At 40.0% G+C, this 116,332-nt stretch overlaps 2 protein-coding genes across 5 annotated transcripts; both read right to left on the bottom strand.

Annotated features, from left to right (window-relative positions):
• Nucleotides 1-5,427: 5,427 nt before the first annotated feature.
• Nucleotides 5,428-67,529, bottom strand: DHX9 (DExH-box helicase 9). 2 transcript variants are annotated; one of them, XM_059937594.1, is made up of 28 exons: nucleotides 67,378-67,529; nucleotides 64,331-64,463; nucleotides 62,882-63,022; nucleotides 43,152-43,263; nucleotides 40,433-40,545; nucleotides 39,670-39,818; nucleotides 37,201-37,247; nucleotides 35,228-35,364; nucleotides 34,853-34,942; nucleotides 34,586-34,747; nucleotides 34,369-34,446; nucleotides 33,637-33,828; nucleotides 25,640-25,781; nucleotides 25,114-25,196; nucleotides 20,966-21,122; nucleotides 18,770-18,870; nucleotides 16,905-17,118; nucleotides 16,624-16,718; nucleotides 16,251-16,324; nucleotides 14,890-15,042; nucleotides 12,645-12,805; nucleotides 11,710-11,821; nucleotides 10,958-11,119; nucleotides 10,717-10,844; nucleotides 8,664-8,893; nucleotides 8,372-8,487; nucleotides 7,437-7,637; nucleotides 5,428-6,296 (listed from the first exon to the last, which is right to left on the bottom strand). In XM_059937594.1, the coding sequence occupies exons 2-28, from the start codon at nucleotides 64,439-64,441 to the stop codon at nucleotides 5,987-5,989; spliced, it is 3,771 nt and encodes a 1,256-aa protein (XP_059793577.1). In that variant the 5' UTR covers nucleotides 64,442-64,463; nucleotides 67,378-67,529; the 3' UTR covers nucleotides 5,428-5,986. The 2 variants fall into 2 exon arrangements, with proteins under 2 accessions (XP_059793577.1, XP_059793584.1); XM_059937601.1 differs by lacking the exons at nucleotides 39,670-39,818; nucleotides 40,433-40,545; nucleotides 43,152-43,263; ... (1 more) ...; nucleotides 64,331-64,463; nucleotides 67,378-67,529 and adding an exon at nucleotides 38,091-38,182.
• An 8,424-nt stretch (nucleotides 67,530-75,953) lies between these two features.
• On the bottom strand, nucleotides 75,954-112,312 carry NPL (N-acetylneuraminate pyruvate lyase). 3 transcript variants are annotated; one of them, XM_059903996.1, is made up of 12 exons: nucleotides 112,225-112,312; nucleotides 108,143-108,227; nucleotides 98,568-98,641; nucleotides 97,344-97,431; nucleotides 94,151-94,208; nucleotides 88,105-88,180; nucleotides 86,341-86,433; nucleotides 85,415-85,563; nucleotides 85,242-85,288; nucleotides 82,900-82,984; nucleotides 78,480-78,519; nucleotides 75,954-76,561 (listed from the first exon to the last, which is right to left on the bottom strand). In XM_059903996.1, the coding sequence occupies exons 2-12, from the start codon at nucleotides 108,208-108,210 to the stop codon at nucleotides 76,377-76,379; spliced, it is 963 nt and encodes a 320-aa protein (XP_059759979.1). In that variant the 5' UTR covers nucleotides 108,211-108,227; nucleotides 112,225-112,312; the 3' UTR covers nucleotides 75,954-76,376. The 3 variants fall into 3 exon arrangements, with proteins under 3 accessions (XP_059759979.1, XP_059759986.1, XP_059759997.1); XM_059904003.1 differs by lacking the exon at nucleotides 78,480-78,519 and having other exon boundaries at nucleotides 76,435-76,561; XM_059904014.1 differs by lacking the exons at nucleotides 75,954-76,561; nucleotides 78,480-78,519 and adding an exon at nucleotides 79,057-79,095.
• Nucleotides 112,313-116,332: the final 4,020 nt, after the last annotated feature.

Raw genomic sequence — 116,332 nt, 5'->3', positions numbered from 1 at the left:
GCAGCACAAGGTACAGAGAAGTTGCTAATATAATAGGAGCACTTCCCTGGTGGTTCAGAGGTTAAGAATCTGTGCTTCCACTGCAGGGGGCATGGGTTCAATCCCTCGTCAGGGAACTAAGATCCCACATGCTGCCCGGCATGGCCAAAAAAAAAAAAAAATAGGAGCAAGTTACTATTCTTTGTGAGACACCCAAGATGCATGTTATCTTATAGATTTAACGTTATAATCAGAAAGCAATAAACTTGATGACAGGGGTCTAATTCTTCCAAAGTATTAAAGTAGAAAATGAGAAAATCATACAAATATACTACATTTTCAGTGATTGAATCAAATCAGCCATTCTTAAACTGAAGTACAGGCTCCAAGAGTCTGTGAACTACCTGAAATTTTAAGTAAAAAACTATGTGTACATGCCCTTTGCTGGAGAGAGTCCGTAACGTTCACACTCTCAAAGGAGGCTCTCAGTCCCCAAAAGCTTAAGCCAACTGAACTAGATAGTATTTAAGTTTCCTTTTACATATTCTTTATTACTACTCAATTGAGGCCTAAAACAGCTTTTAACAAAATGTGTTGCTTTGTCTACAGAATACTCTGATTTGTTCTGTAGAAAATTCAGGCAACTTTATATCATTATTTTAATACTAAACATTATGCCATGTGTTTTTTTGTAATTTGATATTTTTCAGATTTTGCAGTTGCACAGATAAATTTACTTTATTTCCTAATAAAATTCTGAAGCCATTGGCAGGTATCATTAGAATACTAGGTTAATTTGGAAATGCTTAGAACAACTACTAATGCCCTAAAACTTAGATTTTGTTTAGGTCAGCAGGTTAACCTAAGCCTCTTATGCTTCCTGTTATTTTAAAAAGAGCTAAAATTTTCAATTATTTAAGTTAAAATTACTATAGTATTAAAAATAACCACCAAGTATATATTTCACATTTTTACAGGTTAACATGAAAAGTATTATACAGGTTTACCAGTTGAGAAACATTAAAATACTGGATTTGTAGCCAAATCCTTTGTTGCCTTTACCCTAAATTTATTTCTATGTTTGAAAGAAATATGCAATTTCAAAGTCTTGAAATTTCTGAAGGATTCCCCCATTAAGGTTAATGTGACCAACTCATCCTAGTTTGCCTACAACTTTCTTTGTTTTAGCATTTCCCATGTCTCAGAAAACCAGTCTGGGTAAACTGGGAACATCTGGTCACCCTAATTAGTTCCTAGGAAATAGATTCTTAAAAGTTAAATTATCACTAAAGTAGTCTGATAAATTCAGGTGACCTCAATCAGTTAATTTTGAGAGATTCAATAGTGCGGGCATACCTCCTTTCATTGCGCTTAGCTTTAACACACTTCACAGATGGGTTTTATACACATTGAAGGTTTGTAGCAAATCTGCATCAAACAAGTCTACTGCCACCATTTTCCAAAAGCATTTGCTCACTTCATGTCTCTGTGTCACATTTTGGTAAGCCAAGAAATACTTCAAACTTTTTCATTATTATTATATTTGTTATGGAGATCTGTGATCAGTGATCTTTATGTTTCTGTTCTAATTGTTTTAGAGCACCACAAACCATGCCCATAAAAGATGGTGAACTGATAAATGAGTTCAATAACTGAACTGATAAATGCTCCACTGATGGGCCATTCCCCTCTCTTTCCCTTCTCCTTGGGCCTAACCTATTCTCTGAAACACAATATTGAAATGAGGGCAATTAATAAGCCTAAAATGGCCTGCCTCTAAGTGTTCAAGTGAAAGGAAGAGTCGCATGTCTCACTTTAAATCAAAAGCTAGAAATGATTAAGCTTAGTGAATAAGGCATGTCAAAAACCAAGAGGCTGAAAGCTAGGCCTCCAGCGCCAGTTAGCCAAGTTGTGAATGTAAAGTTCTTTTTTAAAATAAATTACTTAACACATGAGTGTATTCAATGGGAGGGCTTTTTTTTTTTAATTTTTAAAATTAAGTTTTGGCTGCGTTGGGTCTTCGTTGCTGCGCACGGGCTTTCTTTAGTTGCGGCGAGCGGGGGCTACTGTTCGTTGCAGTGCGCGGGCTTCTCATTGCAGTGGCTTCTCTTGTTGTAGAGCACGGGCTCTAGGCTCATGGGCTTCAGTAGTTGTGGCTCGAGGGCTCTAGAGCGCAGGCTCAGTAGTTGTGGCGCACGGGCTTAGCTGCTCTGCAGCATGTGGGATCTTCCTGGACCAGGGCTCGAATCCATGTCCCCTGCATTGGCAGGTGGATTCTTAACCACTGCGCCACCAGGGAAGCCCCAAGATAAAGTTCTTGAAGGAAATTAAAAGTGCTACTCCAATGAATGCATGAAACAGTCTCACTGCTAAGGAGAGTTTACTGGTCTTGATAGAAGATCAAAGCAGCCACATTCCCTCAAACCAAAGCCTAATCAACAGCAAGGCTCTAACTCTCTTCAATTCTACGAAGATTGAGAGAGGTGAGAAAGCTAAAGAAAAGTTTGAATCTAGCAGAGGTTGGTTCATGAGGTTTAAGAAAAGTAGCCGTCTCTGTAAGAGTGCAAGGTGAAGCAGCAACTGCTGACATAGAAGCTGCAGCAAGTTATCCAGAAGTCTAGCTAAGATAATGAGGGTGGCTACGCTGAACAAGACTTTCAATGTAGAAAGAACAGCCTTATGTTGGAGGAAGATGCTAGAGGAGGAGCCAATGCCTGGCTTCAAAGCTTCAAAGGACTAACTCTCTTGTTAGGGGATAATGCAGTTGAAGACATGCTCATCTACCATTCTGCAAATCCTAGGGCCCTTAACAATTATGCTAAATCTACTTTGCCTGTGCTCTAAAAACAGAACAAAGCCTGGATGATAGCACATCTGTTTACAATGGTCTACTGAATGTTTTGAGACCTACTGCTCAGAAAAAGATTCCTTTCAAAATACTACTGCTCACTGACAATGCACCTGGGCACCCAAGATCTCTGATGGAGATGTGCGAAAAGTTAATATTGTTTTCATGTCTGCTAACACAACATCCATTCTCCAGACCACAGATCAAGGAGTAATTTCAACAAGTCTTACAGATAGTGATTCCTCTGACGGATCTGGGCAAAATAAGTTGGTATCCTTCTGGAAAGGATTCACCAATCTAGACGCCATTAAGAACATTTGTGGGACTTACCTGGTGGCGCCGTGGTTAAGAGTCCGCCTGCCAATGCAGGGGACGCGGGTTCAAGCCCTGGTCCGGTAAGATCCCACATGCCACGGAGCAACTAAGCTCGTGCGCCACAACTACTGAGCCTGCGCTCTAGAGCCCACAAGCCACAACTACCGAAGCCCATGAGCCTAGAGCCTGTGCTCCGCAACAGAGAAGCCAACTGCAATGCGAAGCCTGCACACCGCAACAAAGAGTGGCCCCCACTCACCGCAACTGGAGAAAGCCCGCGCGCAGCAACGAAGACCCAATGCAGCCAAAAAAATAAATAAATAAATTTATATATATAAAAAAACATTTGTGATTCATGGGAAGAGGCCAAAATATCAACACTAACAAGAGTTTGGAAGAAGTTCATTCCAACCCTCATGGATGACTTTGAAGGGTTCACGACTTCAGTGGAGGAAGTAACTGCAGCTGTGGTGAAAACAGCAAGAGAACTAGAAGTGGAGCCTGAAGATGTGACTGGATTGCTGCGATCTCATGATAAAACTTGAACAGAGGAGGAGCTGCTTCTTATGGATGAGCAAAGAAAGTGGCTTCTTAAGATGGAATTTACTCCTGGTTGATGAAGATGGTGTGAAGATTGTTGAAATGACAACAAAATATTATATATATGAGTCAACTGCTTTCAGACATTGGATGATAGGCAACATAGAACTGTGATCCCCAAAATAAGGGAAGAAATTAGATGAGCCTAAGACCAGCCTGACTTTGTGTGGAGGCACTCTGGATCATGACAGAGGGAGAAAGGAACAAGCAGAGAAGAGCAGTCTCAATGAGTTAAAAGACAGACACTGGAGTTTGAGGAGGGTAGTTAAAATTTGTGGGGCAGAATATAGGACACAGCTGCAGAGAGAAGAGTTCTAGAAATCTGCATAGCAACTGCCTTAGGTTTCTACCTAAATCCTGAGGTAGAATTTAGAATTTTCTGAGTTTAAACTATGCCTCCCTGAGTGGTTCTTTCAAGCTTCAGAGAATGTAATTTGATACCTCTTCTGGTCATTTTTGATTTCCCATTTCTAGTTGAAGAAGTTGGAGGAATACGTATCAGTCAGGTGAGGCATTACCAAATTTATACGTTTTATGGAGTTTTCACAACATGTGCAAAGGACACAAGAAAGCCATTGATTGAGGCTGGAAATTCGGTGTGGCTACTGAAAGGAACTGAGTGTAGGGTAGGAGTGAGGGGATAAGAAGGGAGCTTAGCCTTTACCCCCAAGGCAATAGGAACCACTGGCTTAAGCAAAGAGGGGCGTGGTGGTGACCTTAGATTTGTATGGGAATGTTAATCTAACTGCAGTGTGGAGAATGGACTGTAGACAGGCAGGACTAAACAAGCAGGAAGATCAGTTAAGAGGCTGCATCAGTGTACATACAAGTTAATGATAGCCTGAATAGAACACAGGCAGCTCGTTTAGAACAGCACAACTGGAAGGTGTTCTGGAAGAAGAATTGACTAGATGTGGTGATATTTATGGCTTTGGCTGAAACTCCTATCTGTGTTAAAACAAACAAACAATAACCAGTTGAACAGTGAACAGAGTATATACAGCATAGGATGAGTTAGGGGGTTTTCTTCAGTTTGTATAGTACTTAAGTTTTTTTATTTCTGGACAGAAATGTATGTCCAGTAAGTAGTTGTTTACATAGGTCTGATGCTCAGAAAGAAAATCTCAGTTGGAGATATAGATTTGAGAGTCTGTAAACTGGACTAATCAGCTTATCAACAGTAACTGCTAAAGGTGATCTAAAGAACGTATGTATAATGAGAAGAGGATTTTGAAAAGGACATTAACACAAAATATAAGTTGCCCAAGATCATTCACGTGTCAGCAGTATTAAGATATGAGCTCAGTCCCGTCTCATCCAAAAACTTTGTAATCTCTACTATACTGTGCTATTTCTGAAATTAGAAATGTGAAAATTCATTGGAAACTATTTATAAAGTGTTATAAGCGTATAAACATCTCCACTAAAATAAACCAGCTTAACAAATATCCTTTGAAATACATGTTAATGTAGAGTTACTTGTCAAATATCTAAACTTTATGCATTGGTGAAGCTTCTTTGCCTAAATATAATCTTTATTCAAGGGTTACGTAGATTAATTTTTAATTTTGATTAAAATTTTAAAATAATTTTTACACTGGAAACTAACTTAAGAAAAGAGAACGCTGACCTTGGTCTTAGATTTTTCACAGACAAAGCTTGGGAAAAAGTAAAAACGTTCAGCCTTAGGTCAAAAGTTTTATTCAGATACAGAGGCCCATGTCAATTGTGTACTGGCCAGTATTTACTGCAAGAATAACAACTGCAGTTCAAGGCTATTTATTCTAACTACTGTAAGTAATAACATCAATTGGTATACTTGTGAAACAAAGTACAGTTTTTCCTCTAATGTTTAAAACTAACAGATGTAATTAAGTGCCATTGTAAAATTTTTCTAATGTGTAAGATCAACAATTAACTACATAGCCGGTATTCAATGTAATACTTTATTTCTATTGTATTAAACTAAAATCAAGAAAATATCAAGTTAATTTTAAAGGCAAATCTTTACTCCTTAAAGAAAAAATACAAACTGTAGTACTTTTATAATAGAGCATGATATTTTACATAATATAAACAAAATCACTAATATACCTAATATGTTTAGTTTCCTTAAACTACAACAAACCACAGAATGGGTGGAATGGGTTTACTTACTGGCAGCACATAAACAGCTAGGGAAAAGGGGTAGCATGCATTTCTTTTTTTTACCTGTCTATGCACAGGCACTGACATAAGCAAGCTTTAATAGCCACCACCTCCTCTTCCTTGTCCAAAGTAGCCACTCCCATAGCCCCCTCTGCCACCTCCTCGCTGGAATCCCCCAGATCCTCTGTAGCCTCCTCCACTAGACCCTCTGTAGTCACCTCCATAGCCACCTCGGGAACCCCCTCTGTAGCCTCCCCAGTAGGAGCTGGAGCCACCACCATAGCCACTGCCACCGTAGCTTCCACTACCCCCATAGCCTCCACCACCATAACTTGAACCTCCCCTTCTATATCCACTTCCATTGTCATATCGAGCCATCTTGGGAGGACGTGGACCATCTCCATACCTAGCAAAAGCACAAAACCACCACTTTAGCAAAGCATCCTTAGTACTTCTCAACTAGTCACAAAATATAAACATTTAGTCACATTCGAAAATTTACTGCATAAAGGGAATGAAGCCAAATGCACAAATACTGAATACATCATAGATAGATTAAATATTAAAATGAGTTAATATCAGAAAAGCACTTAACACAGTGTGGCACACCCTAAGTACTATGTTTCATTAGTTTAAAGAAGTAGTTAACTCAGTTATAGGCAAAATGGGAAGCCAGAATCCATAAAGCACACAGCACTTCTGTACATTAAGATAACAGTTTATAACCAAATGCAGTAAGCGAATCTTGATGGGGAGATTAAAGAATATTTTTGAGTGACTAAAAAAAATTTTAATAATTGTATATTAGTGTTATTGTAACACATTTTTGGGGTGTGAACTAGTATTGTTTATGCTATGTTCTCAAAAGATACATGAAGCATACTGATGTAAAGTGCAACTTAATCACCACAAACGATTAAGCAAAAGAAGTGTGTAATATTTATATGAAAGCAAGTATCACAAAATGCTGACAGTCAGTGAAACCTAAGAGACTATATGGGAGTTCACTGTTCTGCATTTTCTGCAGGCATCAAGTATTTCCAAAGAAAAAGCTGTGGGCAAAGAAACTTTTTGAAGGTGAAAAAAACTGAAGCAGATAAAACATTTTAAGAGTTAAGAGGAACTACATACTTCTTTACTTTTAGATACCCATGTTCCTGTACTTCCCTAAGATAAACCCAGATGCTTTTCACCTAAGAACGAACTTAGCACCTCATCATTTTTTCTTTGGAGACGGCAAGGCAGTACTGTGGGAAGAGGACTGTCTGGGGTCTCTCACTTTCCTGTCATGTGACCTATCCTGGACTCTATATGTACTTTTAAGATCCCTTTCTATCTCTAGCACGCACTGGTGTAACAGATCATTAACACAAAAGTAACACCCTTTTTTCTGAGTGTGCTAACCAGAACTAGACTTCATATTCAGCATTTGTCTAGAACTGTAACTTAAATAACAAGGCCTCTATTAACTAACTGTGGAAATTTTAGGCCAGTATAAGATTACTGTACTCTGCTTAGTTCAAAGAGAAGTTACTGTGGTACTCACCGTGTACTGCCAATCATAAGGTTGATGCCAGCAGCTGAGGGCCTAGAGATTTGGCGGATTGTGTTTAGCATATGTTCATTAACGGGGTCCAACTGGCTGATGATATCAGGCTGCTGGGTTACTTCAACAACCAGAGCCTCCATGGCTGCCCGGAGAGCAGTGATACAGGCAGCAGCTTCATGCGATATTTGCAGTCTGATCCTAAAATAGAGAAAAATGACTAAAAATGAGAGGTGGTACACACAGAAAAAGACCATTATCTTTCAATTTCACACATGGCAAGTGACGGGACAAATTTAACTTCTTTCCAAGTACCAACACTTTCAACTAATGTAATGGCCCCAGAATTAGGCAAACACAGGTAGGAAGAATAATCATCTAAGGCAACTTCTTGAAATTCACTGCTAGCTATTGGCAGGAGTTGTGAACCACAAAGTCTATCGAGCAAAATACTCTTAACAATACAGATCACTCAGCCTCCAACAAAAGAATGAAATAAGACACTAAGATTGTTAGTTTTGCAAGTTTTCAAGAATATGACTGAGCCTACTAACCATTCGTTAAATTCTATCAATTTCTGCCAAGTGCTTACTATCCACTCACCACTAGTCTCTAAGTACTATAAAGTATACAGAAAAAAGAGGTGCCCAAGCTCCAATTAGACTCTAATTCCTTAGTGTAGTATTCATGGTAGTGGATGCGGCTCCAATGCCTAATGCATCTGCTTCTGCTGGTATAGTCAATTTAAGACTTTACTACCAACTATGAACCATACTCCTAAGATATACTACTCGCCAAGAAAAGACAGTGTTATAAAGCATCTCATTTGTGCCATCAAATTTTGCCATGTTTCACAAATTAAGTTAGATTAGCAGCTGAATCCCATTACATTTCAATTTAAGAATTCAGTTGAGTTCACATATGAAAATCCATACCAGTCATCTACAAGCACAATCTGTCCATCAGATTGGACTTTCTTGGAGGCAAAGAGAAGCAGCTGCAAGGGGGTGACTAAGGTCATGCCTTTAGCAGAGATGGCCCGGGTTCGAATCTGAAGACAGAGAAAGAGGCAAGAAGAAATAGTTGACATTCCAACTGTCAATCAACTACCACATAATGATAATGAACTATGCTTTGAAAATTAAAACTCATGTTCCCACTGCACATTAATAAGTAAAGATAATTTGGATTTTAAATGTAAACTTTTCTAAACTAATCTTTTCTTACCTTTTCACCAAAAACAAAGAAGGGAGATGGGTACTTCATGTCTTGGCTGCTAAAAGGACAATTAACAGATGACTTGTGGATAAGCGCATTACGCCCTTCAGTGGTGAGAATCTTTCTCTTTTCCTTATGATAGCACACATTGGGGTACACGCCAAAGGCCAGGAGAGAGATAACAACATCCAGATTATTGTCTGGTCCAGTGTTAGTAAACACTTGTGTCAATAAACACTCTGTTAAGAGGAAGATTTAAAAAAAAAAAAAAATCAGGTATCTGGTTAATCCTCACATTGCATGAAAAGTATTTACCAGAATTAGATGACAATTAGAAGAATTAACTCCTCCTCCACCCTCCTTTTTCAAATAACCTGTCTAACTTCCTCTCTTCTCAGAACTCTTGCACTCAGATTAAGTGCAAGGAGAAATTCTGCTGAGTAGCCACAATAAGAAAATCAAAATGTCTATATTCCCATACAGACTCAACAAAATATAAGCTTGGAGTAAGTATTTTAAAAAATCGCCCAATAACCATCTACTCTCAGTATAAGAGCTAGACTGATATGACCACAGTGTTCCATATGCTGTTTTTAAAAAGCTGTTCCTTCTACAGAAGATGGAATGACAACTTAAGAGGAACCCACTAGAAGGTGGCGGATGTCTTCACCCAAACTATGCCTTAGGCACATGGAAAGTAATGATGGTAAGAGAGCGGATATACTTTGTTCTAAAAAACCTGAATCCTAGTCTTATAAACTTCCTAATTGAGTCTGGACACGTAACTTAAGCTTCTGTGTCAGTTTCCTCATCTATAAAATGGGGTAGTAATATGTGTATCTCAGGACTGTTGTGAAGAATCTATCACACAAAAATGTTTTTCTCTTTTCCTTTGATTTTGATTAAAAAGCTACGAATTGGGAAATCCCTGGTGACGCAGCAGTTAAGAATCCGCCTGCCAATGCAGGGGACATGGGTTCGAGCCCTGATCCGGGAAGATCGCACATGCCACGGAGCAACTAAACCCATGCGCCACAACTACTGAGCCTGAGCTCTAGAGCCTGCGAGCCACAACTACTGAAGCCTGTGCGCCTAGAGCCTGTGCTCCGCAACAAGAGAAGCCACCGCAATGAGAAGCCCACACGCTGCAAAGAAGAGTAGCCCCCACTCGCCACAGCTAGAGAAAGCCTGCGTGCAGCAATGAAGACCCAAAACAGCCAAAATAAATAAATTAAAAAAAAATAAAAATAAAAATTTAGTCAGTTTACAACAGAAGAGAATTACTTTAGTTATCTAGATACTGCCCAACTACCTTCTGTCTCTCAACTAAACAGCTCTTTCTGGTTATGTGTTCCAATTTTCAATGTTTCAGGAAATAACTCTGTCTCTTAATCTAATTGGAGAAAAGTACAATAGTTCAAATTCACACAAGAAATGAACAGCTGGATTACTATTCCTATATCAGATATCAAAGTCCTCTGTAATTGTCCACTAAAACCTTATTTAAAGCCAATTAAAATTTAACATGGTAGAGTTTACTTTATATCTAAAACTGAACAGATGGGCAAATTAATAAATCACTTCACAAACCACTACTTGAGGTATTTCAACAAACTGTTCATTCAAAAGATGCTAAAAGCTAGACCTGTGTTCTTCACAAGTGGATGGATTTAAAAAATCCTCCCATCTAAAAGAGTGGGTATGTGTATAACTGATTCACTCTGCTGTACAGCAGAAACTAACACAACATTGTAAATCACCTATACTCCAATAAAAATTAGTAAAAACAAAAAGTCCTCCCAAAGTAGCACAATTCTCAAAAGGTCTATTAATCATCTCTGTACTAAATTACAATTTGAACATTATAACATTTTGCATCCTGTAAAAGACTGAATTAATGTGAAAAACTGATTATCACCGGAGTTCAAAGAACTAAGAAATAGCCAGGAACACAGAAAAAGCAAAGGGTCTAATGTTTGAAGCTAAAATATACTGCACTGTCAATGTGCATGTATTACATTAAGGTTACTTCAGATATGTCTTAAGAATGTGAGAATCTTACCTTCTGGAAATCCAGAATTAATCAGAATCTCTTTGAGCTGAACTTTGGCTTCCCAGGTCATTCTAAGTGTAGCCATATTGAGTCTTTTGTGCTCACAAAAACGTATCTCTGCTTCTTCTCCACCCATTCTAAAACAAATAGGTTGTTAAGAGTCATTCCCAAAGCCTAAAGAACTAGATACAGATTACAAACTAGAGACAGTTCACCAGAATCTTATAACTCTCCTCTTTCAAGCCCATACCTAGCATCATCCCAAGCTTGGAATACTGATAAAAGGGCCACATGATCAGAAAATCTGTTTCCAGCAAAATTTCGATGGATATAACCCAGTCGCTTTCCTTCACTGATGAAAGGCTCCGGAAAGCAGGTGGCAGCAGAGATGGTACAAACAGCATCTCCCACACTGAAACAGAAAGGAAAATTCAGTCTAGATCACATTCTTGTTCCAGCAACTTGGGCAGTACTGTCAACTGTGGGTCAGTCTTTATTGGCTATGATATTGTTTTAATAGCACTGAAACTGGTTGAACATAAAAAATTTTACAGCTGCTCTCCAGAGGCAAAAAGGGGAAAAAAAAAAGAGTTCTGATATTAATGGAAGCATATTTACCATAAACTGACCAAGTATTATATTTTTCCTTTCCCATTCTCCCTCATCTTACAAAATCTCTTAATCTTCAAAACCTTCTAATAACATATACCTGTTTTCCTAATCTTTCTCTTTCAAGGAAAACTACTTAACCTACTTAACTGCACTTCTCTTTTGAGAAGTCTGTGCTCTTTCCCCCAGAAAGTTGGGCCCAGGTGTCCATCCACTGGAACTGTTTGTTCTTCTCATTTCACACTTTTCTCAGTATCTAAAGTATGCCACTTCTCTACTGAAGAATATTTAGTTTTTTCTTCTATTCGAGCCCATCCTGTTTTTATTGGGAGGGGGATAAAATTCTAAAACTGTTTTACCATTTAACTATCAGCAATAAAACAAAGCACTTACTAGAAAATACACCCCATTATCATCATTTTGCCAAGACGAGGCTCAATGGGGAGTTTAGCCAGGATTCGTCCCAGAGGAGTCAACTCATCATTGGTATCTAATGCATCAAGCTCTGTGGGGAGATATTTCTTTGTTAGCAGAAACAGTAATGAACACCCCTTTAACCTAGGCAAAGATGAAACATTTGTTTATAGATTAAGGTTCAGATACTGCACTTTAGTTTTCCTCATCTGTCAAGCCAACTGCCAGCACCATGCCCATAGCCAACAATTCTCTTCACTCAAAAACAGAACAAAACCAAATTCTAGAGCACCTAACATGAAGAAGGTACTAGAATTAGGCCCTGTAGGCTGTAAAGCTGAGTACAGTCCATGAGAAGTCTATAAATACAGTAATAACTGTAACAGCAGCATAAACAGCTACATGCTCTAACAAGTCTGACAGCATCCGTTGATAATTTCTAGAAAGAAATGAAATCTGGAGAATAAAAGTCTGAAGTTCACACAGCAGGTGAGCGCGAGATTCAAAATTCAAATTCAGATCCCCCTGGACTCCAACGCCCTTATTTTTTTCCACTATACTACACTGCCTCTGTAAATGTGATAAGAAAATGCAAATAGATGTTCTATGAAATGTACATGAAACACTGTGGGTATCATGAATAATTCACGTTCCGATCGTTAACCACTGGTTAAGAGAGAACGTGTGCCTTTTCTCCATTTTTTCCCCAATAAGACTCACATCATCCCTTTCTTACCTTACGTTGCTCATTTTATACACTGACCACACTAAGTATATTAAGCAACACTGGAAGTTTTGTTGTCACAGCCCTGTGGACTAGATCCTCTTCTTGACTCATTTGTTAAGTGTTACTTGCTAGGACAAGACAGATGGTACAACTAGCATGTGTTAGGCAGGTCTGTATTTGTAGGTACCTCTAAGTGTGTGCTCTGCTTCAATCACAGCATCCAAAGGCGGAGGTTCAATTGCCTTGGCCAGGAATTGGCCAATTCCTCCCAGACGCAGAAGTTTTATGCTCAAAGCAATTTCATGCAATGGTGTTCGGAACATCTCTGGGGTCATGTGGGTTTCGAGTCTAAGAGAAAATAAGCATAAAATAACCATCTTCTCTTGTGTACACACACGTTTATTTAACAAAAAACGTCGCAGAGAGACAATCAGGAATATATAGAGCTGCCCTTCCCTCATCCTTTTACAATTACAAAAGAACGTTTTATATTTACTACAAAGACTCTCTGGACAAGACCTTCTTAAGTGGTTGAGTAGTGGCTTACGACTTTACCCTTATAGCTTGAAGCCATTTTCAGCTGAGTGAAGGAGGATGAAAAATTATCCCAAATCTCTAATGTTATTACCCCCACCCATGGCTTCTTCAGGTCTGGCTGCTGACAAACATGGGTTAAAAATGGTAGCAAGACCTTCTGTGGGAGATGCAGGCTAACACTAATATTTCCCTGCCACCTCTTCCCCCACTTCCTGGTCTGTATAAATTTAGTGCCACTGGACAGGATCTTACAGATTATCTAACCCTTTAAAATTTTAGTAATAAAAACTATTAATATAAATCAATATTAACAATAATAATAATAGCTAACATTTACTGAGAGTTTACTACGTGCCAAGTATTGTTCTCAGTATTTTCCATTACTGACTCATTTAATTCGCAAACAAATCCTATGGGATTAGTATTGCATTGCCTTCTTTTTTCAACTGAGGAAAGAGACACAGAAAGGTTAAGTAACTTAATCTCATTTTGTAGAATGGGGAAATAAAGGCCTAAAGAGTGTAAATATTTAAGATTATGTGATACATTAGGCACAAATAGTATTCAAATCCAGGTCTCTACATTTCCAATTCAGGCTTATTCTATATAAACTACTTATAATGAAGATTCATAGGAACCATTTAGAGGTGAATTACAACACTGCTGGTAAGACCTAGATCAGCTTTAATCAGGTTTACATAGATGCATATAGCATATCTATTCCTCATCCTACAGAGAAAAGAACAAAAATCCCTTACAGATCTATTCATGCTGTTAATTAATTAAGAGCTGGTTTTACTCTAAAATGTTAGAGTATAGTACTTGTTTATTCAGGTCAAGGGACAAGCCAACCTTTAAAAAGAACTAAGTGTCTTCCAAATGTTGCAGCCAGTCTCCTGCATTAACTTCTGATGCTCAAATAAACCAACATTTGTAATTACTAGGGAGCCATATGTTATCAGTATAAAAGCAAATCAAAGCTTTGACCTTTCTTCAGTGTGCTATATACATCTGGTCACCTAAATTAGTCTGTCCCACAATCCTTCATTGTGGTACACACACACACAAACACACCTCCTAACTCTACCTTTATTATCAACTGGTTAAAGCTAATGTACACCACACTGATTTCCAGAAACATACAACTAAATACATATAACTTAAGTCTGTAATTCAGAGAGAGAAGTATTTTTTATTTTTTAAATTGGGGGGGTGAGTGGGAGGCAAGGAATAACGACTTTATTTGGAAAGCTAGCAATCTGAGAAGATGGTGAGCTAGCACCCCAGAGAAGTATTTTTTAAACCAATTGGTCTCATCCACAAACATTCTCCAAAAGGATCTGTGGTATAAACGGAAACGGACAAGGTATGAACAGACTTGGATTTCAGTCCTGGAGAAGTCAGCTAAGCTTCTTAAGCTTTGGCTTCCTTACCTAAATAATGCCCTCTGTTTCTCAGGCACATAAGGAGGATCATATGACAGAGGTGATGTGCTAATGGGGGTGGGGGGTGGGGAGGGTATCTATAAATATAAAAGTATTGTTATTTTAACGTTATTTTTCAGAAAAGTTAACCATTCCATAAATATCCGTAATCCCAAAGTGATAAAGATGTGTGGTATGGAAAACATATGTTATGCTTTTAAAAGATTATTAGTAAATAGTTAATCGGTATCAAACATGCCATCATTGATAATTTCTGATTTCATCCTTACCACAATCTCACTATCTAAGCTAAGTTTCCTCCAATTAACTGGAAGCACTTATGTTCTGAGTTCATTAAGTTTATGTCAGGGCAGAGAGGTGTGGGGAGGGGTGTGTGTGTGTGTGTGTGTGTGTGTGTGTAAAAGGCTAAAAAAAACCCAGCTTCATTCTTTACTCAAGAATTGGTCTTACCTCTCAAAACGAGCTCGGCTACAGAGGTGAAAGCAGAATCCAGGCCGTACGCGGCCAGCTCGTCCTTTCCGCTGCTCGAGGTTTGTTTTGGATGCCCAGACTGTAGCGTAATTGGTCATATTGTTGTGAGCAGTGAACAGCTTCACTTTTTGCCTGAATAGGAAAGAGTGGTTAATTCTAAAACTCACGTGTACTATCAATACATAACTGTTACATTTCCACTAAGTGGCAGACGCTTTCCAGTCATGCCTACTTGCGATGTCTGTTTGTAAACAGCACCGATAAGAATTTGACTGTGCACTCTTTAGGCTGCCAACCTGCTAGGAGGCAATATAATATACATGTGCCACTTGCCAGATGGATGATCTTGGCCAAGTTACTAATCTTTCTGTGCCTCATTTTCCTCATCTGAAAATGAGTATAATACTATCACCTACCTTGTAGTGTTTTTATTTATAAACATTATGTGAATTAATGAACGTATAGCACTTAAACAGGATCTGGCACGTGCAGGTAAGTGAGTGATAATTATTCAAAGCCAACTCTATTCCGAAGTTTAGTTTAACTTTCAGGCAATCTATGATCTAAAGGCTATGTGCTAAGCTGGAACATGTGGCACTTCTGAAGACCTCACCAAGTGGTGTTGGCATGGTCCTCTTGAACCCCTAAGCAACCTCAGAATTTGTCAATGTTACACATAGGCAGCTGGCACTAAATGACTGGGACTGGCACAAAAGAGGGGCATGCTATTCACCATTCCCTAAAGTGGGCATTGGCAAATCTTCTTCAATTGCCAGAAAAGGCTTAGGGACTACACAGAGAAGACATGGGGCCCAAACTGGCTAGACAGAACAAAGTTTCGACGTTTCTGTCCTCTCTGTGTATCAATTAGCGTGTAATTACTTTACCTATACACAATGCCTCCCTGTGTATTTCTCAGGGTATCTCATACCAAATATGAAGTCTTAATTCTTAAGTAGTGTCCTACAAATAGGACACTTGTCATGAGCTAAATATTGGACATCTTTATACACCAAAGAGCATGCCATTGTATGGCAGTGGTCAATGGAAACACCCAACGGGAAATGAGCAGAACACCAGCAGACAAGAATAAGTGGGAAGCAGTCAGTAGTGTTAAGCTTCGTCACTTTCTACCATAACTGATATGATGATCAACACCAAGAATCAATAATTACACTATAACTCAGTACATACAGATGCAGCACAGTAATTCTGATGGTAAGAGACCACAAGAGTTTTAAAAATAAGGTGTTTTTGATTCTGTTAATTGATTCTAGACACTACATGGAGTATTCTAAAGATTTACTGTATTCAAGGCAATGGGTTCCTTGGGAACTTACTTGCAGGAGTCAATGACATAAACAACATCATTTATGGTAATGCTTGTCTCAGCAATATTTGTGGACAAAATAACCTGTGAAGAAATGGTATTAAGAAAAATTACACTTCAGAAAATATTCTCCTATTACGTACTTAAAAGGAATGATCTGCTTATGTAACAAATGACAACAGAATTACAGAAATCTTCAAATAAATCACTCATTCACTGACTGGATAATTGAAAAACCTACTAAGCTCATGAAGAAAGGACCCCTTTTTTCTTCTTCAATTCAGATGGATTACAATTTTTTTGGATAGCTCTTTGAAGGTCTGTAATAGTTGTCTAATATCTTCGTTAATTCCAACCCCGTAACTGTAATGTTTACTACTTACCTTGGTTACTCCACCTGGTACTGGATCAAATACTTTGCGTTGTTCCTCTCGAGGAATCTGAGAATGCAGAGGTAGAATCTGATACCTATGGCTTCCTATAAAAATATGGAAAAGTTAAGGTCTAAAAATAGGAGTCGAGTTTAAAACTTTTCTACATTATGCATACTTTTAATCAAAAATTGATACAACACTAAATTTTATTTTCATATATTGGCTAGGGTGCAAGCAAAATCATTCATTTTTCACTCTCAAATAGTTGAGAATTCAAAAAAGACTCATACCAAAATGTGGATTCATTTCCAAATGCTTCTGCATAGTATAAATCAAATTCCAGCCAGGCAGAAAAACCAACACAGCTCCAGGAACATTAAGGGTCTCGATGTACTTAAGTAGAGCCTCGATGAGTTCAAAAGGAGTTTCTTTCTCATTCAGTTGAGCCATGCTCATCTTTGTTTCTGGACCATATTCATCACCACAGATCAGGTTGCAATTTGCCTGCAAAAAACAGGGAGACATATTTTGGACTGTCTCAATTAGTACAGCTCATGAGTTAAGTCTCCTACATTTGTTCTTAACGTTCACATGACACCTAATATCCTTATTGATTCTAGCTGATTAGTCGTATCTGGCATATAGAAGAAATTTAATTTTCAAAAACGTAAAACCACTGCACGTTGACATACTGAATTTTTCTACTGAACAATACTTCCCATAGGATGTGACTAAAATTCAAGCACAAACGTTTAAATTTGACTCTAAAACTTCTAACGGCTCCTTCTACAAAGCTTATTTCTCTCTTATGACTATAAACTCTTGATTTTTCAAAAATATTTTCCTTACTGATTAATAAACTGCTCCTATGATCCTCTCTTTGTATCAATTATCATATAATTATATATACACAATGTCTTCCTGTGTAATTCCCAGGCTCACTCATACCGGAAGACAGGGTATTTGACCACCTTCATCTACATCTGAAATAATCCAAAAAGTCTGCCTGAGAACCAATGATAAACCAAACCTTCAGTAATGAGAAATGAAGTTGTTACAATTGATTTTTTCCCCCCAATAAACTTTGTAATTCATCGGATTTGAGGATATAATTCATAATATAATTCATTTATATCCTCAAATCTGATTAAAAATACCCAATCCTAGGTTATGTTTATCATATTCTGCATTGCTGGCTGCCTTGTAACATTCATTCTGTTCATGTTTCCAGATTCAAGATGCATTTTTAAATATCACTGGTCCAACTCTGAAGCACTACGAAATAAGTGTCACTTTTCTTTCCTGTTTCTTAGGAAATCCCTCATCATCCCCCACTTCAATACTCTCTCCATTTGCTAATGTCATTACCATACAGTCTCTGTAACCTAGGACTGTAGCTGCTGTTGCTTAAACTTTATTGTACGTATGGGTCACCTGGAGATCTTGTTAAAGTGTGGATTCTGATTTAGGAGATGTGGGGTGGGGCACAAGATTCCACCTCTCTACCAGTTTCCCAGGTGTTGTGGCTCATGGAAAACACTCTGAGCAGCAAGGCCTTACAAAATGGGAGTTATTAAATATCTTACTCCTTCCTCTTTTTTTTTATAAATTAGATTTTTTTTTTTTGAAGAGCTCCTGACTTATTTATTTATTTAATTTTTTGGGGCTGTGTTGGGTCTTCGTTTCTGTGCGAGGGCTTTCTCTAGTTGCGGCGAGCGGGGGCCACTCTTCATCACGGTGCGCAGGCCTCTCACTATCGCGGCCTCTCTTGTTGCGGAGCACAGGCTCCAGACGCGCAGGCTCAGTAGTTGTGGCTCACGGGCCTAGTTGCTCCGTGGAATGTTCCCAGACCAGGGCTCGAACCCATGTCTCCTGCATTGGCAGGCAGATTCCCAACCACTGCGCCACCAGGGAAGCCCCTTCCTCTTTTTTTTTAACCTTTATGCCAGAGATGATTTAACTCATGGTATGAAAAGCGCTTTTCACTGAACATCGAATTCTTTGGAGTGAAATATATCAATTAATTCAAAGATAGACATTACAGTCAATTTTTAGAAGTTTTTTGTAATGCTAACTTATTGCATGTTTTTACTGAAATCATTCCCTGCGATAACAATTTTGCCCACAATGAAAATTCTTCACGAAACTCACTTACATCATCGTCTTCACCACTATCATCATCCTTATCCTTCTTCTTCTTGTCCTTCGGTGGAGGAACAAAGTGGGTCATCTGAATACAGTCTTCCAAAAAATATTCTGCCAGGACAACCCAGTCAGGTAAGTACTATCAACTTGCAGAATGGAGCAGTCTTTAAAACTCATTTTCTAACTCATAATTCAAAACTACCTTCATACCCTTCAATCTGATTCTTCACAACTGCCAAGAAACTTCAGTGTCAATAACCTCTTTTTCCAATCAAACTCAGTGTTTCCATCTCTTGGACCTTGGAGGAGGGTGAGGTATCTCTTATACATGTTCCCACAGAGCCAGTCAGGGTCCGCTATATACAATATTCAATCAAACATTTATGGAATGCATATTGTGCTCTATGCTGTATACTCCCACAGTGTGGGTGTTATATATGGAGAGAAATTACTATCAATACAATAATATACCATAGTCCATCCTTCCTCTATTAGGATGTACAGATAAAAATGGGTTCCTTTTAGTTATTACCCTTAAAAAAGGACTTCAATGCGAAGGTTGGAACATCTACTGATCAATTATGCTCCTGAGGTTCTTTGAAGTGTTCCAGAAGTTTCAGAAGTATCTCATAATCTAAACACTTCCCCTCTATACCCTTAGAGCCCCAAAGTACCATTCTCATCTCATTATATCAAAGGTACACACTATCAACATGACTCATCACTGATGATATTAAACTTGATCAACCTGAGGTAGTGTTTGCCAAGTTAACTCCATTGTAAAGTGACTCTTTTCCCCCTTTCCATACTCTACTCTTTGGAAGCAAGTCATTAAGCACAGCACACTAAAGGGGTTAAGCATCACTTTTCTGAGGTAAGAGAGAGTATCTACATAATTTTTTTCTAGTTCTTCCATATGACAGCTTTGTCTTTATTACCCACTTATTTATTCAACCACCATATAAATTCATGGGTATCTGTTTTATACTTCAGGTTATAATCCAATACTATGTTTTCTATTTTTTTGTTCCAACTATTCCATTTTTGGCCACTGAGAGCTTTCATGTTGACTCCTATGTCCCTTTGTCCCCTTCACTGTTTTTTTTTTTTTTTTTTAAAGCACTTCCTTACTTTCTGTCACTACAAGATGTTTCAGGCTCATCTTGTATATTCCCTGCCTCAGCTTCAGAATCAGTCATTTCTTCAAGGGCGTCTGGTTCCTTTAACTGGAGAATGGTATTGGAAACATGATCTGGGTGTTGGGCATGATCCTTGCTACTGGGATGTCATTACTTCTAGGCCCGCTCAGCAGACAGAGCTAGGAAATATATCTATGTATGCAAATCCATGGATCCATACACATGTATATTTAGTTTTGTATCTATCCATTTCTATCTAAACACGAGCTCAACTGTAATCCAGTACCACAGGGTTCATTCAAGCCTTCCCTCATACTTACCTGTAACCTCCCACTCCAGCAGTAAACCTGGTTCCCACTGTCTGTCATCCATTTATTTTTTTCAATGCCAGTATGCATGCAAAGCAGTTGCAGGATTATTAACCTGTACCCTCGTGAGATATGAGTGCACTGACTTTTATTTCAGAGCTACCCTCAACTTCTGAATTTCAAGTTAGCATCCTGATGTAGCCATTCATTTCATATGTACACTGAAAAACTTTTAGCTTATTTTCATGCCCTCAATTAGACTGTGCTGTAATTAATTTTTAAAACCAAGCTATTAGATGACTATTCTAGAAAATGGTGATGACAAAATCTTCTAAATAAACTCTTAACAATCAGAAATATTTGACCTTGAAACACTCACCTTAATCTCATTTCAAAATCTGCCTGCTTTGGCTCTAGGAAAGATTGATTCTCTAGTTAATTTGACCCTGGCTGCTTAAACTTTTAACAGTATTTCCCATGAACATCTATAGGCATATTAATTAACACTTGACTGTAAAATCTTAAAAGTTAACTTTAGCTGTAAGGACAGGAAATTTACTGGATATGCAAACTCCTCAAGTTGTAAATGAAACTCACTACTGCTTGACTAAAACCCCAAGAATGCTATGATGCATTTGATACCCTGATTTGGATTTTATTTTACATATCCTTTAAACTATTACTCCAATCTCTAGGATTAAGAAAATCCACACACTACAAAAAATGTTCACCCTCCCATCCCACCCCCACGATATTCACCTTGAACTGGGTAAGTCCTCCCATAAACTTCAATGATTGGGCAACTGAAGAAATATTCACAGAACATGCTCGTATCAATAGTAGCAGACATGAGGACGATGCGAACTTCAGGATATGCCTGAACGACATCACGCAACACTACCAAAAGGAAGTCAGTCTATTAAAACACAAACACAAATGGAAAAATAAATGCATTGAAAAGTCCTTGCTCACAAGGTACAGCTAAAAGATTTCTTGTGTTAATAAGCCACAAGATATCAGTGAAATTCAGTTTCTTGGGCAGCTTGTAGAAGTAAGATGAAGGATTACAGTGGGATACGGTAACAGTATTTTTAAGAACAGTTGTAGCCTACTCGTTGTGGGAATTAGAAATGAGCGCTACTAGGGTAGGGGAAGGGAAGAGAAAAAAAAAACATTAACGAGAGGAAATTTTCAGTGAAATTTATATTTTCAGTTGCACAAACTACTAGAGAAAAGGGGAAAGCCATGATGAGCCAATAATCAGTTTTCCAATCACCTGTAAAGTGAATCTTACAAATGCTGAAAAGGCTATATTTAGTCCATTCAAACAAAATAACGGTAGAGACATTTATTATTTAATAATGTAAAGTTTCCATCAACCCACCAAACAACAACATGAAAGCTAGAACTCTGATAAATCTTTTCTCTGGCTATGGGGTCTTCAAGTCCATCACTCTGCCTCCCCAAATAGAGAAATCCACCATCCTGAATCTTTTATTAGTCCTTTTCATATACCTTTCCTCTGATCTATATGCGTATCTAACTAGACACACATACATATGTATGCATGCATACATATATTTTAAAATTTACCTATTCTTAACTTTATGAGAAGGTATGATATTTTATGTAATCTTTGGGGATTTCCTTTTTCACATCCTATAGCACTGCTAAGACTCACCCACGTGTGAATCACCAGAGTTATTCTTTCTGATGACTATTTAAATATCCCAATGTGTGTATGTACCCATTAATTCACCAGTAGACTTCTGGTGGTAACTACTGCAGGTATCTGGGTTGTTTCCGGTATTTTACTCTTCCAAACATTTGCTACTCTGAACATCCTAGTTCATGTCTCCTACGGTACATATGCAAGTTTCTGTGGGTAAGTGTAGGTATGGAACTGCACTCATAGGATGTGTAAATGTTGAACTTTTGCAGATAATGCTCAACTATTTTCCTAAGGCATTCCACCAGCTCATAAACCACTATGAGCAATGGATAAGAGATCCTGCTGATATTTATATTCTCCAATACTTGGCATCATCACTTAAAATTCTATTAATCAAATGGATATAAAGTAGACGTACCTTATTATGGTCTTGGTGTGTACTTTCCTATTCACCAATGAGACTGAACACCCCATCATGTGTACTAGCCAAATATAATTGCTCTTTTGTAAAATGCCTATTTGTATTTTTCCTTGTTTTTCTACTGAGTCATCTGTACTTTGCTTACTGATTTGTAGGAGGTGTTTGTATTTTCTATACTAATCCTTTGTTGGCTATATTGGCATCTTCTAGCTTGTGGTTTTCCTGAAAGTATCTTTTGAATGAATACATGCTCTTAATCTTAATAGAGATGAATACCTCAAGTCTTTTGTTTCATGGTTAATGCATTTCATGTTCTAAGAAATTCTTCCAGAAGGCCTAGAACTATGTTGCCCAATATAGTTGTGGCTACTGAGCACATAAAATGTGCCTGGTCTAAACTCAGATGTGCTCTAAGTGTAAAATACACAGACAGATTTTGAAGACTTAATATGAAAAAAAAAAAAAACGTAAAAAACGTTGATATATTTTTTATATTGACTACATGATGAAAATATTTTAGATATACCGAGTTAATTTTACCTGTTTCTTTTCACCTTTTAAAATATGATGCTAGAAATTTAAAAACTGCATGTGTAGGCCACATTATATTTCTACTGGATAGTGCTGTCTAGATGTCTACTTATATATTCTACTCAAGAGTTTTAAAACTGCTTTGGCATTTAAGTCCTTATCTATCTGGAGTTGATTTCTGTATCTGGTTATAAGGTAAGGATCCAAGTTCAAGTATTTCCTTATGGATGACCAATTGTTTCCAGCTCCATTTACTGAATAGTACATTCTCTTTCCACTGATCTGACACGCCATCTATCACTCACTCTATTATACCGAAGCTGCACGCAACACACAATCTGTTCCTACACTCTGTATTACTGTTGGTCAAACTGTCATCTCATGTACTATACTGTCTAATTATTATAGGTTCAAATTAAGTCCTGAGATCTGTAAAGCAAGACCCTTCATTCTGCTCTTCTACAGGAGTCCTTGTTATTTTTGGCCATAAATCTTCCCTATAGGTTTTTATAATCAGCCTATTAACAAAACCTACTAGGAATGGATTAGAATTGCATTCAGATGTGGATCAACTTCAGGCAATCTGACATCTATATTATATCAGCCGTGAACACAATCTGGTCTTTTTTAGTGTTTTGTAATGAAGTTTTATTTTTCCTGTATAGGTTCTGCATGTCTTTTTGTTGGACTTAGTCTTAGGTGTTTGACATTCTGACTAGTGCAATGGTGGTGTTTGACATTCTGACTAGTGCAGTGGTATCTTTAGTTGTTTTCTAGCTGTTTGTAATGTACACAATGCAACAGACTTTTGTATATTAACTTTTTTTCCAGCCATACTGCTAAATGTTTCTTTCTTTTGGCTGTGCGGCATGTGGGATCCTTATTCCCCGACCAGGGATTGAACCCGCGCCCCCTGCAGTGGAAGTGCACAGTCCCAATCACTGGACTGCCATGGAAGTCCCCTATTCTATTTTTCTAATAATTGGTCTTTTAAGTTCTCTTGGGTTTTCCCCGTAATGTGACGTTTAGATAAGGTTCATCTGAAAGAGAACATATGTTTCTGCAAAGGTGTTTTTCCATTTTTACTGTGAATAATACATTAATATAGACCTGACAATCTTTCAAGAAAAGTTGACCAAAGCCACTTATTTTGGGGGAAAATAGTAATGATGACCTATGATGTTTCTAGTGTGACCTGGAATAATTTAAACTCTAAGAACATTGGTATGTTACCATGCTAGTAAAGAAAATACTGAAACATTTATTTTGATTAAGTTAATTGGGGGGGGGGGGAACATTAGTTTTCAAAAGATTCTGAATGACAAAAGCAGCAAAAATTTTATCCTATGGAATAGATTTGATTTAAAAAGGTCATCTGAAAGACCATACAAACTTTCTTACTTGCTTTAGCTCAACCATAAAGATCAAAATTTTGCTAAAACTAAGTATGATGAACAACAACGGCTATGGAATTATTTTCTAAAGAGGAGGAGCTCCAACGAATGTTTTAAGTAACATGAGCTTGGAAACAGTTTGAATGACATCCTGTCCACCCACTAATACCTTTGTTTGGATATGTAAAACAGTGCCATAAAAACAAGTCACTGATTTATGGTTTCAATCTTTGAATTATACAATTGTATAATAAGTTAATTCTATACAAGTTTTGCCAAGGACCAAAAGAGGATAGGGTGTGAAAAGAATTCTAGTTTTTTCTTAATTCTGGCATGATTATCATTAACGTTGGAAAAGACTAAAGCTGCAAACATCCGAAAACACACCATTAACTATATTAAATTTAAAATTGTGGAAATTCCCTGGCTGTCCAGTGGTTAGGACTCGGCGCTTTCACTGCCATGGGCCCGGGTGTGATCCCTGGTCAGGGAACTAAAATCCTGCAAACCAGGCGGCGGGAGGAAAACAATGTAAAATTTATCACAGATAAATTTTCAATTCAAAGAAAAACTGATTATTAAAATTCCATCAGCTATTCAGTGATAAATCATTAGTTCAGTTGCTGAATTATGCTAACTTAATGATCACTGCAATTATACTTACTTTACAATAAGAGGTCTTTTAGAACTCTGTGCTTTAACAAAGGAAAAAAAAGGGTTTAATGGCTTTGCTAAAAAAGGTGTCCAATATCTTAGTGACTGAAGTTCATAATTTTGATAGAAGTTGTATGCTATGGGAAAATGGAAATAAAATAAAGACATTCTACTTCATTTCTCTTTATTCAGAATTTTAGCACTGGTACCTTACCATCACTCTCAAGTTACTTACATTTATGTCTCTTTCATGTATTTCATCTACAATTACATGACTGATTCCTCGAATGCCTGCTTCTAATTTTCTTAGGAGTACACCTTGAAAAGAAAATCAGAGTAAACACTGGCGATGAGTTTCTATGTTAAAGTAGGGAGGTAAAGAAAAGTGCAAAGAAACCAATTTCTAGACAATCAACTATGCTTCAACTACTATAACCCCAGCGTTTTAGGAAAGAAATCATCACTGGTATATTTAAATTATTAAAGAAGTGATCATGTAGTCTATAACACATTTGTCTAATGAAAACATTTTTAACAGTTCCAGCAACCTAAGCTGATTTCATTTGCTCTGCACTACAACAGCCAGCAGGTACATAACACTCTCCATGAAGAAAAAAACTGCCAAAAGTTCTATTTAAACAAGAATTCTGAAACTGGGTTCTTGATTTATCATTTCCAGTCACTCTGTGCTATTATCAAGTTTTCTTCACAAACAAAACGTAAACCCCAAGTGAAAGGCCAAAATAAAACAGATTACTGACCCACAGTACAAAACATTATACTGGCATGAGGGCGGGGAAGTACAGACTCAAATCGAACACTATAGCCACAACTTTTTCCAGGCTCTTCTCCTCTCTCATATGCAACTCGCTCTGCCACAGAAACTGCACTGATTCTCCTGGGCTGAGACAAAAAAAAAAAAAAAAAAAGTGATTTAAAAGCTACAAAATTAGTTACACTTGTTTATTAGGGTTATTAAATGACTGTAGTAAATCTGACCCATTGCCAGCTCAGTAATCAACAGAAACAATAATAGTAGTGATAACATTTAGGAAGCTCCAAAGTTTATTAAAAAAACAAAAAAATTACCACTTAATTCTATGGTAGACAGTTAAAAATGCTGTTTTTCACTTTGTATATAAAGTGATTCCAAGGTTTTTATAGAAAATAAAATTTCTTCAACATTGGCCCTAACTCTTAATGGCATCAAGTGATTTTCCAGTAGGGAAGCAGACAGATCACACGTGGACAGCTTGTTCTTGTAACTTCCTACACAGCACAGGCACACGTTTAAAGAACTATTTAACTGAGATGTACGGGTTATTAGGAAGGTGAACAACCTCTTTTGCCGTATCTACGATTCATTCACTTATTAACTCATAAAGTAAGCAGTCATAGCATATCTGTATTGATATCAGGTGCCACAAGAGGTGCTAGAGATAAAAAAACAAAACACAACACCTCAATGGAATCACTCCTGGTTTTGATGAGCTTATGTAGCTGGGAAAACTGAGTGTATATTACCTTTTCCAGCAATACACATGCTGTTAGCAATAAATATGCTGAACCCTAAGGACAATTATGGGTTAAAATTTTAAGTGTTGGACCTTAACTTTTATGAAAACTTCCAAAGTGTCCCCTGTCTTCTAAGTACACAAAACAGCATTTACTTGGTGGATACCATGGCTATTATGATATCCTGAATGTACAGCTATGGGGGTACATGCAGATTTAGACTAAATGCTTCCAGGTTGCCTTGTATTTGACTTTGTCAAAAAGTTCCTGATGATAGATTGTACTTTAGTTCCTAGACTGAGAAAGTTTTTTCCGAGTTCCATATTTAGTTAAGTACCTATATGATTATACCCCAGGTTATATGACATGACCATTTAGGAAATCAGAGGCTAATACAATCTTAAAAAACAAAAACCAACCAAACAAAAAAAACCCCAAACCAAAAAACCAGTAGCTTCACTAGAGCTATCAACATCCTTTGAATTAATATAAAACACGATTTATTAATTTCTATATCCCCTAACACAAGAGTCCTTTATGCTATGTGGCTAGTAACACATATAGGTGAAGTGTACAATCACCTAGTTCATATTTATCCTGTCCAGCAAGGTAAGGGATTAAAAGATGCCATCTTGAACATACTGTACCTTTTCCTGAGCTTATATTCTTTCTGGTTTATATGCCTTGTTTCGCTGAACAATGCTAGCTTTTAATGACCACTGCTGACCAGTTCTCTGTACCTCACTAACTCTGAATAAAAGTGTTACATGAAGGACTGAGTTATGCATTTGTCCATAAAGAGAAGAGTTCTGCTATATACTTATGTCAGGGAATGTGAAGATGATATTCCACTAAAGGTATAAAATATAAAGTTTTTTGGGCATTTTCAAGAAGTTCTTTGCATTCTACAAAGAACAGGTAAATGCTCAACACTATTATCGCTTTTCTCTCCTTTTGTCTTTCCTACAGTTTTCAACATTTCTACTAAATAGCTGGCTTCTAGAAAAACTTCAACTCAATTAGGATATTTGACTCTTCTGAGGTGTATTTCTATGCTACTGGATACTCAAGGATTGCTTTTACCAGCTTGAGGCTACTTTCAGGTCAATCACCTTTGTAGTCTCCAGCCTTTTAAAGTGAATATGGACAGGAGATGGCATATTCCGTAAGCAGCACTTACTGTAGTTCTTAACAGTACAGCCCTCACCTCCCAAGCCATCCATGACAGAGGCTGTTACAAATTAACACAAGAAGTGCTAAAACAACCATCTTCAGAAGCCCTACTGGCCAAATTTCCTTGAGTAAAAGCAGAAAACATCAATATCAAGATGACTATTCAAACAGCAAAGAAACAAATGACCCTACAATCTCCTTTCCATGTTTTGTATGCTTCTCTAACTTATCGCCTTCCTATTTCAACAGCCCTGACTTCAAAACAAACATTTAAAATACATATTAAAAAGAGAAGTGCTTCTTTTATTCGTAACTGATCCAACTGGAAATCAGTATGATTTTTCCTGAGGGGAGTATGGCAAAATGCATAAAACTTAAAATATGCATACCCTTCGACCCAACAATTCCATGTCTAGGAATTTATTCCAATGAAATAATCCAATGAGAGTATAAAATGTATGTACAAGTATATTCATCCCAGCATACATAAATACCAAAATATTAGAAACAATCTTAAAGTATCTCCACCATTTAAGAATAAAATAAACGTATATGCATAAAATGGAAAATTATGAAGTCATTAGAAAATGATTCCGTTGCTTTAATAGCAGGTGTGCTGTTACATAAAGGGGACAGGTTAGGATGGTGTACATACGGTATATGTACATGAAGTCTGAAAGGATAAAGGCCAAAAGTAAAAATGATTACTTCCGGATGGTGGGATTCTGTGTGGGCTTTGGTTTCTTTTAAAATTTACTTTATTTTCTAATTTTTTTCCCAATGGGTATATAATACTTTTAGAGTCAGAAAAAAGCAACTAAAAATAAAATCTTATTCTCAGTATAATTCTTAGCTCATTATAAATATCCACAGGATAGGCATTTTGTGTGGGAGAACAATGCTTAATGTAAAAGACTATTAATGTTTAAACATTTCTCAGACTGCATGCTACCTGATAACCTATAAATAGGTTGCTCTATTTATGCCCTGAATAATTTCTCTCTTTTCCCTTGGATATTCAATAACTGTTTTACATACTGCCCTACAATGAATACATACAAAGCAAGGTCCACCTTCTTTCTACACCCGCAGAACTACCTCTCCACATATGGTTTAACTTATCCTCTCTTACATATTCTATAGTATACAGAAATATTCTATGTTCTATAAATAAAGATTCAAGACTACAGAGACCCCACAGAACAATCATAATTAACATCTGTGTAACAATAGTAAAAACCATGACTGCATGTACTATTTTATTTGTGCTTCAGAATAACAGTGAGATTTTTTTTTTTCCATTCTAACAGATGAAAACACAAGTTCACAAGTAAAGGTATTTTGCCTAAATTCATATACATGACTTTAGATGTAATACAAATTTTCTTTACTCCCAACTAAGCCTTTTCCCAATTATTCTGCCTCTTGTTGTAATTTTATGTTGTATTTGGATTAAATAACAGAATAACCCATTTATGTTAAACTAGTTAAAAAGTAGTGGTGATGAAAGCAAGGGATAATGTTAAGTCATTCCAACAGAATACTTCAAATTATCCTCCAGCATAGGAGCTTTTCTTTACATTTTCATTGCATATTTATCTGCTCTCATTTCCTCTGTAGAATCCTATTACTCTTTCCTGGAGACCAGCCATAGTAGTAGTTAGTTCTAAGTGATTACCTCTTCTTCACAATTCTATGTTCACTTTAATTAATTAAAACAGCTAATATTACCGGTAAAACTTTCCATACCACAAGCAGCTAAAGACCTGTCTCAAAGTGTTCTTTTGCAGTATTCTAAAATCTGGGGGCTTCCCTGGTGGCACAGTGGTTGACAATCTGCCTGCCAATGCAGGGGACACGGGTTCAAGCACTGGTCTGGGAAGATCCCACATGCCGCGGAGCAACTAGGCCCGTGAGCCACATCTACTGAGCCTGCGCGTCTGGAGCCTGTGCTCCGCAACAAGAGAGGCCGCGATATTGAGAGGCCCGCGCACCGCGATGAAGAGTGGCCCCCACTTGCCGCAACTAGAGAAAGCCCTCGCACAGAAACGAAGACCCAACACAGCCAAAAATAAATAAATAAATAAAATTTAAAAAAAATAAAATCTGCATCCTTTACACCCCTCTCGACATTTATCCAGAACTGTAATTTCTCTTCTTAGCGATCTCTAACTGAAAGAGTACTGCTTTCAGAACTTTGCGCCCCTATTTCTCATCTGGGTATTTAAACACATGGTAATAGAACTAGGCTGCAATAAAATACAAGATTTCTAAGGCATCAGATATCACAAAACATACCAGACTCCACTTTCTCTATTTTCTAAGTTCTGAGTTTATTTTACATGACGGACAGCTGTATCCTGAAATGATGGTACCTTGGGGTATGTGCAGGACTGCCAAGATATTCACAGATGTTAATTTAACATACTTGAGTTGCATCCTAGCAATTTTAATTCACCTCTCTCAACATCGTTAAGGTCAGAAAATAACTATTTCCTATTTTCAATTGTTGCACACTCACACCCTAAGTTTTAAGTGGCTTGAGTATGAATAGCCTGAAGGCACAAAAAGGATACAGTGAGTTTGGTATAGAATTTACACTAAAGCCGGTGGTAAGGTTACGAGTTAAGGTTTGAGCTACTCATTCTGTTTTATTCTAGTTCATAATAACTCTCAACTTGTGCTCTATGACTTGAAATAACACATTTAACCAAGCACATAAAAAACTTAGGTAATGACTTCATGTGATTTCCTATATATGACTGCAAGTGGAGGAAAAAGGAAAAATGAGGGCTTCCCTGGTGGTGAGGTGGTTAAGAATCCGTCTGCCAATGCAGGGGACACGGGTTCGAGCTCTGGTCCAGGAAGATCCCACATGCCGCGGAGCAACTAAGTCTGTGTGCCACAACTACTGAGCCTGTACTCTAGAGCCCGCGAGCCACAACGACTGACTCCGTGTGCCACAACTACTGAAGCCCGTGCACCTAGAGCCCATGCTCCACAACAAGAAAAGACACCACAATAAGAAGCCCGCACACTGCAATGAAGAGTAGCCCCCGGGCTTCTCTGGTGGCGCAGTGGTTGAGAATCTGCCTGCCAATGCAGGAGACACGGGTTAGAGCCCTGGTCTGGGAAGATCCCACATGCCGCGGAGCAACTAGGCCCGTGAGCCACAACTATTGAGCCTGGGCGTCTGGAGCCTGTGCTCCGTAACAAGAGAGGCCGCGATAGTGAGAGGCCCGTACACCGCGATGAAGAGTGGCCCCCACTTGCCACAACTAGAGAAAGCCCGCGCACAGAAACGAAGACCCAACACAGCCAAAATAAATAAATAAATAATATTAAAAAAAAAAAAAAAAAAAAAAAGAGTAGCCCCCACTCGCCGCAACTAGAGAAAGCCCACACGCATTAACGAAGATCCAACTCAGCCATAAATAAATAAATAAATAAATAAATAAAATCGAAAGATGATACGACAGTGATATTACTACAAAAATTATTAATGCTGTCTCAGACTGTCTTAACAGAAGTACTATATAATATCACAATTATTAAGAACTGTATTCTACAATGACCAATCAGTATGTTCAGGCCTACCTTCTCAGGTAGGATGCTGATGCTTCAAATGTGCTTAACAGCCTTAGACTCTATCTTCATGGCTGAACCATAGTTGTTATAAAACAAAGGAGATATACAGAGACTGATTTGGGGACAAGCACTAGGACAAAAACATGGAAGCCACAGAATGTTGATTTCATGTGACAGGTCAGTCATTTGTCCAAAATCAGAAGACACAGGCTGCATCTCCACACAACTGGAAATTTTCAAGCAGAAGTTAGGTGACCATCTATTATAAACATTCCACCCTGAGTAGAAAGATGGAATAATTCTGAAGTATCTTTCAATTTCATGAATCTATCACTTCATGAAGGAATATAAATAAAGAACTACTGGATAAGTGAAAGCTGTTTTATACGCAAAAGAAGTAGAATAACATTTGATCCACCCTTCCACACTGTAGCTTCACCGCTCTTACGTTTGTTACAGCCTACATACAGAAATCTGTTCATTTTACAGAAACCACCAGAAATGTCCAAATTATTTGGGAAGGGACACAAGTTAGTAAGCAAATTATACAAAGTTGAAGACCACAGTACAAAAACTATTTTTGTCTGGAACAAACAGAAGCCATTTTTGTCTGGAACAATTTGGATTTGATAAGTCAGACAGCAGGCGAAAAAAATCACTTCTCAGTTGGGCGGGAGTTAGTTTTTTTCATACTCATGACATGCAAACAACTTTTTTTAAAAAATTTATTTAATTTACTTATTTTTGTCTGTGTTGGGTCTTCCTTGCTGAGCGCGGGCTCCCTCCAGCTGTGGCGAGTGGGGGCCACTCTCGGCTATGGCGCGCAGGCTTCTCATTGCGGTGGCCCCCCTCGTTGCGGAGCACGGGCTCCAGGCGCGTGGGCCCCAGCAGCCGCGGCATGCGGGCTCCAGAGCGCAGACTCAGCAGCTGTGGCGCAAGGGCTCAGCCGCTCCGCGACATGCGGGATCCTCCCGGACCAGGACTCAAACCCGCGTCCCCCACGTTGGCAGGCGGACTCCCAACCACTGCGCCACCAGGGAAGCCCCGCAAAGAACTTCTGAGCGAGACCATAGGTGTTCAGCTCATTTGTTGAATTCAGCATTTCTGCCTATATGGCTAAACTGTTTTGAATTTAAAAATGGAGAGTGGTAGTAAGGAAGGAGGGCAGGGCTCAAAGTTCTTCTGTAAAATGGCGCCCTCCTGAACAATACACCTCCTGAAAAATCAGATAAGCATTAAGAGCAAGTATATTTTATTGATGTACTTGAGGTTGGAACTTCTGCTGCAAGGCAAAGAAATCATAGCCAGTTTTGGGAGTGAGAAGGGCAATCGAAGAACATTTTGAGAAGAAGAAAGCTAAGGGTCCTATCCCAGAAAAATGGAGACCTATCATATTTTTTTCAAGCTTAAAATATCACCCATTTTAAATGCATTCCTTCAGTCATTTTTTGAAGGCCCCCCCCAAACCCAACTCTCCTATAAAATACAGAGGCCAATTTTTAAGACATACTTCATTTCAGACATGTTAAAAAAATATGGTTTGCACATGTCCACATAAATGCATGTGTACAAACATCTTTTGCTATTTCAAGATTCATGACTCTCCCCTGAGTATCAATTAAGCTTACCCGGTTTAAGAATCCCTAAGTCAAGGTCTGGGCCAGCCTGAGAGGTAGTATCTGGCTACTTGCAATGCTCTCCTTTCAAGTGCCAGAAGTACAGGATTAGAGCTGACAGGAACTGCTTTAACCTAAGAAGACTGCTCTTCCCTAAGCACTGTGACAAACTTGCAGGCACTGCTTATTGCTAGCAAGGTAACGACAGAATGTAGCAGTCAAAAGGGGGAATACTGAAGGCCGACTGTTTGGTTATGAATCCTAGTTTCAACAACTTCCTGTGTTAACCTTGGACAATTTTTAAGTCTCTTTGTGCCCTAAGTTACTAAAAGAGAAATATTAAATAATATAGTACTTACATCTTAGCGTCATAAACTTTAAATGAGTTAAAAAAAAATATCAACTGTTTAAAACAGAAGCTGGTGTATAGTAAGCATTCAGCTGAAGTCAACCATTTATCTGTTTTTCTATCTTGTCTACTCTTGCGCTGACTGGTTTTTATTGAACATTAAGGTGATAAGATAGAGAGAACCAAGGTTTGGATGTAAACTTAAGGAGAAAGTACTCTGTTTTGTTCAATTCTAGGCCCAAAGACTCCCTCTAGCCCAGACAAAAAGAATCCTCCACATGGTTGTTTAGCTTATTGGTGAGTTATACTGGAGATTAACATAGACTTAAATTCCTTTCATGCCTTTCTTTTCCTTTTTTTTATTTAAAAGGGCCTAATGCTCTACCACTTTCAGAATTTTATGTCACTACAAAGGGGAGTTGATCAAAGAATTAGGAATGGTCAGGCTTCTAGGTGTTTCCACTCTCAAACCCTATCCACACCAGGCACGTACCTCGTAAGCTGGCTTGCTACTTACCTGAGTTACTACAATATTACATCCTGCTGCTCGGTCATTCTGGATAAAGTCATCTAGAATAAACTGGGGAACTTGTGTGGTTTTACCACATCCAGTAGCGCCTCGGATAATAACAACTGGATTTTGACTAATTGCTTCCAGGATTTCACTTTCAAATTTCTTCACAGGCAGTAACTCTCTCTCTTGTAAGATCTGTATTAGAAAAGTTACACCTCAAATTTCTACCAATATACATATTAGAAACAACTATCTTAATTCTAAAAAAAATTTGCCATCTCTATAAAAAGTTATTCCTTTCCACTGGCTGAGTACTCAAAATATACTTTTTCATAAAAGAATGTATATATTTATACCTCTAGTTGAACGGTCTCTTTCCATTAAATTTCTGAAGAATCTATCTTTTGGCCTTATCCACACCCTTATTTTCCTCATTTTCTCCCTAGACATTACATATACATTCCCTTTCTTCTAACATTTTAAGTTGTTTCATTCAGAAAATACCAAAAAACTACCAAAAAAAAAAAAGTTATTATCCCACATCTTCCACTTTAAGAATTACAGGCCCTTAACTCACAACAACAACCCTCAGAGGTAACTAGGATTAGCAGTTAGGTTAGTATCTTTGCTCTGCCTTCCTAGAAAGGGCAAAAACATTATTCGCTGTCTTTCTGCCCATACCTAGAAAGTTCTCAGACTGTGAGCACCTTACGTCTAAATACTTCACAGACTTACTGCTTGCAAATCATGATCCTGTTCCAGCTGATACATTAATTCACTCTTGAGGTCCATGCTTATTTGTTCTGGAGTAGCCTGTAAAATGAGAAGGCAACAGTCACACAAAAGCATAATTCAGCTTCAAAATGAATCCATTTTTAATCTAGATATCCTAATGAAATATATTCAAAAGTAAAACACGAGAGTCTGATCTCAAAAACAATGTTGCACTCACGTAAGCCAGGGGCCCCTCATCAATGTTGCTACTGGTCCAAGGATTCCAGTTGGATTGTGGAGGTGACCAAGGAACCACGCCCACTTGGTTCTGCCGCTGAGACGGCTCAAAATGAGCCAATTTGCCAAGGTTGAGTACAACAGGCACAGAAGGATCATCAGGCTATTAAAAATAACAGAAAACAAAACAAAACCAAAAACCAATACCAGTTGCTTGTCTGGCTAGAGAAGTTCAATACAAAGGTAAACGAAATAGCTGTATGCTTACTAGGGGCACGATCTCAAGATTTAGCTCTTGAATGATGTTCTGCAGCTGATGCTCCAAATCTTGAGAAAGGTTAACTTTGTAAGGCTCCACCTACAGAAAAGGGATGGCCATGAAAATCATGTAACATACACACGAACACTACTCAAATCTACTACAGTAGGGTTAAGAGTATGCAGTCGACGCTAGGTCTACAATAGCCCTAAAGCCAACAAGTCAGTTCCCTTGTGAAAGAATTACTTAAGGATGATTAGTAGGGCCATTTCCATTTCTTGAGGCGAGAGTCCTAGAACTACCAAACTTCTTTAGCCAAATATTAAACAGAAGCTAAATTGAATCTTACAATATCTCTTTGGGCTACTAAGTCTAAAGACTCACTGTCTCTCCTTCTTTCTTCTTTGTAAGTCCAGAGTAAGCTTCAATCACTCCAAGGTGGTAGAGCTGTCTGACAAGTGACAGCGCACAGGACTGTGCTGCCAATTTTTTATTCGATCCATGTTCGCGTGCAAAAATCCCTACAATTTAAGGTCAGGATTACCAAAGACAGAAGAATAAATCGTCTAAGTAAAGAAAACATCTCAACATAAGCAACTAGGAGGCTAGGTACAAAAGCTGCCCTAAAATACAGAGTACGTTATGAGTTCTAAGTTCCTTTTCATTCTAACTGCTAACCAAAAGCCATACGTTAACAGCTTATCAACTAAATAGCCAACCATCTTGATTACAGGCACACACTAAGACACATACAAATCATTATAAAAGCAAATAACCTATTTCAGCAAAGTTGTCATTATTAACATCATTTGGCATTTAAAACAGGGGAAGAAAAGAGAGTTTAACTTCTGAAAAGTAAAGGATCAAAAAGCAAATCAAAGGAAAGAAAATGGGCCCAAAGTGCCTAGACCAGGAGACACCAATCTGCTTCTATAAAGGGTCAGATAATAAATATTTTAGGCTTTGCAGGCCACGTGGTCTCTGTCACAATTACTCAGCTCTGTCTCTCAAGTGTGAAAGCATTCACTGACAATACTCAAACTAGGGTTTGACAAACCTATGGGCCCAGGAACTAAAAATGTTGTAAAATTTTTAAAGAGTCATAAATATAAGACAGAAATAATGTGTGATATATGTGACCCACCAAGCTTAAAATATTTATCTGGACTTTTACAGAAGTTTGCTGTTCCCTGACATAAACAAATGACTGTAGCTGTGTTCCAATAAGTTTAAAATAAACTCCCATTTACTCAGAGTAACTTATCTTTAAGGTCTAGGATAAAAAAATTCAACATCATCTCCTCATGATTCATTCAAAGGCTTGATTCTATTAGAAGTCTTTGATATACTAAATTTAAGTCATCAGAGTTAGTTGCAGAATTCTCAAGCTGGAAAGAATCTTTAGCCATTTCTCCCAATTTTTAGTGAAGTAAATTGAGTCCCAGCAATGTAGGTGTGATTTATTCAAAGTCACAATACTCGCAAGTAACAAAACCAGGTACACAGGGCTATTCCTTACTTTCAAGCATGACACACCACCTGCTTTAAACTTACTAAGAATAAAGGTAATATATCTTTGCCTTTCTACTTCCTTTATGAACAACCCCAACCTATTCCTTAAGTGCTTCCTCAGGGTAACCTTCTCACCTTTTCTTCTTGACTCTGTGACTCCTAAATGCTTACATTCACTTTTAGGCCTCCAATCCTATCATCTGATTAACTCCTTTCTAAATGTCACCTAGCTAGCCTTACCCAAAGGATTATATCTTTTATGTAGAAAGATTAAAAAAAACATTTTGGGGCTTCCCTGGTGGCGCAGTGGTTGAGAGTCTGCCTGCCAATGCAGGGGACATGGGTTCGAGCCCTGGTCCGGGAAGATCCCACATGCTGCGGAGCAACTGGACCCGTGAGCCACAATTACTGAGCCTGCGCGTCTGGAGCCTGTGCTCCGCAACAAGAGAGGCCGCGATAGTGAGAGACCCGCGCACCGTGATTAAGAGTGGCCCCCGCTTGCCATAACTAGAGAAAGCCCTCGCACAGAAACGAAGACCCAACACAGCCAAAGATAAATAAAATAAATTTAAAAAAAAAAATTTAAATTCTTTGACAGTGGCAGATTCTTCAGTAGTGTACCACCTCTTATTACCCTTTGAAATATACACTAGCACAATCTTTCTTTTCACATGCAAAAATGGGAAACTGGGCCTTCTAATATTCTAAAATACCCTAAATGCTACCTTATATCATGGACTCCGTCAAATTAATAAAGCTTACATATATGTGGCTCAAGACTTTAAAGCGAATACTACTCCACTATACAAGGCAAGGCTCAGAGTATCAGGGAAGCAAGCACTTACTTCTGCCCAGCTGCTTGATATAAATGGTCATTTCTGCAATAAAGCTCCTGTAACAACATATATAAACAAGGTTAGAAATTTCGCTCTTAGAAATTATTAAATCCAGGACTCCCAAATCAGGCAGGCTTTCCAACTGCTTAGGCAAATCAAAGCAAAAAACCACTGTAAACATTTATGTCTGTTCAATCCTAGAACAAATGAAGTACATAAACTTCAAATAATGCACAACATGGCACGAGACAGCTGTAATCAATGTTGATGAGCCAACTGTTCACGAAAAGAAACTGTTAGGGTTTTTGGTCCTATATTTACTTACTTTTAACTCTTATTTCACAGGTTGCAGTCTGAATAGCTAGAATACATTCAGTGAAAAGGAATTTTCCACTCAGCTTGAGGCCGAGAAATAAAATAGGCCTAAAACTCCTTAAATTATAATTGTGATTGTTCTAAGATTCCTTTGCATGGGCCACCCACTAATGATTTCAATCTGCTAAGATAAGCTAGATATACACAGGTATGCACACATACACATGGGTGTACAAACACTGTGCACGTGTCAGTGGTTCCTGAGGCGGGGGTCTGATATCTGCCTGCAGTTGGAAGCAGCCCTTGATAACAAAACATTTAGCTTATTTATATCACATTTTATTTAAATCAGGTCCTGGAGAACAAAATATTTTTGAAAATTATAGCTAAAATTGCTAGCAGATTCTAGGGAATAAATCTAGGTTTTAACAAGGGCAAAACTGCCCTTTGAAAACTATGCTCTCTGATCTTTCCACTACTCATGTACATTCTAACCTCGACTTCGTGCTGTGAATAAAAGGTTAGGTGAGACTTTAGAAAAAAAATAAATGTTAGATTCCTTCCTATACCTCTTGTGAACTGACCTTCAGGCACAGCGGCTTCAGGGGTCAAAGGCCACTGGCTTTCAAGGGAACAACATCCACCCTTTCATTAATGACACCGATGCCAGTATGTTTCTCAGCCAGGCTTAAAGTCAGCACTCAATCTCATTCTCCTCCACCTAGGGGGAACAGCAACACCAGAAATCAGTTTACAATAGTTTCCCATGTGATTGCTTAGTTCAGCCTAAGCAGCAGCACATGTGTGTATGAACACAGACCTCTGGTGTTGCTGTCTGTTATGCCTTTAAATAAAGGACATATAAGGAGCAATGCTGTCCTAGCTCCCCCAACTGTCTCTGCCTTCCTGGTCATAGCCTGAATTCTTCAACTTTGTATCACAAGTCAATTAAGACACTTAAAAAAAAAAAAAAAAGTTTACAATAAGCTTCAGGCATACTTAAATTATCTAACTGTTCTTAAAGTCACCAAGTGCTACTAAGCCCAATCAGTGCAGAAAAACAAAATATTAAAAAAAAAACATCAACAAATGAATCTTTTCCTTTATGATCTTTGAGGGTTTAAAAAAGTCTGACGTCAAAATTAAGTATTTGAGAATTCAGGATAGAACAAAACAGTGGGAAGCAGGGGGAACCATGCTCTGAACATCATTTTGACCAGTGTCAAAGTTTTTCGTTAGTTATAATTACTTTAGGGCTGCTAGATGCAACCAAAGAACCCTTTGACTTTCAAGGGAAAAACTTTTGATGTATTTTGAATAATTTATTTCATATAAGGACAGCAAATTAAATCATCCAGATTTCCATTATAACATTCCCTCCCTTCCAATAAAATACAGTGCCCCCAGAAGAGTCTAATCCATATGAGCCTTCCTGGGAGTAATAACTACTACACCCTGGAATGCTCTCAGGAAGAACAGCAAGCAGGCTGAGAAACATACTGTCACTGTTAGAACAACGTCCTCCCTTTATGTGCAGTTTTATACATTTAACAGAATAAAAGTGTGCTAATTTGACTCACATACAAAGACTGAGGCTCTCCTTCAGCTTTACAATAAGCCCTTAAAACTTCAATAATAGGACTCAAGAGCTGGCAACTTTCCAAGCTGATGGGAAATTTGGATCTAGATGCAATGCCATCTACCTCTGAAGACTCTAAACTTAAGTGTCTAACTTGACGCATTGAAGAAATAAACATTATAACTGCCTCTAATACCACAGTGAATAAACATTATAACTGCCTCTAATACCACAGTGAACAATAAACTCACTACCTCTGGCTGATTTTTAAGTCAATTATGGACAAACCACTACTTGTGGCTATGAGTTTTGCCTCTCAGATTCATACGAGAACCTGAAAGTCTAGCAACACAAACAGCAGATTTTTGCAGAACTTCTTACACAGCTAAAATCACACTCCTAAGTGAAAACCATGGTAAACTGCACATTACAAATCAATGACAATTTTTCTTGGGCAAAGTAACATATCTTTTCACAATTTGCTGCTAATCCACAAACTGAACCAGATAGCACGTAGAAAAACAGAACAATGACTGTACAAAACCCTAACTTACTACAGAAGGCAAAGAGTGAAACAAGCAAACCTGTTGTGATCAGGACCCACTTGGGTGTACTTATATTCTCCTTGGATCTTTTCTTTTTGGAAATATTGGTTCAGACGAGCCTTAGCATTTTCCAAGGTCCAGTTTCCATGTAGCCCAGCATTTAAATCCACTTCTTCGGATTCAAGGGTCTGTTGAATCAATGATAATTAAATTTGGCTGCACTAAGCTTAGTTTAGTTTTGTACCCTTAAGGCACAAAAATTTATAACAATAACTTTTTTGTACCATGCTTTATAATGCAAAAGTTGTTTTTTTAAAGTTTCTAATCCTAGTCAAAATTGAGCCAGAATTTAGTTTTTACTCCATGTGGTGGCCCTATTGTATAAACAATCTATTAGTTAACGTACTGTATTTAAACTGTTCCAAAGAAACCTTTGACAAAATTTTTTACGCTGGTTTTAACACTTTGCATATATCAAGTGGAAAAGTAAGTGTTCTGTCTTATCAAAACGCTTTTACTATGAGTGCTCATGAAATGAGGTTTACTGAGGCAACTACATTTCCTACAAAGCAGATGAAGAGATCTTTTATTAACACCATGAAAAACTGTTTTATTTCACAGGCAACTCTAATGACCAGATTTAACAGGCAGCTTAGGTTTATGGTGTTTTGGGTGAACAATCAGTCTCAAATAACTACTTAAAACAATCACCAAATTATTAAGTTGCAAATATCTTAAACCTTGCCATGAACCAAGTCCTAAATCACATTCCAGGAGGTGTAACACAGGGTTACAGCCTTACCGCTTGTACTTCTTGTTCTTCTTTTCTTGAGTAATAATCCTTCAAGTTGGCTCCTCGATCCCAGGTGGGCCCAGGAGCACCATAGCCAGAGGCCCCAATTCCAGAATTATTTTCTATTACGGGAAGAAAATGATTGTTCCCTTGATAAATCAAACTGTACGAAGATCCTAAATATTTTAAAAAAATACTCCTCATTTAGATTTTAGCACTCCATTATTAGAAATCCAACGTTTCAGTTATTTGGAAATGGGCCTGAAACCTCTATGACTTACCTGAAAAGTGTTACGTGACTGAATACAGGTCTAAATTGCTAATTCCAAAGATGGTATACAGGGGGGTGCTACAAGTAATGATCATAAGTGACTGATAACCCAGCATATGTTATCAATGTAGCTTTAAGTTGTTGCATATGTATTGGGTTGGCCAAAAGATTCGTTCAGGTTTTTCCTGTAAGATGGCTCTAGTAGCACTTAAGTTGTCTTTAACTTCATTTAAAACAATTTTGTTAGACTGTATGTGACAGCTGTCATATCAGCGAGCATTTAATAAAAGACTTATCAAAATTGGTGAATTTTTGTGTAGCCATTTTAATATTGAAGATGGAAGGAAAAAAGCAACATTTTCGGCATATTATGCTTTATTATTTCAAGAAAGGTGAAAACGCTACTGAAATGCAAAAAAAGATTTGTGCAGTGTATGGAGAAGGTGCTGTGAGTGATCGAACGTGTCAGAAGTGGTTTGTGAAGTCTCGTGCTGGAGATTTCTCCATGGTCAGGTAGGTTGAAGTTGATAGCGATCAAATCGAGACATTAATTGAGAACATTCAATGTTATACCACACGGGAAATAGCTGACATGCTCAAAATATCCAAATCAACTGCTGAAAATCATTTGCACCAGCTTGGTTATGTTAATCACTCTGATGTTTGGGTTCCACGTAAGTTAAGCAGAAACAGCCTTCTTGACCGTACTTCCACATGTGATTCTCTACTTAAATGTAATGAAAATGTTCTGTTTTAATTTATTTTTAAATTATTACTTTAAAATTTATTTTATTTATTTATTTTTGGCTGCACTGGGTCTTCGTTGCTGCACGCAGGCTTTCTCTAGTTGTGGTGAGTGGGGGCTACTCTTAGTTGCAGTGTGCGGGCTCTAGGCGCACGGGCTCAGTAGTTGTGGCTTGCTGGGTACAGAGCACAGGCTCAGTAGTTGTGGCGCACGGGCTTAGCTGCTCCATGGCATGTTGGATCTTCCCGGACCAGGGCTCAAACCCATGTCCCCTGCACTGGCAGGTTGATTCTTAACCACTGTACCGTGAGGGAAGTCCCAAATGTTCTGTTTTTAAAACAAATTGTGACAGGTGATGAAAGGTGGGTACTGTACAATAATGTGGAACGGAAGAGATCACAGGGCAAGTGAAATGAACCACTACCAACCACAACAAAGGCCTGTCTTCATCCAAAGGAGGTGTTGTTGTGTATATGGTGGGATTGGAAGGGAGTCCTCTATTATGAGCTCCTTCCAGAAAACCAAACCATTAATTCCAACAAGTACTGCTCCCAATTAGACCAACTGAAAGCAGCACTCGACGAAAAGCGTCTGGAATTAGCCAACAGAAAATGCATAACCTTCCACCAGGATAATGCAAGACCACATGTTTCTTTGATGACCAGGCAAAAACTGCTACAGCTTGGCTGGGAAGTTCTGATTCATCCGCCGTATTCACTAGACATTGCACCTTCAGATTTCCAATTATTTAGGTCTTTACAAAATTCTCTTAATGGAAAAAATTTCAATTCCCTGGAAGACTGTAAAAGGCACCTGAAACAGTTTTTTGCTCCAAAAGCTAAAAAGTTTTGGGAAGATGGAATTATGAAGTTGCCTAAAAAATGGCAGAAGGTAGTGGAACAAAAAGGTGGATACGTTGGTCAATAAAGTTCTTGGTGAAAATGAAAAATGTGTCTTTTATTTTTACTTAAAAACCAAAGGCACTTTTTGGCCAACCCAATAATAGCTGATTAAATGATAAAACGGTTTCTTTGCTAAGTATGATCCTGAAAGAAAGCTAACTACTAGTGCTAGAGACGGAAATAAGGAGAAGCTTCAAAGGTGCTGAAAAGTGATGAATCTTGATGAGAAAGCAGAATAACTAAAAATAATAGTTAATACTGACTGAAACTCTACCAAGTTTATTATATGCTTTTTAAAAGTTTACTCTTCATAATAATCTTATAAGTAAATACTACTGCAATTCTTGTTTCATAAACACTGGATCTGAGACTTAGGTAATTTGACAAATATTCCACTTAATCTACCCTGCAGTGGACACACTAATAAAGTTTTGGTATATATAGAATTCAGCAATGACTGGGATCCATAAGGCAAACAAACAAGCCTACAATATATTTGGTAGAAATAAGTTAGAAACAAGAAAGGGCAGTAAATAAGACCCCTTTAACCAAATGTTCTAGCCTGTGCAAAATCTATCCAGAGATCAAAAACTAGTAAAAGCTAATGACAGCAAGGAATTGAGCTGTACCACTTTATAAAAGAGATTAAATAATCTGGTGGTATTTGCAAGCTTATGTAGTTCTTGGGTTCTCTGAAAATTATGAGTTTACTATAGTTATTTCTATCTATCCAAGTGAGAAGGAAAGATGATGACCATGCAAGATCGTGTATCTTATTCTCAGTCATGTGCACACATTCAAGTCCCTTACCTGTCTTGAGAGCCAGATGTGGAAGAGGTCCTCCCACAGCTGTTGGTAGACCTTCACCAGTATCTGCTGTGCTGTCAGGTGCATCAGTAATTGGGGGCCGAGGGGGTGCTACCTGCAAGAGGAAAAGTCAAGGCAGTGTCAGTAATTTTGCCTTCAGAGACTATTAAATTCTTTTATTCTTAGAGGAGGTCCACGTGTCACCCCTCCTCTCCTCATAATATTAACATCTTTGTTTTTTCAGTATTATAAAACTATTACGCTCTCATTTCAGGCAGAAAAGGATAGGGCAGTAAAAATATGCATAATTTTCCATCTGGAGATTACATAATTATGTAGATGAATACAGTTTTTCCACAAAAAGCGGGATCAGTTTATGCTGTATAGTTAATTTACCTTTTCCACTTAATATCTTTTTTAAAATAAAATATTTATTTATTTGGCTGTGTCAGGTCTCAGTTGCGGCACATGGGCTGTTCTCTAGTTGTGGTGCTCGGGCTCTAGAGCGTGCAGGCTCAGTAGTTGTGGAGTGCATGGGCTTAGCTGCCCCGCAGCACGGGGGATCTTAGTTCCCCGACCAGGGATCGAACCTGCATCCCCTGCACTGGAAGGCAGATTCTTAACCCCTGGACCACCAGGGAAGTCCCTCCACTTAATATCTTTATAAATATGTTCAACTTCCAAGAAGCATCTGTAAAGAGACGTCTACGTGGTAGACATTGTTATGGGTACTGAGGATAAAATAATGAAACAACCAGATGTTCTGTAGTTACAGAGCTATATTCAAACAGCTATATTCTAATTCTGTATTCTTACAGAGCTAAATAAACAACAAATAAATACACAGTATGTCAAGTATAATACAATACTACCAGAAATGAAAAATAGGGATTGTGGGAGATCACAGTCTCCATGTTAACAGACATTCAGATTGTAGCCAATCTTAAATCATAAAACAGCATTGCCTTAAACTCTTTGTACTTTGGCTTATTTCTTTTGGGAAAAATTCATGAAAGGGAACTCCTGGGTTAAAAGGCATCAAGATTTAAAAAAGCACCACAGCGCTCTACAGAAAGGCTGACTTCCACGCTTGCACTCTATATGAGAACCTACTTCCCCACAGCCTCACCAATCCTCGGAATTACAGCATACGTCTTACATCTTTACCAGTATTAGTTTTGTTTTGTTGTTATGGCGACCGGTTATTTTCATTTACATTTTCTTTGCCCATTATTCTATCTGGATAATTCATCATTCCCACTAATTTCTAAGAATTTAATATTGCAGTGCTATTCACTGTGTCATACAAGTTGCAAAATAATTTGTCCTTTTCCTTTTAACTTTGTTAAACGCTGCTTAACGTTATTTTGTTTTTGTTTCCACAGTCAAATCTAGTTTCTGCTGTGACACCTCAGTAAAATGGCCTTTCCTATCCAGAGACCATTCTATGTTATTTGCATACACACATAGGCACATGTATGCATATACCACCCCTCCCCATCTTGAAACTAGTATCATGCAAATTTAGTTACTGCAAATTAAAAATAATTAAAAATCTTTATTAATATATAGTAGGGAGATTAACCAAGATGGCGGAGTAGAAGGACGTGCTCTCACTCCCTCTTGCGAGAGCACCAGAATCACAACTGGCTGCTGGACAATCATTGACAGGAAGACCCTGGACTTCACCAAGGAGGATACCCCACGTCCAAGGACAGAGGAGAAGCCACAGTGAGACGGTAGGAGGGGCGCAATCAGAGTAAAATCAAATCCCATAACTGCTGGGTGGGTGACTCACAGACTGGTGAACACTTATACCACAGAAGTCCACCCACTGGAGTAAAGGTTCTGAGCCCCACGTCAGGCTTCCCAACCTGGGGGTCTGGCAACGGGAGGAGGAATTCCTAGAGAATCAGACTTTGAAGCCTAGGGGGAATTGATTGCAGGACTTTGACAGGACTGGGGGAAACAGAGACCCCACTCTTGGAGGGCACACACAAAGTAATGTGTGCATCGGGACCCAGGGGAAGGGAGCAGTGACCCTGGGGGAGACTGAACCAGACCTACCTGCTGGTGTTGGGGGGTCTCCTGCAGAGGCGAGTGGTGGCTCTGTTTCACCGTGGGGATAAGGACACTGGCAGCAGAGGTTCTGGGAAGTTCTCCTTGGCGTGAGCCCTCCCAGAGTCTGCCATTAACCCCACCAAAGAGCACGGGTAGGCTCCAGTGTTGGGTTGCCTCAGGCAAAACAGCCAACAGGGAGGGAACCCAGCCCCACCCATCAACAGTCAAGTGGATTAAGGTTTTACTGAGCTCTGACCGCCACAGCAACAGTCAGCTCTACCCACCACCAGAGCCTCCCATCAAGCCTCTTAGATAGCCTCAACCACCAGAGGGCAGACAACAGAAGCAAGAAAAACTATAATCCTGCAGCCTGTGGACCAAAAACCACAGTTACAGAAAGATAGAGAAGATGAAAAGGCAGAGGGCTATGTACCAGATGAAGGAACAAGAAAAAACCCCAGAAAAACAACTAAATGAAGTGGAGATAGGCAACCTTCCAGAAAAAGAATTCAGAATATGATAGTGAAGATGATCCAGGACCTTGGAATAAGAATGGAGGCAAAGATTGAGAAGATGCAAGAAATGATTAACAAAGACCTAGAAGAATTAAAGAACAAACAAACAGAGATGACCAATACAATAACTGAAATGAAAACTACACTAGAAGGAATCAATAGCAGAATAACTGAGGCAGAAGAACGGATAAGTGACCTGGAAGACAGAATGATGGAATTCACTGCTGTGGAACAGACTAAAGAAAAAAGAATGAAAAGAAATGAAGACAGCCTAAGAGACCTCTGGGACAACATTAAACGCAACAACATTCGCATTATAGGGGTCCCAGAAGGAGAAGAGAGAGAGAAAGGACCAGAGAAAATATTTGAAGAGATTATAGTCGAAAACTTCCCTAACATGGGAAAGGAAATAGCCACCCAAGTCCAGGAAGCGCAGAGAGTCCCATACAGAATAAACCCAAGGAGAAACACGCCGAGACACATAGTAATCAAAGTGGCAAAAATTAAAGACAAAGAAAAATTATTGAAAGCAGCAAGGGAAAAACGACAAATAACATACAAGGGAACTCCCATAAGGTTAACAGCTGATTTCTCAGCAGAAACTCTGCAAGCCAGAAGGGAGTGGCATGATATACTTAAAGTGATGAAAGGGAAGAACCTACAACCAAGATTACTCTACCCGGCAAGGATCTCATTTAGATTTGATGGAGAAATCAAAAGCTTTACAGACAAGCAAAAGCTAAGAGAATTCAGCACCACCAAACCAGCTCTACAACAAATGCTAAAGGAACTTCTCTAAGTGGGAAACACAAGAGAAGAAAAGGACCTACAAAAACAAACCCAAAACAATTAAGAAAATGGTCATAGGAACATACATATCGATAATTACCTTAAGCGTGAATGGATTAAATGCCCCAACCAAAAGACATAGACTGGCTGAATGGATACAAAAACAAGACCCATATATATGCTGTCTACAAGAGACCCACTTTAGACCTAGGGACACATACAGACTGAAAGTGAGGGGATGGAAAAAGATATTCCATGCAAATGGAAATCAAAAGAAAGCTGGAGTAGCTATACTCATATCAGATAAAATAGACTTTAAAATAAAGAATGTTACAAGAGACAAGGAAGGACACTACATAATGATCCAGGGATCAATCCAAGAAGAAGATATAACAATTATAAATATATATGCACCCAACATAGGAGCACCTCAATACATAAGACAACTGCTAACAGCTATAAAAGAGGAAATTGACAGTAACACAATAATAGTGGGGGACTTTAACACCTCACTTACACCAATGGACAGATCATCCAAAATGAAAATAAATAAGGAAACAGAAGCTTTAAATGACACAATAGACCAGATAGATTTAATTGATATATATAGGACATTCCATCCAAAAACAGCAGATTACACGTTCTTCTCAAGTGCGCACGGAACATTCTCCAGGATAGATCACATCTTGGGTCACAAATCAAGCCTCAGTAAATTTAAGAAAATTGAAATCATATCAAGCATCTTTTCGGACCACAACGCTATGAGATTAGAAATGAATTACAGGGAAAAAAACGTAAAAAGGACAAACACATGGAGGCTAAACAATACGTTACTAAATAACCAAGAGATCACTGAAGAAATCAAAGAGGAAATCAAAAAATACCTAGAGACAAATGACAATGAAAACACGACGACCCAAAACCTATGGGATGCAGCAAAAGCAGTTCTAAGAGGGAAGTTTATAGCTATACAAGCCTACCTAAAGAAACAAGAAAAATCTCAAGTAAACAATCTAACCTTACACCTAAAGAAACTAGAGAAAGAAGAACAAACAAAACCCAAAGTTAGCAGAAGGAAAGAAATCATAAAGATCAGAGCAGAAATAAATGAAATAGAAACAAAGAAAACAATAGCAAAGATCAATAAAACTAAAAGTTGGTTCTTTGAAAAGATGAAAAAAATTGATAAGCCATTAGCCAGACTCATCAAGAAAAAGAGGGAGAGGACTCAAATCAATAAAATCAGAAATGAAAAAGGAGAAGTTACAACAGACACCGCAGAAATACAAAGCATCCTAAGAGACTACTACAAGCAACTCTATGCCAATAAAATGGACAACCTGGAAGAAATGGACAAATTCTGAGAAAGGTATAACCTTCCAAGACTGAACCAGGAAGAAACAGAAAATATGAACAGACCAATCACAAGTAATGAAATTGAAACTGTGATTAAAAATCTTGAACAAACAAAAGTCCAGGACCAGATGGCTTCACAGGTGAACTCTATCAAACATTTAGAGAAGAGCTAACACCCATCCTTCTCAAACTCTTCCAAAAAATTGCAGAGGAAGGAACACTCCCAAACTCATTCTATGAGGCCACCATCACCCTGATACCAAAACCAGACAAAGACACTACAAAAAAAGAAAATTACAGACCAATATCACTGATGAATATAGATGCAAAAATCCTCAACAAAATACTAGCAAACAGAATCCAACAACACATTAAAAGGATCATACACCACGATCAAGTGGGATTTATCCCAGGGATGCAAGGATTCTTCAATATACGCAAATCAATCAATGTGATACACCATATTAACAAATTGAAGAATAAAAACCATATGATCATCTCAATAGATGTAGAAAAAGCTTTTGACAAAATTCAACACCCATTTCTGATAAAAACTCTCCAGAAAGTGGGCATAGAGGGAACCTACCTCAACATAATAAAGGCCATATATGACAAACCCACAGCAAACATCATTCTCAATGGTGAAAAACTGGTAGCATTTCCTCTAAGATCAGGAACGAGACAAGGATGTCCACTCTCACCACTATTATTCAACATAGTTTTGGAAGTCCTAGCCACGGCAATCAGAGAAGAAAAAGAAATAAAAGGAATACAAATTGGAAAAGAAGAAGTAAAACTGTCACTGTTTGCGGATGACATGGTACTATACATAGAGAATCCTAAAACTGCCACCAGAAAACTGCTAGAGCTAATTAATGAATATGGTAAAGTTGCAGGATACAAAATTAATGCACAGAAATCTCTTGCATTACCATACCCTAATGATGAAAAATCTGAAAGAGAAATTATGGAAACACTCCCATTTACCATTGCAACAAAAAGAATAAAATACCTAGGAATAAACCTACCTAGGGAGACAAAAGACCTGTATGCAGAAAACTATAAGACACTGATGAAAGAAATTAAAGATGATACCAACAGATGGAGAGATATACCATGTTCTTGGATTGGAAGAATCAACATTGTGAAAATGAGTATACTACCCAAAGCAATCTACAGATTCAATGCAATCCCTATCAAATTACCAATGGCATTTTTTACGGAGCTAGAACAAATCATCTTAAAATTTGTATGGAGACACAAAAGACCCCGAATAGCCAAAGCAGTCTTGAGGCAAAAAAATGGAGCTGGATGAATCAGACTCCCTGACTTCAGACTATACTACAAAGCTACAGTAATCAAGACAATATGGTACTGGCACAAAAACAGAAACATAGATCAATGGAACAAGATAGAAAGCCCAGAGATAAACCCACGTACCTATGGTCAACTAATCTATGACAAAGGAGGCAAAGATATACAATGGAGAAAAGACAGTCTCTTCAATAAGTGGTGCTGGGAAAACTGGACAGCTACATGTAAAAGAATGAAATTAGAATACTCCCTAACACCATACACAAAAATAAACTCAAAATGGATTTGAGACCTAAATATAAGACTGGACACTATAAAACTCTTAGAGGAAAACATAGGAAGAACACTCTTTGACATAAATCACAGCAAGATCTTTTTTGATCCACCTCCTAGAGTAATGGAAATAAAAACAAAAATAAACAAGTGGGACCTAATGAAACTTCAAAGCTTTTGCACAGCAAAGGAAACCATAAACAAGACGAAAAGACAACCCTCAGAATGGGAGAAAATATTTGCAAATAAATCAACAGACAAAGGATTAATCTCCAAAATATATAAACAGCTCATTCAGCTCAATATCAAAGAAACAAACACCCCAATCCAAAAATGGGCAGAAGACCTAAATAGACATTTCTCCAAAGAAGACATACAGACGGCCACGAAGCACATGAAAAGATGCTCAACATCACTAATTATTAGAGAAATGCAAATCAAAACTACAATGAGGTATCACCTCACTCCTGTTAGAATGGGCATCATCAGAAAATCTACAAACAACAAATGCTGGAGAGGGTGTGGTGAAAAGGGAAACCTCTTGCACTGTTGGTGGGAATGTAAATTGATACAGCCACTATGGAGAACAATATGGAGGTTCCTTAAAAAACTAAAAATAGAATTACCATATGACCCAGCAATCCCACTACTGGGCATATACCCAGAGAAAACCGTAATTCAAAAAGACACATGCACCCGAATGTTCATTGCAGCACTATTTACAATAGCCACGTCATGGAAGCAACCTAAATGCCCATCAACAGACGAATGGATAAAGAAGATGTGGTACATATATACAATGGAATATTACTCAGCCATAAAAAGGAATGAAATTGAGTCATTTGTTAAGACGTGGATGGATCTAGAGACTGTCATACAGAGTGAAGTAAGTCAGAAAGAGAAAAACAAATATCGTATATTAATGCATGTATGCGGAACCTAGAAAAATGGTACAGATAAGCCAGTTTGCAGGGCAGAAGTTGAGACACAGGTGTAGAGAATGGACATATGGACACCAAGGGGGGAAAACTGCGGTGGGGTGGGGATGGTGGTGTGCTGAATTGGGCGATTGGGATTGACATGTATACACTGATGTGTATAAAACTGATGCCTAATAAGAACCTGCAGTATAAAAAAACAAACAAAACAACTAATACTAAACTTTCATTGGGTTATTTGTATGGAAATATGTTAATATAAATGTTTCAGACATTACATGAAATTTCTAAAAATCTTATATTTGTATTTGTATGGAAATATGTATGGAAATATGTTAATATAAATGTTTCAGACATTACATGAAATTTCTAAAAATCTTATATTTGTATTTGTATGGAAATATGTATGGAAATATGTTAATATAAATGTTTCAGACATTACATGAAATTTCTAAAAATCTTGTATGTTCTGGTATAATGTTATAAGTAATAATCCTAGTTATTACTTTAAAATGTATATCTCAGAAATAACTAATTTTCTTGTCAACTGCATTATTATGAACTTTCATCAAATCTTTAACCGTGGTCATTTTTAAGTCTTTTGTCATTTACAGACAGTTCTGGGTGTACTCTGATGATTTTGCAAATATGTTCCTATAAAAGGGTTTCATCTTCAAGAAATTCATGGAAAAGACTCTGACAAGTACAGGTTTCTGGTAACGGACTGTACTGCTGAACTGAATGAATAAGCATTTTCAGAACTCTAATGAAAAACTGATGAACTCATAAAAGTGCTAACAAAAGATCAAGATGAAAAAAAAAAATTAATTACATGGGACTGAGTGAACTGATGAGGATGAGTATAATTTTTGTGACTTTCTGTCTGAATTTAAAAAAAAAAAAAATCCCACAAGGACTCAGAGGCAAAGAATATACAAATCAATTTTCACTGCAAAGTAAAGGAGCTGTTACAGTGGAGGATTACTGGACTGAATGTCAATATTATGACATAGTATGAGTGTGTTTCATGTTTGGTAATTGCAATCATTGTTGCTTTTGTTGTGGTCATCCATGTACAATGCTTGGTGTCAGTCTATTTATCTCTTGTAAAAATAAAATACAGTGTGTGTGTGTGGGAAAAAAAAAATATAGTAGGAATGGCTAATACTTTTAACTTCTTCAAATTCTTCAGCAATAATTTTTCCTAATTACCCTTTTCCTCTAATTTACCAAATATTATGTTAAATTTATAGAACTTACTCAGGGAGAACGGACTTCCTGACAATGAGCTGGCTGCTGTCTTACAATAACACCCCCACCGGCTGACAACTTCCAGCAACACGCCCGCCCAAATACATGGCTCTACATTTCATCACTCTTCTATCTGCTGAGATGGTTCCCCACAGGTATCTCATGCTTCTTCAAGTTTTATTTAAACATTTTTTCAAGGATGCTTGGAGACCAAATAAACTTGCAAGATGAAGACAATATCTTCCTCCAGGGTAGGAGGCAGGTTTGTTTCCTAACAAGGATGATAAAGATAGCTGGCAGGTTTGCCAGCAGCCCCCCAACACTGGGGGCTTTCCTAAGCTCAAGTGCCTCAGCTGTGACACACACCCACTGTGTCCTCAGCATCCACCTGGACCTACTCCACACCATCCCCCAAGGGGTTCAGGGACAAGGGGGAACTGAGGCAAACATGAAGAGTATGGTGCCTACTATCCCATGAGTAACAACATCCTTTGTCTCCGACTCAGAAGTCATGTATCTTCTGCCAGTATCTATGAAACTGTGGCAGTCTGAATTGTTAGCTTGCAAGTATGGTAAAATCTCAGACTCTTAAAAGAGTTCTTGATGCTATCCTTCAGTGAAAATCCATTGCACTGTTCTTACAGGTCCTACAATCTACATATGCACAAGTTCTTTATAATTTTTACTATGTAAGATATTTGTCCAATTAAATTCTTTATAATACTTACACCTCATTTCTTTCTACATATTCCTTTTTATTTACTGCATTACACTGAGTAATGGTGGTGACAGTGGACACCTTGGTCTTGTTTTAACTTTACAGAAGTTCCCCTAGCGCAGGGCATCTCAAACTATCCGTGATGAAGAACTGGCTTTGAGTTTTTTCCCCTAATCCACTGGGAACAATATTTTCGTAAAATATACCAAATATAAATTCCTAGAAATATGAAATAGAACAACATAAAACACAAGCCCAAGTTTTCTAATTATTAGATTCAACAAATACAAGTTTACTGTCAAAACATCATTAAGTATTTCTAAATTCTTACTCATTTCTGTATTTACCTCCTCACAAACTGTAACAAACACTTTGAGCAGCACTTTGTTTTTAGTACAGTGTTCACTATTATTTTTAAATGATACCTTTTAGCATGTCTAGGAAGTATTTTTCTACTCCATTTCCTAAGTACCTTAGGTAATAAGCACTTAATTGTGTCAAATGTGTTTTTTAAAACCTCTATTAAGTTGATCACTGAGTAGATATTTCTTCTAGACTCATCAATGTGATATAGTAAAAAAGTCGGATTACAGGGTTCTGACTCAGATCTGCTAGAGGTGTCATAAGATATGGTATGTGCACCAAATTACTTTTCTCAAATACGAAACATGCTGCATTCTCAAACCCATCTAACCACGTGAGTTTTTGATAAAGGACTGTGAATCTATTTACTTTTTTCTTAATTAGACTTGGGATGGACTATTTATCTTTTACAAAGAACATCAAAAATTTTTACTTATCACTTTTTTTTTTAAATCATAGGTCTTTTTTAAAAAATTTTTATTTATTTATATTTATTTTTGGCTGTGTTGGGTCTTCGTTTCTGTGGGAGGGCCTTCTCTAGTTGCGGCAAGCGGGGGCCACTCTTCATCGCGGTGTGCGGGCCTTTCGCTGTCGCGGCCTCTCTTGTTGCGGAGCACAAGCTCCAGACGCACAGGCTCAGCAGTTGTGGCTCACGGGCCTAGTTGCTCCGTGGCATGTGGGATCTTCCCAGACCAGGGCTCGAACCCGTGTCCCCTGCATTGGCAGGCAGATTCTCAACCACTGCGCCACCAGGGAAGCCCCACTTATCACTTTTATTGATACTTTTTTCCTTTCTAATTCAGCAATTTCTGATTTTGCCTTTATTAATTTCTTACTGTTTTATCTGGTGTATCTTCCTGAATTGAAACTTATTAGCCCATTCATTTAAAAAACTATTCCTTGTATAAAAATAAAAGCATTCGATGACGTTCCTTTGAATAGAATATTCCTCTGGCACTCCAGGGTTTTGATAGACAATGTTATCTAAACAGTCTGTAATTGTAATTTTAAATTTTCACTTAGAACTAAGAATTCAAATTTCCAAGTGTGTGGAATTTTTTGGTCCCTTTGCCACTGTCTCCCATTACCATCTTGGTTTTACCAATACATACATTAGTATTTCTAATGCTAGACAGACTGATACACTGTGAATTGATGTTTCTTTGTCTTTGCTGCTTCCTTCCTTAAAGTTTGCTCTGATATTAATATTGCTACTCCTACTTTATTTTGTACTTCATTTGCCTGGTACAGCTTTATTTATGTCTTTATTTTCAATCTTTTTGACTGAAAGATTTCTTTATACAGATAGCATAGGGCTTGAGGCAAAGTACAGCCTACTCCTGGGACACCGTTAATAGCCAGGTCCCAGCAAAAAACCAGTGAGCAGCACTGGTGCCACAATGTTTACTTGTCTTTCCTCTTTCCACCACCTTGCCCACTCCAGGGCCACAATTCCATTCTACCTCGCTCTCTATCTACATCAACTTAAGAAAAAATTTCTTCAAGATTGAGGTTTTCTTAGTGGGACAACTTCCTACCTTCCAGTGATGGGGAGTATTATGGATTAAACGCCTGTGTCTCCCCAGAATTCATATATTGAAATCCTAACCTCCAATGTGATAGTTACCAGGAGTCGGGGCCTATGGGAGGTGATAAGGCCATGAGAGTGGAGCCTTCCTAAAAGGGTACAGTGCCCTTATTAAAAAAAAAAAAAAAAAAAAAAAGCAAAGCAGAGAGCTCTTTCACCAGACACTGAATCAGACAGAACCTTTATCTTAACACTTCCCAGCTTACCTAAGTGTGATAAGTAAGCCACTCAGTCTATGGTACTTTGTTATAGCAGCACTAAGGAAGGATTTCTTTTACATTTACTGATCAATTAAGATTAAGATGCAGAAAAGGGTATTAAAAGGCGTGTCATCGTGCATAAACTTGGCTCTGCCCTAAGGAAGGTTTAATGACACGAGAAAATGTTTATTATATTAAGATAATCGAAAAAACGAGGTTATAAAATAGTATACGCAATTTGTATTCTATCATGTTAAAATACACATTTAAATATCTAAATAAAAATACATAGATTTTAGCGACACTGGCAATACTATGGTTTATTTATGTTGTCTTTTTTATAATCTTTATGTTTTCTAAAATTTCTGCAATGAACATGTATTAAACACTGTAAAAAAATGTTATTTTTTTACTTCTAGGACTGATAGTAAAACATGAACTACCAATAGATAAACAAATAGACAATTCAAATAAAGAAGTTAGAAATAATTAACATTTAGAACAAATGGTCTACTTATTAATAACGAAAGAAACACACACACGAATTAAAACACTATCATTTTTTTCTCTTAAATTAAATAATTTTTAAAAAGACTACCAAAACTACTAAATCTGTTGATATAGGTGATACATTGAAATGTACAATGGTTCAAGCATTCTGATAATCTTGCAATATTACATTAAGAATTCAACACAGTATTCAACATAGACTCACCTACAGATTGATGTGACCAACCCCCCACCCAACACAGGTGACAAAATAGGTTCATTATCTCAGAGGGCATATTGTTCCTAAGAATAAATCAAACAAAATCCCCATCAAAAACCAAAAAGATTTTCATCTAATAGAAGGAAGCAAGGCCAGAAAAATTGTTCACTGTACATAATTTAAAAATTCAAGTTCAGGAAAAGAGACAAGTTGTACAGGGAAGTTTCATAAATTCTCACTGCAGTCACTTTTTTGGGGAATGCTTGTTTGTTTAAAGTTGATTTATTGAGGTGAAAGGTTTTGTTCAAGATGAAGAAATATACAGCTCCATGTCAAGTGATATCAAAAGATTAATTATGGTTTAGTCTAAGTAAAAGTTAAGGATTGATGCATTCATTACAAAAAAGATTCAAGTACCAATACCTGATAGAATGCAAAGCTTACAGAGTAGTATGAACAAAGGATGGGATAACTATGGTATGGAACACTTAAGGGTACGGGACCATACCCTACTAAGTGAGGGAATAATAGAACACAAAATTAAGGAGCAGCTGGAGAGACAGGAAGAAAATCACGAAGACTGCGTAATAGAGAAGACAAAGGAAGAGTGTGTTGAGATGGAGGATGTGAACAATAAAGCTGAACACCGATTCAGTAAAAAAAGGGAGTGGTGGGGGATTATTAGTTTACATTAAGAACATTTTTTTTTGGTATGGCAGAAAATACCACACGCAAAATCAAAGATATAAAGGACAAACTGGAAAAAAAAATATTTGTAACATATCACAGATAAAGGATTACTATTGCTAATATGCAAATAACTTAAAAAATAACAGAAAAATGGGTAAAATATATGAACAAGTTCATTGAAAAAAAATGCAGGGCTTCCCTGGTGGCGCAGTGGTTGAGAGTCTGCCTGCCAATGCAGGGGACATGGGTTCGAGCCCTGGTCCGGGAGGATCCCACATGCCGCGGAGCAACTAGGCCCGTGAGCCACGACTGCTGAGCCTGCGCGTCTGGAGCCTGTGCTCTACAATGGGAGAGGCCGCGACGGTGAGAGACCCGCGCACCGCGATGAAGAGTGGCCCCCGCTCGCCGCAACTGGAGAAAGCCCTCGCACAGAAACGAAGACCCAACACAGCCATAAATACATAAATAAATAAATTAATTTAAAAAAAAAAAGAAATGCAAATGGCCCTTAAATGCCAAAAGATCTTCAACTTCACTAAAAATAAAAGGAAGGCAAATTAAACGTATACTGAGATATCTACCACAGACTGACAAAAATAGAGCAGTGGTGAGGCGGTAGACTGAGGTTTCTCTACCCTGACACTACTGACATTTTGGATAGTTAATTCTTTGTTGTGGGGGACTGTCCCTGGCCTCTACCCATTAGATGCCAGTAGCAGCCTACCCCCGCCCCCTTGGTCAAAAATGTTATCTATATATTGCCAATGACACCCCACCCCGGTGGGGGGCAGCTGCCCCTGTTGAGAACCACTGGAAATGACTGAAATGGTGAAAATTGCAAAATAATACAATTCCTATCCTATGGAGAAAGAAAACTGTAATAGCTTGCAAAATCACACGGGCATATATCCTTTGACCCAGCAATTCCATTTCAAGGAATCTCTCCCACAGACAGATTAGCAAAACTACAAAAATTCATATGCATACATATGCATAATACATAGGCTATTCATGTCAGCATTATAAGTAACAGTAAAAAGATAGTACAAAATTCCATCAATAGAGGCTAGTTGAATAAACTATGGTACTATGGAAGTGAAAAACACGTAGGTAAAGAAAAAGAAAAGTGTACACAATAAAATAGTGTTAATTTAATAAAGAGTTGTGGTAAGGAATATTAATATATATACATTTTTTTCTTTGCTTATAGTTAGAAAAAAGTTGACCAAAAACTATATAACAAAAACAAAAAACTGGAAGACAGGAAAAAGGATGGAGGAGGCAGGAACAGAAGCCAGACTTTTCTAAATATACTTCTTTTGTTAAGTTAACATCAAAACTATGTAACTATTTAATTTGGTTCTCCAATTTTAAAAAGGTGATCCCTAAAAATCAAAAGCAAAATGAAACAGATGAACCTGAGTATAGAGATGACAGTATGATCACAAACAGGAATTATTTCAAACTTTAAAGTGCAGTAATTTGTATGTCTATAGTAGGATACACCCTAAATATGAAAAGAATTGCAAAAAATGTTAAACTTTTCAGTAATCGTATTATTGGTGGTAGCAGTGGAATTTATAGTGTGAGACTGTTGTACATGTATTATTGAATAAAGCAACAGAGTAATTATGTTGGGGCACTGCAAGGAACCATGGTTTTTGGATTGGGGGAAAATGGACATACAGATCTACACTAAAGTTAAGCAAAAGCCCTGCAATTCTGAATTTAAACTGGAAGCATCAGGTGGAACTCAAAACATATCTTGTCTTGGAAAAATTTTTCCCAAGCTGTGTACACTGAAAAAGCTAAAACAATGACCAATTTAGCAGTAACTTCTGGCACTCAGTTTGTGGCCTCTAGAAATCAACCCCCAGTGAAAAGAACCAGGGATCTTAAGAAATGGCTGATTCCAGATCTGAGATAGGAAAATTCAAGTTGAGCCAAACATATGGCATGCCACAAAGCATGAAAGTGATCAAAGACTAAGGGGTAAGGTTAAATGAACTTAGAAATCAATGTGAAGAGGGTCCTACTGGTCCAAAATGGGACAACTTAAAATCAACATCAACAATAAAAATAATGGATTAAAATATGTTATATATTTGAACCAATGAGTTCATAATAATTTTGGGAAAAAACCTAGCTGGTAACCTTTGGAAGATGCTAGGGACAAACTTATTTCTTTTAATTGTTAAGGGGAAAGAATCATAACATTTATCTTGCTTTTTCTGTATAAATTATACCTCAGAGTGACTAAATTATTGATAAGGAGAGGTTCTGTTTTTGTTTTTTTAAGGCAGTTTCTTGTTATAAAAGTATTCCAGCTAAAAATCAAAGGAATGTGGTAATGAAATAAATCTACACGGTGATATCAATGGCTGCTAACATCACATCATGCACCTCCTCCTGATGGAAGTACAGACCATCATCTTTGGAAATTTCTTGCTCCTGCCCCTCTACCCCAATCAAATCTGAATCTGATCAAGTCTCTAATCTAACTACCAAATATGGGAAATAGAGGAACAGAGAAACATGTTTTATGATACCAGAGGGATATAGCTGCAAAATCTAAACTGTGGGAAACTAAAGAATAAATAACATGCTTTCTTCAATAAACAAATTCCAAAGAAAAATTAGAGACAAAGGAAGAGGGAGAGAGAATCTAATGATTAAAAGACTAGATATCAATCAATTGTAGTATATGGACATCATTTGGAGCATGATTTAAATAACCTATTAAAAATGGATTTATGAAACAATCAGGAAAATCTGAATACTGAGGGTACTTGGGAATATTAAGAAACTATTCTTCAATTTTTTTTTTAGGTTTGATAATGGAATTGCTATGTTTTTTAAAGGATTATCTTTTAGGGATACAAACTGAAACAGTAACAGATGAATGACAGGATGTTTGGGATTTGCTACAAAATAATCCAGAAGGAAGAATATAGATAGAAATTATAGAGCTGAATCATGATTGGCCATGCTGAAAAGTGTTACAACTGGATTATGGGAACATAGGGGTTCATATCATTCCTATACTTGCTTTGATACACATTTGACATTTTCCGCAATAAAAAATTTAAGTATCCTTTGCATTTAGAAACAGGTCATTTTTGACAAGTGCATTCTGTTGAGTGAAAAGGCAAGTGAAGTGACACAAACAGGGTTTGGCAGGGATGGGGAGGTGAAATAAAGATGGTATCTAAAAGTAAAGACTGGCTTGTGATATAATATTTTTCCAAATTCATCCATTTATCATTCATTCATTCATCTAACCAAAAAATATTAAATGCCTGCTGTATGGGCCAGGAACTATTCTAGATGCTAGAGACACAGCAATGAACTAAAAACAGACAAAAAAATCCTCTGCTCTCATGAATTTAATTCTAATATGAGGATCTAGGGGAAAAAATTAGGTTAGAAGCGGGTTTTTCAATCTCAGTATAACTGACATTTTGGGCTGGATAATTCTTTGTTGTAGGATGCTCTCCTGTGCATTGTAGGATATTTGGCAGCGCCCCTGGCCTCTACCTACTAGATGCCAGTGTCACCACCACTCCCTTCCAGTTGTAACAACAAAAATGTCTCCACAAACTGCCAAACATCCCTGAGGGACAAGATGACTTCCAGTTGAGAAGCAGCGGGCTAGAAGTTAGTAAGTGCTATGAAGAAAAATGCAACGGTGAAAGGAAATAAGAATTACCAGGGTAACAGCAGATTTGCAATTTTAAACAGGATGGCTGGGGAAGAACACTACAGGCAGAAAGAATAGTTAAGTACAAAAGTCTTGAGGTGGAAAAGATGCCGGCATATTTGAGGAACTGCAAGAAGGCCAGTGTAGTTGGAAGAAGTGAGGGAGAAAGCAGAAAATGCATATTCAGAGCATTTAATGGGAAAAATCTGAATGTGCCAAAATGCTAACAAGAAAAAACTGAAAGTAGGATATTGTTTATGGTATGACCAAGTAAGCTCCTACTAGACTGACTCCTGCAGATAACATGAGCTCTAGGAAAATAAAAACAAGAACTAAAACACCCCTAAAACCCCCTCAACTATACACAGGCACTAAAAAGTAAACAAAAGCTGGCAGATTCTGGAAGGATCTTGAAAGGAGAAAGCAAGAAATAGCAAGGGTATAATTCCTGTTTATTATGCCTTTTAGCTCTAGGGAAGACCATGTGAGGCAGCTAAAACTCAATAGAAAACCCAGTCTTCCTGGCCTGACATATCAGAGGATAAGAATTTGGGGAAACCAAAGCTGCTAAAAAGTGGGAAAGGAATCCTGGAAAGGAAAGGAGGAATCTCAAATTCTGTGTATAAACTCTCCCCAAATCTCTGGCTAACCCATGAACTACATATATACAGGAAAGACTCCAAGCCTCCTAGCGTAGGATCAGAAAACTGAAGTGAGATTTGAGCTATCACTCAAAAGACAGTGTTTGCAGTTTGAGTCCAACTAAATTAATTGCTTAACAACACAATAACAAAATAAATACTCTTTGGAGGAATAACATTATTTAGAGTCTCCACAGCATAATATTCACAATGCCCAGGATATAATCCAAAATTACCTGACACACAAAGAGGAGAAATCTCAAGAGAAAGCACAATCAACAGAGCCCAAACCTGAGATGGCCCGATGTTAGAATTAGCAGTCAAGGATTTTAAAGCAGCTATTAAAACTATGGTCAATGACATAAAGGAAATTCACAGTCATATTACGAACATATGGTTATAATGAATGGAAAGGTAAGAAATGCTACCAGAAAAATGAAATCTGTTAAAAAAAAAAAAAAGTGATAATTCTAGAAATGAAAAAAATATCTGAAAAAAAAAAATCACTGATGGACTTAACAGCAAAATGGAACTGAGAAAGCAATCAGTGAACCTGAATACACTGATTATCTTCAACATATATTGAACATACATATATATGAAATCATCTAATCTGAAGAGTAGAGAGAAAGGAGGAGAAAAAGAAGAGAGCCTCCAGGACCTTTGGGATAATATCGAAAGTTTAACATACACGTTAACGTAAGAGTCCCAGAAAAAGAAGACAAAAAAATGAGGCAGAAAAAAAATTTTTTTAATAATAGCCAAAAACTTCCCAAATTGGGTGAAAGACATAAATTTACAGATTCAAGAATTTCAGCAAACCCCAAGCAGGATAAGTACAAAGAAAACCATGCCTAGTTATATCACAGTGAAACTGCTACAAACCAAAGATAAAAAAATGAAAGCAACCAAAGAAAACATTACATATAGGGGGAAATGATTTGATTGCTGCTGACTTCTCATCAGACAACAATGGAAGTAAGACAACAACAGAATGTTTTCTTTAAAGTGCTGAAAGAAAAGAAAACTGGCACCTCAGAATTGTATATCCAGTGAAAATATTCAAGAAAGAAGGTAAAATAAAAATACTTTTACATAAAAGAATTAAAGAGAATTTGCCACAGGCAGACCTACACTACAAGACGGAGGAAGAGGCTAAAAAAAAACAGAATTAGGTCATAACAGATGAAGCAAAGGCCAATAGCTTCCAACATTTGAAAGATATCTGCAACATTCTTTTCATAGCCAGAAAGAGTCTTCAAGGTCATCTTGTCCAACCCCTTCATTTTATAGATGGCTCAACCAATCTAATTAAAAATCCTGTAATTATCTAGTGGTATAGTAGACTAGAAAGTAAGACTCAATTTCTGGGTAAAAGCAATGGAAGGAAAAACACCATGTATTTTTACCTTTATAAGCAACTCAGAATACAAAAACTCAGTGAAAAGTGTTAAAATTGATAGATTATTCCTAAAGGTTTTATAAAAACTGGATCTTTCATGTACAACCTAAGGCATCTACTTAAATCATAATGTGAATCTTTTTATAATATCAACAGTACCTGAATTTTTGTGAAAATTCAAGTTTTCATTTTTTAATTAAATGACAAAGTTTATTTATTTATTTTTTAAAATTTTATTTATTTATTTATATTTTTGGCTGTGTTGGGTCTTCGTTTCTGTGCAAGGGCTTTCTCTAGTTGTGGCAAGCGGGGGCCACTCTTCATCGCGGTGTGCGGGCCTCTCACTATCGCGGCCTCTCCCGTTGCGGAGCACAGGCTCCAGACGCGCAGGCTCAGTAGGTGTGGCTCACGGGCCTAACTGCTCCATGGCATGTGGGATCTTCCCAGACCAGGGCTCGAACCCCTGTCCCCTGCATTGGCAGGCAGATTCTCAACCACTGTGCCAACAGGAAAGCCCCAAAGTTTATTTCTTAAAAACAGTACTAGAAAGGGGTTTTTGCTGCATACTCCCAATATAATTAAAATGATCATGGTATCAAAAACACAAGAATGATATTCCATTGCACCAAATACTACTTTGTCTCTACTATCTAAGGGAATGTCAATGGGAGGAAACGTATCTTAAAATGTTACTGACTTTGGGACTTCCCTGGTGGTCCAGTGGTTAAGACTGCAAGATCCCAATGCAGGGGGCCCGGGTTTGATCCCGAGTCAGGGAACTAGATCCCGCATGCCCAACTAAGGATCTTGCATGTTGCAACTAAAGATCCCACATGCTGCAACTAAGACCCGCACAGCCAATTAATAAATATTAAAAAAAAAGTTACTGATTTTTATATTCTGTTTAAAATGTTGTCTTTGTGAGTGCACAGAATACAACAGGCTCTGAAAAATCAGTTTTGAATGAATGAAATATATAAAACCTTAAGACATACAGATTAAAGGGATCTCCCAAGCCCACAAGTCAGGTACATAATGAGAATAAAATCCAAATCTTCAGGAAATCATCCTAGTTCTCTGAGAAAACAAAATGCCAAGGTTCACTCTGGAACACATTAATATACTATTTGAAAACAACATTGAAAAATTTATCACCCTGGGCCTCCATACATACTGGATTAGCATAACCTTATAACATATGTCTCAAGTGCTTGGCCATACTTACCCCAATAGCTGGAACTTCTTCACTCTTCACTTCATTTATTCGAACCAAATAGTTAACAAAGTCTCTGGCAGCATTGCTCTGTGCATCCTTTTTATTGGTGGAATTACCCATGCCAGTGTAATTATATCCTTCCACTCGAACCTTTAACAGTCAAGAATAAAATACCTTGAGAGACTGACCTGCATAATTCTGGTCTTTAAAAAATTCATAATTCACTAGTCCATTAAGAGACTACAGTTAACTGTTGGAAATATACTCTATGAACACACTGAAAATAACACACTTAAGAGAATTCACCAGTTGTCTTATTAAAAAAAGCTTAATTCGTGTTGTCTAGTAATAAACTAATGCAAAAACAAGAATGTTAACTTATGTGGCTCAGATATTCTCTTCTCACGTAACAGAATGTTCCAGTCTATGGCCATTACCACCCTGAATGTGCCCAATCTCGTCTCATGTAACAGAATGTTCCACATTAAAATCTGACTTTGTAAGACCCAAGAACAAACTCTCTATTTGTATTTATTTTAAAGTACGCTGACTTGAAGCAATCAAGAATTGATCTACTTTCCATGGAAGCAACCTAAATGCCCACTGACAGATGAATGGATAAAGAAGATGTGGTACATATATACAATGGAATATTACTCAGCCATAAAAAGGAATGAAATTGGGTCATTTGTAGAGACGTGGATGGATCTAGAGACTGTCATACAGAGTGAAGTAAGTCAGAAAGAGAAAAACAAATATCGCATATTAACACATATATGCAGAACCTAGAAAAATGGTACAGATGAACTGGTTTGCCAGGCAGAAACAGAGACAGATGTAGAGAACAAACGTATGGACACCAAGGGGGGAAAGTGGGGAGGGGCGTGGTGGTGGTGGGATGAACTGGGAGATTGGGATTGACATGTATACACTGATGTGTATAAAATGGATAACTAATAAGAACCTGCTGTATAAAAAAAATAAATAAAATAAAATTCAAAAAAAAAAGAATTGATATACTTTCTACTGGAATTAGTAAAACTACAAACAGCTGGTCCAACTTTTCTGATCTGCACTACTGGTACTGTGGAAGCTGTGGAAGATTCACGTTCTAATTAGAATAACTTACCTATCAGATTGTTTTAAAAGTAATGCTCAGGGAATTCTCTGGAGGTCCAGTGGTTAGGACTCTGCACTATCACTGCCAGGGGCCCAGGTTTAATCCCTGGTCGGGGAACTAAGATCCCACAAACTGCGTGGTGCAGCCACAAAAAACCCAAAAAACAGTAATGCTCACTTGAAAATGATTCATAATGAAGCAGACGTAACAGGTAAGTCACAGTAAAGAAGATTCCTCAACGTACAACACATTAACATTTTCAAACAGAAAACATTGTTCTTTTAATAATAAAATAAGCCTCAAAAGTCACATAAATGTAAACTGTATTTTTTTAGTACCTCACACATGAATTTCTGCCTGTTTTTGTTCCCCACTGCTCTAATTTCATAGGTTGGGGTCATCTTCCTTTTGCCACACCAGGCATACAGAAAATTTTTAACGTCACCCATGATTCAAGTGTCTTCTTCAGACCTAAGAAACAAGTTAGTTAAAAACAGCATTATTTATAAGAACACTGGAAATTACCAACCTGGAATTTACTGAAAATCTAGGTTAAGTACAGGATATTCTATCATGCTGCTATTAACACTGCCTATGAAGAAATTTTAATGACATAATTGGAAAGTCTATGACATGTTATAAGAAAAAGCAGGATACTAAAGTATGATCTGAACTACACAAAAAGTACGCATAGGTAAATCAAGACTGGAAAAGACATATCCCCCCAAGCGTTATCTTCAGGTAACTACAAGCGGTTTTTATCTTTTCTTGAAAGACATTTTATGTAACGTCCTACTTTTTACAAGAGGCACTTTATGTGTTTTATCTAATTTAATCCTTACAACAATGGTAGATAACATTATACACAGTAGATCCTACTATATCATCTTTTTACAGAGGAAGAAACTAGGGCATAGAAAGTTTTAGTAACTTTTCTAAGTTATCCACTGTGGAGGCCTAAATTCAAACCCAAACTACTATATTAAAAAATGGTCATCAATCATTTTGTATATAAATCCAATAGTTTATCCTCATTTGGATTATGTCTCGTAACAGACTGCCCTCAAAGTTGTAGGCAATATATTATGTTACTAAGTCCAAATACAGCACTTAAACTGGAAACAGTAATCAACGAACTTAAATATTCTGTGCCAAATCTCTCCTTTAGGCCTTGTTATTCATTAAAATTTGAGAATATTATGTCTTCTTTAAGTGCAACATACCATACTTGTTGGCATTCTCCCTCTACTCCAGGTTATAAGATAGCAAAAGAGGGCTTCCCTGGTGGCGCAGCAGTTGAGAATCTGCCTGCCAATGCAGGGGACACGGGTTCGAGCCCTGGTCTGGGAAGATCCCACATGCCGCGGAGCAACTAGGCCCGTGAGCCACAACTACTGAGCCTGCGCGTCTGGAGCCTGTGCTCCGCAACGGGAGAGGCCGCGAAAGCGAGAGGCCCGCGCACCGCGATGAAGAGTGGCCCCCACTTGCTACAACTAGAGAAAGCCCTCGCACAGAAACAAAGACTCAACGCAACCAAAAATAAAAATAAATAAAAAACAAGGGTATCTTTAAAAAAAAAAAAAAAAAAAAAGATAGCAAAAGATATGGAGCCTGAGTCTAAAATCTGAGTCTGAGTTACAAGCAAGGTATGTGAGACTAAATTAAGAACCAGAGAAAATATGCTACGAATTTAGTTTGCTGTGATGTGAGAAGAAACCCCACTGCTAGCACTGTCTCTGTCTTCTGTTAATGTTTAGTGCATTTTGTTAGCACCTAAGTCTTGTGTCATCCAACCTGACCCTAGTATAAAAAACTTATTCTGTAGTCACAGGTTAACCCTGGGGACATTCTATTAATGAAAAGCTGTGGAACGCTGATGATGTCTATCTACAAGTTCCAACCATGAATAATTAAAAAACAAGCCCTCAGCGTGAATGAGTAGCATGAAGTATGAAGGACTACACTATCAAATTCCTTCCTCCCTCGGTAGTCTCATCTAACTCCATAATATTAAATATCAACTATATGCTAATGATGCCCAAATATATATTGAAAGTTCAGTCTTTTCTCTTTAAACTCCAAAATGAAGCTCATCCAACTGCAGCACTAACGGACCCATCTGAATGCTAACTTGGCATCTCAGTTAAAACAGAATTTTAAATTTCCTCCCAAACCTGTTCCTCTTCCCGCCAATCCCAGTGTTCCCATCTCCCTAAATGGCACCGCCATCCACCAAGTTACTCACGTCACCATTTGGGAATTTCCCAGTCCCTAAAGATCCTCCATAGCTATCCCTTGTAGAGCCCTTATTATGTGCCAGTCGGTATCCTTAAAGGAGCATCTATGTGAACTATTCTACTTAACCCTTACAACACTGTATAGATAAACATTACTATTATTCCCTTTTTTACAGGTGAGTAAACTGAGCCAAAGAATAACCTGCCCCAGGAGACAGAGCTCCTAACTGGGGGACCCAGGATTCCAAGCCAGGTAGTCCTGATCTACTACTGATTTACTGCGCACTTCTGCCTCCAAAACATGTCTCCAATCCATTCGCTTCTCTCCCTTCTCCCTGCTACCACTACTGCCCACCTGGAGTAGAGCAAGAACGTCCTAAATGATTCCCATTTCCACTCTGGCTACCCCTAAATCCATTCTTCTCTAAAATTCTCACCACATTCCAGTCACATGGCCTTCTTTCAGTTTCTTTCCAATCCCTGCCAGTAAACACTAACTAATCCCTTCTGCCTCTGCGGTTCTGCTTTTCCTCCGCGTCTTCATAGCTGACGCATTCTCCGCCCGCTGGCCGAGATATCGGCTCAGAGGTCCACCTCCTCCGAAAAGCCTTGCCTTGCCACCCTATCTAAAGTAGCTCCCTCCCTTTACACTAATTCCTCATGATCTTTGTACCGAAACCTGCAGACATTTGTTTCCCTACTGCCACCCCAGCGCCACGACCGCAACCTCTGGGAGGGAAGGGCAAGGACTGTGCCTAACCTATTTACTCTCTGTCTACAGCACCCGCAGGACAGCACCCAGTATTTGTAGCATGGGCCCTAGGCATGGGTGGCGCCTCCACGGGCTCACCCTCAGACGATTCATCCCCTTTCACTCTGCGGCGACGGCGACAGCGCCACCACCACGAGCAGGGCGGAGGAGAAAGTGGGGTCTGGCTGCTCCGGAGACGGGACCGTGGCCAGCTGCGCGGAGAACCGGGGTCCACCTCGCGGCCCCGAACAGCGCAAGCGCGGCGCGGCAAGCAGCACGCAACGCGCAATCCGGGAACCCGGCGGGGCGGATCCCCCTCCCCCTCCCCGCCCCCGGCAACAAAGCCCGGCTGCAGAGCCGCGGGGCCCACCGGGTGACAAGGACGTCTTTCCCTTACCGGCGTCCGCTCCCTGGTACCCGAGAGCACAGCCCTCTTAGGACCGTCCGTGGCTTCGGCCTTAGCGACGGACACACAGCGAACGCAAAGCCACACGCACGGAGTCGGAGGCTGCAGCGGCGACGGCGGCGAAATGGCTCCGATCGCGGCGCCAAGGAAGGCGGGGTCAGTGCGCTAAGCATGCGCAGAAAGCGAGCTTGGGACAATGGGCGCCCGGAGGGAGGAGCGGGGTTGCAGCTACCAAGTGGCGGGTAGCGTCTCGTCACCTGGGAGATCCGCTGTGCCTGGCCCCGGGCGCCCCGGCCCTGCTTCCTTCTGTAGTGCAGTACCTACTTCTGAAAGTTTTTTGCGAGTTGGGGACCTGTAGCATTTTAATGCAGCAAAATGTTTTGCAGCTTCTGTCATAGGGACCTGTGGTAGATGAGGTGCCCTTCGAAGACAGAACTGAAAATCTCAGGTGCTAACTTTATAGGGTCGTTGAGGCAATTAAACAGGATGGCATGTGAAGGGAGCCTATCATGTGTATGTGGCACACAATAGGTGTTCAGTAGGTGGTGGTGTAGTGAGTCAGATACTCTAACGTGAACGTCTCCTGAAAGACATAAACTCAGTGAAGGCAGGAACCCTGCCTGGCTAGCTCGCTGCAGTGCTTGGTACATCCAGAGCTCAGTAAAAACTAGTTTAATGAATAGACAAAAACTGCAAGGTTGTTTTTGCTCACATTGGATAGCCTCTTGTCTTCAGAGTCTTTGGAATAATTTGGATTCTTAACTATTGTAGTAGTCACTGTTAAGTTTTTGAACTCTAGTGCTTCCCACGGAGGCAACAATACAAAACATTTCAAACTGGGGTTGTTCCACAGAATCCAGACTAATCAATTATCTGGCCCCATCATACCTACCATCCTTATATTTCACCTCTTCCACTACGTTTTTTCCCAACTCTTCTAGCTTAGTGTGATTAATCCCTTTAAAACTCTGTTGCTCCTATGATCAGAATAACACAGCATTCTCAAGCATTACTCATTCTTTTATTTTCTCCATGTGTTTGCTCTCTTCAACTAGGAACAAAATCATTTGGGGAAACACGTTAATCTTTCGTTTCTTTGTCCCTTCCAGGGTGCTTAAAGCAGCAGGGTTTTTTTTATGATAAGTGAAACCCAACTAGCATAAGTGAATTGCAAGTGTTTTGTAGCAGATAATGAACACAGCATTTTTATTACCAACTTTTTGAATTGTCTGGTAGACTGATTACATGTTTCATTATTTTTTCTGGGGTTTTCTCTTGCTCTTTCAATTGAGAGTAGTTCCTCTGTCTTTCCATTTTACTTAACTTTCTCTGTCTCTATGAATTTAGGTGAAACAGTTATCTGTTGTGGTCTTGAATAGGTGTTTTTATGTGGGAGCATCCCTATGTAGACTGTGTGCCCAGTGTCTCTGGTGTGAGGACTGGATTTCACGTGGACACCAGCCACATCTTTTCTCAGCGTATGCTGGCCACGATCACCTTGATACGGGGTGTGACTGGTGCTGGAGGAGCTAGAGCCTGTGCCCGGTGTGAGGTGGGACCTCCTCTCTGTTCAGTGGCTGTCACCACACTGTCAGGGGTGGGGTCTGCTCCGAGTTGCTGGAGCGGAAGCCCTGAGGGCCAGCCTCAGGCTGGCTTTGTTCTCTTTATGTTTTTACTCCTCCCCGCACTGAAGCCTTTGCCTCAAAGGAGGGGAGTGGTGAAGTAAATGGGGCTCGTGTGCTTACAGAGGTTCAGTGTGCTGCCTTTGTAGGCATCTACAGCTCTGCTCAGAAGCAGCCCAAAGTCATGTCTTTTCCCCAGTTGTGGCCATCCCACATCTAATGCAAAGTTACGGTATGGAGTGGTTGGGGCCAGCGCATTCGCCAGGCTGGGACTGAGGGTCATAGTGGTTTAAGTGGCTGGGCTGCCATGAGAAGTCTGGACTGCTTCTGTGGTGCTGTTTGAGTGAGTGCCAACAATGGCCACTGCTGCCCCACCTGGACCACACCCCAGGCCCCTGGGTTACCTACGCATCCCTAGATCAAGTCTTTTCCCAGGTCCTGGCTGCCCTAGGTCCATTGCCAAGCTGTGGTGTGGAATAAGTGGGGCCAGGGTGTTCTCTTAGCTCAGACTGGGGAGCATAGCAAGGAGGCAGCCGCTAGGGCAGACCTCTCTCCACCGTGTCTGATGGCAAACCAGCACCTGCGCACTCCTCACGAGTGGAGTCTAGGCTCCTCCAGCCTTTTCATCTGTCCCAGTGGTCCTCCAAGCAGCCAAAGGGGCTTATCCTTCTGCGTAGGACCCCAGGACTGGAACGCCCAGTGTGTGGCTCGACCTGACCACGCCTCAGGGCTAGTGTCCACCTGTTCGATCTCCCTTTTCCTTAGTCCCCTCCCAAAGTCACAGGTCCCCACCCGATGCCTTTCTTCCCATCCTACTGTAACAGGGAAGCGCCAACCCTGACTCCATGTTGGATCTGCTTCTTTACTTTAACCTTTGCTTTTTGTTGCTAATTGTTCACTAAAAGGATACTGTCTATACATAATGGCCTGCCTCCGGGAACCCTGCCCCTCTGCCTGAATGTTAAATCAAAATGCCTTTGTTCAGGGAAACATCCGGATGCTGTCCACCTGTGAATGGCAGCTAGAAAGGAGAAATTAACGCATCCCCTCCCCGAGGCTGGCCATTCCAGGGGATATTTGCAAAACTTATGGCCTTTTTACTTTACTTCCTCACCTCCTCCCCTTCTCTGTTCTATAAAAGAAACTGACATCCAGACCCCGTAAGATGGTTTTTTGAGACACTAGTCTGCCATCTTCTCCGTCTGCCGGCTTTCCGAATAAAGTCGTAATTCCTTGCCTCAGCACCTCACCTTCCGATTTACTGCCGTGCCGTGCGACAAGCAGAGCGAACTTGGACTCGGTAACACTACCTGATTACATGGGAATCTTTCTTGCAGCCTTAGTTGTACAGGAGTTCTTCTGCCAGTTTCCGGTTAGTTTTCTGTGAGACTTGTTCCACATGTACATGTGTTTTTGATGTATTTGTAGGGGGAGGTCAGCTCCACATCCTCTTACTCTGCCATCTTGATCCTCATCCCATGGTGGGAGTATCTAACCATAGAAATAGGCAAATGCTATAAGTCTGGGCCCTTTCCCCCGCATCCTCTGCCAGAGCCAGTTGTTAACCATTTACCAGCTCACCACTGGCCTTGGTCTGGGCAGGTGCTTCAGCTGCCCTGGGTTTAGTCTTCCCTTCCCTTGAGCCAGGGGTGGGGTGGATGCTGGTCTTCCAGGTCCAGCCTCCTGCCCTGCAGCTTGGGAAGTCGATGGTGAGTTGTGCTGCTTCTGAGCTGCCCTAGAGTCTGTGTCCTGAGCAACAAGGTGGTTGGGAATGGAACCTACATAGTACCCAACTGCTGAGGTTCCAGGGCTTTCCACACTTCAGAGAGGACTTCAGCGGTGGCTGGGAGACCCTGGTCCTTTGGGGCTGGTGACATTTGCCAGCTGCCCATTTTCCTCTGAGCTTTGCATTCTCCTCTAAGGATAAGACTCCTGAAGCAAATCTTCTCTGAGCATCACCACCCCTCACATTTGAGGACTTTGGAGTTCCTCCGAGCACAGCTCTGCTCTCATGTCTCCGATCAGTCCATCTCAGACTCCTATGCAACTTCCTCTGTAAGCACACCAAATGCCAGTCATGCCCAGGTTCTGTTCTTAGCACTCTATATATGCTCTGCCTGGACAATCTTATTCTTCCCGTGGTTTCAACTACCATCTATGTGTTGATACCCTCTAAACCTCTATCTCCTATCCAAACTTTTTGAACTTCAGATCAATATATATAAACGCTTGGTAGGCCTCTCTACATGATGTCCCACAGGCTTTGATTCCTGGGTGTCGATTCTGATTCTTTTATTTTTGTGGTAGGCAACCTTCAACATGGCCAACAATGATCCTCTCCTCCTGGAATTCATTCCCTGTGTAGTCCCATCCTACATTGTACTAGGGTTGTCCTTTTTGACTAATTGCATACAGAAGGGGAAGGTAGGCTCCTTCTGAGATTACTTTAAAAGACTGTGGCTTCTATTTTGAGCTCTGGCTCACTTGTGTGCCATCTCTCTCTCTCGGATCTCTCTCTCAGATCTCCCTTTCTGGGCTAAGAAAGCTGCCATAATGTTGTGAGAAACTGAAGCCTCTGGCCAAGAGCCAGCAAGGAACAGAGGCCTGCCCACAACTATAGGTAAATGAATCTAGAAGCAGATTCTCCAGCTCCAATTGAACCTTAAGATGAGTAAAGCTCTAGCCAATAGCTTGACTGCAACCTTGTGACAAACTCTGTGCCACAATCACCCAGTTAAGCTGCTCCTTGTTCCTAACCCTCAGAAATTGTGTGGATTTATAAATGTTTCCAGGTTTAAGCTGCTAAGTTTAGGGCTGATTTGTTACATGAAATAAAGAACAAATGCAAGTACAATCGTCCCTCAGTATCCACAGGGGATTGGTCCCAGGACCCTTGCAGATACCAAACTACGCAGATGCTCAAGTTCCTTAAATAAAATGGCATAGTATTTGCATATAACCTATAGGATATCCTTCTGTATACTTTAAATCATCTCTAGATTTCTTATAATATCTACAATGTAAATGTTATGTAAATAGTTACCAGTATGTGGCATATTCAAGTTTTGCTTTTTGGAACCTTTTGGAATTTTTTTTTTTTTTTTTTTAATATTTTCCTTCTGTAGTTGGTTGGTTGAATCCTTGGATGTGGAACCCGTGCATACGGAGGGCCAACTGTATCTTCCATATCTAGGTTCTGTTGATCCTTTCTAAATATTTTTCGTTCCATTCCCTCCCCTCCATCCCTGCTGCCACGTCCTTAGTGGCTCCACCATTGGTTACCTATCACAATAGGCCACCTAACGGTTTACCTGTTCCCAGTCTGTCTTCCAATCTACTCATCACACTGCTTCAAGAGTGACATTTTTAAAACAAGAAGTCATGTCACATACCTTCCTATCCCATACACACATAAATACTTCAAATCTTTCAATGATGGTGACTTTTTTCATATATGCCTCTTTGACCTGCTTGTTCCTCTGAAATCACTTAGCAAAAGTCATTCTCTCATTTTGTTTGTTCCAAATAGTGATACATGGATCATTCAAGAACCCACAGATGTTTTCCATTCCCCATCCTCTGCTGTTAGAAGCACAGTCAGAAATTCCCAACCTACGAAAAAATCTGAGGATGGCACTATGATCTGGACTCCAGTAATAATAAATGCAAACTTCAATTTCAATTCTTGGGTTTCATATCATTTTCGACTTTATTTTGGCACCTATTGAGTTAAAAGGTTTAGCAGCAATGTAATGCTTCTCTCTGTTGTATAAAGAACATACACCGAATGCCTTGGATAGCTATAAAAACTAACAATAACTAACACTTCACTGTGCCTAAGATGTGCCAGACACTATTCTAAGACCTTCTTCATATGTGTAATCCTCATAATAACCCCAGAAGATAGATATTATAATTCTCATGCTATCAACGAGATAAATGAATGGCTGAGAAGTTAAATAACATGTTGCAGGGACCTCCCTGGTGGCACAGTGGTTAAGAATCCGCCTGCCAATGCAGGGAACACGGGTTCGAGCCCTGGTCCGGGAAGATCCCACATGCTGCGGAGCAACTAAGCCCGTGTGCCACAACTACTGAGCCTACGCTCTAGGGCCCGTGAGCCACAACTACTGAAGCCCACGCGCCTAGAGCCCATGCTCCACAACAAGAGAAGCCACCGCAATGAGAAGCCCGTGCACCGCAACGAAGAGTAGCCCCCGCTTGACACAACTAGAGAAAGCCCGCGCACAGCAACAAAGACCCAACTCAGCCAAAAAAAAGTAAATGAAATAAAATAATAAAATAAATAAATTTATATTAAAAAAAATAATGCTGTAGTCACACAGATAGTAAGTGGTGGAGCTGGGACTTCAACCCACACAGCCTGAGGTCAGACATAGAAGCATAAGGCCAACCCTGCCTCCCACAAAACCATGTTATACTGTTTGCTATTTCATACTATATTGAACCCAACTCTCTACTACTCCTTGGACTGGAATCTTATGGATAACACTGGCTAAGAGGTGCTGCTGGACTCAGTAACAAAACCAGTCCCTGAAATCACTTTGACCTTCCAACCATCTCCAATGAACTAATCTCAGATTTCCACCTTGGAAAAGATGTCAAAAATCAGCTTTTAGTATTGTGATAAATAAGATATTTCACATCATTACTTTAGTTTTAACATTAAAAGCTAAATTCAAAGATAACAATAAATTCATAATATTCCAAAATTTTACTTTTGTTTAAAGGCATTATTAGCAACCCACTGCTGTATAACACTCATTCGTTTCTTTTTCTTTTTTTTTTTTTAAAAAAAACCTGAAAGTTTTCTAATGGTTTTCCTTCCTCTAGAAGGCCAACACAAACAAATTAGTGTGATGTGGCTTTTGCATTTAGGTGCACTCTGCACAGGCTTCCCAGTAATGTTGCCAAACACCTTTCCCTATTTTCCATTTATACCTTCTTCAAGCTGTGTTAAAGTGTTGTTTAATAAGGGACCCTAAACAGAGGGTATCCATTCCTGAGCTTCTGGCACATCCATATGTTCAGATTCAAACTCATCCAGGTAACCAGATGGCTAAGGGAACCACTAAAGAAATGAAATATGTTCTGGGCCAACTTGTTGGCCTGAATTCTCCTAACTCCATTTTGAAAGCTGCTAAAACTTTATATGCGCACTATAGTGGTGGTGAAAGTCATGATTCGTGTTCATCCTCCAAGACTTTGGAAAAAAAATGGGGAAAAAAATGATTTGCAGCTACTCATAACTGTCAGGTATCACCTGTAAAATATAATGGAATGTTACACTCTTGATTCTGTGGAAATCTACTCCTGAAGACAACTTCACTCTGAAATGTCATTGGCAGAAAAATTCAGTGGATTATCCTCAAAAGAAAACTGTAAAAAACCACTCATGGCACTGTATGTATTAAATTGTAGAATGGTTTTCTCCTTTGTGCTTCCCTGATTGGTTGCACTGGGTCTTAGTTGCAGCAGGCCGGCTCCTTATTTGCGGCTCACAGGCTCCTTAGTTGCGGCATGCATGTGGGATCTAATTCCCAGACCGGGGATTGAACCCGGGCCCCCTGCACTGGGAGCACGGAGTCCCAAACACTGCGCCACCAGAGAAGTCCCTTGTTTCTACGGAGTTGGATGTTAAAATACATAGAGCTAAACTCAGCCCTTGGTCATTTTGTTTAACTATCTTTGTGTTCACAAGATCTCATTAATCATGATAAAAGCTCTCCAAGCACTAATTTCAGAAGAGCAAAAAAGGAAAAGCAGAGTTCATTGCTTAGTGGATATCCAATATTTATCTTCACTGAAAAATTAATTTGTCTTTAGTATCATTAAGTAGGGATATGACATCCTCAGAACCAAAGACTAACAAAAACCTCACTTTTATTCTTTCAGGAAATTAACGGCTATAGAGAAAAGTTTCAGTGAGGTAGAATATAAGCTCACATAAGCCATTGTGGTTCATTTTCTAATTCAGATACCTTACTCCTAAAGGTGAGAGAAATATGAGAAAAGTGTGTGTTATTCCTGGGCAAAAAAGGAGTGAGGAGATATAAAGAGAAGGGTAGCAAAGATAATTAAATCCACTGATCATTTCAAATTCTCATTTTGCAAACATTTTCTTTTTGATTTTTAAAAATTAAAAAATAGAGTAAACTGATATGAATTTCAAATACTTTCCTTCTGCCAATGAGCAGACTAATTAGATAAGAAACAAAATAAAATCTTAGGTAGTTATTAGACTGGATAGTCCAGTTTAAAATCACTAAGGATTGACCATCAGTACACTTTGTTACTAGAAGGCATGCACCAGGGTTTGTTAGAGAGGAGACTGAGCAGCCAGTTATATAGTGCAGAGAAAGAAAAAAGTAAAGAAGGTGTGTAGAGAAAGTTAAAGTTAAATCTTTGGGTCCTCCCTAAATCTCTTATCACTGAAAAGTGACTGTGTGAAAATGTGACTGGGAAATAACAGTAAGTAGCCCCTGGGCTCACGGCAGAAGGGACGCTGGCTTTCACTTCCAATTATTCAGGGCACTGTTGAGGGACACTTTCTTCTCAGAGAGGAAAGGGGAAGTTTGTGGTGCCCAGAGCAGAGAGCTCTTTGGTTCTTTCAAACTTTGAGAAGTTCTCTATAGCAACAATTAGAGACTTGAATTCATCTTTGGGGAAGGCCTTTCCTTTGTTATGTGAAAACCACCCTAATGGCCCTTTAGTTATAGTAACTGAAGCAACTCTTCACCTAACCCTGTGTTTTTGGGGAAAATTGCGACATCGCACGCAATTAATCCGAAAGCAGATATCCTAAAGTTAGACTGAGCAGCCAAGTGAACTGGTTTGTTAACAGTTGTGCATAGTTGAGTCACACTGTAATTTGGCATTAAAGTTAGTATGTCTGCCTAAATGCAATAGCTCAGAGTTGTCCTAGATTCCAAATGGATATTTATTAAAATGAAAGTACATTATGGTGGTTTAAAATTAGAAAACTTTAAAATAGGATTAACAAGCAGAAATCAAGATAATGGGAGCTCCCAAAGGCAGATGGAATTAATCAATTACAATTTTCCTCTTGATTCCATCTTATCCATTTATGCAAAAACTTCTCCACCAAAATTCTGTGAAATATTGAATGACTTAGGGCTCATAACTCCTTTTAGAGTTTTTGCCCCTTCACAAATTAAAACTTTTAAAAGATCATAGTAGGTATTTAAATACTTGTTGATTGATGCAAGATTTCATTTGCTAGGAAAGTTTAGTTCAAACTCATCTAAAAAGTTTTTGAGAAATGAATGCAGTATTCAAAGTGGATTATATCTCAACGTACACACCCTGATTTGATAGAGAGAGGCGCTAGCTACAAGCTTCCAAGTTTCCATCCTTTAAATCAGTGAAAGAAAGGAAATCTAGGCTTTTCAGTTTAGCTTCTGCATTATCAGTAAACTCCCTGGAGGCTTTCTGTAGTGGAAGCCGGGGTGGGCCCATTGGAATCCCAGAGACAAGAGTCATGATGGCTTTGGTCTGTGACACTCCAAAACCTAGACAGGAAAAAATAAATGAGGAAACATGGCTGGCACTGTCCACTTTGCCACAAACACTCGAAAGAAGAGATCATATTCTTACAGTGATTACTATAACAGGATAAAGTGGAACTAAAAGATGGGAACATTTCTTGTCAATATGGCAGATTGAGCAGATGCAGGAAATCCCTATTCCTGCTTTAAACATATAGAAATGCTGGAAACTTTTTAACAAATTGACAAACTGTAAAACAAAACAAAGTGAGACTCAAAGTCAACCTCAGAAGCAAGAAGGAGGAACGAGAAGTATCAGGAATAAAGAGGTCAGAGTGGTAAGGAGGAGCTGAAGCCAATGGTCCATGAGGATAATCTGATTCAGGGATACACTGGATTGAATGATGTAGGACTTGGTCACGAGGTCACAATTTAGTTCAAACACATCTAAGAAGTCCCTGAGAAATGCACTATTTAAGGTAGTTTATGACTCAATGCTGCTGTTTTAGACTAGGGCAGGAATGCAAGATGAAGCCTTGAGTCTGTACACAGCAAGGAGCTGGAATTAAACTCCCCATATAAAATTGGTAGCCAGCCTTCTACGAAAAGCAATAGAAAAAAAACTGGCCCACTGGCCTGAGAGGCAAGGAAGCATAACTTCTGCCAGGGTGTGGAAGGAAAAAGATCATATAAATGAAATCCCAAGCCTGTGCCATATATGAATGCTGGATCCATATTTGCATTATGTGCTTGGTACAGGAACCATACTAAGAAATATACCTAAAGACTGGTTAGAACTGATGAAACGATAGTGTCCTAGCAGAGGCAAATGTAAAATCATTTGATAGGACACCTCACAACCTAGAGTACAATGGATTCTCCAGAAAACAGCTGTCTCTGAAGATGAAATCAGAGTTAAAAATTACAAAGCACACGAGGAAAAAGAAGCTGCATGAGAGACAGCAAATGCACAACTGACAAATTTTACATCCTGAGAAAAGATGATACAAAATTCTGAAAGAGGCTTCACAGAAATAAACATAAGAATAGAAGCCATAGGCTAAGAGAAGGGCATATAAATAAAGAACAGGAAGATCTGGAAGAAAAAGCCAAAAAGAAATGCTGGAAATTAAAAATACATCATCAGTAAAACTAAACAGTAGAAAACATAAAGATAGAATTAGTGATTTTGAAGGTAGATCTAAGGAAATAATCCAGAATATAGCACAGGAAGATATTTGTTTTCTTAACTGGCTATTGCTCTTGGATCAAAGGTACGAGAAGTAACTTTCTTTTACTAAGGTAATTTGGTTACAGTAACAATTGAGCATTGGGAAGAAAAATACTAGCTTGGCTAAATATATAGAATATACTTTGCTAAATGCAAAATGGCCCTCCTAGGCTTATTATGAATGGTGGAAGACTGAGAGCTACCTTCATGATAAGGCTTTATCATGTTTATTAAGATTAAGTCTCTCTTATATACAATGGAATATTACTCAGCCATAAAAAAATGAAATCTTGCTGTTTGTGACAACACAGATGGACCTAGAGGGTATTATGCTAAATGAAATAAGTCAGATAGAAAAAGACAAATACTGTATGATTTCACTTATATGTGGAATCTAAAAAACAAAAAATGAACAAACATAATAAAACAGAAACAGAGTTATACAGTGCTGTGTGTCAATTTTATCTCAAAAAAACTGAAAGAAAAAAAAAAGTCTTTCTTTGACTAAACCATGGAAACTCCAACCCCCAAGGAAGTCTGAAATGAGCTCTCTAAAGATACATTCTTTTAGATCATAAAAACTGTCTTCAAGAGGCCTCTTTTAAAATGCCAAAAATCTGGCAAAAGAGTAAATCCTGGCAAAAGAGTAAACCCTCAGAGAAAGTCTATTTCCTTTACACTCTCCAGTAGGAGACAAAGTGGGAAACTTACCTAGTTTGACCACAAAGTTGATAAATCTCTGAATACAAAACTGGAAAGGAACAAACAAATCTATAGTCAGTATTACTAAACTGTGATAATTTAAAGAATTTAGAGGTCAAATTGCAGAAGCCCCAAACTAAAAAGTCCACACACCTTAGTTTTCTGAAGGTCTGTTGGAGTGGAGAAGAACAGCCAAGTGAGGATGGCTGAGATCTACCCAGGATAAGGTAGGATCTTTTCATATATATAAGCTTTATGAAATGAGCCCATGAAGAAAAGAAGCTCCAATGAAGGAATTGTACAATAGAGAGTTAGGATGGGGAAGGTAACCTTTACCCACCTAGGTTACAGAGGTAAACTTATCAGCTAGTGCAGTTTCCAAACTGGGGTACTCTAACCTCTAGGGTACTTTCCAAGATACCTCAGGGGCACTTGGTCAAGGCTAAGATATATGGCAATTTCTAGACCCTCAACTTCCATAAGTGCTATTTCTAAAATTGATCAGAATAAGAATTTGCACATAATGGAGGTGTAGCTTGTCCTTTTATATTTCCCTTTTCACAGTCCTTCTCCTACTTTTGAAAAAATAAAGACATACCTCTTATATCACTGCCTTGGGACACCTCTGGGAACCAAATAAAGGAGCAAATCAGAATGTTGGTATTGGCATTAACAAAGAGAGCTAACAGACTGATTCCTTTAATTAATGGATAACAAGTCCTCTAAAGAATCATAGGGTTTTCAATTTTTTCCTTTCAACTTTGCTTTTAATGTTGTGATTCAGGTTGTCAGTTGAAAATCATTAAATGATCAAGCATATGACTCAAAAACTGCTCAAAGAACTGAGTGACATTGCTATACCTAAGTTTCTTCCATTCTTATCTACTAATATATATAAACAGGGTTTCACAGCACTTATTTCTATAAAAACAAAAAACAGAAATAGTATTGATGCTGAACTTTAACTCATCTTAGCATTAAAGGATATTCATCCACAAATTCATGAAGCAATTCTTAAAAAAAAGATTCCCATTCATCTCATCAAGAGATGCATTTTCAATAACATTTTACTTTTATGTTGTTTTAATCAATTGTATACTAGTAATAAAAAAGTCAATGCAGAATAAAATTTTGATATCAAGCCTTACAAACATATATGCACATGTTCTTTTTCTCCCTAACACACAAAGTATGGCACATTACATTCAGAAGTCTCTACTTCGTTGCTTTTTTTACACTTAATATATCATTGAGATCTCTCCAGATGTGTGCATATAAAAGTATCTCATCCTTTTAAAGGACTGTATATAATTCCATTAAATAACTCAAACATAATGTATTTAACCATTTCCTTATGGGTGGATATTTGGGCTGTTTCTATCTTTTGCTAGTATAAACAATGCTATAAGGAATATCTCTGTACATGTGTCATTTCACTTTGTAAATATAACAGATGGCATTTAAGTCCATGAGAATGATGGACTTCCCTGGTGGCACAGTGGTTAAGAATCTGCCTGTCAATGAAGGGGACACGGGTTTGAGCCCTGGTCTGGGAAGATCCCACATGCCACGGAGCAACTAAGCCCGTGCGCCACAACTACTGAGCCCATGTGCCACAACTACTGAAGCCCGCACACCTAGAGCCCGTGCTCCGCAACAAGAGAAGCCACTGCAATGAGAAGCCCGTGCACCGCAACGAACAGTAGCTCCCGCTCGCCGAACAACGGAGACCCAACACAGCCAAAAATAAAGTCCATGAGAATGAGTAAGTTTAGCCCTAACTTTTTACTTATATGTTTCTTCACTTGACTGCAAACTCCTTTAGGGCAGAGACCAGTTTTATTGAAATTATACATTCAGTTCAGCCCATGGTATATTAATAAGTGAGTAAATGAGAGCTGCTCACACTTGCTTTCTGTAAGAACAACCAGAATGTGGTAAACTAAACTGCTTACCAATACTGTTTTGGGTGCGATAATTTATTTAAGTAGGACTAAAAGAAAAAAAAGAAAAAGAGATGGAAATTGAATCAGCCAGTAAAAGAAACCACTAAGTGGAAGGTTCCGTATCACAGCTGTTTCACAGTTTACTCTATCCTATGATTTTCACATCATTCAGCTCAGAACAGGTTGAAATGTTCAGAAATAATTTTTTCTGGGAAACTTAGGAAAAAGAAAATCGTATATGAAAAGAGATGGCAGGGACTTCCCTGGTGGCGCAGTGGTTAAAAATCCACCTGCCAATGCCGGGGACACAGATTCAAGCCCTGGTCCGGGAAGATCCCACGTGCCGCAGAGCAACTAAGCCTGTGCACCACAACTACTGAGCCTGCGCTCTAGAGCCACGAGCCACAACTACTGAGCCCGTGTGCCACAGCTACTGAAGCCCGCATGCCTAGAGCCTGTGCTCCGCAACAAGAGAAGCCACCGCAATGAGAAGCCCGCACAGCGCAACGAAGAGTAGCCCCCGCTTGTCACAACTAGAGAAAAGCCCACGCACAGCAATGAAAACCCAAGGCAGCCAAAAATAAAGAAATAAAGAAATAAATAAATTAACTAATTAAAAAAAAAGAAAAGAGATGGCAGAGTCCACACAATTCAGACTTCATATCTTAATTTAAACCAAAGTCTTGCCAAAGTTTAATCTAGTTGACATAGCTTCCTAAGTCCTTACGCTGTTCCTGCTTTCAGCTTCACCTGGTCTGGGGCTGAATAAAGGTTAATATTAAATAAGCTATTTAAACTTTAAGTTAAGTAGGAAGTAGATTTAGGCTTGCTCAGTGTTCAGGGCTAAAGAGTAGGGATGTATTTAATCACTCCTGGCAACTGCTTCCTCCTGTTCTCTTCTTGGTTGGAGCTCAGGTCACTCCCTCAAACCTCCAGGATGCTTTGTGGCTTCTGCTCTGTAATTTCTGATTGCCCTGATGGTGGCCTGTCCTGTTCAAAAGATCCCTTATCTAAACTTACTGGGACTGACCACCTGCTCTGATCTTCCTTATGCCTTTCATTCTCACTCATTTTCTTGGGACACTCCTCTCAGTCACTTTTTTTTGTTGTTGTTTATTTATTTATTTATGGCTGTGTTGGGTCCTCGTTTCTGCACGAGGGCTTTCTCTAGTTGTGGCAAGCGGGGGCCACTCTTCATCGCGGTGTGCGGGCCTCTCACTATCGCGGCCTCTCTTGTTGCGGAGCACAGGCTCCAGACGCGCAGGCTCAGTAATTGTGGCTCACGGGCCTAGCTGTTCTACGGCATGTGGGATCTTCCCAGACCAGGGCTTGAACCCGTGTCCCCTGCGTTGGCAGGCAGATTCTCAGCCACTGCACCACCAGGGAAGCCCCTTTTTTTTAAATTTTTATTTATTTATTTTTGGCTGTGCTGGGTCTTCGTTTCCGTGCGAGGGCTTTCTCTAGCTGTGGCAAGCGGGGGCCACTCTTCATCGTGGTGCGCGGGCCTCTCACTATCGCGGCCTCTCTTGTTGCGGAGCACAGGCTCCAGAAGCGCAGGCTCAGTAGCTGTGGCTCACGGGCCCAGTTGCTCCACGGCATGTGGGATCCTCCCGGACCAGGGCTCGAACCCGTGTCCCCTGCATCGGCAGGCAGACTCTCAACCACTGCGCCACCAGGGAAGCCCTCAGTCACTTTTATGATCCTGAAAGTTCCTGGGCCTCTCGGCCTCCAGAAGTCTCTCTGTAGTGCTTACCTTATTTCTTTCCACCTTATTCTGTTTACCTAACTTATACACACTACCAGCTGTGGGACTGGTTCTACCCTTCGGTGAGGCTGTTCCTTCTCTGGACAGCTAGGCTGTCCTCCCTGTAACATTAGCAGCAGCCACCGTTTCCCCCAGGGGTCTTCCCTGGAACACTTCAGATCCTGCTGCTTTTCCCTTCCTGTTTCAAAGCCATTGTCTCCTTTTGGATCACCTACTCAGCTCTTGTTTCCCGCCTGGTGAATGTTTTCAGTTCTCAGCACATTTCCAGGGCAAAGAGGACTGACCTGCTCTGACTTTGGATTAAGTCTTCCCTTTTTAGATCACTAGCCTCATAGCTTCTTTATATACTCTGGTGACTCAGGTGTGAAGTTCTCAAGGGGATGGCCTGTGGTCATTTCCCCAAAAATCTATCACCATTATTTCCCAGTCATAAAAATACTTTGAATGTAGACTAAAAATAAGATCATTTCTAGGAGGAACAGAAAGGAGTCATTCCTGTATGGGGCCTGTCCTGATGAGACATGCAGGAAGCATGGATAATGGGGACAGGTTTGGTTTTAAACAAGAAAAGTAAGAAAAAGAAGGAAAATACAGAAAGAAGCAGCTAGGCAATCTTAAGGAGGGCAGGTGTGGTAGGAATGCTGATGAGAGAAAATAAGAATTCTCAAGTGGGAAAGAAGAAAGGCTGTGATTTATATGAAGGGAAAAGAAAGCTAACCTGATGGTTCAGGGCCGAGGAGAAGTCCTTCCGTTCAAAAGCCTCCAACATCTGGTTTGTCTTTTTTCCCAGGTAGTTATAGGTACTGGAAAGAAAACAGCACATCTGCAGGATCAATAACTTAGCAAGAAGGTCCAGCTCTTCAAACCCCTCTAATGCTCAAAAGGGAAAAATCTACCAAGCCTTCCAGAAGTCTATTTTTAGGCCCTAATCTATTAAAGGATCAGGTGTCTTCAGTTCTGAGTTTTCCAGCAACACTAAGCAGTACAGAGGAGGCAGAGAACACCAAAGGGAATAAAGAAAAGGGAGAAAAATAGAAAAAGGGTAAAGTTAGAAAAAAAAAAAAAGTGAAAGACAGAGGTGTATTTGGCAAGGAGTGATTGAGGGTAACATCTGGCCCAGGGCACACACAGAGGTGCAATGCTAGGTAAGAACTGTGGATAAAATGTAGTATCTGAGGTGGGTCCTAAAAACCCTATGCTGAGAAACTGGGTGAATGTAGCACCACAGTAAAAGGGGCAAATACTAGCAGATAACCTAAATTGTTTGCCAAGTTATATGTTACCCAGAGACTAGTTTCTAATAATAATGTTAATACTGATAATAATACGAGGACCATTTATTGACTATTGTATTCCGGGTGCCTGACATAAACCATGTCTAATCCTCTCAAAGCCCTGTGAGGTAGGTGTGGTTTCCATTTTGCTGTGAAGAAACTATGTCTCAAAGAAGGGCTACAGAGTTGTCAAGAAGCTTTCCATCCCTTCATACTGCTTATTCTATTACATTTCAACAAAAATGGAGATGAGAATGATATTTGATCTCATAAAATGTTCTTGCTGACTTAGAAAAGAATCTCTAACTCTACCAATAAAGACAAATATCTTAGACTAATCACTGAATTCTTAGAGACACCAGCAAGGTAGAAGGTTCTAGAAATTCAGAACAAAGATGTTTCCCCAGTTTCTAATGACTTCTCCTACAGTAATTCAGGATCAGAAAAGAGTTTTATCTTGGTGTACCAGGAACAGAATATTGTTGGTACTTCATAAATGTAGTCCCTGGAGTCAATACAAGGCATTCCGAGAATGTGAAGTTCACATTATCTTCTGGTAAAAAAGTAGGGAAGAATAAAATATAATCATTGAGATAAGTTACCTGCAGATGTGAAACACCCAAAGTCGCACTATGTGCATGAATGTCTAAGGGGTTTCAGAATACTCTAATTTGAATCCAGGGGTCTCAGATGTATCCTCATTTAGAGAGGATTGTGATCATAATTAAGGAGAAATGAAGTGTAATCAAATGTATTTTGCTTTCTGATTCTGTTGACAGAATAAAAATGCCTAGTATGGAGGCCAGAAAAAAAAAGTCTAAAAAGTAAGAATTTCCAAGGTCAGCAGATCCAGGCATTCAGGTTTCCTTGGCGGAAATGGTCTGTAGTGATGATGGATGTTGCAGGCATCCTGGCTCAGTGAACAAACCATTACTTACCATTACATCCAACCCAACTACTCTTCATCAAAGCCATGCTCACCAAGATATGCTACATTACTTTGCTTCCCCTGTACTTTTCCCACAGGGAGGAAATACACTTTCAGTTAATGTAAATAGTTCAGTCAATCTGCTTGCAGGCACATTGCTACTGAACTAGGTTAACATGTGCAGTGGACATGCTAAATTGAACGTCCCTAGGCCTTCTGCTGAATAGACATCAGGCCACATGATTCTACCTTCCTAGCTGCAGCTGACTGGACCTTACACGCACACCTGACTTGGCAGTGCTATCTAGTGATATCCTGAGATGCCCCATTTGGGCACCATGACTGGCCACGTGCATGCTGAAGCAGAGAAAGCCCATCTGGAGAGAAAGGCAAATAAAGAGATGTCCAAAGGACCACAGGTGGAGAACGATCTGTCTTGGCTGTTGAGAGCTTTGCAGTTTTAGGTTCTCATCTTCTCTGAGACCTCACTGCACTTCCTCCCCTTGGGTTTTATGAAACTTCCCAGTATTTTATAATAACTTACCTTCTTTCCCATAAGCTAGTTTGAATGGCTTTCTGTTATTTGTAACAAAATAATTTCTGATAAAGAAGTTCTGTGCATGCTCTCAGCTTCTGTGCCTCACCCCCTAACTGCAACAGATGCTTCTTATAAGAGTGACTGAGTCGCTCACAAAGTGCTAAGCCCTAGTTCATTCCTTTTCACTACGAGAATGTGGCAAAGAAAGGCAATTTCTATTAGAAAAGGTGTACTTGCAAGAAATACAACTGCGCAGGCGATGATTGCCTCTGTGGGGGATTTTACACTAATAAGCATTGGGGAAAATGAGTCCTGCTTACCTGCCCACTGCTCCAGTTGCTCCCATCACCAGAGCACTCAACAGTTGCTGATCAGAAACAGACAAAGAGTATTAACTTTGATGAAAAAGAGAAAAGATGCTACTATATAAGCCGCTACATCAATTGTTGCAGAGGGAAACTAACCTGCTGGGATATGCCAGGGGGAAACTTACCTCATCCACCCCAAAAAGGAAAGCAAACTGTTGCTGGCGATTCTGATCAACACACTGCCCGAAGTCTAAGAGATCTGTGTCACTGAATTTCAGCCCTTGGAAGGTGGGGATCTTATCCTGAATTCCATCCAACAACTCCTCAGCACGAACTGTTCAAAACAATAAATGTCTCATTCACCTGTACACCCCCAGAAAATATCAGAGAACATCTCATCTAGCGCCACACATCTGCACTGAGCTGCCAGGGGTTGCTCTCAGCTGCAACTGGCTGCAGATTGAACATATTGAACATAATCACTTGCCCTTGCCTCCTAGTTCCTCTGTACTTGTCAAATAGTAACCCTAAATCTTCTGTTCCTTGAAGACAATAGATGGATATTTATAAAGCACAACTTCTATTTTTTCTTCTAAGGAAGTTAGAAAGGAATGGGATTTTAAAAATAACCTCCTAAGAAATTTCATCTAACTGTAACAATCTTCTTGCTGGAGAAGTACGATAATGATAAAAGAAAACCTAAAAGAAAAGTGAGAAGAGATCGGAGTACCTTCCTGCGTGCCAGATGCTGAGAACACAGTAGGGTACAAGGTAGACCCAATCCCTGTCTTAGTGGGGCTTACAGGCTATGTCTTCCCACGTAAGACGGAGGGGTGTGTGTGACAGACACAAGTTGTCTGCTACAAGTACGAAGGGGTCAACTCGTCTTTCATACTTAAAAATCTTCCATTATAAGGTGGTGTCAATGATTGATAAGGGCTGACTTATTTTTGATAAGAGTGACTTATTTTGGAGCTGTTGGAACCATCTAGTCAACAGTCTTATGCTTTCGTGATACAGGGTGAGGTTGGGTGGAGTCGGGGTTTCTTAGTGAAATAGGGTACGACGTGAGAGGTGAAGGTGAAGGAATATGAAAAGAAGCGGTACTTACTCTTTACCCCTGTCAAGGCAGGAATGTGATAGTAGTAAAACGGCAGTGCAGGGGCAGCCGCGGCCACCTCCTTTAGGAAGTTAATCAGGACATCTGAAAGAACAGCAGGAAAAGTCACGGTGTGAACAAGTGTAAAACACTGGCTTTCCCCAGTAAAAACTGAACCTTGGGACTTCCCTGGCGGTCCAGTGGTTAAGACTCCATGCTTCCAATGTAGGGGGCATGGGTTTGATCCCTGGTCGGGGAACTAAGATACCACAGGCCGCGCAGCCAAAAAAAAAAAAAAAAAGAACCATCTAATGAAATGCAACCATCCTTTTTGGAAGCCAAAAATTCTTGACCACTCTTACCATCTCTGAGACTGCTACTGCAATGTCTTTGCAATTCACTTTATTCAAAGTTTTATTTTCCTCTCTGTAGAAAGGCCAAAATTAAGAGGATCACTTTCCTACCATACTAAAGAACTATTAAAAAACTGGTGCAAATCTTCCCACATATTAAGAGAAGCTCATGAAATACTCTTACAAAAATCAGAAGCCCATCAGGCAGGATCCTCTTCCTCTTACCCAGAAGGGTAAGTGTGGTCAGTGAACAGCAAAGACTTTGCATTAAGATCAGAATAAAGTTGTAACAGTAAATTCTACAACAAAAAGATAAACAACGTCTGCTCAAGATGGGAAGTCATAAAAGTAGTGGCACATCTCAACCAGAGTTTGGTACCTTTCCCTTTTGGAGAGAAATTCAGATATATCAGAAGAGAGTTCACTCTGGTTTACTGAGGAATTGGGATTTTCTACATCATCCAATTTGAGCTTCAGCAGCAACATTACTACAGATGATAAATAAATCCAGCAGAACTGCTTACATCTGGATGCCACTGAATAGTGGGAGAGAAGCTTATGAACACATTTGAATACTGTGATAATAAATATTTTGACAAAATTATTGTGTATTATTTGTTATTTTTCATTTGTCTTATGCAAAACATATTTATGCAAAATTTTTTAAAACCATGTGAAAAACACTTTAAAAATGTTCATTCTAAATTTCCCAAATAGCAGTATTTAAATTATTTACCAATATTAACAACTATTTTACTGATAACAGGTAATATTTCATGCTAATTTTGACCTGTTATATATACATTTAGCTATGGATTTATTTAATCATACATACGAATAACATCTTGTCTGTTTTTAATCCTTTTAAAATTTGTACTGCATTTTTGCTAATCAAAAGGATTAAAAAGACTCAGTATACCTGGAAACCAAAAATAGTTTCCATAGAGAAAACAATAATTTGATATTTTGGAAGACAATGGATATTTCTGTGAAATCTCTTTTCAAATTCATCACTTACTAAAATTTGAATAGTACATGTAGTCTTAAAATGCCCATTACTTATATTCCTCTTTTTTTGAGAAAAGTGGTCTCATGCTTTGCCATGTGATTCTGACACACTAGGCAACTGATTGGCCAAAAGTGGACACCTGACCCAAACACAGGCACCTGTAGGTTGATCCGGGACTTGGTGGATGACCTAATCAGATTACTTGACAAAAGAGCTGAAGTCCTTTAATGGAGTCTTTTTTTCTCTTTTATGGGTCCAGGGAGGCTGAATATTCCGGAGAACTACTGTACCATTGCAACTTCATGCCTCCAGTCCATAAGACTTTACTTGCATGAGTTAAATACAACCATTTGGAATGAAGGCATAAAGAAGTGGACCATGTACAGCACTGTGCGTTTTGACCTGTCTACCTACCTTTGTTCCACGGCTTGAGGAAGAAAGGTGCAATGACAGCGATGCCATCGGCTCCTATTTTTGCTGCATGTTGGGCCTTTAAAAGAAGAAAGAAGACCATTGGTCACAATTCTGATGTGTGTGAATGTGGGGTTTTCTCTACCTCAAAACGCAATTCTCAAACACCAGTGGGGTTTCCTACAATACAACTCAACTCTGACACTATCTAACTGGAGATACAGGTTAAGGGCTCAGTCCTACAAGACTAGCTCCCTACCCCCATTTCAAATGCCAGGTTATATCACCTGTGCTCCTGACCTATGGGCTATAAATTAGAGGTTCCAACAACCCCCTCCTTGGGTCAATTAATTTGTTGGGGAGGCTCACAGAACTCAGGGAAAATTTTACTTACGAGATCACTGGTTTTTTATAAAAGGATATGACTCAGGAACAGCCAGCTAGACGAGGTGCATAGGGCAAGGCATGGGGAAAGGGCACAATGCTTCCATGTAAGCAGGACTCATTTTTCTTCTCCCAGTGTGAGTGCACCACCCTCCCCAAATCGCCACATGTTCACAAAACTGGAAGCTCTTTGAAATCCGTCCTTCGGCGTTTTCATGGAGGCTTTACTACATAGGCATGATTGATTATATCATTGGCGATTGGGGAGTGGTTAAAATAGGGTCGATTATATCAACCCTAACTGAAAGTTCCAACCCCCTAATTCTCATGCCTGGTACTCTTGGCAACCAGCCCCCATCCTTAGGTGCTTTCTAAAAGTCACCTCATTAACATAACAAGAGACACCTTTATTGTTCTCATCTCGGGGAATTCCAAGGGTTTTGGAGCTCTGTGCCAGAAATGGGACAAAGACCACATATCTATTTCTTGTTATAGATCACAATTTCACAACCATCCTGGAGTAAACGATTTGTTATATTCACCTACAGCTTAGGTACTAGAGGTTAACAACAAACTCTTCAAATTTGCCAACAGATGTACCACTAGAGAGTGGAAAATTACCACATTTAATGATAAATGTCATTACCAGGAAAATCCCAGGTTGCAAAGTAGAGACTCCTGGTGGAGGTGAGCTGTGTATTTAATCTTATTCTTCTGCAGACTTTGTGAGTACAAAAAAAACTTGCTAAGGAGACATGAGCAGTTCATTTTGATAAACTATAACTGTTAAATATAGAGAAACTTGCAGATGTCATTTCTCTTCTAGTGTTCAGCCCACTGGATGATACTGTCTTTCCTCTCCAAAGATATAACAGTCATACTTTAAAATTTATATTACAGATTGGAAATGCAGTTGAGAAAGGCTGAGAAGAAAAAGATTATACATATCACAGAAGATACATTGCACTACTCTTCTGATATTTACTCACATTCTTTCAGAAAAAATGAACATTTCCTCCCACTGGGCCCTCATAATAATTTTTATCTATTTCAAGTAGAGTACTTAAACCTAACACATTGTGAGGTAGTTGTGTATCGTTACTGGTCTCCAACTAGAGTGACTTCCCTGAGGGCAGAGGTCAGATCTTATTCACTCTTGTGTTCAGGTCAATCATGGTGCTGAGCACATAGCAGGACTCAGTAGATGTAGTTGATTGCTTTGAAACATGCCCCACTACCTAAAAGGGAAAAACAGCTTTCCTCTGAGACTTAAGCTAGTGATATCTATATCTAATAGATGTGATTAACTTTCTGCAGAAGTAAAGTAGGAGGGTCAAAAAGAGACTGGGATATAGTCCAAAGAACAATCAAGACATTGGATAGGATTTTATTGACACAGGATTGGAATGCGATATATCCGAATCATTTATTTAGCACTTTGTTTAGGACAAGAGTAGTAGGGTAACCTTAGCTGAAAGGAAGGAAAAAAAACCCACTTCAGAGACAGTTGATGGCAGTGCCCATTCAAGCATCATCCGATGGAGAGTTATGTCTAAGCAGATGCCAATATTACTATCTCCTTGGCAAGATTATCCCACAGCAGGGGATTATCCCTATAGCAGGGGATTATCTCTATACTAAGATTATCTTTATACTATTCTAGTGTTGAGCCCCATGGTTGACACTGTCTGTCATGTCATGACACAGCAATATTTTAAAATTCACATTATGCATAGAAGAAAGCAATTGAAAAGAGAAGGAAAAAAAAAAGATTTCCTCCATTACGCTACCATAGTTGAAAGACCTACTGTTAAGAAGAACAAATCTGGGCTTCCCTGGTGGCGCTGTGGTTGAGAGTCTGCCTGCCAATGCAGGGGACACGGGTTCGAGCCCTGGTCTGGGAAGATCCCACGTGCCGCGGAGCAACTAGGCCCGTGAGCCACAATTACTGAGCCTGCGCGTCTGGAGCCTGTGCTCCGCAACAAGAGAGGCCGCGACAGTGAAAGGCCCGCGCACCGCGATGAAGAGTGGCCCCCGCTTGCCACAACTAGAGAAAGCCCTCGCACAGAAACGAAGACCCAACACAGCCATAAATAAACAAATACTTTTAAAAAAAAAAGTAAAAGTCTACTAATAAAAAAAAAAAAAAAAAAGAAGAACAAATCAAGTATACAAAGGATAAATCAAGTTTCCAAGTTCTAATTCTAGGCTTACTAAGCAATCATCTAGTAACGTCTTCCCTAGTGGCTTGCCTAAGAGTGTTGAATTGCGGTTTTGCAAGTATACAGTATACATTCCATTTCTAAATTCAATTAATAGGAAACAGAATCAAACAAAACCCACAAGAAGATGTTGGGGTTAGATCAAGTCACTGTGCTCTTTGGAATTAGAATATCTAAATTCTGAGGACATGGTTATGTGGACAAAGAATGTCCCTGCCATTTCAGTAAACAGAGGATGCTTCGGCCAAACAGCCATCAGCCACTGCAGGCACCAGGTCGGTGCGACCTAAGGGGAACTCAGGATGGAGAAAAACATGCATATCAAAGGAATGGTTTCAATAAGCCCGATCTCTTGCCCTTTCCCATACAAGAAAACACTAAAATCATTAACTTGAGATGCATGTTTTTGTGATTAGCAATAATCTTTTGATGTTCAACTACATTTTTTTTTTTCCAGCCAAAAACTCCTACACATCCAGGCTCCTCCCTTACCTCTTTGGAACAGTCCCTCAGAGCTCACTGAGTGGCTGTATCCCAGGCTTAAGTCCTCAGTAAGTCTGCTGAATAAAACATAATTCTCAACTTTTAGGTTGTACATTTTTTTTCAGTCGACAGTCCAGGCTACAACATCTTTGTGTTTTCTTTTCTTACTTGATTCACAAAGACCTCAAAACCACCACGTGGTTTACTTTTCTGCTAGCAACTTTAACTCCTTCCTCCCTCGCCACAATATTACTCCACCTAACCTGCTCACCTCTAAACCCAGAGCAATCCAGTCTTTGCGTTCTTGTTCCTACGTTCTGGTTGAAGAGTGTACCTAGAAGAAAATCTCCACACCTGTGTGGAGTGGTGGTATGACAAATTTATGACTTACAACTTTGGTTGGTTTTTAGTACCACTGGGGCAATCCTTTTAAAAAAATTCATTACTTTTAAATTTATTTTTCAAAATTGTGACCAAGAAAAACACAACATCGGGAGTTCCCTGGGGGCCTAGTGGTTAGGATTCCGGGCTTTCACTGCCGTGGCCTGGGTTCAGTCCCTGGTCGGGGAACTGAGATCCCGCAAGCCATGTGGTGCGGCCAAAAAATAAAAATTGAAAAAAAAAATCACCATCTTAGCCATTTTTAAGTGTACAGTTCACTGCTGTTAAGTATATTCACATTGTTGTGAAACAGATCTCCAGAACTTTTTCATCTTGCAGATCTGAAAGTTTTGGAAGGAGCTGTCAGCAGGAACTCCACTTTATACTTTAGGGCTCCATCCTGTTAAACTGTGAACTGTGCTGACCCCGCTGACTTAAAAAAAAAAAAGAAGAAGCTATCTGTTGAGAAAGGCATCCTGCGGAACTGTGCAGAAGTGTGCCTTTACTGATAACAAGTGAAACGCACTTGATGAGTCAATAAATTGTAACAGGAAAAAAAAAAAGAATACATACCTTCCAGTCACAACTCTTTGCAAAAATCTTTTGGAAACTAAGTGTGCTTCTCTGTTTTCCTTTAAAAACTCCTGCCTTTTGTTTCCCAGAGGGGACACTGTTCTGGTGGCTGCTGGAATCTGTGTTCCCTGAATTGTAATTCTAAGACTCCAAATAACCATAAATTTGTTTTCTATGGCTGTGAGTCTGTTTCTCCTTTGTAAATAAGTTCATTTGTATCATTTTTTTAGATTCCACATATAAGTGATATCATATGGTATTTGTCTTTCTCTGCCTGACTTACTTCACTTAGTATGATATTCTCTAGGTCCACCCATGCTGAATTAACAGATACACACTACTTTATATAAAATAAACAACAAGGACTTACTATACAGCACAGAGAACTATATTCAATATCTTGTAATAACCTATAATGGAAAAGAATCTGAAAACGAAAAAGAATCTGAAAACGAATATATATATACATATATATATATATATATATATATATATATACACACACATATCTGATCCTGCAAAAGAGAAAACACTGTTGCATCACTTGAAGTTTATAGTAACACAAAGGGCTGCACTATTGTGCTTTACGCTGGTTTTAATAGTTAGCTAATATCTAATCTCAATCTCGGCGACTTCCCTGGCGGTGCAGTGATTAAGAATCCACCTGCCAATGCAGGGGACATGGGGACGATCCCTCGTCTGGGAAGATCCCACACGCCCCGGAGCAACTAAGCCCATGCGCCACAACTCTTGAGCCTGTGCTCTAGAGTCCACGAGCCACAACTACTGAAGCCTGCGCACCTACAGCCCGTGCTCCGCAACAAGAGAAGCCACCACAACGAGAAGCCCATGCACAGCAGCAAAGAGTAGCCCCCGCTCGCCACAACTAGAGAAAGCCCACGAAGCAACGAAGACCCAACGCAGCCAAAAAAAAAAAAAAAAATCTCAGTCTCAAGACTACTAAATTCTACAGTGGTCTACTAAAAATTAATCTAATCAGGGATTTAAAAAAATGTCCAGGGAATAAAATTTAAGGTTCAACCAAGCAATAGAATTTTGAAGGCAATAACTGCTTAATCTATATATCTATATATCTGTATCTATATACATATATATCAAAATAAAAATGAATCACTGCTGTACACCAGAAACTAACACAACACTGTAAATCAACTATACTTCAATTTTTTAAAAAAGACCCCAAATAAATGCATTTCTTTGTTTTACAGCCTGCTTCTTTTTCGCAGACAACAAACTCTATACCCATTAAACAACTCTTCTTTCCCTCTCCCCCTAGTCCCTAGCGGGACTAACTCTAATTCTGTTTTTATGAATTTGACTACTTTAGATACCTCATAGTATAAGAATATAGTATTTGTCTTTTAGTGACTGGCTTACTTCACTTAACATAATGTTCTCAAGGAGATTCATCCCTATTGTAGCATGTGACAAGATGGATTTGCTTCCTTAAGGCTGAATAACATTCCATTGTATGTATATACCACCCTTTCTTTATCCATTCATCTGTCCATGGGCATTTGGGTTGCTTAGACCTCATGAATAGTGCTGCTATAAACATGGGTGGGGACAATCTTTTTCTGTTTAAGTTTTCTCTTCCGTTCTCCAGGCAGCGATTCTCAGTTTTTACCACTTCTCATTTCTGAACCCCATGTCCATCTCCTTTATGCCCAGCAGATGGCCTTGCCTTTTACTTCCTAGAGAAAACTTAGGTTGGCTCAAGTTCTGTTCCTTACCTGCAAACTAGGTAGCTCTATACCCATCCTTACTTTGTCCAAAAGAAGAGGTGCCTCTGTCTCCTATTCAACGCTCTGCTACAGCAGTTATCACCTTGGGCTACTCTTTATGGCTCTGTGTCGGCTTCCCCGCAGTCCTACACCTTATACTCTCCAGCATCCAATATTTAGCAAAAATGATATTGATTTTAACTCCAGCATGAAGATGGAGGTCCCTCAAGTGGTCTCTCCCAGAGGGACCCACATACATACCAGTTCTTGTGACTCCTTCAAGCTCAGTGCTCCCACATGAATTACTATCTGATCCAACCTGCAAAAGAGAAAACACTGTTGCATCACTTGAAGTTCATAGTAACACGGAAGAGCTGTGCTACCTTGGTTTGTGCTGGTTTTAGCAATTAGCTAATATCTGACTAATCTCAATCTCAAGACTACTGAATTCTACAGTGGTATACTTAAAATTAATCTAATCAGGGATTTAAAAAACATGTCCAGGGAATAAAATTTAAGGTTCAACTAAGCAATAGGATTTTTTTTTTAACATCTTTATTGGGGTATAATTGCTTTACAATGTTGTGTTAGTTTCTGCTGTATATAAGCAATAGGATTTTGAAAGCAATAACTGGTTAATCAATCAATACTCAAGTACCTTACTTTGACTATGCCTTGTTAGAGATGCTGCATTTGATGGTGACCATGTGCATGAAGATAGGTGTAAAGCTGAGATACTTTTGGTTGGAGATAAAAATAAAGAGGTTCCTCAAAGAGTACAACCAGGAACCAGCCATATGAGAAAGGAATTCACTGTGAAAAGTTTTTTCCTATCTCTTATGTCCTCAGAATTTGGCCACGAGTGAGGTTTTCTCTGAGACCTCAGTGTTCATCTTTGGAGGTGCTCCACGGGGCCACGTGGGAAGAGGCCACACTTAGACTGGTTTGCTGAGGGTAGGATCAATAAAACTCAGCTGTGAATGCAGTCATACTGGCGAGTCTTCCAGGGACTCGGAGTGACACACATGCTGCCCTCATGGGATGGAGACACCACATCCCCGTTAAGGCCCGAGCACTGAGTCCTCCTGTGATTCTTGACTTGTTCTGGCTTCGGTAAAATGGGACCTAGCTGGGAAGCGCTACGATCAGGTCTGCATTTGTTAAGGATAACAGAAGACTTCTGAAAGGAGAAAAGGTGGCTGGCTGGTCTGCTTTACCCTCACCAGCAGCTTTATTGCATGACCTCCTTAAACCTTTCACTACCCCTGTCTCCTGGCTTAGGTTAAAACAATCATGCATCCCCTCCTCCTCTCCACCCGGCTGCTGGGTCTGTGGCTTTAGTACAAACTCGTGATTTCCCAATTCAGGAGGACGAGGCCACCAAAAGCCTTCTGGTCCCCATGACTTACTTTCCTCTCCAAGTCACTGCAGCGGCTGCTCCAAATCTTGCCTTTTCTCCCCAAGCTCTAAATTCCACCCAAACCCTTGTTCTTGGCAGATGTCCTCGCTTCCAAGACACCAAAGATAAAGATTCTTCCACACACAGACTCCCTCCCTTCACCTCCTCCTCACCTCTGTGCTTAGCTGTGTTACCTTCTATTCTATGCGTTCCTCCCAGCTTCTTAGCTGTCTCCTAAAGCTACTCTGCTTACGTTTGGGTTTATTTCAAGCCCCCGCCGAGACCTGCCATCAAAGGCATCGGTTCTCCACTCTCTTTAATCTCTTCTCCAATGGCACTGTCCTTTCAGCGAGGAAACGTGCTCATTACTTCCCTGCTTTAAGAGAAAAAAACTACCCTTCTTTTAATCTTGCTTCCTCTGCTCTAATCCATGATTCCTTCTCTCCTTCTCCTCAGCAGCAAATTTTTGTGTGAGAATAAGCTACCTTCACTGGTTCCCCTGCCATGTGTCTGCTGCATTCTAACCTCACTGCAGCTGCTTCTGTGACAATGACCCGACTGGTTCTGCTCTCTCTGAGGTTAGCTGGTCATTTCCTACTTTCTCAATCCTACTGACTCTCACAGCATCTAATACTTATTATAACAAATGTTATAATGAACACAGCATCCACTGCAAATAATTACAGTGAATTCTTATATAATACTTAGTAATATATGTGTGGCACTGCTTGAATCCTCACCACCGCCTCACAAGATAGGTACTATTAGTATTCCTATTTTACAGACAAAGCACAGGACATTTAAGACCTGCCTGAGTTCACAGAGCTACTTAGAGGCAGACTCAGGACCCAACTCAGGCAGTCCGGCTCTCCAGGCCCTGCTCTTAATTTCCACGCTCCCCTGACGATCTCTGAAGCCATCCTTCCTTCCATGACAGGATTCGCTCCTCACCTCCCTCTGACCCTTCTGAGGGTTTTCTGTCTGTGCCCACTTCACTATCCCTCCCGGTTCTGGTGCTTTTCTTGATGTTTACCCTTAGCCTTTTTCTTTCCTCACTCTGCCCGTGGTCTTTAATCTTTTGGGGCCCAGGATCTGACTGAAAATCAGCTGAAAACTGAAGGTCACCAGAAAGTGCATACGTGAACACGCATTCACATTTGGCGTATAATTTCAGAGTATCCAAGTTGCTCTAAAGCCATTTAAGGGTCCCCAAAGTGGGCAGGGGCTTTGCACTGACAACCTCTGCTCCAGGCTCACTTGAGACTTACCTCCAATCTTTGCCTCCACCTAAGGCACCGTCAATCACCCTTCTCTGATCCCTGTTTACACTATTTATCGGAAGGATCAGTGTTAGTTTTCATGGTCTGACATCTCCATTGGATGGTAAGCAACCTGAGGGCAGAGATCCTGTTTTATATCTCCAGTGCCAGCGCACTGCATAACACACGATGCATAACAGGGCAGAACAGACCACAAATCAAGCTTGGTTAATTGCCGTGCTTATTGAATGGATGCTGTCCTATTTGTTTCACCGTGGCACAAATTGAGTGTTATAACCAAATACATTAACTCACTGAAGTTTAGAGGGTGCAGAAAGCTCCCTAAGACTACAAGAGGAAGCACCACAAAGAGCATGCTGAGTCACACGCAGAGAGACCTGTAAGGAGGCAACAGGCTGACATAACCACCAGGAGCCACCCTGCGACCGGAAGGAGTAGGAGCTGCTCAGCAGAAGGGCCAGGAGCTCAGCAGCCAGTCACCAGGGCCCTCCTCCACATCCCTTCAGGCCCAGGACAGGGAACCGGAGGGACTGGCCTGGTAGATAACACAAGAGGCAGTTTCCAGTTTCCCGACGGGATCTCTGAGAGCCGGCTGCGTCTGGCTGCCCTTCCACACGGAAAGGAAGGGCGCTCCTCTGCCTCAGCTCCTCTTCCCACAAGCTGACCTCAGGCCTGACATGTGGTCGGAGAGCGGGGAGGCTGCGTCATCTGGGGTATAGCTGTGGTCTACGCAGCTCTTGCAGACGCGTGTGTTTATCTTGATGGAGCCACTCACTTGTTCCTCCCTTCTGTCACCCACTCCTCCGCGACCCGGCAGCGCTCTGAGATGCTCAGGGACAGGCCTTCTCCGGTCGTGCCATTCACTGTTCCAAACAGAGAGTCAGTCAGTGGGACCAACCGATACCTTTCGTTCTTCCAGCACCAACGCTGGCAGTGCAGGGGCAGAAATCCCTGCTCAAGAGGAAGGGACACGGAGAAACACCAGAGGACAGAATCTGGGTGGGTGGGGTGATGCCATGTTTCCATTTCCACCTCAGACTCAGCCTTTTTTCCATCCTCACCTCGTCAAAAGGAGTGGGAACGTTAAGTATGACTTGTATTTACAAATCTCATTGTTTTCAGGGATAGAGAGTATTTTAAATGGAGACACAGGTAACTGCCCATGTTTCAGGCAAATCTCCGAGCACACCAGCCAGTTCTACATTTGGGCTTGAATGGCAGGAAAACCAATACCATTCAGTACTGGGATGTCAAGGTGGTCATAAGTGGCAGTTACTTATGAAGACAATGGTGTGTACTACAGATCTAAAACGACCTCTGTCTATAGACCTGGGTCCCCGGACTCTTTAATCAATAGAAATTGATAAGAGGCCAGATGAGAATTCAGGCAAGGCTTTACTGAGGCTCCTGCTGCGGCATGAGGGAGGGAGAACAAGAAAGAGGTGTCTTTGCTCGCTCCCCAAGGTGGCGAGCTGGTTCCTTAAAAGGGGTAACAACAGGGGCGGGTCTGTGGGTTGGGCAGGAGGCGTAGCTTAGGTGGTCTACCCACCCCCTCGGTGCTGCTGGGTGCAGGGGTCCTGCGCGGTACCCTGCATGCTCCCAGTACCTTAGAAGTGGCAGTTGGCTTGTGGCCTTTTTGAATCTTATTGTTCATAATTGCCCCCACTGCTCATGTGTGTAGTGATTTTTACTCCCTAATAGTTTCTTTGTAGTCTCTTGCTCTCAGAGACGTTTGTTCAGGCGTAAGCACTCCGGTAAAGGGTCCCAGGTCCCAGCCTATCTCAGGTACGCTACCAAATTATATAATCTCTTGATCATCTTTTAGGTCTAAAATTGATGAGACTAAAAATCCACAAATTTTACATGGCTTAGCCAGGCTCAACCATAACCTGTGACACAATAACACTGTGACCTCCTAGCTAGTAACCTGGTGACAGCTACTTTCTAAGGACTGAGCTAGAGATGTGTAGAGATATGTATATCTCTAAAGATGACTTACCAAAGATATTCTTCACTCCCTGTTCTTCTACAAGATAATCCACATACCGACCAATGACTGAGAAGTTGATTTCTCTGAAAGACATAAAGAAAAAAAATTAGAAAAAAAATGCGTATTTATTCTTTTCTAGATTATTCAATTCATCCCCACAATTATAAACTGCTCTCTCTTGTTAATAGTTATTCAAATCCACCTAACCAGTCTGAAATTCTTAGCCTGCTCTGAATAATGCTTGGGTTTTTTTCTTCCCTTGAGTCTGGTGGTTTCTCTACTCAGCCATATGTGCCTCACTTATGTGAGAAAAGCACTATTAGTTATCCACAAAGGTTTTATGTTTAAACTTCATCACAAGTAATACTTAAAAAGTAGTTAATTATCTTTTGCCCTTTGGGGGCGGAGTGATGGCTGGGGGCATGGTTAAACGAGAACTTAACATTTTCCATGTGGCAAGAAGCAATCATTTCTTAGGCTTACAAAATAAGAAAATTCAAACTTAGTAATTTAAGAATTTTAGCACTTAATATTTGTCACAATAAATGAAGGCTTAAAGTCATTTATACGTGTTAGTGTTAAACTGAAGAGGGATAACAGTTGAAAAGGAACTTTGTCATCACTTTGCCTTTCAAAGTGTTATCTGCGGAACAGCAGTATCAGCAACTGGGGGAATTGTTGCAAATGAAGAGTCCCAGGCCGCACACAGTTCTCCTGGTCAGAATCTGCACTGTAACAAGATATCCACGTGATCTGCATGCACTTTGCCGTTTGAAGAGTACTGACCTTGCAAAGATCTGATGCTTAAAATCATACTGAGTTTAAAAACCTAGAAACTGACTCACAGATCAGGTAAAGTGACCTGTTCTCAATCAAAATACAGGTGGGGGGGACTTCCCTGGTGGCGCTGTGGTTAAGAATCCGCCTGCCAATGCAGGGGACACAGGTTCGATCCCTGGTCCAGGAAGATCCCACATGCCGCGAAGCCACTAAGTCCATGTGCCACAACTACTGAGCCTGTGCTCTAGAGCCCGTGAGCCACAACTACTGAAGCCCGCGTGCCTAGAGCCCGTGCTCCGCAACAAGAGAAGCCACCGCAATGAGAAGCCCGTGCACCGCAACGAAGAGTAGTCCCCGCTCGCCACAACTAGAGAAAGCCTGCGCGCAGCAACGAAGACTCAACGCAGCCAAAAATAAATAAATTAAAAAAAAATTTATAAAAAAAAAATACAGGTGGGGAGGATGGAGGATGGAGAAGGAAAATACAAAGGAAAATGGTGGGGCAAGTGTGTGTTAAATGTTGCAGAATGCATGGTTGCCGAGAACACTAAGTACTAGTTGGCTAGTACTTCTGCATTTTCGTCAGCGGGGCCAGAGAATCCTAATGTAAGTTTAACCTTATTAACATTCTTTTCATCTTTACTTGTATTCCTTAAAAAACAAAATGGAACCAAAATATCTGATGTATATAGAAAACAAAGACATCAAAGTGTATATGTCAAAGGGAATAGGAACAATAGAGATAAAAACAAAGAATGGATAGGCAACCACTGCCCACAAACCTCAAAAGACAACTAGTCCAAGCTGCCACTTGGGAAAAGGTAGGTTTTAATGTAGTTAAAAGGCCTGCAAGGGGAGCAAACTCTCTCCCCAACGGCTCATGCCTGAAATATCATAACACTGCCCCTCCCTGTCCCACTTGCTCAAATGCCAAATCTTTGCTTATCAGTCTCACTGAGCAAGACTCCAAGATGGGGGAGTTAGCTGCCTAGACAATCATCTCAGGACCTTCAGTTAGGTCAGCTTGAGCCACTCAACTTCTTGAAATCTCTCTGCCTCAGATATATCTGACCACTTGGAACCACACCTTTACACCATACTAGCCCCCTGCTGCTTCCATCAGCTCTTCCCCACTTGGGACAAGCCCTGAGATGCAGAAACAATTAGCTGGGGCTTTGTTTGTGTGACACTAACTTTGGTTTTGACCAATGACGTCCATCTACTCGAGCAAGTAACTTTCCAATCACAGATTGGAAACTGGAAATAAAGTCTCTGGGCAATAGCTTGTGTTGGGGTCACAGATTCAAACACAGTGGCTCCTGCACACTTTCACTGAAGTCTTGACACCTTCCCTGTCCCACCCTGGTCACATACTCAGACACTGAGAGCAGGCCTGGCCTTTTCAACAAGGAGGAGCCTGCAGAGCTCCAGATGATTGAGGCCCGGTAGGCACTGTACTCACTTTGATGTGCTTTCTTTTGGTTTAATCTCATGTTTTCTTATTTGGAAAGGGAAGCTAGAGAGCTTGTTTCCATTTCCAGAAGTGCTTAAGGAAGAAATTTAGTCTTTTAGGGTGCATGTGTGTATCCCCAAAGTGGACTCTAAACTCAGCAAGGACCCCCACTACCAAGGGGCCCAGTATCGGCCAGTCCAGCACAAGTGCTCAGCACTGCACCTGGCTTCAATTAAAGGCTCAATCATTATTGCTGTTATTATTCCTCAGTGACAAATTCCTCACACCCTCAGCAAAGTTCATCTCTCTATTATCATGAACATCACTTTGTAAATTGTTTATGCCCACCCTCCAGTCTGGAGCAAGAACTTCCTGAAGGCAAGAACTGTGCCTTTTATACCTTACAATCTCTCATCCGCACCTGGCACAGCACAGACACTCAACAAAGGCTAGTGAAGGAGCCGTGATGCAGGAATTTACAATGATGATGAAACACCCATAATCTCTGCTTTAAAAGCAGATTATCTCCACACTTGCAGGATATGTTTACATTTCACTACCATATTAACTGAGCAAAGAAAATAGCATATATAAATAACTAAAATATTGAGAAAAATACAACAAAGGCTGTGATTGGTTAGAAAGTGTATAGCGGTTCAGCAGGGGACTGATAATTCCACTTAGGGAGGCTGGGAAGGAGACTTCAAGGACGAGGTGGATCTGGAATAAATAGGGTGAAATCCTATGATCCTCTTTCCCTCTGACTGTATTGAGAGCTGCTATTTGTCTGGCCCTACTCTGGTGTCCTCCTTCTAGAGAGCTGGCCACACCCTCAGGCAGATCTAGGCCAGCATGTGAACCCTCCAGCTCCTTCTCCTTCCTCAGAGAACTCCACGCTATTTTATGGCGTCAGTGTAGCAGTGCTTTTGTCTACACTCACCCACTCTCCCCTACTCCTTTAGGCCTTGCTGGATGACAGCTACGATAATTCCACTCAGGTTAGGGGTGCTAATGGGTGATACATCATCTCTTCCTTCAAGAAAGCAGTTTGCTTTTTCTTATAAAATGTCCCTAGCCTATAGGAGTGACACTAATGGTGGAATTCTGGGGCAGTGGCAGAGCCCCCCACAATGTCCTTGGACTTATGGCCTTTTGGAACTACCAAATCTCCTTAGAGAGATCAGAGGTTGAAAAGGGATGGCTCCTATACGTGTTTCGTTTGACTTTCACAACGTTAACATTTCTTTTCATGTTAAAAAAAAACACCTTTGTTTGAAAAGCCAGACAAGGGAAATGCAAATCAAAACCACAATGAGATATCGCCTCACACCTGTCAGAATGGCTATCATCAATAAGAACACAAATGTTGGCAAGGATGTGGAGAAAAAGGAACCCTTGTACACTGTTGGTGGGAATGTAAATTCGCACATCCACTATGGAAAACAGTATGGGGTTTCTCAAAAAAACTAAAAATAGAACTACCATATGACCTAGCAATTCCACTCCTGGGTATATACCTGAAAAAGACAAAAACACTAATTTGAAAAGATGCATGCACCCCAATGTTCATAGCAGCATTATTTACAATTGCCAAGATACGGAAGCAACCTAAGTGTCCATTAACAGATGAATGGATAAAGAAGATGTGGTATATATACGATGGAATACCACTCAACCATAAAAAAGAACGAAATGTTGCCATTTGCAGCAACACAGATGGACTTGGAGGGCATTAGGCTAAGTGAAATAAGTCAGGCAGAGAAAGACAAATACTGTATGATAGCACTTACATGTGGAATCTAAAAAATATAACAAACTAGTGAACATAACCAAAAAAAAAAGAATACTCGCAGATACAGAAAACAAACTAGTGGTTACCGGTTGGAAGAGGGAAGGGGAGAGGGGCAATTTAGGGTTAGGGGATTAAGAGGTACAAACTATTAGGTATAAAATAAGCTATAAGGATACACTGTACAACAAGGGGAATATAGCCAATATTTTATAATAACTATAAATGGAGTATAACCTTTAAAAACTGTAAATCACTATATTGTATACCTGTAACTTAGATAATAAAAAAAATAAAACCCGGATGATCTAACAAGGCCAGGCCCACATTTCCATACAGCACCAACTGGCTGGGAAGAGCAGTGGCTGTCTGCTTTGGAGGCACAGAAGCCCCCCAGGTCACCTCAGAGATTTCAGATACCTGCCTGACTGTAGGTGCGAGGTTTGCAGCCCTTGACAGAAGATGCTCAGGGCTCCAGTCACAAATGGGCCCAGGGAAATCACACAGAGGTGTTACCATATTTGTCACAAAGGCACCCCAAATAGCAGGGCTAGGGTGGCAAGAGGATGATAATTCTCTCTGGGGACTCTGCTCCCTTCCCTATTTTCCCACCCTGCGCTACCTCCCTAGGGTGCCTGGGTTTATGTTCATTATTGCAGGCACTGAACCAGTTATTGCGCAGTCACTACAGAGGGTGGAAAGAATGAGACTCCCCACTGGCTGGCCGTTTGGGGCTCGTTGCTCCTGGAAGGTGAGAGGTGGCATAGGCCAGTTCACTGGGAAAGGTTCCACTGGCTCTCCACCGCCTCATCTCTTCCTTCATGAGCCCTACAAACACCTCTTAGCACCTACGGGGAGAGTGGCCCAGAACCAAACTCCATGCTTGCTGTAGACATTCTCATACTTGTTTTGTAAACGTGAACAGATTTTTAACGCTTTAGTTTTGTTTGGTTTTTTGTTGTTGTTCTTCTTCTTTGGCCATGCCACATGGCATATGGGATCTTAGTTCCCCCACCAGGGATTGAACCTGCGCCCCCTGCATTGGAAGCGCAAAGTCTTAACTATGGGACCACCAGGGAAGTCTTAGCTACGGGACCATCACACTTAACTCCAATGTAATGTCTTAATTTCAGTTCTCATGGGTTCAGATTCTGTCTTAGGACCATGATTTTTTTATAACAGAAGTACTTAACTTTTTTCATATTACAGAAGCTATACATTTTAGAAAGTACACACAATAAAAGAGAAAAAAAAAACCACTCAGGATCTCCCTAGAGATTATTACTCTCATTAGTTTGATATTTTTCTATTCACAAATACACAATATAGTATTTTCTTAAATAAATGTAGTCATATTGTACATAGTACTGTAATATTTTTTTCACTTAGCATTCCAAATTGGATATTTTCCCACATTCTCAGATATTGTTACTATACTGGTTGCACAGCATTTCATTGTATGGAAGAACATAATTAATTTAGCTAAGCCTCTATTCTTGGACATTTAGTTTACTTCCAAACTACGTTAAGAGGGCGGAACATTTATCAAATGATTCTTGCCACAAATTGAGGCCTAGAGTAGGTGAATTGTGAAACCGCATGTAGATTATATCTCTTCTCTTAGCGTATAAGGATAACAGAATTTTTCCGAAGCAGCTTTTCAGAGAAAAATCCCTACTGCTATACATTTCTTCTCCTGGTGCATCACACACGGTGAAAGACTTTCACTTTATTTGAGAACACGAATCAACAGGACAGGTTCTTTTCATAACTGGCATGAGCTGGCATGCGTATCAGAAAATCTGACATTCTGTCTCTTCGCCCATTATATGTATACTTCAGCATTCAAAATCAGATGGAAGTTATGTGCCCTTTTTGGCAAAATAACTACTTGGTTACTTCAAAATTCCTTTGGCAGAGAAGCATGCAGGGACAATAAGTACCCCACCTTGCCAGAGGTAGAAAACATCCTGTTCTGGAAATCTGGGTCATTTAGTCTCCCAGAACAGTTACAAAGACAATAATCTATACAACTCCGAATCCAGCAGGCCAGGCCCTTTCTGACTGGTTGGGTAACAGGCTTGTTACTAGAGGGTGTTGTGAAGATTCCCATGGTGAAGTCAAGGGCATTTGAGGGAGAAAATACAACTTTTTTCTAGACATTTTGGCCAATCTGAAATGGACTTTCTGTTCTAATGACTGTGAATGTACCCAAAGGAAAGTGATTTCTTGAAACAACTAAGGAATGCAAAAGTCTTTCACTCTAGTGTAGAAAAAGATGGGAGTTGGGATGGGTAGAGACAGACCTTCCTTTCCAGCTATGTGTTAATCTTTAGGATCTTGGTTTCATCAACTGCAAAAATAGAGATAACAGCTCTTTCTCACCGAGTTGCTGTCAAGATTTAAGTGGAATATGTCCATTAAAATGCCCAGCATGAAGACTGACACGTAGTCTTTAGCCAATCAGTATTAGCTTCCTTTCCTCATGAAATAACAAAATTATTCACTCATGAAATAACCAAATTTACCACACACTGTGCTAGATGCTGAAGATAAATAAGAAGATAAATAAGATACGTGCTCAGTCCCCATGTATGGTCTGCATAAGGTTAAGCAGCTCATAGCCTGTTGGGAGAGACAGGCATGTAACAAACAGCTATTGTAACAATTATCATAAATAATTGTGATGTAATGTGAAAATGTAGGCACAGGATACTATGGGACCACAGAGGAAGGACTCTATACTGCTTTCTATGGAAAGTGGGGAAGAATCATCAGAGGATGGTTTTGATGGATGAATAGATGTATTCAATTGGAGCAGAGAATGGAGAGGGTGATGGTAGAAAAAGGCAGAGGCAACAATGTGTAAAGGCAGAGGGAAGAAAGGGGATGAGGTGTTTGGGGAAATAGAAACGTAGCAGGAAAGGTAGACTGTAAAGGACTTCCTATGTCAGCCCAGGCTCCTGAGCTTTAACCTTCAGACCAGTTCATCCCAGACTTTTATGTGCTAAAGAATCATCCAGGGACACCGTTAAAATGCAGGTTCTGGTTCAGTGGTATGTAGCAGCACCTGAGTTTCTGCATTTCTAGCAAGTTCCTATGTGATGCTGGAGCTAATGCTCCATGGTCTGTACGAGTAGCAAGGCTTAGACAAAAGGGAATTCAGATTCTTAAAGAGTAAATCTAACAAATGATTAGATTTATTTATGAGGACTGGACTACAGTGTGGAGGACAGATTGGAGTTGCAGGTACTCAGGCATTCTTACTTAATGGAGATCACCACAATATCCTTAATAATATTTAACATCAGAGGACTTCAGACTCTTAGCGTTTGAATGGGCCTTAGAGATAATGTGGTTGAACTCTGTCTCTTCATAAAATATGAGAGAATTTACAAGGTGACAAGAGCTCCCCAGGGTCAGACAGCTAGTGGTATCAAAGCTGGGGGTCAAGAACCCAGATACTCTAACTAAAATATATTTAACCATGTTTTTGCTGACAACTTCCCCACTCTAGGACATCAACTTATATTCAGAGTTGAATCATTAGAATTATGAAGGAAAAATGTTCAGCCATTCTGAATTACGGAGGCCATGGTTTACTCTAAGAGCCAGGTTAGGAAAACTCCTATGATGTCTGGTCACCAGGCAGAATTTCCAGGTGTTAGATTCCATGTGGCTCTTCTTTCTGTCCTGTCTCTTAGAAACATGTCAGAAATGCAGATTCCCTTGTGGGCAAGTGAGTTAATGGCCACCTGCTATTGGTGGGTGCTCCAAACCTGCTTCATACCTATAGGAATGTTTGGATGGAGCAGAAAGATGGAGAGAAAAGGGAACTAACAAAACTTACATGTCTACTCTGTGCCATGTACTGACACACATTTTGATTTAATTTAAATTCTTACAAGGCCCTTATTAAAAAAATGCATTTTTATTTTTATTTCACACCTTAGGAAAGTGAGGGTCCTAGAAAAGAATTCATGAAAAAAGAGGAAATTGTGTAATGGAGGCAACAGGGCCAGAGGTATTTGGAAAACAGAGAAGGATCCGGAAAAGCAGAGTCATTTCAGTTATATCTAATATGCGTGGGTCCTGGTGTCCCAGGAAAATGGCAGGATAGAGAAAGCACAGTGACACTCTGCAGGTCCCAGATGAACAAACAAGACTTAGAAGAAGCCACTTCTAGGCTAAGAGGGGTCTGATTAAAACGGTTAAAGTAGTATCAACCAGATGTAATGTTTTGAGCTTGCAAACAGGATCTTACTCCATAACAGGAAGTAAATCCTGTCTGCTCACACAATCACATGCCTTCTGTTTTATCTGCCCAACAAGTAGCTGACACATTGAGGAAGCGCTGACTTCAGTCTTTCTTAGGGCTTGTGGAAATGGAGAAGCAACAGAAAAAAAAAATTGCTATTAACCATTGAATAATTTACATGCCATCTCAGCAAGAATTTTATTTAGACCAAGTAAAGATGTGATTTTTCAAGAATCTTAGAAGCCAGAAGTCTTGAACTCCAATGATCTAAGGGAAAACTGTGATATGGTCAACTTTGAATGAGAATGGTAAAAGTCATAAGAAATTTCATCTACTTTAAAGGGGTAGGGTTAAGGTTTACAAAATTCAGTAACAGAAGACCAAAAATGTAAAAGCCTTATTTAAAGATACCTTAAATACCTCATCTTCCGTTTACTTCTTATGCCACAATAGCAATTCAAACTTATTGACCTAAGCACATACTGACCCTGTGCTAAGCACTGTTATATGGATTATCCCATTTTAATACTCATAACTCCATGATGTAGGTATGACTCCATTTAAGTTTTACAGAGGAAGAAAGGAGAAGCTTAAAGAAGCCAGAATTCTGACTGTTTTGGCAAACTGACTCCTCTAACAGGTTAAAACACTTAGATCCAGATGGTGGATAAATCCCCAACTTATTAATGGCAATGTCCAGGGGGGGAGTTATATATTGCTCATGGACGCCCGGGGCACATGACCACTAACTGCTAGTACCAGCAAAGGGACTGCCATAACATTCACTGGAAAATGCTTGCTTGGGTAACAATTTCTCAGCAATCATCTGTTGTTACCTCCCTCTTGCAAGCTCCCCAACATTTAACCAATGTTGAAACGTGACTGTAAGACATGCCTAAGGGGGCCGTCTGGCAGCTATCTTCCCCACTTCCCTCAGGGTAGGACATTTTCATCACGTCCATGGACAGTCTAGAGACAGGATCTAGAGGCCAAAACTCGGTATCAAATCCTGCTAAAATGAGATTCTCCTCACCCAACTCCACTGGCCTTATTTGGGAAGGCCAGGGCTCTGCTGAAATGCAAGGAGAATTTGCTTTGTGGGGCTACAGACACTGGGAGGAAGGCAAGCTGCCATATCTTACCTCGTCTCCTTCTGCACTGTTTGTGATATAGAGACCTCTTCTCTGACTTGGGGTCAGAGACAGTGCAGGGGCAGAAGCTGCAGAGTCTAATCGACCGCTGCTATAGAGACCTTCTGACCATTGGGGTGGAGGGAGATCCCTTTAGTCCCAAACCATAGTTACCCATGCTCAGTCATTGGCGTGATGGTCGCAGCAACAAGACCTTGAAGTTTCTTCTTCGGGGAGGCCATTGAGCTGCTGAAAAAGTCTGGAAAACATACAGCGTAATTCCTCTCCTTCTTCTAGGAATGTCAATTAATGATAAAACTCGGGGGCAAAGTCTGTTCCCACAAAGTTTAGAACTGTGAAAAATGCTTACAAGTATACAAACACACAGAGCAAATGAGAAGAATGTAAAATGTGACAGCTTCATTTTATAGAGGAGGAAACTATATTTTAAAGACAGGAGATTTGGAGACAAGAAGAGCAATGTTCTGGGAAAACACCATTGGAAAGGCCTCCTGTTTTATCTATATGGATGACTGAGGCAATCTGAAACCTCAGAGAGCAGGGGTGAATAACAGCAGAAGAAAGAATATGAACCTAACTCAGCGAGGTCGAATATATAAAAAATTACTTATTGCTCAAGTTGAAATATGGTCAGGAGAAAAGGGACATTCTTATCTCTTTCTATATCTTCATACTGTTAAGCAAGAATCTCCTCTAAAATCAGTACTTAAGTCTTAAGGCTTCAGTGTGATCTACAAGACTATCTTCAGATTTACCTAACTACCCTTTCATATGCTGGTTTTGACCAGTTTTTCCCTGTTTTCCTAGCTCTAGTAAATCGCATCACAAACATTTATTCACTTCTCCCCCACTAGACCAAGCCCCACCCCGGGACAGGAAACAGATTTCATTTGCCTTTGCTTTCTCTGCACTGAGTGCTTTGCTGGACATCTCATGTTCAATTAAAAAGTGATGAATATATGGGTGATTGAATGAGGTGTTCAGACTGTAGCTCGATGATGACTTCCACAGATGGGGAGATCGCTGCTGAAACAGTGAACCTGGCAACACTCATTTGAGGCAAAAGCATCCCTCACCACCTGGCGAGTGTACCTGTCCACAACCAGTGTAAAAAAAAGCCAAGAAGTTGCCCAAAACAGGCAATGAGAGGCAACAGAGCATCCTGGTTAGTAGCCTGCATTCCATAGGTAGACTGCCTGATTCAACCCACAGCTCTGCCACTTAACTAGTTATAGAAGCATTGTTATTTTTTGAGCTGTAGGACATGAAAATTCGAAGCCACAAATGCAAAGTCTAACAATTGAAGAAGAAAATAAAATATAATCAGACAGTATTTGGTGACAATTGTACAAAAGATGTTTGGCTTAGAGAAAATACAAGAGAGGGTATATTATAGTTCTGAGGTCACTGGCACATTTAAAAACACAAATGCCCACTAGCAACTTACATCTTACCCACATAATGTAATACTTATGAACTATCTCATTTTGTTTGTTCTTTATAACTGTTAATCTCATCTCCCCACATAGGAGTATAAACTTCCAGAGTACAGAGATCATTCCTTCTACTTTTTCTGCATCTCCCAAGAGTCCTGGCTCAGGTGAGCCCTTGAAGCTAGAAACAGGGTAGAACAAGGACAAAAACATGAAAGGGTACAGTGTGGCAAAACTTATTGCTTTTGTGAAAGGCCAACGGTGATACCTCCCCTTATAAACAGATACGTCCCTGGTGAGGCTTGCTCCTGAAATTAAGCCCAAATCCTTCAAGTAGCTTTGCTCTGTACTGAAGGGCAATAAAGGGGAACCTTATCAGATATATAGGATACTAGGGTTTCTCTGACTTTTCGTAGTTTGAAGATGAGACTAACTCCTGTTGGAAGTTTTGGAAGAGAAATGTAATCACCTGGCCCATGGGGAAAATGCAAGGCCAATAACACAGGCCCAGTCTACCCCAGAGGAAGGTCTGAGCATCAAATGAGGTTGATGTTGTGCCCGCTGCACATCTTCACCTGGCCTTCCTGCATGCATCTCAACTCGATAGCCCAAAGCAAACCTGCCACCTGGCCTTCTAAACAATTTCTTCCTTTGCTCCTTACAGTAGAGGGGTTAGAGCACCAGCTCTGGAGTCAGACTTCCTGGGCCTGCATCCTGGCTCCATCACTCACCAGCTGCGTGACTTTGGGACTGTTATTTAACCTCTCTGTGCTTCAGTTTCCCCTTCTGTAAATGGGGATAACAAGCATCATATTTCACAGGGTTGTTGAGAGAATTAAATTACTTAATTCTTGCAGAGTGATTAACAGCAGTGCCAGGCACATAGTAAGTACAGGTTCAGTCCCCTCCATGAAGTCTTGTCTGCTGACCACAGGACATTAGCAAGTAGCATTCCTTTATCAGCACACTCTTTCCTGTCATCTCAGCTCCACTGGTACCCTCCTCCCCAACCCTGGCTACTCTTTTCTGTTCAGAGACTAAGTCATTTCAGTTCCAACTGTTATCTTCTTTCCCTGCAATCCTTCTCTCCCACCTTACTGCCCCTCTCCTAACTTACCCTTTGTTACTTCTTATCTAGACCAATGGGCACAACTCCATGTCCAAGGGGCCCGTAGGGACTCAAGAAGGTTCAAGTGATAAGAGTCCAGAGAGCTAGGTTCCACATTAAAAGTCTCCTATATTGAAAAGTACTAGGCTGTACACCCTAGATTTCCACATTCTTGTGCTTTTGGCTGCATTTATTTCATATTTAGAGCAGTTATAAGGATATTCTTAGGATGGTCAAAAGCTTGGACTGGCAGATAGATAGATATAGATATCCATATATCTCAAATTAAGTGCACTTAAATACAGTTTGATTGGTTAAAGATATGGGGCCTGGGAATCACTGTCCTAATCCCAACTCTCTTCTTCAAAATAGTCAGGCTGCCAGAGTAACCTTCCAGTAGCTCAGACATTTCTGATCTTGCTTTTGCCCTGCTGGAAAAAGGCCAATTAACTTCTTCCTGACTTCCACAGGACAAATACCAAATTTCATGGTCTGGGTCTCCATACAGATGTCTTCACACCTGAAGTGCACTAGCCCAACTGGTCCCCACTGCTACCTACCTTGTGCTGGCTTGTCCGGCTCTCCCACCCGGAATGGCAACATCTCCCACTTCAGCTCCTTCAGTATAACCAACTTTCAGAACTCACTTTAAAAACTAGAGAACATTCTCTGATGCCCTAAATGAAAATAACTTCTTACTCTTCAGAATTCCCTCAAACATTTGCTTTTCATTAAAAACTTTACATCAGAGATATTAGCAAGGTAGTTTTGGCTCGTCTAGAGTGTAAGCCATCATGGGGCAAGAACAGCTTCAAAAATCTATCTTTGCACAGAGCAATACACTAAGTAAACAAGCAAAGACTGCTGGCTTTGTAATCTGTGAAACTGCTACAGGAGAGATGGGTTAAAAAAATCACAACAACCGTAACTGAGAATGATCCAGATTTTGTAAATTCGAGTTTTAAATAAAAACTGGGTAACGTGATGCTTTCAAATTCTTCATAGCTTGTATCAAAAACAAATAGAATGTTCTCCAGCCTAAGGCTTAATGTGAATTTAGAATGTTACTACTGAAACACTTGGGCAGGGCCTATTACTCTCGAAGTCTTACACCTTTATCCACAGACAAGAACCCTTAGTGCAAAGAATTCAGGTTGCCTAAGTTAAATTCTCTTAAAAGGGAAAAGTTAAAAAAAAAAAACCTCTGGGGAAGGTGGAGGAGGAGGATGCAGCTCTGGGCATGAGGAATCACTCGAGAGAGAAATATTAATACTTGGAAAGGAAGAAACAAATAGAGAACCTAAACAAACAAACAAAAATGCATAAATACAATTTCCCATCAAATGAAGGGATTGTATCACACTTAATCACTAAACTCTCTTCCCACCAGTGGCTGCCTCTGATCATTTTGAAAAAAGGATCCTTAGGGCCCGGCTCTGTGGTCTGGACAGAATCCAGGGGAGTGGGTCCCTCTGCCCCGTCCGTACAGAGACACTCGCCCGGGCCGGGAAGGTGTCGCGTTCACACTTCCTCTGGCTCCATTTCCCAGCTCCCCTGCCTTGCCCTTTGCGTCCGGCCGTCAGCGCCTCGCCCACCCCCGAGTCCAGTGCCCCGGCCCTCTACCCCCGTTCCCTGACTGTCGGTCAGTCTCCATCCGTCCGTCCGTCAGTCCACGCCTGCGCGGCCCCGCTCACCCACTCGCCGCGGATCCACCTCTGCCGCTCCGCGCGGCGCTCCCAAGCGCGCTCTTTATCGCCGGGGCCGCGCACCACGTGCCCGCCCCGCCCCGGGGCCTTGGGGCTGTAGCGCCGCCCCGCGCCGCCCCGCCCCGCCCCGCGCCGCCCTGCCCCGCGCCGCCCTGCCCCGCGCCGCCCTGCCCCGCGCCGCTCCGCGCCCCAAAGCATTAGGCAAAGGTGGAGTCCCTCTCTCTGCGGGGTCCCCCGGAACACCGGGGCCTGAATGAACGTGGGCGCGCAGTCCCAGCTTTCTGACAGTTGCGAGCATCTGAACTTGCACTTGGGTGTCCGCAGCGCGTGCTCACCCGCGGCGCGGCTCTGCTGCAGCCCCACTTATTCTGCTTGGCCTTTCCTAGCACTTCCGCGTCCTGGGCTCCTTTCCGTCTTAACTTTTCTTCTGTCCACGGCCCTGCAACAACAGGTATTTTGTGGTCCACTTGCAGGAACGTCAAGAGTTTATTTTCTAATAGCAAGTGCTGTGTAAATCAGAAACACAGCCATAAACAAGTCCTCAGCTTTCTCTTGCTGATGTGAATTAACCTCAATTTTCCATAAAAGGCAGTGGCTGATGCTTGTTTCATTTAGAAAAAAATGAATTTCTCAAAGTGCTTTCTGGTTTGCAAAGTGCTTTTATATCCATTAGGATAATTCTTTCATTGCACACAGCACCAGAAATTAATTCATTAATGAATTCGTAAAACAGTTCTGTGTGGTGGGTACTATTTTTTTAATTCATATTTTACAGATGAAGAATTCTCCCATTTTATAGATCAGAAACCGATGTTTAGAGAGTTAAGTGATTTGCCAAAGGCCCTAGAGCCAGTGAGTGGTTGAGCCGTACTTTGATTTCAAGTAGTCTGGGAGCTGTTACTATTAACTGCTATTCTGTTATCCTGCAAAAAAGGAAGGAAGGAAGAAAGAGTCCTAGTTACATCTGTTTGTTTTGTAGTGTTAAGGATATTATATTCCAATGGGACAATGTTAGTATTTTTTTTCAGTCACACTTTAATATATGCAAAATTAAGTATTTCAACACCCCAAAGATATAAGCCATTAGTGTTAATATTGTCAGCCAATAAGCCAGTATTCTGAATATATTTTATATAATATTTTATAAATAAATACATGTTTATATAAATATATAAATGTTTGTATAAATTTGGTAGTACACAGCAGTTTTTTTTTTTTTTTTTTTTTTAATTTATTTATTTATTTATTTATTTTTAGCTGTGTTGGGTCTTCGTTTCTGTGCGAGGGCTTTCTCCAGTTGCGGCAAGCGGGTGCCATTCTTCATCGCGGTGCGCGGGCCTCTCACTATCGCGGCCTCTCTTGTTGCGGAGCACGGGCTCCAGACGCGCAGGCTCAGTAGTTGTGGCTCACGGGCCTAGTCGCTCCGTGGCATGTGGGATCTTCCCAGACCAGGGCTCGAACCCGTGTCCCCTGACATTGGCAGGCAGATTCTCAACCACTGCGCCACCAGGGAAGCCCACACAGCAGTTCTTTATTATAATGTGTTAGGATTTGCTAAGAAGCAGATGCTAAAATGGGAGTTGATGCGCAGGAGATTTTTGGGGAGAGGGAGCAGGAAAAGGCAGGGAGAGCCTTTAGGTTGTCATAGAGGGCTGACACCTGTGGAAGGAGAGATGGAAAGAAAGAGGGGAGGGTAGAAAGAGTCTCATTAGAGTGGGGGGCGGTGCACATCCCAGTATCCACTATCTGCCCTGAAGAAACTCATAGCCTCCACTGTGAATTGTGGGAAAGGCATTTATTTTAAAAAAATATATAGACCTGTGCAAAGATGCTAAGAAATCCTGAGGGGAGAGTCTCAGTGGGCTAGTTGAGTGGGTGTGTGTTTATGTGTAAGTGTGTGCATGATGAGGCAAGAGAGTGTTTCAGGAAAGTCTTCCTGGGGGGGGGGAGGTGACACCTGAGTTAAGTCTTAGACAATTGAGTAAGCCTTAGAAGAAGGGAGAGACAACAAAAGGCTCACTGCTGGCTTAAAGTCCTCTGACACTTTTCTGATGAGTGGCAAGGGCTCTGTGACATTTCATCTCTTGTTATCCAGTATTATTTAATCACCTTTATTAACTTTTCATGCTTTTGTTTCCTGCCCCCTCACACCACTGTGAGGTGCTCCAAGCAGGCACCGGGTCCTATTTCTTTGTTTTTCCCACAGTGCAGAGAGCACAGCGTCTGTCCACCTGCAGGCCAGAAGTGTGGGGTTTGGAGGCATTGACTCCCTTCAACTCTCCTTTGTTTTTTTAGAAATATTGGGGTTCCACATCATATTTTGTTCACTCTAACTCAGGTTTGAAACTCGGTGATGTAGAGGAAAGAGCTTGGGGGATATAGAGCACTGTAATTGATCAGATTGGCCACATGTTCCATCCTTGGAGCGGGATGTGGAGCCCCATCACAAGGCACCTGAACTGGGGTGAAGGGTGGTTTCCCAGAAAGGTTGCCCTCACCTTCTTGTGAGGTTGCTGAAAGGTTCTAGAACCAATCTGAATGTATATGTGTCAGGGAGGGGGTTTTCCCACACTAACAAGGAGCAGTTCCCTGACACCAGTTGGGTATCCTGTAATTTAACTCACTTCTTACACTGTTTACCCAGAGCATCAGATTCCACAAGGGTTCAGTCCTCCCCTCCACTTCAGCTGCCACTTTAGACCCGGGTTGTTACCTGTGCTTCTGACCAACTGGCTGTAAATCAGAGGTTCCCATGACCCCCTCCTTGGGTTGGATTAATTTGCTAGAGGGGCTCATAGAACTCAGAGAAACATTTTCCTTACTAAATCACCGCTTTATTATAAAAAGCATACAACTCAGGCACAGCCAGTTGGAAGAGATGCATAGGGCAAGGCATGGGGAAAAGTTGAGATTCCAAGCCTCCCCAGCTGACCTCCCCACTCTCTGAGTGAAACCGAGCAGGGCCCTGTGGGCCTCCAGGGCACGGAGGCCTCTTTTTGTCCCCTATTTCTTATAGGCCAGACTCCAACCTCCATGACCTTCCCTGAATTCCAAAGGGCAGATTTGAACAGTTGCTAATCAAGGGAGAAGCAGCCAAGAAACCACCTGAGGCAAGATTAAAGGGACCAGAGAAGCTCATCAAGATCAGGAGATCCGACCACCTGAGGCCCTGCACACACCCTAATCTTGTCAGCAACCCCACCCTTGGGAAGTATTGTTACAAAACTCCTCATCAAATCCTCCTGGGTTTTGCCTCGAAAAACACAGTTTTTCGAGGCAGCAGTCCCCTGTGTCCCCCTTTGCCTGGCAAAGTAATAAAGCTGTTCTTTTTTACTCCTCCAAAGCTCTGTCTCCGCATTTCTATTTGGCGCTGGTAAACAGAGGCCAGTTTTTCAGCAACACCAGCACCTCCGTGTGTTCACCAACACGGAAGGTCTCCAAACCCTGTCCTTTGGGGTTTTTATGGAAGCTTCATTACACTGGCAAGAATGATTAAATCATGGCTATTGGTGATTGAGTCAACCTCCAGCCCCTCTCCTCTCCCTGAAGATCAGGGGGTTGAGACTGAAAGATCCAACCCTCTAATCACAGGTTTGGTCTCCTGATAAGAAGCCCCTATCCTTAGGTGCTTTTCAAAAGCTGCCTCATTAACATAACAAAAGACACCTTGATTGCTCTCATCACTTAGGAAATTACAAGGTTTTAGTCACTCCATGCCAGGAACTGGATGAAGACCAAATATATATTTCTTATTATAAATCACAATATCACAGTTGCCCTTATCAGAAAAGAAGAAATGGATTTCAGGCAGCTAAAATACTGCTACATTAGGGCACATTCATGAAGGAAGGAGAGGGTAAGTTGGATCTTGAAGTGTTGCTATCCATTGTGGACCAGAACAGGTCTGTCCTTAGGTGAGCCAGAGTTGTTTCCATTCAGTGTAAAGAACGTATAACCAGGTTATAGTTATGAGAATTTCTCTTGGAAATTCTGGCCATGCAGGTATGTCAGAGGGGCTGGTAGAAAAGCTGGAGTTCATTTTGCATCTTGTCAAATGCTTGTTCTACATCATATGGTTTTTATCCTTCATTTTATT

Source organism: Balaenoptera ricei, chromosome 1 (assembly GCF_028023285.1).
Source record: "Balaenoptera ricei isolate mBalRic1 chromosome 1, mBalRic1.hap2, whole genome shotgun sequence".
NCBI classification, from domain to species: Eukaryota; Metazoa; Chordata; class Mammalia; order Artiodactyla; family Balaenopteridae; genus Balaenoptera; species Balaenoptera ricei.
This window is presented reverse-complemented; position numbering and strand designations above follow the sequence as displayed.

What these genes read in the sequence shown, in the direction of transcription:
- DHX9 (XM_059937594.1), bottom strand. Translation starts at nt 64,441, where the DNA reads ATGGGTGACGTTAAAAATTTTCTGTATGCCTGGTGTGGCAAAAGGAAG. An exon ending in GAGGACTTACCCAGTTCAAG is followed by an intron (nt 18,871 to 20,965) that starts GTGAATATCGTG and finishes TTGTCCTGGCAG; the next exon opens with AATATTTTTTGGAAGACTGT. An exon ending in TACCAGGTGGAGTAACCAAG is followed by an intron (nt 16,325 to 16,623) that starts GTAAGTAGTAAA and finishes ATTTCTTCACAG; the next exon opens with GTTATTTTGTCCACAAATAT.
- NPL (XM_059903996.1), bottom strand. Translation starts at nt 108,210, where the DNA reads ATGGCCTCCCCGAAGAAGAAACTTCAAGGTCTTGTTGCTGCGACCATC. An exon ending in GGGAGTGAAGAATATCTTTG is followed by an intron (nt 97,432 to 98,567) that starts GTAAGTCATCTT and finishes TGTTTGGAACAG; the next exon opens with TGAATGGCACGACCGGAGAA. An exon ending in CCTCAAGCCGTGGAACAAAG is followed by an intron (nt 86,434 to 88,104) that starts GTAGGTAGACAG and finishes CTGTTCTTTCAG; the next exon opens with ATGTCCTGATTAACTTCCTA.